General features: G+C 45.0%; 3 protein-coding genes across 14 annotated transcripts; 1 reads left to right on the top strand and 2 right to left on the bottom strand.

Annotated features, from left to right (window-relative positions):
* The first annotated feature begins 21193 nt into the window (after nucleotides 1–21193).
* On the top strand, nucleotides 21194–25570 carry Tmem86a (transmembrane protein 86A). The gene is made up of 3 exons (XM_005326736.5): nucleotides 21194–21373; nucleotides 23454–23718; nucleotides 24062–25570. Exons 1-3 carry the CDS (start codon nucleotides 21353–21355, stop codon nucleotides 24496–24498), a joined length of 723 nt encoding a protein of 240 aa, XP_005326793.2. The 5' UTR covers nucleotides 21194–21352; the 3' UTR covers nucleotides 24499–25570.
* A 1452-nt stretch (nucleotides 25571–27022) lies between these two features.
* Igsf22 (immunoglobulin superfamily member 22) lies at nucleotides 27023–49377 on the bottom strand. 4 transcript variants are annotated; one of them, XM_005326735.5, is made up of 22 exons: nucleotides 46650–49377; nucleotides 43602–43733; nucleotides 43243–43379; nucleotides 41951–42050; nucleotides 41824–41863; nucleotides 41484–41658; nucleotides 40753–40866; nucleotides 40078–40240; nucleotides 39105–39377; nucleotides 37946–38230; nucleotides 37090–37214; nucleotides 36867–37008; nucleotides 36451–36747; nucleotides 35099–35401; nucleotides 34074–34247; nucleotides 33740–33868; nucleotides 32454–32750; nucleotides 31711–31799; nucleotides 31321–31513; nucleotides 30296–30595; nucleotides 28952–29281; nucleotides 27023–27257 (listed from the first exon to the last, which is right to left on the bottom strand). In XM_005326735.5, the coding sequence occupies exons 1-22, from the start codon at nucleotides 46756–46758 to the stop codon at nucleotides 27187–27189; spliced, it is 3978 nt and encodes a 1325-aa protein (XP_005326792.2). In that variant the 5' UTR covers nucleotides 46759–49377; the 3' UTR covers nucleotides 27023–27186. The 4 variants fall into 4 exon arrangements, with proteins under 4 accessions (XP_005326792.2, XP_077902485.1, XP_077902484.1 ...); XM_078046359.1 differs by lacking the exon at nucleotides 27023–27257 and having other exon boundaries at nucleotides 27942–29281; nucleotides 35354–35401; XM_078046358.1 differs by lacking the exon at nucleotides 27023–27257 and having other exon boundaries at nucleotides 28789–29281.
* A 145-nt stretch (nucleotides 49378–49522) lies between these two features.
* On the bottom strand, nucleotides 49523–110765 carry Ptpn5 (protein tyrosine phosphatase non-receptor type 5). 9 transcript variants are annotated; one of them, XM_040284623.2, is made up of 17 exons: nucleotides 109734–109870; nucleotides 93886–93975; nucleotides 88852–89078; nucleotides 88454–88529; nucleotides 64025–64209; nucleotides 63373–63480; nucleotides 63048–63131; nucleotides 62376–62617; nucleotides 61049–61238; nucleotides 60214–60327; nucleotides 58642–58726; nucleotides 54797–54876; nucleotides 54497–54634; nucleotides 53888–53998; nucleotides 51269–51429; nucleotides 51066–51179; nucleotides 49523–50677 (listed from the first exon to the last, which is right to left on the bottom strand). In XM_040284623.2, the coding sequence occupies exons 4-17, from the start codon at nucleotides 88476–88478 to the stop codon at nucleotides 50584–50586; spliced, it is 1731 nt and encodes a 576-aa protein (XP_040140557.2). In that variant the 5' UTR covers nucleotides 88479–88529; nucleotides 88852–89078; nucleotides 93886–93975; nucleotides 109734–109870; the 3' UTR covers nucleotides 49523–50583. The 9 variants fall into 9 exon arrangements, with proteins under 9 accessions (XP_040140557.2, XP_077902488.1, XP_040140559.2 ...); XM_078046362.1 differs by lacking the exon at nucleotides 93886–93975 and adding an exon at nucleotides 102996–103168 and having other exon boundaries at nucleotides 109734–109859; XM_040284625.2 differs by lacking the exon at nucleotides 88852–89078.
* Nucleotides 110766–142817: the final 32052 nt, after the last annotated feature.

The following is a 142817-nucleotide window of genomic DNA, read 5'->3' as shown; positions in this document are numbered from 1 at the left end:
TGTTAACTATAGTCATCCTACTGTGCTATAAAACACTAGAACTTCTGTCTGATAGTGGTTTTTAATACCTGCTAACTGACCCTTCTCCATCTCCTACCCTGCCTCCCAAAAATAATTTCTTTTTTACTCTAACAACAACAGGAGCTGACATACACAAGTGTTTAGTGCTCAATATATGGTAACTTTAATGTTCAAATGATAATCCAGAGAAGAAAATACTATTGTCAAATGCAGTAGTGAGAAGGAGGAAATTCTCTATTATTCTTATTTTCTCGATGAGACAATAGAGGTGGCAGACAGGGATTGATTACCTTTTGTGAGCTTTCACATGTTGTGACTGAAGCCAGGATTCAAATCCAGAATCATGATCTTGACTACTGAAGTTCATGTACCACCGAAAGCTACCATTTTAGAAGTCACAGGAGTGGAATATAGCATCGTGGAATTTGCTGAGTATAAAGGAGGTAAGGCATGATGGGGCTGAGAACCTGAATGAGGTGGGAAGCCTTGGAATAAAGTTGCCAACTGAATTACAGGACACAGGTGAAATCTGAATTTCAGATATATAAAACTTTTTTTTACAATAAGTATGTTTCAACTAAAATGTTATTGTTTATCTGAAGTTCAAATTTTCTGCATTTTGATTCGACAAATTAAATTCTAGCAGGAAATTTAGCACAAGAGAGGGGGGGGCAATTAGTGAGGGCCTGTGGTAAATCTAACCCGTCACTAGGCGGCGACAGAGAACTGAACATAACTGGGGAAGGACCTGTGGTGGGGAAAGAAGAGCAGAGCAGAGGGGCTCCCCTAGATCCCCCTGTGGAACCTCAAATCAATTCAGCAAACGACAAGGCCAGGCAACTCACAGAAAAATAACAGCGTGTATATGACTAATAAGCATGAATAGATGCTTAGTCCCACTCATTCCTTTAATAAACCTACAATAAAATGAGATATTTTCTCTCAGATTGGCAAAAATTAAAATATTAGAAACAATTGTGATACTCAGTGTTGCCAAAACTGTAAGAAAATAATATGTTAAGTGTGTGCTGCATCATCTTTGCATTAATATCAAAATGAGAAATACATGTATCCTTTAATCAATGATTTAACTCTCCCTTATATAGAGAGACATATAATAATACTTATTGTAGTTTGCACTTGGAAAAAACAAAACATTCTGAACATCATCCAGAGTGGACTAGTTAAATAAATGATGACATGTCTAGACAATGGAATACATGTGCTCCTTTAAGGAATGATGTGAATCTGTGAAGGGAAAAAACAAAGTGGAGCAGCACTGGTTCTGGGCACTTACTGTGGAGTCAGGAGACCATTGTTAATCAGATCTCAGGAATGTTCACAATTGAACTTTTGCCCTGGGCTGCCCACCCCAGATTTGATTTCCTGAAACTCTGTTAACTCTTGCTGAACCTCTCTGCACTAAGGACCCCTTTCCTCAAACTACCCAGTGATTCCATACGGAATACCTTTCTTACAAAATGGATTAACTTTTGCCAGAACCAAATTTCTGGCTAACTCCTATGAGGGTTAAAGCTAATAAACACAGCCACCATTTTGTAAACCTTATATAGAGACACATATAATGATATGACATATAATTATATATTTTTAAACCATATATAAGTATTAACTTTAGGAATTTACATTAAATTTCAAAACTGCTTAAATCTGTGTTTTCCAGGATTGCAATCCTAATTAGTCTCAAATAAATGTAATTTCCTTGGTTTTTGACTAAGTTGATTTTATTCTTAGTTCCCAGATCTATACCATATGTTGATATGGAAAGAATTCAAAGACATTTTTTTTTATAAAGAGAGAGAATTTTTTAATATTTATTTTTTAGTTTTTGGCAGATACAACATCTTTGTATGTGGAGCTGAGGATCCAACCCGGGCTGCACGCATCCCAGGTGAGTGTGAAACCGCTTGAGCCACACCCCTAGCCCTCTAAGACATTTTGTAAAGTGAAAAAAAGTAAGGTGCAGACCAATACATATAGCTTTCTTCAATTTATTTGTAACAGAGAAAGATGAGAGACTGAGACATATTTATAAATTCATAGGTCATTTCTGAAAGGGTATCCAAGAAATCATTCATATGAAAGAGAGATTTTTCTTGTTAATTTTTTTTAAACCATATAAAAGTATTAACTTTAGGAATTTTCATTAAAAAAGAAATGTGAAAAAAACAAAGAATGTCAGAGTCAGACTGAGGTAGAAGGAAATGTGTCCAAAATTGAGGTGGGAAAAGTGGAATTTGGTCTGGTCTCTGGGTAATGGTGTGATTCCTGAAGCAATACCTGGCTACCCCTGGGGTAAGCTGGGAACCTGCCCACAGTCTCTGTATTGTGCATGGGCCTGGCTCCTTCTGGGCAATGTGAGTATGACATTCAGACAAACTGGATCAGCGAGGTCAACAGAGCACAGGGTATGTTATTGCTTAAGCTTGTGGTCAGGTTAGTTAACCACTAGAACTTTTTTTTTTTTTTTAAATACCTTTGTTTTTATTTATTTATTTTTATGTGGTGCTGAGGGTCGAACCCAGGGCTTCGCATGTGCTAGGTGAGCCCTCTAGTGCTCAACCACAACCCCAGCCCTCCACTAGAGTTTTTAATTTTACTGATAGGAGAGGCTCAGAAGATTAACAATAGCAGCTGGGCTCAGTGGTATGTAATCCCAGCTAACTAGGAGGCGAGGCAGGAAGATCTCAAGTTTGAGGCCAGCCTCAGCTACTTAATGAGTCCTGAGCAACTTAGTGAGATCCTATCTCTAAATAAAAAATAATTTTAAAAAAGGACTGGGGTTATGTGGCTCAGTGGTTAAACAACAGTGAGAAATTCAAGATGGAAGAAAATATTTGGGGATTTAATTAATTAATACCTCAGCCTGAGGCAGTGAGGACAATGTGGTCATCAAAACACCAGATGCATACTTAGAACAACATATTTGGCCACTCTTCATCAGACAGTTCTAAGATGCAATTGTAAAATGCCTTAGGAAACTTGGCTCTGGGGCTGCCTAGCTCCTGCCTCCTTAAAAAAAATTCTACCACCTGCAGTGCTTTTCCTGAGGTATCTTCAAATTTTTTTTTTTTTTAAACTGGGGATTGAACCCAGCTGTGCTTTACCACTGAGCAGCACCCCCAGCCCTTTTTATTATTATTTTGAGACAGGGTCTTGCTAAATTGCTTAGGGCCTCGAGAAGTTGCTGAGGCTGGTTTTGAACTTTGTGATCTTCCTTTGCCTCATCCTCCGAATTGTTGGAATTGCAGACATGCGCCACTGTCCCTAGGCTCAGGTATCTTCAAACAGACTCAGTGGTCTTGTTATTTGTAGACTTTTGTTTTTGTTTTTTCAGTACTGGGGATTGAATCCAAGGGCACTACCACTGAGCTATAGCCCCTTTTATTCTTATTTTGAGATAGGTCTTGCTAATTGTTGAAGCTGGCCTTGAACTTGTGATCCTCTTGCTTCAGCCTGCTGAATTGCTGGGATTAAGGGTATGTGACACCATGCCCAGCTATTTGTAAACTTTTGGTAGTATTGACATACATATTAATTTTAACTATTTATTACATAACATGCCATAACATACTAGGTCTTTGTATAGAGAACAAGTGTCAAAAGGTTAGTAAATAATACATGAAATAAAAATTTAACATTGAGAAAATTAAAATTGAGAACAACCCTAGGCTTCTTTTATTATAGTGGTACAAATCTGTTTTCAGACCAATTTACAGAATAAGGAGATTTTAAAGTCTTGCAGGAATGTGGTTTGAAAATTGCCATTTTACCACTCAACCATCTCCCTTCTTAACCCCTTAACTGCCCTATTACCACTGAACTTTTTCTTTGCCACAACATCAACTTTCTCCACCTCTCCTCTTTATCTTTTCTAGCTCTCTTCCCTCAATGGGATTCTTCTTGGCTCTATAGCATGTATAATAAGGTATGCACTCATTTTCTTAGCAAGTATTGAGGGTCTATTGCCAGGCTCTATATTAAATACTAGCAGTACAGTGTTGACCAGAAACAAGCACAATCTCATCTCTTATGGGATTTGTAATCTCACGTATATGCTCATAATTACAAATTGAGATGACATGTGGAAAAGAGCAAATTGATATACATGTCTTGAAAGTAAATATTAAAGGCAGTGGTTTGGTGCTGTCCAAAAACTAGTGACATCACTAGTACAGTGACTTAATGAAGTCAGAGAACTCAAAGGAAGTTAATTATAACTTATGGCTAAATTCAAATTCTTAAGAAAACCTGACATACAGGTAAATCCTTTGCCATTCCTTGTAAACAAACTTAGAAACAGTCTTAGTTTCCATGACAAAATACTATAGACTCTGTGGCTTAAACAATATATATATATATATATATATATATATATATATATATATTTTTTTTTTTTCCCCCAAATTTCTGGGAACTGTAAGTCTGAGACCAGGGACCAGGGTGCCACCATGATTGATTTCTGGTGAGGGCTTCTTTTCTGGCTTGCAGATAGCTGCCTTCTTGTTCCTTCACATGGCAGAGAGAAGCAGCTCTGGTATATTTTTCTTTACTTATAACGTCAGTGGTTCCATAATAGGTTTTCTACCCTTATGACTTGATTTGTCCTATCTATCTCCCCAAAGCATCATTTCCTAACACTATCACATTGGGGATTAGGGCTTCAACATATGAATTTTGGTAAGATACATTTAGTCCTGAACAAAAACTCAACTTTATAGGATATAGAATAAAAATAGATTTAACACAAATTTAGTGGTAACTGATATGTAAGTATTCTCCATTCTTTTCAATATTGTCCAAGATGTAATGACTAGCTGATAAGTAACAATATCAACAGTTTTCTTTTCAAGATTCCTCATTAAGTGGGGAATTAAGGCTTGTGGTCTCTGGCTTCAGATATTATTTCTGACAAAAGCTGATTAATGAGTTATTTGGGCTTTATAATTTTCCATTTCCTCATATTTGACCTAGGGCAAGTCTTTCAGCCTGCTTTTTTAAGCCTCAAGTTCCTCATCTATAAAATGAAGATAATAATAGTCCCTATTCATATTGTGAGAATTAAAAGAGAAATTATAGGTAAAGCACCCATCACAGTGTCTCTGGCATATAGAAAACACTAGAAAATACTTGCTGGGCTGGGGATGTGGCTCAAGTGGTAGCGTGCTCGCCTAGCATGCGTGAGGTGAGGCACTGGGTTCAATTCTCAGAACCACATAAAAATAAAATAAGATATTGTGTCTTCCTAAAACTAAAAAATAAAAAAAGAAAATATTTGCTATTATTAATATAGGAAGTACAAAACTATAGAAAATTAATTGAAACAGAAACATAATCGTCACATACTGCTTAAGTAAAGGGCTTACAGAGTTACTTATCAGATGAATTAAGGTTCTTCATAGCTGTTGCAGAAGCTGAGAGTAATTAGGCAATTTATCTGGAGAGCAATTTGTGAATCATAAATATAATAATTTCCTTTGGTTTAAGCACTCTACTTAAATCTATCCTATGAAAATAGTAAAAAATATGTACAAAGATTTATGAAGTTGATGCTCATTATAGCATTTTTATAGCAGGAAAACAACTTACATATCCAAAAATATGGAAAGATTAAATAACTTATGATAAATTTACATTTTAAAACCTGAAATAGGGGCTGGAGATGTGGCTCAAGCGGTAGCGTGCTCGCCTGGTGTACCTGCAGCCTGGGTTCAATCCTCAGCACCACATACAAATAAAGATGTTGTGTCCTCTGAAAAACTAAAAAATAAATAATAAAAATTCTCTCTCTCTCAAAAAAAAACAAACCTGAAATACACATGCAAAAGAATTAGAAGCAAATATACTATAACATCCCATTGATTATCTCTGGACTATGATATTATAGGGAGTTCCTATTATATTATTTATACTTTTCTATAGTTTCTGAAGTTTTCATGATGATTATGTGTTATGGTCACAATCAATATTAATAGCTTTATTGACAAAATTTTTACCCTAATTTTTGTTTTGTTTGTGTGGTACTGGGGATTGAACTCAGAGCCTTGTGCATGCCAGGCAAGTACTCTACCCCTGAGCTACATTCTCAGCCCCTTTAAAATAAAAAAAATAAAGAATTTTTTTTTTTTTTTTTTAAGGTCTGGCTAAGTTGCCTAGGTCTGGTTCACCCTAGACTTTAAAAGGGCCACACAGGGATGAGAGAATCCCAAGTTTATGTAGGAGAGGGTTTGCTCCTGCCTTCCTCAGTTCTTATTTATTTATTAATTTGTTTTGTACCAGGGATTGAATCCAGGGAGTGCTTAACCACTGAGTTACATCCCCAGCCCTTTTTATTTATTTTGAGACAGGGTCTCACTAAACAGCCTCAGTAAGTTGTTAAGGTTGGCTTTGAACATGTGATCTCCCTGCCTCAGCTTCCTGAGCTGTTGGGATTATAGGTGAGCACCACAATGCTCAGCCTTTAGTTCTTATGTGAGATCTTTGGCTACATCTAGGAACACAATTTATATAAGAGCTGATTTTTTTTTTTTTTTTTTTTTTTTGAATTTTTTTTTTTTTAATATTTATTTTTTAGTTCTCGGCAGACACAACATCTTTGTTGGTATGTGGTGCTGAGGATCGAACCCGGGCCGCACGCATGCCAGGCAAGCGCGCTACCGCTTGAGCCACATCCCCAGCCCTATATAAGAGCTGATTAACAAGAGAAAAGAATGCACATTTTGTTAATTTTTTTTTTTTTAATATTTATTTTTTAGTTCTCGGCAGACACAACATCTTTGTTGGTATGTGGTGCTGAGGCTCGAACCTGGGCCGCACGCATGCCAGGCGAGCGCACTACCGCTTGAGCCACATCCCCAGCCCCCTTATTCTACTTATTTATTTTGATGTGGTGGTGACCATCGAACCCAGGGCCTTCTACATGCTAGGTGAGGGCTCTACTGCTGAGCCACAACCCCAGCCCGCTTTTATGCTTCTTAAAGAACAACAAATTTGTGAATAAATGACAGGAAAAAATGGATATCATTAGGACTGATAACTTCATGAACGTTAATAAGAGACTTTTGGGTGGGGAGGATGGATGTAGAAGCTAGTGGCAGATAAAGTTTCCTCCAGAGAGTTGGTTTGTTCAGGTTCACTGCAGCCTCATTACCAGTCAGTCTTTGATGACCAAAACCATTTTCAGCATTGGTGTGTGAGGACAATCCTTCTGAAAGTATCTTTTTATGTCTTGCTATATGTAGGGAAACACAGATCAAATGGCCTTTCTTGCACTTAAAATTCCTCAAATTGAAGCCAGATTTACAGATAAGGTAGTTAGTATAGTTAGGTAAATCAGGTCTATTAGCCAATAAGATAAAGAAAATGGAGGCCTTTACCAAGAATGGAGTCCAGGAAAGCAGAGCAGCACTTGGGGAAAGTGAAATGTTAATGTCCTCAAGGCCTGGAACCCATCCTAAGGAACTTTTAATGAAACAGCTCCCAGCAAACAGGGAAGTGCTAATCAAAAGCCGCCCCAGGCCCTTCCACGGATTCCACCTTTTGGGTCCCCTTCTTCCTCCAGGGAGAAGTCTTTTCTGCTTTCCTTTAATAAAGCTTTCTACTTGACATTTGCCTCAGCGAGCTTCTCTGGTGTTATACTTCAGGAAAGCAAGGACTCGTCACTGGTAAACAGTGGTAACAAAATGACTTCAGCTTCGAATAATCAATAAAATAATTTGGCCTCTTTTGAGAAGGCATGTAAGTCTTTTAAGCTTCACTGGAAAGAAATACTTAAAAATTTTTAGATTTGGTTTCTCTACATTCTACTGCCATTACTCCAGCTTGGATCATCTCCAGTATTCTCTGGGCTAGTGTAACAACTTCCTGATTGTAAGCAAAAATACCCCCAAATGGGAGCAGACCTCGAATCAACAAGCTGTCTTTATCAAGCAGTGGCGGAACGGCACATTTTCAGGGGAGAAAATGGCAACTGGTTACAAGAGGGGTCTGTATTTTATAGGTTTTAATGAGAGTTAATCATAGCAGAATGTTTAGTGTGATTTAATCACTTGAGACTTGGGATGTGCCAGGTGGGGAGACAGGAAACTAGTTGTGCAGGTTAAAAATCTAACTCAGAAAAACAGGTGTAAAAACTCAACTTGTAACTCAGGGAAATAGTTGTGAAAGCTTGAAACTAAATTTGTTACTGGGATAAAAATCCAGAGCCCAGAGCCCATTTGTTTGCCTTCCCCTCCAGGACTCAGTGTTACTGGGAAAGGATGAAAGCCCAGAGTCCAGGGCCTAACGTTTACCTTCTCTCTCCCAGGATCCTTTGTCCTCCCTCCTCCCTGGAGGCTGTCATTCCCCTTTTCTTGGGGGCTGTTATTTTCCGTATCCTTCCCTGATGATTCTGCTTTCCTTCAGTATGAACCCTGTCACCCCACTGTCCACACAGGACTCTGCTAGTTGTAACATGGATTTAGACTCTTCACTTTTCACCTGCAAATGTCTATTGGTGCAACTAAAAGCAGGATTAAAATCTCTGCTTCTATTTTGCATCTGTCTCTTTTGCTTAGAGTCACCTAGGTTTTCAGGAACAGGTCTAATGATAAATATCTTGTGATAAGTGGAAACTACCTCCAGGCAACAGCAACTTTCTTATCTTCAAGGCCCTGCCTGACCAATTCTGAGATAATGATGGACAGACCGCACCTGATCAAAGTTGCCTGCGTGGGCAGCTGTGCAAACCCTTCAGCTTTGCGAACCCTCAACCCTTACCCTCATTTTCCTTTATGTAAAACCTCAAGGTCATTTTTAGGCCCTCAAAGTCAGGGCTAAAGCCAAGGATTCCCTCTGTCCTCCTATTGTAGCTACACTGATTAAAGCTACTTCCTTTTTCCTTTTACTATTTCTTTTTGATTTGGGGGGCAAGTAGCCAGACCTGATATATTGGGCCCCAGAGTCAGGCCTTGGCCTAGGCCTCCACTAACAGTGATATCTCTACATGAAAATCTGTTCACTCCCTATTTGAAAACCTCACTGGTTTCCTATGGACTTCATCACAAAGTTGAAACTCCTTAGCAGGGTAAGGAGTTCATCACAATCTAGTCCTCAAATCCACATACCTCTTCCTGCTTCTTTTCCTACCATTCTTCCTGGTATCTTAAAATCTAGACTCTCATATCCCTTCTTTGACACAACTTTAAATCTTTGCAAAATCTACTACTCTGGTAGGCAAACGCTACTCTTTAAGCTATCATATGCCCCCCTCCCCTAGGAAGCCTTTTCTGCCATCTCCCTCTGCAGGCAGCATTAATTCCCTTTGGATACTTTTTTTTCCTTGGTGCCAATTTATTGATTGATTCATACTTTTGTCTCCCTCATAAGATGCACCCCTTTGAAGACTTATTTGATAACCATTTAATAAGTGCCATCATGTGCCAGGCTCTGTGCTAGGCTTTGGTATTTCAAAAAATATGTTTTGTTCTTTGTGTCTGCTTAGCACCAGGCACATGCTTACTGGATGAATGGGGCAGTGAGTTATATAATACAGAGTTTCTCAAAGTTCCATGTGCATATGAATCACTTGGGGGAGCTTGTTAAAATACAGATGTTAGGGCCCCACCCTAAAGCCCTTGAATCAGAACTCCTGGGTAAAGTCTGGTCATCCATATGTTTACCAAGCTTCCCAGGTGATTATGATGCTACTTCACGGTTTGTGCACACTGAGAAGGTCACAGTGTTTGTGAACATTGAGAAGCCCCAGAAAAGACCACACTTAAGTCATTCCAGGCAGATAGATAGTAACCCACTCTGAAGTTCAGTGTCTTTAAAAGAAGGAAGTTACACTCTACTGTCACGTATATCTAAAAAGAACAAATTTGAAAAAAATAAAAGAAGGAAGATACTATTTATTAAATACTATTTCACCTTATATTTAGGTGCCTTACATACTTCTTTCATTTAGTTATGAAAACTGTTGGAGGGGACTACTCATCTCTCCATTTCAAAAGAAACCAAGGCTCAGAAAGATTATCACTTGCCTGGGAGAAATTGTTGGTGCTAGATCTAACCAGAAACTTCTGGCCTCTGAGGTTGTTTCCATGCCCAGGCTGCTTCCTCTCACTTGTCACAAGGAATGCCTCTTATTCCCACCCCAAAACAGGTGCTGTCCCTGATAATGGTTTCACCAGGCCTAGGAGAAATGAGAAAAGGAAATTTAATTCTTTTCAGTAAAGTCTATTTAAAGAATTGACCTCAATTCTGTGATTATTTTCTTTCTTTCTTTCTTTCTTTCTTTCTTTTCTTTTCTTTCTTTTTTTTTTTTTTTAGGAAGGAAGAAAAGTGTAACAGTGGTTCACTTTATGCTTTGACTATATCTTTGTTGGTCTAAAACTGACATATTTTTTATTTTTTGCAACTTCTTCCTGAACTTCTCCTCCCTGATCTTCTCCTCCCTAATCTCAGGGAAATGGGATTTCTCTGAATCAATCCCCTCTTTAAAAGAAACCCTGTTCCCTGTGATGGGGAGAATCACAACCTCTAGGCAGGAGTGCCTGTGTTTCTCCTTTACTAGCAAAGCAAAGCAAAGCAATAAAACTTCTTTTTCTTTTTGCTTAAAACAGTGTCCTCATTACTGGATTGGCACTGGGGACAAGGACTGAACTTTCATAACAGAAAGGACTCTATTTTCTTCATTTCTAGAGTTAATATATCTTTTATGAAGCAATGGTGGTGAGTTGATAGTTTGCTTCCTTTTTAAATTCCTTACTTAGCAAAAGTTAAAAAAAAAAAAAAAAAGAAATAAGCAACACCAGTTCAGTGTCCAAGTGTTTTTATAATTTGACTGGTTCTTTTAATCCCAGTACATGCAGACTATTTAAAAAAAACAAAAAAACTCCTCAATTCTGTGAGCCTGTTTCCTAAACTGGCTTGCCCTGGAGCAAATGGAGATTACTCATAATACGTCCACATACAAGGGAGGTTCAGAAGCTTGTTGCAGGTACTGAGTGTTTTGTGGTGTAGTAATAAGAATGGATCAAATGTTCAGTTCTGGGGAGGCAGGGAATTATACTGCTTTGTGCTTCCAACTCAACAACTGTCTTTCCTCTTCTTCGTATCCTGGGAGCCATGAGGGTTGGGAACAAGAAGAGGAGTGTGGTCACAATTCCAGTCACTTCTCATTTCCAGTCTAAACCTTATCGTAGTACATGATTACTACATGCTCCCAAAGTTTGCCCTTCTCCGGATGGGAGGCAGGAAGCCGAGCTGGAATAGGAAAGAATTTGGAGAGGGCAGAGGTAAAATAAACAAGAGACCTTTGTACCGGGTGCCTCAGCTTCACTGTTATATTCTCCACTTCTGGTGCAAGAGAGCAATCTTCTCAAAAACCCAGCTAGGCCTTGATGCTCCTGTCCAGTTTTTTTTGGTCCTGGGAGAACTGGGGAGAGGAACATCATTGTGTTGGCTTCTCCAGCTAGACTGTGAACTCCATGAGGACAAAGAAACTTTGGTTGTTTTTTTTTTTTTTTAGTACTGGCAATTGAACCCAGTAGCACTCGGCCACAGGGCTACATCCCAAACACTTCCCCCACCACCTTTATTTTAAAATTTGAAGCAAGAACTTACTAAATTTCCCAGGCTGGCCTTGAATTTGTGATTTATCCTGCTTCAGCCTCCAGGGTAGCTGGGATTACTGGTGTGCTGTACCACACCCTGCAGAGAAGGTCTGCTTTGTTCATATCTATGTCCCAGATAAGTCTAGTAAAAGTGTAATAAATGCTAGGGACTAGGGGTATATTTAGTGGTAGATCATTTGCCTAACATGTGCAACCTTTACTCCCATCACCAGTGAGGTTCATCTGCTGTCTGGGGAGATGGGTTTCCAGGAGGAAGACTTAGGGAGGTCTGCTCCAAAATTGGCCCTTAGGCACTGAGATTGAGGAGAAAACATTTTTTAAAAATACAGATGTCAGGGCCCCACCCTAAAGCCCTTGAATCAGAAGTTCCTGGGTAAATTAATTCAGGGTCCTGGGGGCCTTGGTGAGTGAAATCCTTGAGTTTTTTTTTTTTTCTCTCTCTCTCTTGTCTAACTCCCTGACACTTCTCCTTTTTTGTTTCTATTTCCTCCTACTAACTTTCCAACACTGAGGAAGGAGCAATCAAAGGTGCATGCGAGGGAACTTAGGGTGTGAATGCCGGTTGTGTAACTATGGGAACTGAGGGTGATGAGAAAGCTGAACTTGGATAACCACAACACAAGGACTTAATAAAAACACTTGGGGTCAGGTGTTGTGGCACATGCCTGTAATCCCAGCAGCTTGGGAGGCTGACATAAGAGGATTGCAAGTTCAAAGCCAGCCTCAGCAATTAGGCCCTAAGCCACTCAGTGAGATCCTGTCTCTAAATGAAATACAAAAAAAGGCCAGGGATATGGCTCAGTGGTAGAGTGCCCCTGGGTTCAATCCCTGGTTCCAAAAAACAAAAAAACAAAACAAACAGACAAGAAAAAAAAAAAAAAAACCCACAAAAACCAAAAACCAAAAAGATTTCACAGAGCCTGGGACTCTGGAAGCTCGGGTATTGAAGGTCATCAAATCCCACATACTACAGTGAAAGGAATCCCTTCTGGCTCATTCCTGGTAATGAATCTCATTAAGAGACTGGGCAAATTTATAGTTAGAAAAATCGACTGGTGCCTCAAGGCCTGACAATGCCCTTGTCAATCTATCCAAAAAAAAAGGGGGGGGGAGTAAGCATCTCGGGGTGAAGGACTGGGCTGGATGTGGTACAGCATTAACAAACTCCCCTTCAAACCACCCTTGCCAGGTTTTGTATTTTATATAAAAGGAAACTGAGAGTCAGAGAAGTTAAATAATTTGCTAAGGGTACACAGTAGATGAAAAGCCTGGACTTTAAGCCCTGGGGTGTCTGGCCCAAAACCCACAGTCTAATCAAAAAATCCATAATGTCCTCATAGATCCTGCCCTCCCTGCCTGTTATTTCAGGACAGCATGAAAAATTAGCCCTCACTATGGATCTGGAAAGGTGAATTCTGCTAACATCTTTTGTCCATAACTGCTTCCAGGAATCCACCCTGCATCATGTGTCACATTGGCTACTCCAGGGCTCATTTCCCTGACCCAAATGGACTACAGCATGACAAAGGCACTCTGGAATGGTTGTCTTCAGAGAATGGGTGACACTAGCATTTGGTATTCCTAGGTTGGTTCCTGGAAGAAGAAAGGGCAGAAGGGGCTGTAGGAATGCCCTAGGTCAGGGTTTGGGCTGTGAAACCTCACACAGACCATGGAGCATAGGGTTAAGAATGATAACGGGTCATGGTTCTCTGTCTGCAAAGCTTTTGGTTCACCACAGAAGAGAAGCAGAACCACCAGCTGTCACCTGTTTGGAAGGAAGAAACCAAATCACAAAAACCACAGATCAGCTGGGCCCAGTGGTGCATGCTATAATTACAACTGGTGGGGAGGTTGCAGGAGGACAGTAAGTATGAGGGCAACCTCAGTACCTTAGACCCTGTCTCAAATGAAAAAATAAAAAGGTCTGGGGTTGTAGCTCAGTTGTAGAGCACTACCGGGTTTGATCCTCAGTACTACAAACAAAACCAAAACCCACAAAACATTTGCATGAATGTGTACTTCTCTGAATATGTCTGTTTCTTTCCCTGTTAGTGTACTTGGAGTTTGGGTACATGTGGGTGTAATAGATACCTCCTCAGCATGTCTTTTGTATATGAGTACATGTGTGCATGGGCACAGTACCAGGGATCAAACCTAGGGCCTCATACATGCTAGGGGAGCACTTTACCACTAAGCTACATTTCTAGGCTGTCAACATATATATATATTTTAAATTAATTATTTTTTTGCATTATAATTTTAATACACCATTATACAATAATTTATCATATCTCTGATTATAAGGTATGTTGACACCAAATTCACATCTTCATACATGTATTTTGTATAATGATGAGGGTTTCCTGTCAACATATCTTTTACCTGTGTATTTGTTCCACTTTGTTCTCTTTTTTTCTACCATTCCCTTGAGTGCCATTGCCCCCTCACCCCACTGCCCCAGGAATTGGTCTGGTCCTTCTCTACTCCCTCAAGACCATTTCATGGTTAATCATATCCACAGAGCATTCAGTACGTCTATGACTTCTAAGTCTACACCGGTCTTCACTTATGAGACAGAGGTATAGATCTGTATCTAGCTCCTCGCAAACACCTGCACTTGGCTAACACATATTCAGCTCGATTTTTAACAACTCATCAACTCACCCCCCCCATACACGGCTACCAAAACTAACCTTGTGACATCCTCAACATTTCTAATTGCCTCCCCATATTTCTAGGGATAGGGGTTCTGAGAGTTGCTTAGAAGTGCTCTGAGGGTGGAACAGACACAGAGAAATTAGCTGAGATCTTTGGCAGCCAATCTGGAAAAAGGCAAACAGTTTAGAGGTGGATTACAATCTCATATAGGGCAATCTAAGTAGGGAGAAATTATCCTGAGGCAAAACGATGGAGGTCAGAGATGGAGTGGGCCACTGAGAAAGCCCCACAGGAGAATGCAGGGCAAGTCCAGAATGATGGTTGATTATTCTTCTATGCATTGTCCATGTTTCTGGTATATGAGAATCAGAACAAACGAGAGAACTAAGGAACAGAAGATAATTGGCCAAGGTCAAGTCCAATTTCCTTAGTAGAACATTCAAGGGCCTTCCTGACCTGGCTCATGCTTACTTCTGTAGTCTTTCCATTTTGACTCTTCTGCTCAACCAAGTACTACAGGCACTTCTTTGAACTCAGTCTCTCTTATGCCATTAGTATTAGTATTAGTATTGATACTGGGGATTTTTGTTTTTTTTAGGGAGGGAGGGAGAGAGAGAGAGAGAGAGAGAGAGAGAGAGAGAGAGAGAGAGAATTTTTTTTAATATATATATATTTTTAGTTATCAGTGGACACAACATCTTTGTTTGTATATGGTGCTGAGGATTGAACCCGAGCCGTACACATGCCAGGTGAGCACGCTACTGCTTGAGCCACATCCCCAGCCCGATACTGGGGAATTGAACCAAGGACTGATTTATTCCTGAGTTGCATCCCCAGCCCACCCCTCACCATTTTTTTTTTTTTTAATTTTGAGAAAGGTTTTTACTAAGTTGCTTAGAGCCTCGCTAATTTGCTGAGGCTGGCCTTGAACTTGCAATTCTACTGCCTCAGCCTTTGAGTCACTGGAGTTATAGGCATGCACCACAACACCCAGCTCTCTGCTGCTTTTATGTCCACATCCAATTTCCTCTGTCAATGTCACAACCTTGACTTAATTAAGTCTGCTTAATTAAGACCAACTCATCCTTCTGGATTTAGCCCCAGCTTCCTCACCTGTGACAGGTGCAATGAATGTTCCTGATATGTTTTTGATGTCACCTGTAACATATCTTCATACCTGAACTATATCAGTTGCCACACTGCATCACTTGTTTACCTCCCTGTCTGCGTGAACTGTGAGCCCCATGAGGACAGTCTGTATTTTACTCAATATTTTCAACTCCAGCATTTCACACACATATTAGATGCATAGTAAACATTTTGTTGGATGGATGAATGAGTGAAAGGGCTCAATTCTTACAGAAGACACAAACAAATACAGAGACAATTCAAAGCTTCATGAAAAAGACCATGCTAATAAGTCATTTTGGGTACAGAAAGGAAGGATTGCCGGTGGGAGGGAAAGGGAGGGGGCAGGGGATTAGCAAGGATGGTGGAATGTGATGGACATCATTATACAAAGTACATGTATGAAGACTTGAATTGGGTGTCAACATACTTTATACAAACAGAGGTACAAAAATTGTGGTATATATGTGTATTAAGAATTGTAATGCAATAACAACAACAACAACAAAGTACATGTATAAAGGCATAAATTGGTGTGAACATACCTTTGTACAGATTTATGAAAAAATGTACCCTATATGTGTAATAAGAATTGTAATGCTTTCCACTGCTGTCATGTAGTTAAAAAATTAAAAAAAATTAATAAAAAGAAAGGAAGGATTGCCAATTTTCAGCCAGCTCTATTCTACTCTCTGCCCCTGAAATACGCAATTCAAAATAAAAACACTGAATAGTAAATAAAATTGATTTTTAGAACAAATACAACCTTACCCAAATGTATAAAATTATGAAAAGCTCTTTCTTTTTGGAATGGGCTAGTGGCTTGTTGGTGCCTGTATCAATCAGGGTGCTGGCATCTCAAGAATTTACCTGAAGAAAATTTAATGATTATCTGCACAGATGTGGACAGGGTTAAAAAAAAAAATTAGTCATGGATGAAGAGGCCCTGCCACTGCAGAGAGCAGTAACCCTGCTCTGGGTTATTCTACAAAGAATTAAACAGCAGTTTTCAAGTTGGCAGTGGTTTGCCATGAGTTATTCCATTTTGTGTACAAGTGCTGAGGTAGAATGACTCTACATCTACAACCACCAAGTTAACAACCACCATCAGCCTACCACAACCTAAGAGACAAATAAATTAATCATGCAAATAAAAATGACCACCTGTGAACTTACTGAATTAATCAGAAACATATGGATGCACAGGCTTATCAAACTCATTTCAGAAAAACCAGGTCCATGAGTTTATGGAACACACCCAACCACTGAATGAAGTGACCCTCTCAACTGGGGTCCATAAAAGGAGGCACACTGACCCTGTCATCTGGTCATTTGTCATGAGCCTTGCCCTTAAAATTTCTATAGCAATTAATGTTTTATCCTCTGTCCAGGGGCTCTAGCACAGCATGGTTTCTCCAGCCCATGACAACCTGCATAGGCCCATTCCAAGCTGACATAAGAAGCTGACACTCTGACCTAGAGTAAGTTCCTGCACTTTGACAGTTCTGTGCTCTGAACAAGATCTTTGGCTCATTTGTAATCTTATCTAACCACTTTCAGTGATATTTTGCATTTATATCTGATCTCTGGCTTTGCTCTCAGTTTAGCCTCATTAATCTCTGTGGCTGCCTTAACCCTTTCTTAGCCATTCTGTAACACTTGCAAAGTGTAATGTGAGATATAAAAATTGTGGTATATATGTGTATTAAGAAATTGTGGTATATATGTGTATTTTTTTTAGATAAGTGTTTTAGATATTTGTAGTTAGGATTGGAATAAAAGGGCATGGTGGCCCAAGCCTATAATCCCAGCAACTTGGGAGGTTGAGGCAGGAGAATGGCAAATTTGAGGCCAGCCTCATCAACTTAGCAAGACCCTGTCTCAAACAAGACAAAACAAAACAACCACAACAACAAAATAAAAAATTGTGATTGCCCAGTTTAGGATTGTCTGGTGACCCACAGGTACTCAGTGAGCTGCCACTGTTGAAAGTGGTATAGCCTGTGAATTTATTGTTATTCAGTAAGTTTAGACATTGCGTAAAGACACACACATGTTTAGTCTATGTTAATGACATAACTAGCTCAGGAAAACACCCTGGGCCTGAAGGTTCAGGAAGGGAGCCTGGAGCTAACAATGGAGGAGCACAGCTTCTAGAACTGCCAGTTCTCAGATTGGTTCAGCAGACTTTATCTGTTCTCCTCCCATGCTCAGATTGGTCTCTGACTCTCATTAGCTGAACTCCATTAGAAGCCAGACCCCTGGTGAACCATGGTAATATATCCTATAGAGCTTGAACTCCCAGGGCAGGATGTTAGGATTAGAATAAAAGAGCCTGGGAGGGGAGGGGAGGGGAGGGGAAGGGGGATAGTAGAGGATAGGAAGGGCAGCAGAATATAACATACACTAGTATGGCAGTATGTAAAAAAGTGGATGTGTAACTGATGTGATTCTGCAATCTGTATACGGGGTAAAAATGGGAGTTCATAATCTGCTTGAATCAAATGTATGAAGTATGATATGTCAAGAACTTTGTAATGTTTTGAACAACTAATAATAAAATAAAAAAATAATAAACTGTTTTTAAGACTTTATAAAAAAAAAGAATAAAAGAGCCTGGTGGATCTTGAAATACCAAGAATGGATCTTGGTGGGAGTGCAAATGAAGAATAACCAGCATAGAGGGAAGATGTCTCAGCTTTGTGAGTGACACATATATATGGCTAATTTGCCTATTGGGTAATCAAGTACTGAGTCAAACCCTGTGGATAACAATGATAGATCTCATATTTTGTATATTTAAGTATCTGTGTCTATAAATTTGTTAAATCTATGAATTAGTAGGTCTAGGGTGGGACAAGGACATTTATATTTTAAAAACTTCCCAAGGAATTTTTATAGGTCCTGCTTGTGAATCACTGGTAAAGTCCACCTTCTTTCTCTTTTTTCCTTTTTTTTTTTTTTTTTCGGTGCTGGAAATGGAACCCACAGCCTCTCCCATGCTGGGCAAGCACTCTACCACTTAGCTATACTCCCAGTCCAACTGTCTCAATTTTTATAATTAGGTAAATGAAGGTTCATAGAAATGAAAAATACCCTGCCTTGGCTACTTTTGGTTTGAGAACTATTCCTTAAGTGACATTGGAGGGTGGAACAGGAAAACTGAAATGTTTGCACCTATCTTCTTGTGTAAGTCCTCCATTTTCTTGATGAGGGAACTGAGACTTCAAAGATGGCATGGTAATTATACAACTAGTAAGTCACAGAAAAGGAGGGACCAGTAATAAGTATAGTATTTCTCTCAGTCCAGTGTTATTTACAAGCAGCACATTTTGTAGGGGTGTGTGTGTGTGTGTGTGTGTGTGTGTGTGTATGTGTGTGTGTGAGAGAGAGAGAGAGAGAGAGAGAGAGAGAGCGCACGCCAGACAGACAGCAATTCTAGTCCCCCATTTTGGTAAGCTGGGTCTTCTCACAGCCCCTGACAACAGAGAAAACAGAAAACAGAGCAGGCAGAGTTCATTGACCACAGGCTTCTATGGTGGAAGTGCCTGTAGGGGAGGAGCCAATGGCTGTGGGTGGCTGCTTCCCATCCTGTCTGTGAGAAGTCTTGACTCACACACTTAATTGCATCAGGTTCTGAATCTCTGGCTATTTTATTTTATTGTGGCATTGGAGATTGTACCATGGTGCTCTATCACTGAGCTATTTCCCCAGCATGGTAGCATACACCTATAAATTCTGCAACTTGGGATGAGGAGGCAGAAGGATTGCAAGTACAAGGCCAGCCTTGGCAATTTAGCAAAACTCTGTCTCAAAATAAAAAAATAAAAAGGGTTGGGGAAGTAGCTTAGTGGTAAAGTGACCCTGGGTTCAACCCTCAGTGCCACAAAATTAAAAAAAAAAAAAAAAAAAAAAAAGGAAAGAAAAAAAATAAAAAAGAAAGAAAAAGGAATTTGAGGCAGGGCCTAAGTTGTCCAGTCTGGCCTTGAACTTGAAATCCTCCTGCCTTAGCCTGCTGAGTTGCTAGGATTACAGGTATGGACCACCACTCCCAGCATGACTCTAGTTGTCAATTTTGTCACTAGCAGAGGGGTATTTCTTCTTTGAGTGGGTGTCAGGTCAATAGCACAGGCTTAGGAAAAGGTGGGTAGGGCCCAGAAAACAAAGGACGAGACCTATTGTGGAAGGGGCTCACAGGAGATTTCAGTCTGTGCAACTCTCCTGGGACAGTACAAGGCTGGGTTCCAGCAGGAGGGCTTCCATGTCACCATTCCAGGATGATACTCCTGATGACTGCTAACTAGGTATGGTCATTCTTTTCTCCCCAGTTCCCAAATTCAGAAACACAGCTTCTGCTCCTCTACTGCAGCAAGTCTGCTGGATTTAAATTTTCTGAAACCAGCAGCCCTTTCCTTTCCCCATCCTACACATGTCAGGTGGAATTGGGCAGAAGCTTAGAGATCATTCACTTATCTCACAGATGAGTAAGTCAAGGTCAGAGAGAAGAGATTCATCAAATCACAGGGCAATCAAAACTGGGACTAGATTTCAGTCCATTTAATTACCTACCAGTCTGCCCATGAGTCTGAACTCATACAGTTCCAGATGTGCTTCTGTACCTTTGGTCTAAGTAATGTCAACATTAAATTCACTTAGTTTGTATTTCTGGCCAATTTAGTTTGCACCGATCTGAATTCTTTTTTTTTATTTTTTATTTAATATTTATTTTTAGTTCTCAGAGGACACAACATCTTTGTTGGTATGTGGTGCTGAGGATCGAACCCGGGCCGCACGCATGTTAGGTGAGCGCGCTACCGCTTGAGCCACATTCCCAGCCCCGATCTGAATTCTTAAGTGTGCTCAATTCTGCGTGTCATTCCTGTTTTTTTTTTTTGTGTGTGTATATGTATGTGTTACAGTTGTCTGAGTTGTGAGAGGTGTGTGTCTAAGGGCAATTGAGTATGACTGTTTCTGTGTTAGAATTATGGGTCTATGGGCTGCTGCTTGCCTATGTTTGTCTGTTTTTGTGGTAAAGGATAGAGGTCCAGCCTCAGCCAATTAACAAGATCTCATTTTAAAACAAAATAAAACAACAAAAAAACTTTAAAAACGGCTGGGATGTAGCTCAGTGGCAAAGCGCCCCTGGCTTCAAACCTAGTACCAGACCAAAATAAATAAATAAATAAATAAATAAATAAAAAAAATTTTAAAAAGGGGTGGGGGGTGATTGTGGTAGGGTCAATCCACAGTTGATGGTTTTGTGTCTATACTTTTTCAGTGTAATTGTGATTCTGTATGTGCTTGTGTATATGTTACAATTATGGGTCTATGGCTTCTGTGTACTTATATATATATTCTCTTCTCACGTTGAAGGTTATGTCTGCTGCCCACTGTGTGTCCATTTGGATGTATCTGCACTCAGAGTTGTATCTAATTGCAGTTGTGTCTACAGGGACTGCAAGTTTAAAGGCTGCAGAGAGTCTGCCTTTCATTGCCTTTTGTTCCTGGGTTATGAGAAAATGTGTCCAGGGCAGAGCCAAGCTCTGTCCTCACCCAGGCATTGGGGGCGGGGGGGGGGGGGGGGTGTCAACCTCAAAATCCGGGATGCCCAGGCTTGAGTTCGGGGGCGGGGCCTGGGCCTCCACGTGAGAAAGCTCTTTTCTTGAGGCAGAAGCGGGGAGGGCCTGGCCGGCATCTCCAGCAGCGCCCCGCCCACACTGGACTTCGGCCCGCTGATTGGCGGTGTCTGTGGTGACGTCGCGGGGTTCGCAGACAGAACTCGGAGCTCCCGGCGCGCGGGAGGTACTGTCGTTCACCTCCAGGCTTTGTTACGTCGTCTCCTGCTCACCTGGCCGCGGGTGCGACCTGGCCGCTGTAACCCGGAGCGGGTGCCAGCCGCGGTCGCCATGGTGTCCCCGTTCACTGTGGTGAGTGAACGAGCCAGCCAGTGTCCCGTGTGGCCAGAGCCCATTGGCCTGATGACCGGGCTGCCGCAGGCCAAACTGTTTTGGGGTGAGGCGGGGCAGGGGGTCGCGCTGCGGCCGGCTTCCCCCAGCGTGAGTCGGGCGTTGTCACGGCCCTCTGCTCCCCAGACCAGCTGTGCCCGCCCTCCGAGCGCCCCCCAACCTCCCGCCCGCTTGCGGGAGGGAGGAAAACACTGGGCACGTGACTCGGAAGCGTGACTTTGTTGACCTGTGTGTGTCTGGCGCGGGTCGACGGGGTCGCGGCCTGGGAGAGGGAGAGGACTGCCTAGGGCCTACGGGTTCTGCGTAGGAGGACCACAGGAAGGCGTGGGAGAGGGCGGAGCGGAGGAGGGCGACTGGGACCGCTCGGGAATCCTGTCCCAAGTTGGTCTTCTCCTCTTCCTCACGTTATAAACAAGTCGGGGGCGCCGGAGAGGACGCCCCTGAATCTAAGCAATCCTGATAATGTGCTAGGGGAAGATGGGTCATTCTCTCTTGACATCGCCTCTTTTTCAGACTTTCTCAACTTGAACCTTTTTTGTGTTTCCCCACCCTTCTGTATCTAGTACTGGTCTTCCCACCTAATGCCAGTTTCTCAGAAAATATGGGACTTGGGGAGGAGGATGGAAAGGACAGTTGATGCTCTGAAAGGCTGACAAGTGGATGTTGTGAAGCTGACCATCCCTTCCAGCCTCCTCCTCTGGCCATGCCCTTACCCTGACCAGCCTTGATAAGGAAATTTCCAGTGGGGAGAGGAACTCATCTTTACTCCCTGCTTTCACCTCTGGCAGAGAAAGAGCAGGCTTAGACCCTGTACCACACATTTGCTTCTTCCTAGTCCCCTTTATCACGTCTGATCCATACCCAGGTAATTGGTGGTATAGGAGTCTTGAGTGTCTCCCCAAAGCCCTGTGTTGGACAGCTCACCTAGCCAGAGTGAGCAAACACTTTAGCAGAATGTGAGTGCACAGGGAACCTCAGCTTCTACAAATCACCCTCCAAGACCCTGAACTAGCAGCCCAAGGAATGTAGCTTGAGGGAACCCAGATGCACAATATCTGTAGCAGTCCCCTCCTCCAGCTTGGACTGTCCTTGCAGCCCTTGGGTACAACCTTTCTTTCTTTTGCCACCCTCCCCCCTAATCCGGCTGAGACCAAGTCAGCTGCTCTAACTTCCTCCTCTCAGTTCTCCATCTCCCAGTCTGTTTGCTGGCTCCAGATCAGAAGCTGGGAAAAGAACCCCTATCCTATCCCCCTTCCTGCTTATTTCTGGTGTAGTTGAGTTGCTCTTGTTCTCTGGGAAACAAGACTGACAGACATGCACCTTCCTTCCCCTGATACTTGAAATCTTGGTATTTCAGGGACATTTTTCTTGTTTCCAACCAATGAGTCTGTTTCTCTAGCATCCTTAGTACCTCTCCTTGTCTTGATAAGCTACCTTTAGTCTAAGGCAGATAGAGTGGAGAATGAGGAGTAGACCGGCCAAAAAGGAAGAGGAGTTGGAGCGGGAGGAGGTTGTCATTGTCTACCCTCCCACATTCCTTGTGTTGCCAGGCCCTAAGCCTGTGTCCTGGCCTCATTATTGAGGATCTTGAGTTGGCCAATCTGGGTGTTTCCTACTGATTTCATTCCAATTCCAGATAGCTGGGGTAGTACTGATGCTGGCAGGTGAGAGGCTAAAGGGGTCCTAGGGAGGAAAAGGAAGGGGACCAGAAGGGGGAGGCATGTTGGGTTGCAGAAGGGGACACTTTCTTAAAGACTGCTTGCTTTTGGCCCAGACCCAGAGCCAAGAGTAGTCAAATGGAGCCCTTTCCCCTCCTAATAAATGGAGCCTCAGCATGATGATGGGTTATTTAGACTCTGCTGGGGGTTGGGACAGGCCAGACTGGGTTTCTGTATATCACCCTTCCCTGTTTGGGGTGGTATGGGGGGTCATAGGCCTGTCTCTAGGGTGGATGTCTGGGTTGAAGGTACTGACTCTGAGCCCCATTATGAGCTTCTGAACTCCAAAGCTCTGAGTACTGCCTTTGTCCTGTATCCTCCAGGTGAAGAGCGAGGGACCCAAACTGGTGCCTTTCTTCAAGGCCACCTGTGTATATTTTGTGCTCTGGCTACCCTCATCCAGCCCGTCGTGGGTCAGTGCCCTCATCAAGTGCCTGCCTATCTTCTGCCTCTGGCTCTTCCTTCTGGCCCATGGCCTTGGATTCCTGCTGGCCCACCCCAGCGCCATCCTCATCTTTGTGGGGCTCATCTTCTCTGCCCTAGGTGATGCCTTCCTCATCTGGCAAGACCAGGGCTACTTTGTGCACGGTTAGTGGTCATAATAACTGCCGGGGGTGGGGGTGGGGATCCTGGGGCTGGGGGAAAGAGGGTCCTGGGGTTGGCAAGGATTTAGAAAAGGGAGCTTTTGAATGGGGGAGTTAGAGGGTTTTTGTGGTGTGGGGTCCCCTGTTGGAGGACTGCCTGATCACTAGGTGAACTCTAGTGATCAGTTCTGAAGTTCTTTAGGGGAGTGTGTGTGTAGGGGTGATCATTACCTTTGTGGATCTTCCTACACTTGTTACTTCCATAGAAAATCTGTTGGATAACTCCCCCCAATACTCATTAATTACTAAGCTTGCCTTCAGCATCCCTTATCCCCTCTTACTCCCAGGTCTGCTGATGTTTGCTGTGACTCACATGCTCTACGCCTCAGCCTTTGGCATGCGGCCACTGGCTCTCCGGACAGGCCTGGTGATGGGAGTGCTGTCAGGCCTGTGCTATGCCCTCCTCTATCCAGGGCTTTCAGGTGCCTTCACCTATCTGGTGGGGGTCTATGTGGCCCTTATCAGCTTCATGGGCTGGCGAGCTATAGCAGGACTGCAGCTGGCTGGGGCAGCCTGGCGCTGGACTGAGCTGGCAGCAGGCAGTGGTGCACTGCTCTTTATCATCTCAGACATGACCCTTGCACTGAACCAGTTCTGCTTTCCTGTGCCATACTCTCGGGCAGTCATCATGTCCACCTACTATGCTGCTCAGATGCTCATCGCCCTGTCAGCTGTGGAGAGCCGGGAGCCAGTGGAAGACTATAGACTGAACAAGGCCAACTGAGGGACCAGGATCTGCTCACCTCCCTCTCCTAGGACTGGGGTCCAGACCCTGGGGAACCTACAGGAGCTGGATCAAGATGGCTGCAGTGCCAGCCTGGGCAGTCGGTATCACTTGGGAATTGACGAGTTTGAAGGGGTAAGCAGGAGAAGGTTCTCACTAGCAAAGCTAGAGGTTCAGGATAGTGCCGAGTACTCAGAGAAACAGCTTCCTTTCTGGAGCCAGAATACATCACCCCACCTCTACCCCATCAGGACTGTCAGAGACCTCCTGAAGGGTAATGGTGCTCAGCTTCTTGACCCGCCCCTTCCCCTACTAGGTGAAAGAGTCTGACTTCATCTCTTATGCCTAGAACAAGTGGCAATGCTGGACGAATCCACTCCCAACTTTTCTGTTCTGTATAGTCTAGGGAAAGAGGGGAGAAATCTGTGTTGAGATGATCCAGGGCCAGGGCTTGAAGTCCTTTTAACAGGCCCATAGTTGGGAAGATTGGATGAAGATGGAATCTCCCTTCCCCTTGACTATCCTTGTTACTTGAACAATCTCAATCTTTAAGTGTGACTATGGAGGTGAAGGGTAGGCAGGAGAGGAATTTCCTTGGTCTGAGAGCCTGTGGATACCAAGGATTAAAATTGATCCCATCTCACTCACAGGCCAGCCCAGAGCTTAGGCCCCATACCACCACCCTTAGTTCCTGTTCCCAGGGCTAAGGTAAAAACCATGCCAAAGGAAAGGGCCAGGCTCTGTGTGTGTGTGTGGTGTATATGTGTAGTCTGTCTCCTAGCTAGTCTGTGTGTTTTTCTGCCATATGTCTCTGCCTGCTGTCTGTAAAATCTCATAGGGAGAGGGCCTCAGGGAGCCACTGAAGGGTGCTGAGCCTGGCACCTTTCCTCCCAACATACCCACTCAGTGCTTTCCTCCCTGTCCCTTCTACACTGGGCTCCAATGACATTCTAGGGTCTTAAGACCCAAGGCACATTCAATGCAAGGGAAGGAAGGATGAGGCAACTCCATCCTCTACTGTCCAAATGAAAATAAATAAATAAATAAATATTAAAAAATAAATCAAGGGCCACTGGCTCCCCTGTTTGTCTGCCTGTGTAGCATGCACGTGCCTGTCCTGGAGAGTGGGTGGGGGCATGGTGCCAGGGGCCCTGGCTGTCCTCACAGCCTGGGTCAAAGTCTTGGCCAGGGCATCTTGGCGCCAGCCTGGCTCTCTGGTTCTGCTGACACTGTGCTAGTTGGAGTGGGTCTCCCTTCTCTGGTCACATGTGTGCATGAGAGGAGGTAGTTTAGGAGGACGGGGGAGGGTAGTGTTTGCCATTGTCCAAATTTGTCCTTGATGAAATTTCCCTATGCACAGGTGCCCAGCAATATTGGTGACCTTTAGTTACCCAATGTCCTCTACTGCTGCCTGCCTCCTCCCCTCTCCATTACAGACCTGCTGCCTGCTCCAAATGATTCAGATTTCCCTTCAAGTATCTCCTTCTTCTGGGACTTTAGGCTTAGTTGAACAGCTGGGAGGAATGGGAATAGATTGGCTGATTCATACTTTAGACATAAAGCCTTGTCAGATTAACATGTCACACTACTCCAGGGGCATTTGCATTTTAACAGGCAATGCCCTAACCCTGAAGTAGAAAGGAAAGCCTTGGATGGTGGTGAATATGCCATTGGTAGAACACATTTGTGGGAATGTGATATAGGACACTCAAATTCTCATAGGTGTTGGGTGAATCAATGATATTTCAAACTAGGGTTTCATGGATTTTGTTTTTTGTTTTTGTGGTGCTGGGGATTGAATCTAGAGTCTTGTGCATACTAAGCATGAACTCTACCACTGAGCCTCAAACTAAGGATTTCTTCCCCTGCTTTCATGGTACTAGGGATTGAACCCAGGGGCACTCAACCACTGAGATATGTCTCCAGTCCTTTTTCTATTTTATTTTGAGACAAGGTTTCACTAAATTGCTAAAGCTGGCTTGGAACTTATGATCCTCCTATCTCAGCCCTCCCAAGAATCTAGAATTATAGGTGTATGCTACATGCCCAGCCAAACTAGGGTTTTATGAGATCCCTGGTAGAGAATAGGAAGGAATAAGGAGAGGCAGAAGGCTCAATGACCCTAATTTCAAGTGCAGTAATTTTAAGATTTTTTTCTTTTAAGGAAGGATTCTGCTGTAAAATATTTGAAACTGGATGATGAGTCCCTTCTAGCTTTAATAGTGGGACCTCTGGGCACCAAAGAGGCAAAGTCATGATCCTTTCAAACCTCAGAGTGCTGAACACAGACCTACTGTGTGTGAAGAAATGGGATTGAGCAGGATGCAGAAAAGGATGAAGTCTTCAAGACTTGCCCTATGCCTGAGGGGAGTGGGAGAGTGCAGTGTGGTAGTGGAGGAGAGGAAGGCAAGTCAAGGCCCAGTCAAAAGGAGGTTGGTCACACCTTTGTGGGTGGTTTTGGAGCTTGGTTCATCTTACACTTGAATCCATATTCTAGGCCCCTATTGTACTCCACTCTCAGGAGTAGTAAAGGGTAAGCTCAGTGAATTTATTGTCCTGTCCCTTCACAGATGTTTACATTGACATATGCCAGAGAGCAGATTGGGCTTTGTACACTGGGGCCATGCAGAGAAACGCCAAGAAGCCCCACGTTACAATAGCCTCCAGATGCCTGGGCTGGGCTGGAGCTCACATCAGGTGCTTTGATTTCTTCTGTAGGTTCTCAGTGATGGATGTTAGAATTGACTTGTCATCCTTATCTGAAAGGTCAAAGAAAACATTTGTTAGTGTTAATGATGCTAGGGGCCAGGGAAACTACAAACTGCTGGGCTTAGTTACTATGTTACTACACAGTAACTGGGAACTGGACCTTGGGACCCTCAATCTGGGGTTGGCTAAGCAGGGCAGGGATCAAGAGCTGTCCCTTTTTTTTTTGGCACCAGAGATTGAACCTAGAGGGCTTAATCACTAGCTACATCCCAGCCCTTTTTATATTTTATTTTGAGATGGGGTCTTGCTAAGTTGCTTAGGGCCTCACTAAATGCCTGCGGCTGGCTTTAAATTTGTGATCCTTCTGCCTCAGCCTCCCCAGTTACTAAGAATACAGGTATTTGTCACTGTGCCAAGCAAGAGCTGCCATTTTCTGGGGGACAGGTACTGGGTACAGGGGCACTCAACTACTGAACAACATCCGCAACCTTATTTTGTATTTTATTTAGAGATAGGGTCTCACTGAGTTGCTCAGCACCTTGCTGTTGCTGAGGCTGGCTTTGAACTCGTGATCCTCCGGCCTCAGCCTCCCTAGCTGATGGGATTATAGGCATGTACCACTGCCTGGCAAGAGTTACCATTTTTTTCAACACTGAATATTTAACCATGCATTGTGCCAGGCATTGCCATGTACCATTTCATTGAAGCCCCACAGCCTTTTGAAATATGTGAGATAAAAGAATCCAGAAGTTTGCTACGGTTATGTGGTTGGTCAGTGGTGGCATCAGGGTCCTGGGTTTGTGTGCTTAGAGCCAGAGTTAAATCATCAGGGATCTCTCTATCTGTGAAATCAAAGCTGTATAGCTCCCACAGTGCCTGCCCTGGCCTAGTTCTGTGCAGTTTAGCAGCCACTCCAGAGGCATCATTATCTCAGTGCCACTGAACTGAGCACTTGAGAGACAGAGCCAAAAGACATGGTTCTTTCCCCAAGGAAAGGCATCTATAACTGGATGGAAAGAGGTCTGTAACCATGGAGACCACAGCAGTTGAGCACCACTCACCTCTGAGAGTTGATAGAGTGACAGAGGATGAGGATGGAGAGAGGAGGGGCAGTGGGAGAGACTTGTTGGTTAGGGACTTTATTTTGAGGATCAGGGAAAGTTAGGGGGTATATAAGCAAGAGGAAGCAAAGAGGTTAGTTTTTTGGGGTTCATTGCTGGCTATGTAGCTATGTGTGGGAAGGAATGAAACATTTCCCTCTATGTGCACACATATGAGCAGAAATAAGACATGTATATGCAAGAGGGAGGGGAGCATTCAGTCCCTCTGCTGTTTGTGCCTTCCATTTGTCCTTGCCCTAGACCAATAGTTTTCAATCTTGTTTGCACATCAGAATCACTTTCAAAATCTTGTAAACATATATAGTCCTTCCTGACCCTTGCTAGAGTGGTTGGTGAGTCTGGTGACCATCTTTTCTAAAGGTGGTCTAGGATTACCAAAGGTTGCAAACCACAGCTTACTAAAGGATCACAAACTTACATCTGCAGGGGCCAGGAACATAACAAATGATATTGAGAGGATCCAAGAGTGGTAAGAACCCTGAAAATATTTGCACCATCAGATGGCAGTTAGAATAAATAAAAAATGGTGCTAGCCAAATGAAGAGAGTTGATTAATGGCCCCCAAACTGAAATAACTGCTTGGCACCCCTGCCCCTGACAGGATGGACTCTTCGGGGCCTTACCATAGACGGTAAGTGTGCAGCTGCTGCGGTCCTTGCCAAGTTCATTCTCCACCAGCACGCTGTACTCCCCACTGTCTTTTAGTGTGCAGGTGGGAATGACAAGGGTGCATACTCCACTCGTGGAGTTGTACCAGAACTTGGAGTTGGCCGTGATGTTGACATCGCCCTTGTAGAGGGTCACTGTGGGCCGTGGGTTCCCAAGGAAGGCGCAGGTCATGGTGCAATCCTGGCCTTGGAGCACCATGTGTGGCTTGAGCGGAGTCAGGAAACGAGGTGCGTGGCGCCAGTCCTTCTGCTGGTATGGCTTCAGCTTGGTGTCCAGGTTTTCAACTGTGCAGGAGGGATGGGGTGGATGCCTGTGAGTGGCTCCCTAGCTGCCATCCCTGTCTTAGAGCTTGGAAGGCACCTGGAGACCCAGCCTACATGAAACCCCAAGGACTTGGACCAGATTCTCAGACACCATCAACTCTGGAAGCCCTGATGTTACACTGGTTCCTAAAGGCTCTACCACACTACCCCTCCCTCCCCCAAGCCATTCTAGGGTTCTTTGACCTAAGCAGGTTCATAGGTTTTTATAGTCTCCCAGACCCCAGGAGCTTAGATGTCTTTCCAGTGCCAACTCCTTGGATCTGGGTATTCAAGCTGTTTTCCTGGCCTCCAACTCCCCTCCAAACTTCCCCTCTGTCATTTTAGCTTCCATTGGCTAGTATTCTCTGTTCTGTCCCATTTAGTCCCTCATTTCCATTTTTTTCTATTATCTCCACCCTAAATTTCTTCTTTTCATTCCTGCTCAGACTTCATTCCTGCTCCTCATAGTCAGTCCCCAGCCCTCACTCCTATAAGCCCCTCTTCAGAGCAGACCAAGAGTCTCTGCTCTAATCCCCTCTCTACCCAACCCTATCCCTCTGCCATCATCCCTGCCTCAAAAATAGGGTATCTACCCATCTCCATGTTTGTATCATCTCTCAAAATGCCCCTAAGATATCTTCTCTAATAAATACCCCTAACATTGACTTTCCTCAGTGTCCCAGATATTAACTTTTCCATCTCAATGGATCTCTGATTTTGTTTATATGTTTATGGATACTGGAGATTTAACCCAGGGATGCTTTACCATCGACCTACATCTCCAACTCTTATTTTGAGACAGGTCCTCAATAAGTTGCTGATGATAGCTTTGAATTTGCCATCTTCCTGTCTCAGCCTCCCTAGCCTCTGGGGTTACAGGTGTGTGCCAGGGTTCTCCGATTTTTATCTCAACTCTTGCGTACCCCTTTGTGACCTTTATGTCATCCCCACCATCAGGGCTCCCAGATGTAATGCAAACCTCAAGCTCCTACTTACTGTGGTCCTTATTGACGAGCCAGGTATCCTTGGAGTCCAGTGGATCACTGTCACCAATTTCATTCCTGGCTACCACTCTGAAATAGTACTTTCTGCCTGGGAGCAGCCCTGTCACTGTGTATTTGTTGCTGAAGACACGCTCAGCTGCCGTGAACCATGTGGGACTGCTGGCATCCCGCTTCATGATGACATAGTGTGCATCACCATCTTCCTGCACGTCAGGGCTGTGGTTCCAGGTCAGAGTCACTGTGTTGGGGACCTCCTCAAACAGTTGTAGGTTTGTAGGAGGCCGGGGGAAATCTGGAACATTGGAAAGTCTATCAGCTACCTGGGGGCTGAAGTATTATGTCCCTATCCTACCTACTTGCCCAGCCCACTGGAAAAAAGGATGAGGCACTTCTCTTCTTTGATTCATAGGCAGCAGATGTCTTGGAGCTAGACAAGCCTCATGCTGAAGTGTTACTCTGACATTTAGTAGCCCTGTGACCTTGGGCAAGTTATTCTTTGAGACCTATTTCCTTATTTACACTATGAAGAATAACAATGACTACTTGCTTCATAGGAATAATGGATATACTGCATGGTATGGAGTTACTACTACTCAATAAAAGTTTATCTTTTCTTTTTTTGGAGGCTTAGAGCTTTATTATAAAGCTTCCTGTCCTCTCTAAGATGTCACTCCAGTTATTCATGGATTCATCTCCTTTTGTCCTTCCTGCCCCTCTCCCATTCTCTAGTCTCTCTGCTGTCCATATTCTCATGTCCCAAAGCTCACCAAATAAGACTGAAGAAACTGAAACAATGGCTTGGTCCTAGTTGAATATCAACCAGAGGGGCATCGGGCCTTTGAGAACCAGAGGGGAATCAAACCTCATCACTAGGCAAAGGTGATAAAGCCTTTGTAGTGTCAAAGAAGGCTTCCTTAACCTAAGGCCCACTTTCCAGCGGGAGGAACTTAAACAGCAGTAAGCTACATTTGGAATATGCAGGGATACCTCCTGGGGACTTCTGCCTGCTGTCCATACCTGTCACATGCACGTGAATGTCATAGTGTGCCTCTCCAAATTCATTCTGGAGCAAGATTCGATACACCCCTGAGTCAGAGCGCTTGGTGCTATTGATGAGGAATTGGGAATGGTTTTTGCCTTTGGTGATTGTTTCCCGGCCCTTTGTAGTGATACCATCTTTCTTCCAGATCACATCGGGTGGTGGTGAGCCCTGGGTGGTGACAGGAGGTGGTACCGTCAATCACCCAGATGGTATTTGGGAGAAGGCCCTCTCAAGAAGTCTCCTGCCAGTCTAGTGCCAGGAATTGGGCAAGGGGGAACAGAGTCAGAGGCAGAGACTATGATGTCTACAATAGTCATCTTGGTTATGTGGAGGGTATATGGTGGCCAGGGTCAGCAACAACTCACAGAGAAGGCTGCATGGATGCAGAGAGCTGTCCCAGCACGAACCACCATGTGACTCTTCAGCCGTGCACTGAGGTCAAACTTTGGGGCAGCTGAGATGGAAGAGAAAGAAGTAAGGGCATGAACCTCTTTCCAGAAGATTCAGTTTAAGACTTCCTTCAAAAGCCTTTCCAAACCTCTGCTCTTTCCTGGGCCCATTAAAGGATATCAAATCTATAGATGCCCAGCAACACTGTGAAGCATTTATTTGTTTCCTGTCAGTCTCCCTCTACTACTATATAGGATCCTAGAAGGCAGGTCTTGTGTCTTGTTTATTTCTATATCCCTGACACTGCCCTTGGCTCACAGTGGATACCATTTGGCACACAATGAGTGCTTCTGGGGTTACTTCTAACTCTGTCCAGGTACAAGGCACAAGTGAGAAATGAATTTTTTTTTCTTGAGATGCTGAGGATTGAATTCATAGCCTCATGCATGCTAGGCAAGTGCTCTACCACTGAGCTATAGCTATAGCCCTGGATTACTTTTCCTTGTTCTTCTCTTTTTGTTTCTGAGATGGGGTCTTGTTATGTTGTCCAAGTTGCTCTGAAATTCCTGGGCTCAAGTGATCCTCCTACCTTAGCCTCCTGAGTAACTGGGGCTACTTTGGATAACTCTGTCTTGATATAGCACCACCCAATTTCCCTTGAGAGGAAGGTTTGGAGCTAGAATGATAGGCCTGAACCCGCAGCCCTCTCTGTCCTTACCTGGTGGTGGCATGGCACGAACCCCTTCATCTAGCTCCACAGGCTCCCCAACCCCAGCTTCATTCACAGCCCGGATGCGGAAGAAGTACTTCTGCCTCTCAGTCAGGCCCCCCACTGTGTAGCAGGTGCCTGAGATGGGGATTTTTGTGCACTTGGACCACTCCTTGCTGTCTTCAGCCCGCATCTCAAGGATATAGCCAGAGGGTGGGTCTCCTTCTATAGGCTCCTGCCAGCCCAGGGAAATACTCGAGTTGGATGAATCAGACACATGCAGTCCCTGCACCAAGCCTGGGGGTTCTGGATAGGACAGACATCCAGTCAGTCCCCAACTGATCCTACTCACCCTCCCATTCATCTCCCCAACACCCTCACTCAATCTCAGCAATACCTTTACTACCTCATCTGACCATGCCTACTTCCCACCCTCAATATTCCCGGGCCCTAACTTGTACCACTTCTACTACCGACTCCTATAGCTCACATCCTCAAAACTTAACCTTTCACACCCAACAACCTCCAAATTCAATTCTTTTACCAATTCAATAGTTTCATCCTTAAAGTTAATATTTAACATTCCTCACACAAATTCACATAACCCATACATTCAAGCCTACATTCAAAACGCCAACTTTTAACCATTTCTACTATATCCATTTATAGGGAGTACCATGACCTCATCTTTTAAACTCATCCTCCCAATCATCTCCCCAACACCCTCACTCAATCCTCAACATACCTTTACTACCTCACCTGACCAGAAATGTTTAAAGCTTGATAATATCTTTTCCCACACTGACTCCTCACTATTCCTGATGCTCAATCTTTATTTTCTTTCCTTTTTTTTTTTTTTTTGGTACTTGGTATTAAATTCAGGGATGCTGTACCACTGAACCACATTCCAGCTCTTTTTAAAAAAATTTTAAATATTTTATTGAACTTAAATAATTGAATATCCAGCCATTTTCCTCAGCCCTTTTAAAAACTTTTTATTTTGAGATAGGGTTTTGCTAGGTTCTCTAGGGCTTCAGTAAGTTGCTGAGGCTGGCCTTGAACTTTTGATCCTCCTGCCTGAGCCTCCCAAGTCACTAGGATTACAGGCAGGTGTGCACCACTGTGCCCAGCTGGCTTTATTTTGTGTGTGAATCCTGTCCCTCCACAAGCCTGGAAGTTTCTAATGAATGGAGCCTGTATGATCTCTTCTATCAGACTTTTCCAGGGAAGAAATTCTCTCTGTGCTTTATGAGCTAATTCCATTATGTGTTGAGGCCTGGCAGCCCCATACTCACTAACAGGATCCTTGGCTACCACTGAACTGGATGGCATACTGGGCTGTCCAGGGCCTGCCTTATTCACAGCTATCACTCGGAATTCATATTCTGTGTCCTCCAGGAGACCATCCACGGTATACTTGGTACCTGAAATGGGGACACGAAGGGTTTATGAGTCCAGGAGCATCCATGGAGTGAGAGGTCAAAAAGTGAGATATCTTAGAAGAGGAGGTCATGAGATGCTGTTAAAATACTCAAAAGAGTAGTGGAAAGCAGAAATTCAGAGTAGCAACGGGTCCCCTCAGCAAGATTTCCTTTGGTCCCTCTTGAGCTTCTGCTCCTAGGACCTTACCCTGTACGGGGTCCTTGTTGACTGGTACCCACAAGTTACTGCCTTTCTTTCTTCGCTCCACAATATAGCCAAGCACTGGGGCTCCCCCATCCTGTGTAGGGGCATTCCATGTGATGGTCACAGTTTCTTTGGTCACATCAGTCACTTGAGGCTGGGAGGCAAAACCTGGGGGTTCTGTGGAGCCATGGAGAGGGCAAAGGTTAGGAGAGGGGAGCACATAGACTGTTGTTCCCCCATGTTGACCTCTTTCCCCTAATAAAACCTGATTGATACTTAACTTTGGTTGTACTTTATCATCAAGTGGGGTATAAAAGGAAATCACCATTGACAACTAATGAGCTTCTGAGGTTACTTCTAACTCCAGAAGTAACCCTATCCTATCTAGAAGTCCTATCTAGAAGTAGGACCCAGTAATGTCTGGGTCCTACTTCTAGATATTCTAATTTAATTGGGCTGGGGTAGAGTGCAGGCATAAGCATTTTTAAAAAACCCTATGTGATTCTAATATACAGCCAAGAATAATGATCACTGACTTAAACATTCCAATCACGTGACCCCCCCCTTCCCCGTTTGCTACAGTTCTCATTCTACTGTCTTGACACATTGAGACCTGGAAATCAGTTGGGAGGGATGTAACAAGTAATTAATTAGCAGTCATAATTAAAATGCCCATATTGTCAAGGGTTTTCTTTGGGAAAAATATGAAGAGAATTTTCAAAATTATCCCTAAAGTGACATTATGTTCCCTGGGATTCTAGGATGGTATCTAGAATAGTAAAAAAGTGAAGTTAGTTTTCTGGAATTGTGCATATCTAGGTATACCCAAAGGGATATGCTGCATATGTGATCTGATGGGAAAAAGTTTGGAATTCCTGCCCGAAATTATGTTCTATTCTTCCTCTACAGTCAATCTGTTTCACAGGTCAGTTAGATGATCCTGTGGAATTCCCCAGTGTTCCTCACTGGCTGAAGGACCCCAGCCTGACCCCTGGCTGAGCCCCTGAGTACCAGGCAATCTCACTGACCTATGGGATTTCCTGCAAATACTTCGTCAGTCTCCAGGGGGTCACTCACACCCTCTGAATTGACTGCCAGGATACGGAACTGGTAGGCTTTTCCCTCTTCCACCTTATTGGTGGAGAAGTTGGTGACTTTGCCATCCACCTCGCCTATCTTAATCCAGGATTTCTTGCCAACTGCCCTCCGTTCCACTATGAACTGTGTCACAGGTCGTCCTCCGTTGTCCTTAGGGGCCTTCCACTTCATGTGCACACAATTACCGGAGAGCTCCAGGAACTCCACTCGGCCCTGTGGAGGCTTGGGGCGGTCTGAGGACAGAGAACAGCTTCACAATAGGGCTTTGAAGCAAAGGATCAGAAGAGGCTCCTCCCACTCACCAGCTGTCTGGCCAGCCTGAGGCATAAATGGATTCTGAGCTTTCTGGATCTCTTGCTTCTCCCTGTGTCCATTAGCCTTCCTCCTAAGACTTGCCAAAAGAATTTGATCCTTGCCCTCTGAACCTCCTGCCTGGATAGAAATGGGTGCATTTCTGCACCCCCTGGGAACTCTTGCTTTAGCTGGTCCTCTGGTATCTTTCTAGACAAGTTCTCTCCCACTTTTTAGCTTCTAGAACACCAGTGATTTCTAGCATCACATTCTACCCTATAATTACTTGTTTATCCCTTTTGGGCTGAGGTACTGCCGGGGATACTTCATCTCTTTATCTCCAACACTGAGAACACAGAAGAGGCACTCTTCTGAATTGAATTAAAACCCAAACCTTTCTACCCCACAGTGGTGGAATTGCAGGCAGAGGAGGGGGTGATAGGGTGTGCATATATTGGAGGTTCATTAAGGCCAGCTCCTCATCTCATTCTTTATCCCAATGTTTAGACCAATCCCAAATCCCAATCCCATCCCCATCCAGATTTCCCATTTTATTTATTTCCCTACCCTTTCACCTCCACCTCACTCCATTTCTTTTCCCACCTCACCTCCATTCCTAAAATCCCACCTCTCTTTCTCCTCATTTCCCCCTAAACTTCCAGCCATGTCTTTGTTATTCAGTCAAGAATAATACTTAATAACATACTGAAAATTCTACTGTGTGCTGTGCACTGGTTATACACTTTAAAACCACTAAAAATTGATAATGTAGGGAGAAAAACATCACCCCGTTCCTGGTGGGAAACAGGCTTGAGAAGCCCACTTGACCAGGGTCACTTAGGAAGTTAGGAAGTGGTCCTCTGTTTGTTAGCACTCCAGCCCCATCCCCTGACCAAACAACTCTGTGGTGGTCCTCCTCACCAGCCTGCCACTTGCCCTGAGCGCTGGGCAGCCAGTGCCTCCAGATAGTCCTGCTGGGCCCTTTCCTTACCCAGCACATTGAGGTGCAGAGTGGCTGTGGCTGTGCCGTAGTCATTCTTAAGCTTGAGCAGAACCAGGCCACTGTCTTCACGCACGCAGTTTGAGATGGTGAGCAGTGCCTGGTCTTCCCCGCGCTCCATGGACACACGTTCCTCCTCCGTAACTTCCATGCCGTCCTTGTACCACGTCACTTTGGGCAGTGGCTTTGCCCGAAAAGGCACCTTTATGTGGGCTGTGTGGCCTACCTTCACAGTCACAGGGTGTGCAGCTAGTGCCTCCAGGATTGACGGGTCAATGGCAGGAGGATCTGTAGAGGAGGGTAGCAGGGAAGGCTTGCCCACCAAGGATGGGGAGGGGTCAGTGGGGAGGGGTCATGAGCGTGTGGGCAGGCCAGGAGTCCTTGCAACTCCTTGGACAGGACCTTACCCGCGATGAATACGGAGGCTTCACTCTCGGCACCCTTGGCTCGGAATGTATACTTGCCCTCATACTCCGGGCCCATGTTGGGGAAGATGAGCTTGTGCACTGCACCCTGCTTCACGATCTGCACACCCGGCAAGTCAGTGATCTAGGGGACAAGGGGTGGGAGTGAGTGAGAGCGTGGGCCAGGTAGATCTCCTTCGCCCCTTCCCTTGTTCCTGCCTCCAACCTCCTTGCCATCCTTCAGCCACACGCCTTCCACCTTCTCGTCATTCAGCACTACGCACAGTTCCGCTGGGCTCCCGGTGGCAGCGTGAACGTCAGACATCCCGCTCTTCACTGTGGCCAGGCGCTCTGGGAAGAAAGGGTCTGGACTGACTCAGGGGGAAGGAATTCATGGGAAAATGGCTGATGGTATGGTAGTGGGAGCAGTTAGAGATGAGATGTCAATCAAAATCATTTATGATGAACAGATGCGTTGGCCTTGGTCTGTAGATTGCTCCATGGTCAATGTGTGGGGTCGGGGGCTGGTGCAAGTAGGTGTTAGAGGATTTGGGGAAAGGTCAGTGTTTTGGGAAATGGCACCCAGGAAGACTGAGAGATGGTTAATGGGAGAATTAGTGGAGGATGCTTGGCTGGGACTTAGGATGTGATATTGAAGACAGAAATGATGTACATGCAGGTGATGAGTGGAGTTTGGATGTTTAGTTGTGGTTATGTTGGTCGATGGGATGCCTAGTGTCATTGGAATTGAGGTTGGTCAGGGTCAATGAGGAATGGTTACACTTAGGGAGTAGCGGATGGTCAGGGCTGCTGGGGATGTTCAGAATCTGGAAGTAAAAGATGAAGTTAAAGAATTTGGGATAGAATCTGGGAGATGGGGGAGGATCATGGTCTAAAAAGTATGAATGTTCAAGGAATGGGGGATTTGAGATTGTTGGAATTTGGGAGATAGGGGTGATCAGAGTGGGGAGGTACAAGTTGGTCATGATCTGGTGAGGTTTGAAGTCAGTAAGGAGTAGATCAGTATCCGTGGTAAGGAAATTTCTGGGTTAGTGGGTTGGTAGTGTGGGCTGACGGGGTACCTTCCACAGTGAGGGTGGCTGTACTACAGTATTCAGTGGGATCCCCATTCTGCATGGCCACCACAGTGTACTCGCCACCGTCGCTGAGCTGTGCATCCTCAATGATCAGTTCTGCTCGCTTGCCCTCGTGGTTCATGCTATACTTGGAGCCATGTGCCAGCAGCTGCCCATCTTTCTTCCATCTCAGTGTCACATCCTTGGAATTCAGCTCACACTCGAGACATGCACGACTCTTCTCTTTCACACGTGCATTTTTGAGAGTGCTCACAAACTTTATGGGAATGCCTGTAGATAGAAAGACACACACACTTTGGCCTATTCCTTAGTATCCTTTTAGTGCAATTATATGCTGCTTTGCCCTCTTTTTGGCCCTAGAAAATGTAAGAACTTGACACATTGAGTGTGTTTGTATGTAATACGTGACCCAAGGAACTGCATGGCAGGGAGAGTCCCAACTCTGCCCTTACTCAGTTGTTGATTCCACACACCTCATTTACCTTGCTGAGTGTCAGTTTCCTCTTATGTAATGTGGGATAACAACTTCTACAGCACTGCAGGAAAGATCTCTGATGTTGTACCTGCCATGTCTGAACTTTCGAACCTGCTGAACTTCTCTTGGGGATGTTTTTTTTTTCTCTCCCTCTTCTCTGAAAGCAGAACTGCTTTTTGTTCTCTTTGTTAAGACTTGGGCATTACCTCATCATATCAGTATCTGACATTGCCAGGTGGTGCCCCTTCCTTGTGCTCCCAGGGCCTCTATAACTGTCTCCATCATAGCAGTGATGATTCCATGTGGCAGATCCCAGGTGTGATTCATGCGAGTAACTTGTTCATTGGTGTACCCACCATCATGTACAAATCTCCAAACTAGCAATAATATTGGAATGCTACATAAATGTGCTGTATGATATGATGTTAAAGCCATAATAATTTCCATGATATCCCACCTCAAAAGACTTCAGCGTGTCTTGATCCCTAGCCCAAGAACTGCTATTTTAGTTATTTTCACACCTGCCTCCCTTACTAGACTAGGAGTTTTCAGAAAACCCTCTTCCCAGTAACTGTCACATGAACAAATGGACAGGAGGATGTATGATTGCCCTTGCAGAGGTTACTATGGCACAAAGCCCACCCCTCAGGTTCTTCCCCAACCACTCACGGTCAATAGTGAGCTGAGCCTTCTGTACCAGGTTCCCTGCTTGAACAGAGAACTCGCCACTGTCGCTGAGTCTGGCATCCTTTATCTTAAGTGTGTGGGTCAGACCATCCTCAGACACTGAGATTTCATATTTGTCATCCCTCTTCAACTCCTTCCCATTGAACTTCCACACAAAGTTGGGCTCTTTCTTTGAGAGACGGACCTCAAACAAAGCTGTCTGGCGCTCTGTCACCTTTAGTGGCTTCAGATCTCCTAAGATCTTCAGTGGCTCATCTGCAGCAAAGAATGGGGGAGGTTGAACACAGAAGGGAACATGGATATGCAAGTGTCACTGGTGTTCTGTAGACCACCACTGGGGGGAAGCACCTTTTCTTTCATCCCACTGGTGAGCCCTTCTGCTCTGGAGTCTATTCCCAGGGTCTCCTCTCCAGTAATGTTAATAGCCATTTTTAAAAAAATATATATTTTAGTTGTAAATGGCTCTTTTATTTTATTTACTTATTTTTATGTGATGCTGAGGATCAAACCCAGGGCCTCACATATGCTAGGCAAGTGCTCTACCACTGAGCCACAACTCCAGCCCTTAATAGCAATTTTTTAAAACCTTCTAGCCAATTTGCACATATTAGTTCATCCATTTATCACATATATTTTACCTGATTCCACGTTTTACAGTTTTATTTTTACTGAAGAAAAGAAGTTAAATAACTTGCCTTAAATCTTACATCTCATAATTAGCAGAAGCTGGGATATGACTTTCCAGTAGTCTAGCTTCAGAGTCTGTGCTCTTAACCAGTATGCTACATGTCCCACAGCACTTATTATCTCACAGTCCTCTCCCTTACAGCTTATTTTTTTTTCTTCTATTAACGCCCATCTTCTTACAGTTCTTTCATGCATAATCCCACAGTTTCTCTCCAATATCCCCAAGGATCCCTCCCTGGCCATTCCTCTCCCAGACCCATGTTCATACCCAGCACTGTGAGCTGTGCACTCATCCGCTTATCACCCACAGACAGGCTGTAGACGCCGGCGTCACTCATGTTTACGTTGGTAATCACCAGCATGTACTTGGTGCCCATCTGCTTCACATCATACTTGCCCAGGGAGTATTGGATCCTCAGTGGCTCAGTATCCTACCTCATGGAACAGGTGGGAAAGCTGATGAAGGGGTTTAGGAGGAGACTTTCAGAGCTCCCCATTCCCCAAAGCCAGCTTAAGCAGGTGGATGCATTGTCCATCTCTCTAAACATTCTCAGAGGCCCCTATAATCTCTCTAGTCTCATTTATCTGGCTTGAGGGACTCAGAATCCCTGTCTCCCCATAAGGCTTAAACTCTTAATATGTATGAGTTCATTAGATGCTTTCTCCTAGAGGCACAGATCTTCAGTGACCTTATGATTATCTAATCTAGCCTTTCAGTGTAACAACAGGTAAACTGAGGCACACAGAGAGAAAAATGACTGTCTTTGATCAAAAGCAAAGTGATGGAAGAGCTAAGAATAAAGTCCAGCTCCCTGCCTCTTTCAACTGTATGAGGGCATTCTCTTGATGGGATGGAAGAGAGGCCCTGGCTTACAGATAATGAGAGGGTCTGAGAACAGAGAGGATGCAAAGAAGAAATTATATTGCTAGGGTGGACCCCCACCTTGATCCATATCATCTTGACATTGGGGTCCTTCAGCTCTAGGATGCACTCAAAGGTTACTGTGGTATCAATCTTGGTCTCTATGTCTTCCAGGGGCTTCAGAATCCGGATGGCCTGTAAGATTATTTTAATAAAATGGCAAATGTTAGAGCATCTGGAGTATGCCCAGGTGGTTTCCAAAATTCTAGAGGAGACCCCCTAAGGGACTGGGGAGAAATGAGTAGGCTCATTAAATAACTCCTTCCCCCAGGGTCATCGATCAACTAGAAGGTTTAGGAGAAGAATATTATGGGGGATGAGAAAGGAACTGCTATTTGTGAAAGTGACTTTGTATCTGGGCCTATTACACAGATTCTGTAAAGTTTTGATGCTTAATATGAGTTTGTTGAGTGAAGAAATGAATGACAACAACACAAAAACAAATAAAGGAGGAAAGTATAGTTTTCACTTTGCAGATGAGGAAATGGAAACTCAGGAGAGATACTCAAGGTCACACAGCCAATAAAGCAGTAGAGCTGGGATTTGATGCCAGATCTCTATGATTCCAAAGTTCATGCAAGTACACCAGGAAGAGGTAAAGAGAGGAGAGGTAGGAGGAAGTGACTTGAGTTCCTTTCTTGCTCTTGCAGTGGAAAGTAGGCCTCTGAGACTGTGTGTGCAGGTTGGCTTTAGCACTGGCATTGAAGCCCACGCCCTGGCTTGCAGGTTCCAGCCCCCTGCTGGGCACTGACCTCCACTTCTGCTTTCTTCTTCATCCCTTTGAGCTTCTTGAGCAGCCCCCGGAAGTCAGTGAAACCATACTCCATGCAGACCTTTTCAAAGTCTTTCTTGGGCACCTTGGACAAAATCTCCAGCATCTCTTTCTCATCTGTCACTTTCTGCTTCTTCTTGGGGGGTGGAGGAGCCCTGGAGAAAGAGGGGACCAAGCTGTACTAAGTGCCTCCCATCTGAGGACAGAGGGAGCTTTCCCAACTTTGAATCCATGAATTCTTGGAATTCAGGGACCTGTTGAGGGGCCTTTGAAGGCTCCAGCTTGGGTGGGAGAGTGTACCCTGGGCTTCCTAGTCTCACCTCTTCTTCAACATCTTCTTGAAATCTAGTTTTTCTTGACCTGAGGACAGAAAGAGGGGCAATGTCAGACAGAGGGGAGTCTAAGTCTATCTTAAGAGCAAAGGCCAGGAGGAGGGGGCTGTCTCACCCTCTGTTACCAGCAGGGACACGGTGTAGATGGCATCTGCATGGTCATTGCTTGCAATGCACTTGTAGTTGTCGGAGTCATCTGAGGTCAGTGGTTCCAGCTGGATCAGACCATTAGAGGGCACAGGGAGGGAACCACAGAGTGACTTCTTATAAGATGAGGAAAGAGACTTTCTTTGGGGAGGGACTGAGTGTTGGATGGATTGAGCAGCCTCTATGATTTGGAAGTACCAAGTAATAGCTAGTATGAGGATGCCTGTTTTCCACCTGATTTTCTGGTACTAACATTCTCTATCTGTTTCTCAGATTCTGTCCCTGGGTTGAGAGCTCCTAGAAAGTGGGGACTTTCTGACTTCTAAGTTTTCAGCACCAAATGAACATTTTCTTCATGTAATATATTCATTTACTCCTTTGTATTAGTGGCTGTGCTGAACCCCAGGAAATGGTGAATAGGGTTGACTTGGTGCATGTCTGCAGGCGCTTACAGCTGGATGGGCTCTGGGAAGTCAAGGTAATCATAAGTGCTGCTGAATGAATGAGCTTATGTAAGGGGTGGCCAGTAGGGGGACTCTAGGGCAGCTTGTGTGCTTGTGCCAGGCTGAGTCCAGTTAATGCTGGGATTTGGAAGAAGAAGGAGCCAACTTCTGTCAGAGGGATTCTGTCCTTCTGGGACTTTGGGGGAGAGAGGAGATCTTTTTTTCACAAAGGGATGTGGGGCAGGACCAGAGTAATTATAGGGTTGGGAGTAATTATAGGCCTACATCTCCCAGTAATCCACCATCCCTTTCCTCCAACGGCCTGAAGCCAGAGGTTGAAGCTGAGTACCAGCTCTTGGGAAGTGACCCGGAAGCTGATGGGCCTAGGGCAGGACTTTTCTGGGTCCAAACCTCCCTATGCTCACACCTGCTCTGGCTAATCGATCCCAATCCCCGAGGCGCTACTCCTCATTCTCACTCTGCCCACTATGATTCTGCAGCTTCCTCCCACATCTACTGATTTGATCTCTCCTTTGTCTTTGGCTCTCTCACCTTCTGGCCCCGTCCTTCTGACTTTGCCTTAGCTAGACCTTGCTGTGTGGGTAATTTTGGTTCCCTTCTTTGACTAGCAAAACCACAGTTCCTGAGTCGGCCTCTTCCAGCCCGCCGGTGCCTTTAGGGCAACAATGTCCTGTTTTCCCACTGCCCAGTTTTTGGGTGGCCCTTATGGCTCTCTTTTAGGTGTGAGGAAAGGCAATCCGCCCTGGGCTCCCTGCTTCCCACCTCCTTGGTAATGGACCTTGACATCAGGGCGCACCTTTAGCACGTGCTCCTTGTTAATGCTGTCGTAGAATATCTTGGCGGACTCCTTGATGGGGATGCCACTCTCCCTCTTCCAGGAGACATTGGGTTTGGGGTTCCCCTGCACCCGTGCTCGGAACTCAGCTTTATCCCCTGTGGTGGGCACAGGACACATTTTTACCTCCGCCCACAGGCTAGACACTCTGCCTGCTCTCTCCTCTTCCTGGGGATCTGGGTCTGGCCCAGGCCAAGGGGAGGATACTACTCACTTGGCTCTGCCAATGTCTGTGTATTGGGGAACATTGGGTGGGGCGGGTGAACCTGGGGACGAAAGGGAAGCACCAGGAGATTGGGGAAAGACAGGCAGTGACACACCCTCAGGTAAGGTGATTGGGTGAGGTTTCTCCACAAACTCAGGGACGCTCTCGCCGGCAGGGATGTTGGAACTCCGGGTCACCAAACTGAAGAACTCCACTGTGCTGGAGGACTTCCTCGTCATGACTTCCTCTGTGGGAGCAGGTGAGAAGTCAGAATGGGCTCCAGGTAGGGAGCTCAGTTCTGGATTGGAGAACTCATTTTTGCTTTAGGGGATGGATGGTGGAGCAGGAGAGCCAATAGCCAGCAGGTACAGGACCCACTTTCGCACAGAAAGAGGGACCTCAGTGCCTCACACATGCTAGGCAAGCGTCTACTACTGAGCCACAACCCTGGCCCACATAAAAAATAACAACCAAAACACATAAAATAAAGGTGTTGTGTCCATCATATATATATATATATATATATATATATATATAGAGAGAGAGAGAGAGAGAGAGAGAGAGAGAGAGAGAGGGAGGGAGGGAGGGAGGGAGGGGGAGAGGGAGAGAGGGAGAGAGAGAGAGAGAGAGAGAGAGAGAGAGAGAGAGAGAGGGGGAGAGAAAGAGAGGGAGAGGGAGAGAGAGAGAGAGAGGGGGAGAGAGAGAGAGAGAGAGAGAGAGAGAGAGAGAGAGAGAGAGAGAGAGAGAGAGCGCTTAGTAGATGGGGCATTGCTATGTCAAATTGTAGCCACTAGGGGACGCCAACTCCTTTTCACTCCTCAATGGTCAATCACCTCACTGTTCCACAGCCCTGAATCTTATTATTTTTTATTAAAAAAAGAGTATTCAGGGACTAGGGATATAGCTCAGTTGGTAGAGTATTTGCCTCGCATGCACAAGGCCCTGGGTTCAATCCCTATCACCACACAAAAAACAAAACAAAAAGGAGTCTTCCCTGATATACATCTACAATCTCATTGACTTGGGAAGCTGAGGCAAGAGAGTTATAAGTGGAAGGCTAGCCTGGGCAATTTAGCAATGCCCCTGTTTCAGAAACAAACAACAACAACAAAAACCCACTTCTATTTTAGGATTTCCTTGTTTTCTTGGGCTTCTCTTCTGGAAGTCTTTGTACCTCACTAGCATTAAGATGGGCCAGACATTTCTGCTTGTGAGGGCTGTAGGTTAGTTAAGCTTGGCTCCAGACTTTCCCCCCTGCCATTCTGTGGATTCATCATTCATTGTCTTGAAAGTAGTGATTTTCCCCAACCTTCATTTTGGGAATGAAGCTTTGGGGTCCTCTATCATTGAGATATATTCCCAACACTTTTTATTTTGAGATAAGTTCTCACTAAGTTGCCCAGGCTGGCTTTCAATTTGTGATCCTCTAGCCTTAGTCTCCAAGTACTGGGATAAAAGGCATGCGCCACCATATCTGGTCTCAGAGTGGTGATTCTTAATTGAAGGACAGGATATAGTCCCATTTCAGCAGGGATATACATATGAATCTCATTATTTGAGTATATTCACTTTTTATTTATTTATTTTTCAGTGCTGGTAATCCAACCCGGGACCTTTGCACATGCTAAGCATATGCTCACTGAGCTATACCTCTAGCCCCCAAGAGCATATTCAATGTGGTAATATAATTTCCTATTTGGAAAACAAAAAAACTATTTTAGCACTATAAACAACAGAAAATCTTCTTAGCTGGTGAGTTATCAACAAATAACAATTGTTCTCATTCACGGGGCATGTTCCTTGTACAAGAAAGTATGGTAGGCACATATCAGAGATGATTTTATTTAATATTCACAGCATTCCACGGAAGTAGGTGCCTTTAGCATCCCCATTAATTGGAAGGATCAAGATGAGAAAACAAAACCAAACTATAATCCTATTAAGCTCTCATGGTCTTCTTTGAAATAATGACTGGAGTTCTTAAATAGCTGTGTGGAGGCTGTATCTGGCCTGAAGATGTCTTTTTTTTGACCTCTGCAATATGTAGACAAAAAAGCAGCCCTATATCTGAAAACTGAAATAGTTCACATAAAAATTCAGATTGCTGTATTCTCAACACTGAACTCATTCCCACATTAACAACAGTCAGTGGGAGGTGAGATATGGCTGTCCTTTAGATGGAGTGTCCTCTCCAGTTTACCCATCCTTTCCCCACATTTATATTCACTGCATGGACTCTGTTGGTCAGTAGTTTTCAACTCTGGCTACACATCAGAATCCCTGGAGAGCTTTATGAAAATAACTGATTTAATGGTCTGGAGTGAAACTTAGGTATTGACATTCTTTTCACCTTCTCCACCCACTAAACTAAGATTGCTCTATTATGTGACCAGAGAGGAGAATCATTGATATAAATCACTTGAATTTGCAACTTCTGGTTTAGAATTTAGACCTTGGGTCCTGGATGTTCTACTTACTCTGCCTCATTAGCCAGGAGTGCTTGGTCTAGAATGTTTATCTGACTTTGACCTTGTGCACAGAGGACTTTGAGAGACTCTATCCTTCTGGAACCTTGAGGGAGAGGCAATGATTGTGAGGATGGCCCCTGGCCATCTTTTAATCACTTTCCACTAGAGACATTAAACTAAAACAGTCTGCAGTGCTCTGAGACCCTTTCTCAACTTTCTCTTGGATCTATCCTGGCCCAAGTCTGGTCCCCAAGGGTTAAGAACCTGGGAGCTTAGGTCACTTGTTTATGTGTTCATCCTCTCTCCACTGGTAGCCAAGTCTTAAATGGAACAGTGTCAGCATTACTCATATGTAGATAAGGTGACTACCTTCCTATCTTTCCTCATGTTGAAATTCTACTATGGGACACACAGTCCATTAGCCTCAGGTCTCCTTACGCAATTCAGATTTTATCAATCTTTCACACACACATCCATGTGACTGGTTTTTCGTAATCTGTTTTCCTGGATCTATGGGTGAACATCCAGCTGGGTGAAGATTTATCAAGCCCCAGATTAGAAGCACAGGTTGGAAGGGGGTTGCTATTGGTATTGTGGGCTCCTGAGAGGCCCACTAGTGGCAAGGACTGAGGCTACTCCAGGATAGGTATGGAGGAATAAAGCTGCCCCTTCCCAACCCCCCTTTCTCTACTTGCCTCCCACGATCTTGGTTGTCTGGGAGAAGGTCTGTATGTGGGTGGTGGAGCTGGAGAACTCCATGGACACGTGCTCCTGAAGCATCTGCTGGTGGTGAATGGTCGTCATGGTGACAATAGACTTGAGCACTCACCTGTGAGGACCAGGGGAAGAATGAGGCCACAAAGAACATGGGAGGGAGAAGGAGGGTGATTCAGAGATGTTTTCATGTGTGAGTGCATGTGTGTGGGTGGGCGTATGGGCAATGGGAATGCAGAGGAAAGGGTGAGGAGAGCGGGCCTTTGCTCTCTGGCCTCTCTTTTCTTCACTCCTTATCCCTTTCTCTGATTGATTACAAGTACCAATAGGCCTGTCCCCTCACCAGGTAACCCAAAACAATTCCAAGTTCTTAGAAGGGGAAGATACAGGGCTGAGAATAAGTAAGCCAACCAAGGAGGGTCCATAGGGTGTTGAGGATACCGTGGACATGGGCGCTTCACCAGGAGGTAATGATGCAGGACCTGAGAAGGAACTTCCTGACTAAGCCATGCTGGAACATTCCTTAGAAGGAACCTCTGGATCTTCTCTCTGGGTCCTAGGACCCCTGGCTTTGGTGGAATGCTAAGATAGATGACCACTCATTCCCACAGCTTTGCTTTCACTTATGACACAGTAAAGACAGAGGCTTAGTTTATATTCATTATAATTTTATAAAGTATATAAGTATATAGTTCAACCACATTAAAAAAGAAATTAAAACATCTCCTTCCCACTCCTGGGTGCCCCATCTCCCGTGCTCCCCTGAGAGGTTACTGTATGTAGCCTTTAGGCTCCTTCATGAGAACACAGATGTATGTTCTTTTTTTTTTTTTTTAATGCCTGGCAGTCTATTATACACACTGTTCTGCCCCCTTTCATTTTTTTACTTAATATTATCTTGGAGACCTTTGCATGCCAATTCATAAAAAATTTTTTCATTCTCAACAGATCCACAGTATCTGATATATGTATATACCTGCCTCCTTTAATCCGCATATCAATTTTAAACCCTTATTTGGTATATGAGGAAAATTATGTCTAAGAGAAATGACCTGTCCACTGTCCAAGCTTACTCAGAACAGGGTCCTAGCTGCCACTGCTTCTTTTTTTTGTTGTTGTTGGAAATTAAACCCAGGAATGCTTAACCACTGAGCCATATCTCAAGCCTTTTTTATTTTTTGAGACAGGGTCTTGCTAAACTGCCGAGGCTGGTTTCAAACTTGTGATCCTTCTGCCTCAGACTCCCAAGTCACTGGGATTATGGGTAAGTGCCACTGTGCCTGGCAATTCATAGCTTCTTGGCTTTCAGGCCAGTGGCCTTCTAGGGAATCAAAAGCCTTCTCCTGAGCTATGTGGTTTGAGACTACCCTCCTATCCCACCTCATTCAAACTTCTCCCTTTGGGTTCTGAGACCACTTCCCTGTCCCCTTAGGGGCTCACAAGTTACCAGCCTGTGCCCCCTTCCAGGGGCATGAGGGAGGCCTTACCTTCTGAACTGACCAGTACCTTCCAATACTTGAATGCTGTATCCACGGCTTGGGGTTCAGCTGGTGCCCGAGCTGTAGGGTGTCCGTCTCCTTCTTCTTTGCCCCAACAGCGGGCACTGAGGATCATCAGTTCCTTAAATACCTGCCCCCCTGGGGGGATCCCTTACTTAGACTCTTACCTCAGTGGGATGGCACACAGCTTCAGGGGTGAGAAGTTGGGGAGGGAAGCAACATGGAGGGCTGGAGGAAATGCTGGGGACCAGGTGGGAGGGAGGCAGAGGTCTCTAAGTACGCTTTTTTTCCCCCTTGTGGTAGGAGTTTTGCTTCTCACTGCTGCTGTGTGGACTTCTCTGAGCCGAAGTTCTCACGTCAGTGTGTGTACATGTACATGCTCAGGTATATGTGCATGCATAGTCCAGCAGGGGTTGGGAGCAAAGCCACAGGTCTTTGTTTTTCTGAGATGCCCTGGGGAAGTTCTAGGGTATCTGCCACTTGCACCAATCCAAGGGGCTGAACACTGCCATGTGTGGTGCATGCACGGCCCAAGCAGAGAGGAGAGGATTTCTGTACAATTTCTGTAATCTGGGTAGAGGGGCACATCCTTTTGGAGGGAGATCTCTATTGGAGGGTAGCTGGAGAGCATGCCTCCTTCTTTGGGACCTCCATGAGAGCTACTTCAGCCACCCTGCTGTTCTTTTCCTTGTCTGTAGCATACCCTGCACATCTGGACCCACAGCCAACCCACTCAAGGTTCTAATATCTTGCAAGGCTGGCCAGAAGTCCCACCCTGCACCTCGTCCTGTCCTGGGGTGACCCCCATCTACCTTCAGTGGTGTCACAGCTACTTTTGCTCCATCCCATGGGGAAGGGGATAAGAATAGAGCAGGAGTGTCTGGGATGGCTTAGGATCAGATTCCCTAGGTCCCTTGGGAGGGGCTACTCTAGGTCCAGGCCTTACAAGGGAAATTGCTGGGCTGCAGCTGCTGTTGGGACTGGTGGGGCTACCATGGGATATATGGGCTGACAACAAGGAGGGGCCTAAGTGTGACCTGAGTGTCCCCTTTTCCCAGCCCTGACCTCTCTAGCCCATCTGTTGAACCTAGAGGCCTGCCAGACACTGGGCCTTCTCTGGAAGCATCCCACACCTGTCTTTGAGGCTCCCCATGGCCTAGGGCACCTAGTGGGATAGGGCTGAGAGTGTGTGAGAATCTTGCAGAAGGGACTTATTTTCAAGTTTGGATTTGAGTCTCCACAAGGGGCACCAGTGAGCATGCGCGCCCAGCTGTGTGTGCCTGTGCTGGGAAAGAGGGGCACACAGCCCCATGGAGTGCAGGGGACAGGTAAATCACAAAGACCTGGGAGGCTAGTTTTGCTCAAAATGCTCTGTTTATTGCTCTATTCAATGACCACGAGCGAATTATAAAAAGACACCAAATGTCTCTGTCTGCCGTGGAATAAATATTTAAAGTCATCAATAAAAACACGTGGCTCCAAGATAACACATGTTGCCAAAGAGTCATGCATGCCCAGCTGATGGGCTCTCACCACACGCATGGACACAGGAACACACGCAGAGCGACATACAGCGAGACTTTTGGGAAGGCTTTTCCACAGTGACAGAAAAATGTCTTACACAGATCTGGGGCCAAGTCCCCGTCCCACCCTTGGAGCTCCCCTCCCCAGCCCCCCGTCAGGGCCCAGATCTTTGGGTTCCCCACCCCCATCTGTCCCCTTCCAATGAATCCTGAGGGCATGTGACACCAAGAGGTCACCCTGGCTGTGACGCCCATCCCAACCCAGAGACCTTTCCTAGCTGGGATCTCTGCCAAACCCTCAGGAGCTCCCCAGGCCTGGCCTCCACGTTGTCAGCCCCATCCTCTATCTATTGGTACCAGTAACTGGGTGCAAAATGCAATTTGCCTGTTGGGAGAAGTGGGAATGGGGGCCTGAGGCAGGCACCTCTGCCTGGGCTGCTTAGGGGCTGGAGCTCATTACTCCTTTCCTGGGCTGAGGAGACACAGTGTCCGGTATAGACAGCAGAGATGGATGGACAGACAGAACACGCTGCAGCAGGAGGACACTTGGAGTGAGGCATGGAAACATTTTGGATCAAGTAGCAATGGAACCATCATTAAAAACTAAGGCCCCAGGTCTGCCTGGGGGTTCAGGCCCTGGGGCCCCAGGCCTGGCCTGGCATATTCCTCCCCCACCCTGCCACACTCCCCAATATGTACAGAAGGAAGAGCTATGCTGGGGGTAGGGGCCAGGCCAGGCTAATAGAGGAGGGAGGGAGCAGATCAAAGAGAAGGAAGAGGGACAGATAGGATCAGGGGAGCAGGCCAGACCCAAGGAAAGGCCCTGGATGACTGTAGTGAGGGCCCAGACTCTGGCTGGGCAGTGCCCAGTGGACCTTGGAAGAGAAGCGTGGTCATTCTGGGGATTGGCGGGACAGCTGCTTCTCATAGAGGCTCATGACGTGGTGCACAAACTGGTACTGCTCACACGTCTGGATCATGCCACCCCTGCCCAGCAGAGATGCAAAGTGGGATAGAGTCACTAAGGGATGAGTTACAGGAGGGGGCCCCCAAACCCACGGAGTACTCATCATTCGTGAAGCATGCCAGGGGCCTTGTGCAATTTGGAGGGACCAACCCTTGCCAGCCAATGTCCTTCATCTTTCTTGTCAGGGACACAGATGATGTGTCCCATGCTCTCAGCCCATCCTGTCTGCCAGCTCTATTTCTCTTCCCCTTTCTTCCAGAAGAGGAATCATCTGGATCTTGCCCTTCTATCTGCTGTCCTCCATATTTCTTATCTGCCCATTATCCCATGCCTGGTGTGTCATCTTCCCTCACCCATGTGTACCCATCAGTGTCCCTGTGTGCCCCCACCACTGCCTGTTGGGCTGACCTGTCCTGACGGAGCTGGCATGTGGTCTTCAGGATGTCCACCACACCCTCCTGCCGCAGCTGCTGGCAGCAGATGCTGGTGGCAATGAAGCAGCCGGTCCTCCCGATCCCTGCACTGAGGGCCGAGGGGACAGGCAGGGTGAGGGGAAGAGTACCCAGGGATGGGGAGGGACCCTATCCCAGTGGGTAGCTAGGAGAACCCACCTGCAGTGGACGATGATGGGGGCACAGTGGGGCCCCTCCTGCTGGGCTGCCTCTTCCACCTCCCGTACCAGGTGCAGGAGTGGGGGGGCCCTGTCTGGGGTCTTCTGGTCCGGCCAGGATGTGAACCAGTAATGCTTCAGGCCTCGCTCTTCGGCCCCACTCTACCCAGGAGACAGAGGCCCACCCCAGATACATGTGAATGCTTTCAGCCTACAAACCATCCAGAGATGGAGATGGGGTGCAAGGAGGATAAACATAGGAAGGACACAGGAAGTGGGAGCCCTCAGTCCTCCCATCTACACCATACTGCCCAGGGACACCAGATGGCCAAAGTCAGCTTGGTACCGGGGGCTGGTCTTTAGTTCTGCCCCAACAATTCCAGAATTATCCGAGAGAGGCCAAGAGCTCCTTCTCTAAGTCATTACTGTCTCCAGATTCCAAATATCCTAGTTGTCCCTTAGTCACATGGCCCAGAGGCCTGGGACTCTTCCTTTCTCCAGATTTTGCTCTGCTTGCCTCATCTCACCATCCTTATTAGGTGTTATTTCCTCTCCACTTTGACCTTTACCATCTCTCCACTGCACTGAGATCCGGTCTCCTCCCTAACCACACAGGGACCACAGAGATTGAAGTGATCTATCCATAACACAAATCTGGACTTGCCACCCTGTGCTTAAAATCCTTTGCCATGGACTGAATGTGTCCCCCCCTCCATCTCCCCACACCAAATTCACACATTGAAACCTAATTCCCAGTGTGAGTGCTCTTGGAAGGTGATTCAGTCCTGAGGGCAGAACCCTCGTGAATGGGATTCAAGTATTTATATAAAGGCTCCAGAGAGCTTCATCCTTTTGCCATGAACTAGGAAGTGGGCCCTCATCAGAACCTGACCATGCTGCTGCTTTGATCTCAGACTCCCCAGCCTCTAGAATTGTGAGAAATAAGTCTGTCATTTATAGGCCACTCTGTCTGTGGTGTTTGTTATAGCAGCCTGCACAGACTAAGACACCCTTCAATGGCTCTTATTGCTCTCTGAAAAAAACCCATTCCCCCTAGTTCTTAGCTTGGCAAATGAGACCTCTGGCATAGGCTCTACCCTTCCAGGCATATATGTCACCCTGTGTACTTGGATTGGATGCTTCTGAAAATGGTCTGTGGATAAAATATCTGTAGCACAGCACCTGGATGCGTGCACATGCCCACCAGTGCACACGCAAACACACACACACACACATATACACTCACACACAGAGCTGTTTCTCTGCTGAGAATGCTTTTCCTGCTAGTCTGTCCTCAGTCAACTCTTACTCATCCTTTGAGGGTCCATTCAGCATCCCTACTTCAGCATCTCCCTGAGCATGCCAGCTAGCAGAGAGTCCTTCTGCATTCTTATCTATCTCTAGCTTCCTTATCACCTTCTGTGTGCTTCTTGACCAGAGTTCAGGCTTTGGACAGCTGTATTCCCAGGAGCCAACCCAAAACCAAGCTCAGGCAGGTGCTTTTAATGGTTTATGGACAAAAATAAATACCATCAAACCTCAGATGCCCTGTTTTTTTTTCCTTTGACCAGCTCCATGGCATTGAGAAGATGAGGCAGCCCCCAAGCCTCTCATCTCAGTCTTTCTTTCTGGGAAATTTCTACTTGGAAAGCTGTTCCTCAGGTCCTTGGGTAACTTGGCTGTGACAACTACTATAACCTCTGATCTTTACTCCCTGGACCTTCATGCCCTCCAGAAAGATCTATAGGGGCTTCTAAGGTGGGTACTCCCCTCTGGGGGCTGAGGTGCCCCCTGTCATCCCTTTACAGTGAAAGAGGGACAGCTCAGAGGGACAAGTTTCAGGCCTTGAGCTCACTTTCTGTGGCTGGACCCTGTGGCTGTCACCACTAATGGACTTCCCAGGTTGCTTGCAGATTGGGTGTCACCTTCTTGGTGCCTGCCTCACCTCTTCTTCCCTTCAGAGTTGTTATTATTAGAGTCTACTTCCCCCAAACTTGAATCTTATCGTTTCTCAAAACCAGAACTTATTAATCTCCCTGATTCCAAAGGAACAGTTTCTTCTGTTATGCTGATCTTGGAGGAAGTACAGCTCCAGGGTGGGAGGATGCCTTCCCCCACTCTGGGCTGTTTTGTATTGCTCATATTTTGTGTAGCTTCCTTTTTCTTGACATTTTCTGTTAACCATGGAAGCGCCTGACCCCTGGTGGACATATTGGGTATTGCACACCAGAAGCTCAGCATCCCAGTTGAAGTGATGTTTCTAGTTTGGATCTCAAAGTCATAATGAGCCTTTCGTTATAAGGACAATGCTGGAGGTTGCTGAATTCTCTCACCCAGTCTTGGCCTAGGGAGCATTTAAAGCTGAGCTAAAAGTCATTATGAATGGCAGCGTAGAGAATGAGCCCAACAGCATTAAATGCAACCACAGTTTGGGAAATGCAATGGGGGTTTGGTCTGGCCTTTCCATTCACCACTCCCTCACCCTAGCTCATCAGTGAATTCTGGGAGTGACAGAGACCTTTACATCAGCTACATTGTACTCTTGGGCCTTATTCTCTGTGGTGTCCTCAATTAAACCCCCATCCCCCATCCCACCAGCCCAGCCCAGCCCCAGTCTCACCCTGAGGGAGATGAGTCGTAGCCGGTAATCCTCTGTGTGAATAACTTTCTGCACAGTGATCTCCACGCCGTCGTGCACCACCTGCTCCTCTGGCCAATACTCAGTGCATTTCTGCAGGGGCCCAGATCAGGTTTGGATATATCCCACCCCCAACCCTGCTTCCCTCTTATTCTCTCGCTATGATTCTTCAGAGCTGAGGAATATACAAGTTTGCTGTTAACACTGGGTGTAAACCTCAGCTTCATCATCTAAAAGCTAATTGTCTTCTCTGAGCCTCAAGTTTTCCCATCTGAAAATGGAAATAATACCCATTTTGAAAGACTTCTATGGGGATTCAATTGAATGGGTTACTATTCCATATAGACATAGTTCTGGCAGCCTTGTACTTACGATCATGTGCACTGGAGTGGGAGAGACCAGGTCTAGGCGTTGCCTCTGAGTGTGTGGCACTGAGCAAATGATTTAACCTTACTGAGCCTCACATCTCCTCATCTGGCCAGTGGAGCGAACACTACCAGTCTCACAAGATTGTCATAAGGATCAATATGAAAACAAGATGCTTGGTGTAGGGCACAAAAAAAGCAGACACTGGCAAAGTGGGGTCCCTACCTCGTTCATCTCCTCGATGTTGGTGATCATGACAATGATGGGTGTGTGCTCCTGCCACACCATGCGCCAGAAGTCAGCGATCGTGCTGACAATGGGTCCCTGTGTGGCGATGTATACCTTCTCCTCCCCACCGTAGCCCTGTGGCCAGCCAAGTCCAAGGTCAGTGTCAGAGGCAGTGCTCTCAGGGTCCTGTCCCCATCCCAGGCTTTTCTGGGGTTTTCAGGAGCCAGACTGGAGGATGGGGTCCCATCAGCTCAGGCCTCTCTTTCAGTGGGAGGCCATTGGGATGGGGCTACATACCCGGATGTAGTTGGCGTTGATGTAGGAACTCAGAGGATCATCAGGGTCGGGCGAGGTGAGACACACTCTGCTATGAGGATCTGTGGGGGACAGGGGAGGCTATCCCATCTCTAGCTCACTTAACCCCCTCATGGGTGCTGCTAGGGCCCACCATTCCTGGTCTACTCCAAAGCACCACATTTCTTCTGCGATCCTACAGTTCTTTCTTCACCTGCACACTAGCAAAATGATGACCCATCCTCGGTCCATTCAGGCAGGTGATGATCCAGGATGAAGAGGAGGACAGAGAAAGAGGCCCTGGGTCTCACCTCAATGCCTGCCCTCTGCCCCTGAAGCTGCCCTGTACTCACTCGCACCTTGTATTCTGGAGTGAAGAGAGCTAGTTAAGGAAGGAATGGCCTGGGTACAGCACCTGGGCAGCAGGAAGCAGCTGGAGTATGAGAACACACTGTCACCGACTTCTCTGTGAGATTATAAAGCACATGGCCTTTCTAAGCCTCAGTTTTCTTATCTGTAACATGGGGGTAAGTATACCTCCTTCCTAGAGCTATTGGGAAAATAAATGAAAAAACAGGTGGAAGTGCTGAATAAACTGTGAAATTCTTTGTAAATATAAGGGCTGTTAAGATTTGGGGGTAGAAAGCTGAGGAGAATACTGGGAGAAAAAGGTCAAGTTTCCCATGTCTGAAATGAGACTGGAGGGTCTTTGTAGAGTTGTGAGCACAAAGGGTCTCCTCCCACAATCTTTTTACTTGTCAAATTCCATGGTAACAGATTCCCTTAACATCTTGTTCTTCTTCCTGGAGTAGAATTTGTTTTGTTCCAGCCAGAGCCTCCCTGTATTGACTAGTCTTGAGAGGCTGGGATTGGGATGTTCTGTGGGGTGTGTAGGGAAGCTGGCTGGGGGCCTGGAGCATTGGGTCCCGGTTGTGCTTTGTCACCAGCCTCCTGTCTTGTCCCCTCTCTGAATCTCAGTTTCTCTACTGCAATAGGGAGGGCTGGAAAGGCACTGCCAGTGTGCACATGATGGGGCTCTCAAAGGCAGTGTGGGGGTGTCATTAAGAGACATGACTGAGCCAGAGAGCCTGGTCCAAATCCTGGCTCTATGACTTCCCAGCTTGTCAACATGGACCATTTACTTAACCTCTCCTGCCTTATCTACAACTGGGGACGTCCTCCTTCTACAGTGAACTCATTTATCTTGTAAAGGTTAAAGGATCTAACATTAATAAATGGAGCCTTTAGATCAGTAAGTAATTGGGCCACAGTAGACACCACGAACTAGCTGCTCTTGGGACCATTTTTACCTTAACTGAGTGGATAGAAAGAAGAAAACCTGGAGCAGAAGGAGGGGATATGCTTAAGTCTCCCCCCTCCAGCCCTCTGCTTGTCCCAGTCCACTCTCTGGATCTTGGTCAGTGTCTCGGGGGTGGGTAGACTTCATGGAGAGGGGCACAGAAGGGTGGCAGGAATGGAGAGGAGTGAGGGTGACCAGCAGAGGAGAGGAGCAGGAAGCTCTGCCTGGGCCATCTCCCTTCTTCCTAGCTGCCCTTGCCCAGATTAGGTGCCAGAAAGACAGAAGTGGGCACCGTCCCCTCTGGTCAGATACCCAGGTCTTTGGTATTAAAGAACCATTGTGGCAATGATGGCCCTTATGGAGCACTGACTCTGTGCCTGGGGCTGTGCATGTGAGAAGGGACTCCTAAAGCAATAAGCCACGGTCCCTCCCCCAAAGAAGGCATAGCGCCGGGAGGCAGACAAGTAAGTAGTGGCGTGTGAGCACTGGGGCTGTGGTAACAGCGGGGCCTTGGGTGGGTGGGTGGGTTTCCTGGCTGGAGTTGAAGGAACAGCAGAAAGAACAGGGAATCCTGTCCTGTCAGATGCAAGTGCACACAGGGCCAAGGCTGGGACTGGTGAGAGATGTGGCTGGAGAGGAACCAGCGGCCAGAGTCTCATAAACTATGCTTCGATAGGGTGACAATGACACTGTTTAAGGAGGAGAAGGACATGGTTAGATTTGTTTTGTATTCTGATGGCAAGAGTAGAAGACAGACAGGAGAGGAGAATGTGGAGTCAGGAGACCAGTCAGGAAATTACTATGATGATCCAAGAAAGAAATATCAAAGGTCACAGGGCTGCCTGGCATGGCAGGGCTCTGTGGAGCATTTATATCAATGCAGTCTATGTAAATGGCACCCCTTAGGATGGGGCAACATGGAAGCTCCAACTCCAAAAAGTCACTTTGTGGTGAGGATGGAGAGGGGAGTGAGATTTGAGAGATATTCATTCTCATTCATTCGTTCATTCATTCTAATGGGTGCAGAATATCTGCTGTGTGTCAGGCACTATTTTGGTGCTTGGGACACCATGGTGATAAGAACAGAAATTGTGTCCCTGTATCTTGCTCTTGGTGCTGCCGGGGTTAGTGATTCCTCTGACTGTCCATAGACCTCTCTCTTCTACTAGCCTGGGAGCTCCAAGTGCACAGAATCTGTGTCTCATTCATGTCTGAATTCTTAGACCCCAGGCAGGGGCTCAGAAAACACAGATGAGAGAAGAAACCTCAGGGTGTTCTGCATCTAAGAGGGGGGCCTCTGCTAAGCTTGACTTGCCCTCTGTCCCCCAACCCAGTCTCTGAGGGTGAAGGATCTGTTCTTGCTGGACACAGATAAGATTCTCTGCTGGGCTGGCTTGGAAGCCTGGAGGCTTGGGCAGGGTTGGAACCAGGGTGGCTGGAACCTGTCAGCAATCCAGTGAGGAACACATGGAGCACAGTCTGACTCCAGTGGCCATTCTGAGTAGCCGGCAAAGCCCTCCTCTCCACTCTGGGGTGCCCCCACCCCTCCTTCCAGGTAGAGTTGGGAAGGGGAGGGAGAGACGAGGGAAGAGGTGGCAGCCCTGAGTAATGCATCCTGGCCATAAATGGTGCTTTGTTTAACCGGAACTACCTAGAGACTATGTAACTATAGCAACCACAAGTCGATATTTTAAAAGTTAAAAATAAGTTATGACATCTTACATGTTGTTGGAGATGCTGACAGCGAAACCGCTTTTTTAAAGCTTCATTACTCTACAAATTGAGTGGAGTAGGTTTTGGGGGCTCCACTTTCAACAAGTTACCCCCAGGTTAGCCCAGGTGCCTGGGGCCAGACACCTGGCCCCAATCCCTGTAGTAGACAGCCAGGGATTTGATGAAAGTTATCTGAAAATGGTGCCACGGGGAGGAAACTGGAATGCACCCCCAAAGGAGAACCCCCTTCTCAGAACTTCCAGGGGACTGCTCCAGGCAGATTCGCTTGGATGCACTGTGTGATGGGACCTCACGACTTGACAGGGGCAGCTCATTCCCCTGTGGGATGGCTCTACCTGATGGAGAACTGACAGTCTGATCAAATGGAACATGAGGTAGACGAAGAGTCCAATTCTGGGGTCACAAAACTCAGCTCTGTACTTCCCAGCTATGTGACTGTGGATGAGCCACTTAGCCTCTCTGAGCCTTAATGTCCTCTCCTTAAAACCTGCCCATTCTGAAGAGAGAAGAGGATGGGAAAACACTTTTCAGTCACTATATACTATCTAGGAGCCACCCTATGTCTCTGGGTTTCTACAGAGCCCAGCACAACACTTGGCCAGGCCAGGCAAGGGCCAGGCCAAGGGCTGTGTGAGAAAATCAACTGACCTTGGCCTCCTGCTAGGGAGGCTTTCCCTTCACTGGTCACCCCAGCCCTCCCTCTGGTGCCCTCCAGGGATGAGTGTCCTGCCACCCTGGAGGCCCAGTTCTGGGCTTAAGTCTTCCCAGGTGAGGGTGAGCCTGTCCCCGTACCCCTAGGGCAGTGACTACTCACTGGGAAGGATGGTTTTGTAGCGGTTCTTCCGCACCAGCCCAGGGATGTCGTACTCTTTTGGATCCACAAAGTTCATGGGGATTTCCTGCAGGAGAAGGACATGGGGGTGTGAGCAGCTGTGGGCTGGCTCTTGAAGATGTTCTAACCAGGTGCTGCTTGCCCTCGAGTTTTGTCGGGCTACCTTAAGTGCACTACTCATTCATTCAAGAAACATTTACTGTTAAATGAGTTAGTACACGTAGGGCATTTAGGATAGTGACTGGCACACGCCAAGAGCATGACACATGTTATAACTATTGTTTATTGAGGGCCACCCTGGCACATGGCAGACGCTCGGCAAGTGATGAATAAATGAAGAACAAGACAGAAGTGACAAGGCCAATCGCCACATTCTTCCATGTTCTCTGTGCAACAGCGAAACCAGGTAGCTTCACTGAATTATGTGCCCACACTAGGCGTCCCTACCTTGGTGGTGCTGCTTTCCTGCCACACCTGCCCCACCCTCATCTCCGCATGCATCTATCTGAAAGGCCAAGGCCTCTGAGAAGCCTCCTGAGTCTGCAGCAAAAGGGGTCTTCTGCTGAGCCCCCAGGACTTTGTGTGCCCCTCCACATGTCCTGTGTCCAGAGCTCCACGTCTGCCCTCTGCTCCTGGCATGCAAAGTCTCCCTGTATCTGGCCCCTCTTGACCTCCAGTTGTGCCGGTGTCTTTGTGGCTATGATCATGCCATTCACAGTCCTGCCTCCAGGCTGAGCTTGTGGCATTCCACTCGCCGGGAGCACTGGTCTCACTCTCCATCTCTCCAAAACATTCCAATACCTAAAGGTTCACCCCAGCTCCACCTCCCTAAGATGTCCTCTGGGACGTTTCTCCAGTGCCTCTTGCCCCTTCGCTCCCTTCTGATCTGTCCACACGGTTTACCACCTGAACGCAGTGTCCCATTGTTTGTTGTTTCTGGACACATTATATGGGCTGTTGTAAAATGCAGATCATGATGCCTTCCAGGGTTGTGAGAATCCAAAGGAAACAAAAACACACATGTGCAAAACTACCCATGGAGAGGGTGCTCAGGCCATGTTCCTCGCTCTCTGGCAAAAATCTACAATACTCAGGCTGGGGATATGGCTCAGTTGGTAGAGTGTTTGCCTTGCATGCACAAGGCCCTGGGTTCAATCTCTAGCAACCGCCCCCCCCAACCCCCCCCCAAACCAAAACCAAAACCAAAAACAAAACCCAACAAACAAACAACAACAACAAAAACCTATAATACTCTATTTAACAGAAAAGGACATGGCGGATGGAAGCTATTTCTTCAAGGGGAGAAGGTGGTGGTGGGAGCCTGGAGTGGGAGCTGAGGCTGGCTGTGAAGAACGCCTTTCCAGAGGCATCAGGTGGGGAAAGATGTGAGGAGGAAATAGGGAGGGGGACGCAGGCACAGGGCAGCTGGCCCAACTGTAAGTGCACAGTCCCTGCAGGGGTGGGATGGGGCTGGAGCACAGGCTGGGAAAGGAGGTGAGGATAGATCAAGCAGGCGGACCCATTTCTTCTGCAGAGTGTCAAGTTCTGGAGAACCTGGAGCAGTGGGTTTGAGGGTGCTGGTGGGTGAGTCATCTGATTGATGAAGTTGATTGAGGAAGTGGGCTTCTGAGCCTCAGCCCCTTTCTTCTTCCTCCTCTTGGAGGCCTCCTGCCAAGAAAGAATGATGGAGGCACCCCATGGGGCAAGGTCCACCATGGGCCAGCACTACCTCAGTGGTGGGAAGTTTGTGTGATTCTGGGGCTTGGTATCAGGAAGCTTACTCTTGGTGTACCTTGTGCAGCCTCATTTCAAACCTACCCTTTCTGCCGTAAAGGTGTCACTGTGACCTGCCATGTTTTAGGTCTTTACTGGCTGTGTGCTCAGGCAGGTGAACAGGGCTGTCAATGATTGGACCCCTCAAAGTCCAACAGCCAGAGGCTGCAGGAGGAGATTAGGATCTAAGCTAGAGCCTTAGGGGTGGCAAGGAGGGGAGGGGACTGGAGAGATGTCAAGACAATGTACAATGCTTAGGGATGTCAGGCAGGAGGAGGGGGGGAAGACAGGAGGATAGGAAGTTCAGCTTTGTGTGGCTTTCAGAGCAGAGTCCCGGCAAAGACCCAGGAACATCACAGCATGCCAATCACCCAGCTGGCTACTTTGCACATAGTAATTAATCTCCATAATCCTATCATCTCATCCCATTTTCCAGATGAGGACACAGAGGCTCAGAGAAAAATCAGTTTGCCCAAGGTGGCAGGAGAGCTGAGAATGAGGTGGTGCTCATTACTCCAGATGCCAAGTCTAGGTACTACCCACAACCTGGCTGGCTGGATGAGTGATATGAGTGGAGAGTCCGCCTACAGAGGGTGGCAGGCACAAGGGGACTCACAAAGAATTCGGCCTGTAGCAGGAAAGGGTCCAGGGCCTTTTCATGGAGCTCCTCTGCTCGGAGGACGCGGGAGGCACTGAGCAGGTACTCGTGGGCTGACTCCTCACGTGGGGACACGAGATAGCCGAAGCCTTCCTCATTGCAGCCCGGGGTGCACATGTCCAAGGTCAGGGAGACATTGGAGCCCCTCCTGGCAGGATGGAGAAGGAGGAAATGAATCTTGGGAAGGGACAGGCTTTAGCTGGGATCCTTGGGCCTCAGAGGGGAGGGTGGGGAGGGGTTATGGGGGACAGGGAGGGATATGGGAAAAGGAGTGGGAGTGTGGCAAGACCCTGTCACAGGAGCGTGAGACTCAGTCCTGAGGTGAAATCCTGAACCCCTCTCTCCTGCCTCCTGCAGCAGAGCAACTGGGTGGGTGTTTGGGGCCTCAGATTCCATCCAAAGCAACCCAACACGGCCCTCCTCTGGGCTCACCTCTGTCCCAGATGGAGGCAGTTTCACCCTATGGCTCCTAAGCAGCCCCCAGAGTAGTCCCTGCCTAGGTCAGAGGAGCAGGGCTCGAGCCTAAGATGGCTCCAAACCTCTGCAACACAGCTCTGGGCCCAATCCTGACCGAGGCTGCCGGTGGGTCAAGAACACATCCTCCAGGAGAGGTCAGGACCCTCAGGAAAGGAGGGAGTCCCAGGGGCAGCTTAGTGGCAGCAAGGACAAACTTCATGTGTCCAGTAAACCACAAAACAGAAAGGACTCCCTCTACATAGAGATGGAAAGTGAGTCCTTATGAGGGGACCAGAGACGCCGAGGCTCTCATTGTGGCAGAGATGAAACAAAAAGCTGGGTTTCCTGCCTCTTCAGCCAGTGCTCTTTCTCTGACATCGTGGGGGTAACTCAGTGGTGAGACCTGGCTTGTGCCCTTAGGGTCTGAGAAGAGGATTTCACACCTCCAAAGTGCTCTGCAGAATACTGAGACACTTTAGAAAAGGGTTCTGTGGCCAGGTGACTTTGGGAAATGCCACATACTGTCTCCTTGCTGATTTACAATGAACACAGGCACACTAAAGGCCCTGACGAGTCCTGCAGTAAGGAAAGCTACCGGAACTTCCTTGAGCAAAGGAGAGTATACACATGTGCACACCGGCAGATGCCTAGGTGTGCTTGTGTAATAGCACTATTTTTTTTTTTTTTAACACCTGAAGATCATGTATCTGCACTGGCTGGGCTATGAGAGCAGCTCTCTCCTGGGCTGTCAGAGTCGACATCTACCTTTTGGGATGGGAGCTGAAAGCATGAGGGCCCGTCAAGCCCACCCCTCCTCCACCCCTCCCACCTCTCCTGCAGACCCATGGACTTGACGGTCAGTGAGGCTGGGTCAGCCTCAGGCTTGATGTCCATCACGCAGTCAAACACAGGAGTCTCGGGCACTGGATCCAGGTCCAGGAAGTCATCCTCGACTTTCTCCTCCATCCACTCTGAGTAGGTAAAGGAGGGCTGGCGGCTCACAGATTGGCGCCTGTCCTCTGGGGGCACCGGGGTGGGCGGCTCTGGGGGAGCCTTTAGGAGGTGCCACACCTGGTTGAGAATATAGGGCTTAATGGACCTAGAACCATGCCAGCTGTGATGTCCTGGGGTGACCACAGGATTGGGCCCTCTGTCCCTCCATGTATCTAGAGCAGCCATGCTCTCCTGGGAGCTGTCTATGAGGAACTCTGATCTCCTAGGAGGGAGGTTCCTCCATCTACTCTCCCTCCCTGTCCTCTGGGGTTCTGGGAGCTTCCCTGCCTCAGCCCCTTTCCCCAGCCCAGATGGCTGCAAGCCAATTTCTAGGAAGAAGGCATCTCTTGCCCCAAGCCAGGCATCCTGGCCAAGGGAGACAGATACATGTCCTTGTCCTACCCAGCACCCAGGATGTCTAGTCTGCAGATCAGATGGGAGCTGGTGAGAAGCAGGACCTCAGGGCCAGAGGAGGAAAGCACTGAGGTTGGGGCAGGGGGCACCTTACCAGGGTGGTGATGAGGACCAGGCCCACAGACAGGGAGACCAGCAGCAGACTGGGGACTCCCAAGGTCCCTGCGCCCAGCCAAGCCTGGGGAACATTAAACCAACAGGTCAGGGTGGTGGTGGGGGCAGAGTTCTTGTCTATTCCAAGGGTGACAAAGCTGAGGCTCTAAAAAGCATCTCTGGGGTCTGAGGTGGGGAGCAGGCAGAACTTCAGGGGCTTGGAAATCTCTCCTGAACTCAGAGAAGCCCCATTCAGGAGCTGGGGAGGGTGGACGGGAGGCCCCTAACACATCTCCCCACCCCAAGGTTCCCCAGAGCTTACTCACCGCGGGTCCCAGCTGTTTCAGGATTGTGAGCGAGGAGAGGATGAGATCTGTGGCATTCTGCAACCAGATGTGGCCGTAGCCGCTGAACCAGAGCACCCCACAGGCAAGCTGGGGCAGTCGGGGGATCAGGCTGAGTTCAGAGCCCGGGCTCCTTGCCCCCACATTCTCAGCCTCACCCTCAATCTGGATCCCCAAGGAGGTTCCTGAACCTTTCAGGTCCAGGTGAGGTAGCTGAGGGAAGGGCCCAAGTGCTGTGTACCCAGAGGAGAGATTTCAGGACTCTCCTTGGAGAAAAGCAGACTAAAAGCAGTCAAAACCAAGGGACGACCCCACAGGTACATACATAAAAAGGGAAGCCTCCCAGAAAGGCCTCCACAGACAGAAAGGAAGTCCTCAGGATCAGGGGGTCAAGGGTCTGGGGGGGGGTGCCCTGCAGTCCTGATCCTTGAGTGAGGGAAGACAGGTTGTGAGGGGCTTATCTCCTGAAGCTGCAGCAGAATTCCTGCCCTCCCCTCACATGATCTTCAGGACTTGAAGTTACCCAGGGCCCCTCTTCTTGGTCTCCCCAGGTAGCTATCTTGGGGAGGAAGTGGAAGGCTCTCCCTCAACCCACCCGCTCTCCAGGTCCTCATGAGGCCTGTGACATCCTTACCAGGAACTGTGAGGCAGCGAACAGGCACAGGCTGCTCCTGACAGTGAGGGAGTGGCTCCCGGTGCCTTGAGGTGGTGGTTTCTGAGCTGGCTCTGAGGGTGGTGGGGGCGGTGGCATCTCTCTCTGCACATTGGGGAGCCCTTTGGCCTCATCCAGTGCCTCCATCACTACCGGCTGGGGGAGACCTGTGCAAGGTGGGACACGCAGGCCAGTTACACCAGGCCCTGCCCGTGCACAGGGTTCTGCTGACCCACGGTGGACAGTTCCTTCTGGAGTTGCTGTGGCTTCCTCCCAATCCGGGATCAGTCAGCGTGGCTCCTCTTCCAGCAGTCACCCTCGATTAGCAAAGCAATATTCACCTACCTTCGTCAGAAAGAGCTAAGTGTGGGTGGACAAATTATTTCTCTTTTATTTCTCCAGTAACAGAGTTAAAATGGCAGGAGGTTTTTCAGAGTTAATATCGTTGTATTTACGCAGCTTCATTCTTTTCCATTTCTTAAGGAAACAAAAAAAACAACCACCTCAAACTCTATTAAAAAAGAAAGAAAGAAAGAGAAAGAAAGAAAAAAAAAAGACACAGCATAACCAGGCCGTGACCCTGAACAACCCACCTACGCCTGCTCTCTGGAGTTTTGTTTTTCGTGGTCTGTGTCCTGACTGGGGCTGAAAGCTGGACTGTTAAGATCACAGCCACATGCCTCCCCCACCTTGGGACCCCCACGCTGAGAGGGGGTGGGCAATCTGGGGGATGTGGAAGAAAATCTTGGTGTAGTAAGATCGATACCACATGTTGGGGTCGAGCTCAGGGTCTGTCCGTGGTTGGCGTGGCCTCAGGAGAGTCACTTCCTTTTCGAATCTCAGTTTCCCCACCTGAAAAGTGGGGGATGGGCTCAAACCCCTGTTTTTCTAATTGTGCTTTTCGGAGCTCCAGGGTTTCTTGGGTGCAGCAGGGGCTGTTACCAAGTGCCTGGAGTTCCTATGCCTGTGTCTCAGCATGGAAGCTATTCCTGTTCCCATTCCATATGCTGGGCTTCTGGTACGATGATTTCAACAGTTCTACTAATGCATCTGACCACCACTGGCTACTCCAGTGCTATCCATCCTAGTGAGTCCACATGTTAGTCCCCACCCAAACTCATGTCTCAGTTTATCACCCAGAAGGGCAAGAGCAACAAAACGGATGTGTTTATTAGCTGGGATGGAGCTGCCCACACATCACTGTGCAGATGGGACAATGGACTTCTTTTCTGGTTGGGGGACAACAGAACCAGAGGAGACCAACACAGCTGTTTGTGCATATGCCTGCTCACTCATGCCACAAACACTTCCGGAGCCTCTCACAGCCCAGATCAACAGTGGAATACACAGCCCTGATCCTAGATTATACCCGTGTGAACATAATAGGTTCCCCCTTTCCAGCTGGTTCCTCTTCTTTTTAAAAAGTTTGTTTTAACTAGTTATACATGACAGTCGGATGCACTTTGACACATCATATATAATGCAGTATAATATCTCATTCTTCTGGTTGTACGTGATGTAGAATCACACTGGTCATACAATTATATATGTACATAGGGTAATAATGTCTGATTCATTCTACTATCCTTCCTACCCCATACTTCCTCCCTTCACTCCCCTCTACCTAATCTAAAGTAACTCCATTCTTCCCTAACCTTGCCCCCATTGTGAATTAGCATCTGCATATAAAACATTCAGCTTTTGTTTTTTTGGGATTGGCTTATTTCACTTAGCATGATATTCTCCAGCTGTCGAAGGGCAACTAGGTTGGTTCCATAGTTTGGCTATTGTGAATTGAGATGCTATAAACATTGATGTGGCTGCATCACTGTAGTATGCTGATTAAAAGTCCTTTGGGTATAAACTGAGGAGTGAGATAGCTGGGTCAAGTGGTGGTTCCATTCCAAGTTCTCTAAGGAAATGTCCATACCAATTTTCATAATGATTGCTCTAATTTGCATTCCCTCCAGCAATGTATTAATGTACCTTTTCCTCCACATCATTGCCAAAATTCATTGTTGTTTGTATTCTTGATAATTGCCATTCTGATTGATTGTATTTCTTCTTCTGTGAAGTATCTGTTCAGTTCCTTAGCCCATTTATTGACTGGATTATTTATTGTTTTTGGTGTTAAGTTTTTTGAGTTCTTTATATTTCCTGGAGATTAATGCTCTATCTGAGGTGTGTGTGGTAAAGATGTTCTCCTATTCTTTATGCTCTCCCTTTCACATTATTTATTGTTTCTTTTATGGAGAAGTTTTTTAGTTTAAAATCTGTCCAATTTATTGATCCTTGATCTTCTTCTTGCACTTTAGGAATCTCATTAAGGAAGTCAGATCCTACGCTCACATGGTGACGATTTGGGCCTACTTTTTCTTCTGTTAGGTGCAGGATCTCTGGTCTAGTGCCTAAGTCTTTGGTCCACTTTGAGTTGAGTTTCATATAGGGTGAGAGATAGGGGTTTAATTTCATTTTGTTACATGGATTTCCAATTTTCCCAGTACCATTTATTGAATAGCCTATCTTTTTCTCCAGTGAATGTTTTTGGAAACTTTTTCTAGTGTGAGATAACTGTATTTATGCGGGTTTGTCTCTGTGTCTTCTATTTTGTACTATTGGTCTATGTGTCTGTATTGGTGCCAATATGACGCTGATTTTGTTACTATGGCTCTTTAGTATAGTTTAAGGTCTGGTATTGTGATACCTCCTCCTTTATTCTTATTGCTAAAGATTGCTTTGGCTATTCTGGGTTTTTTATTTTTCCAAATGAATTTTATGATTGCTTTTTCTAGTTCTATGAAGAATGTTATTGGGATTTTAATTAGAATTGCATTACATCTGTATAATGCTTTTGGTAGTATAGCCATTTTGACAATATTAATCCTGCTTATGGGAGATCTTTCCATCTTCTAAGGTCTTCTTCAATTTCTTTCTTTAGTGTTTTGTAATTTTCATTGTAGAAGCCTTTTACCTCTTTTGTTAGATTGAGTCCCAGGGGTTTTATTTTTTTTAAAGCTATTGCAAATGGGGTAGTTTTTCTAATTTCTCTTTCAGTAGATTATCACTGATGTATAGAAACACGTTTATGGGTGTTGATTTTATAACCTGCTTCTTTGCTGAACTCATTTAGGAGTTTTGAAAGTTTTCTGGTGGAATATTTTGGCTCTTTGAAATATAGAATCATGTCATCAGAAAATAGTGATAGTTTAAGTTCTTCTTTTCCTATTTGTATCCTTTAATTTCTTTCTCCTGTTTAATTCCTCTGGCTAGAGTTTCAAGGACAATGTTGAGTAGTAGCAGTAAAAGAGGGCATCTTTGTCTTGTTCCAGTTTTTAGAAGGAATTCTTTCAATTTTTCTCCTTTTATAATGATGTTGGCCTTGGGTTTGGCATATATAGCTTTTATGAAGTTGAGGTATGTCCCTACTATCCCTAATTTTTTCAGTATTTTGTACATGAGGAGGTGCTTTATTTTGTCAAATGCTTTTTCTGAATCTACTGAGAAGATCATATATTCTTATTTTAAGTCTATTGATGTGATGAATTACACTTATTGATTTCTATATGTTGAACCAACCTTGCATTCCTGGGATGAACCATACTTGATCGTGGTGCACTATCTTTTAAATATGGCTTTGTATGCAGTTTGCCAGAATTTTGAGAATTTTTGCATCTATGTTCATCAGGGATATTTTTCTTAAGTTTTCTTTCTTTGATGTGTCATTGTCTGGTTTTGGTATCAGGGTGAGATTAGCCTCATAGAATGAGTTTGGAAGGAATCCCTCCTTTTCTATTTCATGGAATACTTTGAGAAGTATTGGTGTTAATTATTCTTTGAAGGTCTTATAGAACTTGGCTGAGAATCCATCTGGTCCTGGGCTTTTCTTTATTGGAAGGCTTTTGATGGTGTTTTATATTTCATTACTTGTAATTGAGCTGTTTAAATTGTGTGTATCTTCCTGATTCAGCTGGGTAGGTCATCTCTAGAAATCTGTAGATGTCTTCAAGGTTTTCTATTTTATTGGAGTATAAATTTTCAAAATAGTTTCTAATTATCTTCTTATTTCAGTCATGTCCATTGTGATATTTCCTTTTTAAATCACATTTTTTCAGTAATTTTGATTTTCTCTCTTTTTCTCTTTGTTAGCATGGCTAGGGGTTTATTTTATTTATTTTTCCAAATAACTAATTTTGTATTGTCAAGTTTTTCAGTTTCATTGATTTTAACTGTGATTTTAATTATTTCCTGTCTTCTATTGTTTATGGTGTTGATTTATACTTCTTTTTCTAGGGCTTTGAGTTGTAATGTTAGGTCATTTATTTGTTGACTTTTTATTCTTTCAATGAATGAGCTCAATGCAATGAACTTTCCTCTTAGCCCTGCCTTTAAGATGTCCCAAAGATTTTGATATGTTGTACACTATTCTTATTTACCTCTAAGTATTTTTAAATTTCATCTCTGATTTCTTCATTTTCCACTCATCATTCAATAGTGTATTATTTAGTCTCCAGGTGTTAGAGAGTAGCTTTTATTTTTTATTCTATCATTGATTTCTAATTTTATTTCATTATGATCTGATAGGATGCAGTGTATTATCTCTATTTTTTTTGTATTTGCTAAGAGTTGCTTTATGGCATAAGATGTGGTCTATTTTAGAGAAGGATCCATGTGCTGCTGAGAAGAAAGTATATTTGCTCATTGATGGATCAAATATTCTATATATGTTAAGTATAAATTATTGATTATATTATTTAGATCTAGAGTTTCTTTGTTTAGCTTTTGTTTGGAAGATCCATCCAGTAGTGAAAGAGGTGTGTTAAAGTCACTCAGTATTATTGTGCTGTGATCTTTTTAATTCTTGAAGTTGGGAAGGGTTTGTTTGATGTACATAGATGCTTCATTATTTGGGGCATAAATATTTATGATTGTTATGTCTTACTGATGTATAATTCCCCTAAAGAAGTATGAAATATCCTTCTTTGTCCCTTCTGATTAACTTGGGCTTAAAGTCTACTCTATCTGATATGAGGATAAAACTCCTGCTTGTTTACATGATCCACCCAATCTATATGTTTTTTCCCATTCTTTCACCCTCAGTCTATGGATGTCTTTGTTTATGAGGTGAGTCTCTTGGAGACAGCATATTGTTGGGTCTTATTTTTTAAACTATTTATTTTGCCAATCTATGTCTTTTGATTGATTAGTTTAGGCCATTAACATTCAAGGTTATTACTGAGATATTATTTGTGCCCCAGTTGTTTTATTTTTGTTTTTTTAATTTGACTTAATTTATCCTTTGATTTGACTATTTTGACTATTCCTTTGGCATTGCTCCTCTCTTTGCTGGTTTTCACTTTTTTCCCCCTCACTTCTTCCTCATGCTTTCTGATCGTGAGTTCTTTTAACTTCTGTTTATCATGGAGGGCTTTTATTTCATCTTCAAATCCGAAACAATTTTGCTGGATATAAAATTCTTGGTTGGCATCCGTTTTCTTTCAGAGCTTGAAATATATTATTCCAGGACTTTCTAGCTTTGAGGTTCTGGGTTGAGAAATCAATTGAGATCAGAATTGGTTTCCCTCTATATGTAATTAATTTTTTTCTTATGGCCTTTAAGATTTTATCTTTATTCTCTGTGTTAGTCATTCTCATTATAATGTGTTCTTGGTGTGGGTCTGCTGTAATTTTGTACATTTGGGGTTCTACAGGCCTCTTGTATTTGATTTCTCATTTTATTCTTAAGATTTGGGAAATTTTCTGATGTTACTATTAAAGATATAGTGCATTTATTTGGTTTTTATCTCTGCTCCTTCATCACCCTGATAACTCTTAAAATTTGGTCTTTTCATGTTATCCCATAATTCTTTTCATATTATCCCATGTTCATGGTTTCTTACCATCTTCTCTGCTTGGTCAACTCTGTTTTCAAGATTATATATATATTTTTCATTGCCTGAAGTTCTGTCTTCCATGTGGTCTAGTCTGTTGGTAATGCTTTCTATTGAATTTATAATTTGGTTTATTGATTCCTTCATTTCAAGGATTTCTGCTTATTTTTCTTTTTATCACAATCTTTAACTCTTTATTAAAGTGATCTTTCACTTCCTGTGTTTTTTCTTTGATTTCACTCCTTGTACTATCCTTTACTTTGCAGATTAGTTTAACCATGTACATTCTAAACTCCTTCTCTGACATTTCTTCTACTGTGTTGTCAGTGGATTCTGTCTTTGGAGCATCTTGGTTTGTTTGGGGTGCTTTATTCCCCTGTTTTTTTTTTTCATTTTATTCATGTGTTTTCCCATCTAGCAGTATGGATCTAAGGCAGCACAAATTCTACCCTGCAGACCTACAGTGTCCCTGAAGTTTCTAGCACCTTGCCTTCAAGGGGGGAGACCAACATTAATAGCATCCAATGTAAACAACACACAGCCCCAAACCCACTAGATCCTATCAAGACTTCCACAGTTTTCTCTCAACAAACAGAAATGACAAGTTCAATTACTGTCCACACTATATACAGCAAATTTGCTAAAAGATTTCACAATCCCAAATGTTGGAGAAAGAGAGAACAGAAGTGGTTCAGGGCTTGATGTTCATGAGGAAGGAGGACAGAAGCCAGAAGCAAAAACTTACAGTAAGAGTGGAAGAGGAATTGACAGAGAATGACTGTTATTGAAGAAATGATAGAGAATCCTTGAAAGCAGACAAGTGAGAGGAAAAATATATACAATAAAAAATTAAAAATATAAGCCTACACAACAAAACTGCAAAATACCAATCATACACCAGTCAACAAAATCATGCATGAAAATTACCTGGTCCCCAAAATAGTAGAAATGCTAGAGAAGAGATTTAAAAAATATTTAAAAACAAAACAAGCCAAAACAACAACAACAACCATCACCAAACCCTAAAACCAAAACCAAAACCAAAAACCTCAATGGAAAACTGAACAATTGTTTGCTTCAGAGTTCTCTCAGTCCTGACTGATTCTTCATGGGATCACCAGGCCCAGATCAGCCCATACAGACCCAGCCGCTATCCCATAGATCTGGATTTCAGATACTCCAGGCTTGGCCATGTTGCATTCCCAAGGTCTCAATGCTGTTCCAATTTGCAGAGAGATCACCAAGGGATGTGCTCTGAAAAGAAGAGCCACCCTGAAAAGAAGCTGCAAGATGGTAGTCACCAGCACTCCCAACAGGAAGACTCTAGGTGCAGCCAACCCTGCAGGCACTCTGACCCAGGACCTCCAGGTCCCCAAACTGTGTCCCCAAACAGAGGCGGCTGTTCCCCAAGATGGCAAAGCGGCTGGCACTCTGACCCCCTGACCTCCAGGCGCTGGCTGGAGTCCCAAGATGGAGGTGGCCGCGTGAAACCAAACCTGCGGGCACCCGGCTGTGGACCTCTGGGCAGCGGAGCGGGTCAGTGGCGGCGATCTTCGCCAGCAGCACTGGTTGGTGGTAATGGCACCCGGAAAAAAGACCTCCCGGTGACAGTAGGAGTGGTGTAGGAAGCAGTGTAGGCAGCAGCCTTGCCCTGAGAGAAGACCTCTGGGCTATGACGGTGACATCACACAGAGAAAAGACCAAGTCTGGGACAGCAGTGTGGGGAGCAGAGGCGTTGGGGTGGCAGTGTAGGCTGCAGCTGCGTGCCGTGCTGGGAGAAAAGACCTTCCTGCCATGGCGGCAGAGACGTATGTCCTTGAGTGCAGCAGTGGTCTGTTGGCAGTGCTCCTGCCTGGTTCCTCTTCTGCTGTGCACCAGCTGTGGCCTTGTAGTTCCTCAGGTAAGTCTGTCCCTAGTGCTTTGTACATGCTATTCCTTTACCTGGAATATCCCTCCAACACTCTGCTTCACTCCCTTGCCTATTCTATACAAGGTAACTCCTATTCATCTGATGGATCTCAATCAAATGCCACCTGGAGTAGGTCCTGCCCTATCATGTACTAGCACCCCATGCCATTCCTTCAGAAGCACAATAGCCCTGAAGGTGTGGAGCTCTGTTCTGAGTGCTTTACATGCATTGAGGTATTTACTCTTCACAGTTACCCCTATGAGGAGGGCAGTGCCATTACCCCTATTCTACTGGAGAGGAAGAGGAGGGGGACACAGCAGCTAAGAAGTTCCATGCTTCTTAGATTGAGATGCATGTACCCCGGAGGGCAAAGCCACAGGATAAGTGTCACTCATCTTCCTGAAGCGTAAATTTGATCTGAAGCTTTGGGTGAGGGGGAAATACATTTTAATATCAAAATGAGTGTAGATACACCATAGTATAGGATATAGAACACCCAAGGTCACCTAGGTGGTAAGTAGCAGAGGTGGATTCAGTTTGAGGCAGTCAGATGGGCTCTGGGGTACATTATATTTGCCATGGTTTGAGAAATGATTTGTGGAGTATCATCTCCTCTACTTTCCTGGAAGTCCTGTGAGGGCGGGGGTGGTATTGGTTTTGCTCATCATGATTATCTACGGCATCTAGCACAAATCTTGGCATGAAAGTCTCCAGTAAATATTTATTAAATGAGGGTATGGTGATGGACAAGTGAGATCTTTAAAAAAAAAAGTACATTTTTAGTTGTAGGGGAATAGAATACCTTTTTAAAAAAAATTTTTAATATTTATTTTTCAGTTTTTGGTGGACACAACATCTTTATTTTATTTTATGCGCCCCGCGCATGCCAGGTGAGCGCGTTTACCACTTGAGCCACATCCCAGCCCAATACCTTTATTTTATTTATTTCTATGTGGTGCTGAGGATTGAACCCAGGGCCCCATACATACTGGGCAAGCGCTCTACTTCTGAGCCATGACCCTAGCCACAGAAGTGATATTCTTTCACTCAGTTTTCTTACCCTATAAAGGGGGATAATAATACACATTTTGAAAAGCTGTCACGAAGAGTTTAAGAGACACAGATAAAACACCCACCATGGTGCCTGACATTTATGGTTTGCAGGTACCCAATCAATGGCAGATAATTAAAGATAACACAGAATGTGTGCCTTCAAAAGACTCCTAGTCTACTGGGTTAAACAAACCAGTAATATATGTTTACCATACAATGCATTAAGTGATACATCTTAAGGGCTGGAGTCTAAGAGATGGGGGAGGGCATCTACCCATGGAGGCTATATGGTTACTGACAACCTGTGCAGTCAGCTCACAGCAAGATGAGAGGGGGAAAAGCTGCTGCTAGAAGACAGATCATGTGGGAAGCCAAAAGTTTCCACCACTGATGAGCAGGGGGGTGGATTTCTCAAGGGCAAGGTCCTCACCCACACATTTGTCAGGGTCTTGGCCCCAGGTCACCTGGGTTCTATGCCGCAGCTCTGCAATGCACATGTTGTGGACCCTGGGCAATCCCTTCTTTTCCCTAGGTCTCAGTTTCCTTATCTGTAAAGAGAGGGGTGTGAAGTACAATGTGGTTCTTCTTATATGTTTCTACCATCTCAGAGGAGAGGAAATGTGGGCCTTTGAGGAATAACAACAAGCACACACAATCTTGGACTTTGCTGCTTTGTTTTAAAATCCACGGGTGCTTTATATCCTATAGTATGGTGTATCTGCACTCATTTTGATATTAAAAATTTTTTCCCCTTACCCAAATCTTCAGATCAAATTTATGCTTCAGGAAGATGAGTGACATTTACCCTGTGGCTTTGCCCTCAGGGATACATGCACCCCAGTCTGAGAAGCATGGAACTTGCCTGCAATAAAACATCATGCAGCCATTATAAATGACTGTGTTGATGAATATTTAATAACATAGAAATTTTGAAAGTATGAAGTTAGAAAGGCAAGTTATAAAACTATATGATCTCACTGAATTTGAAAATTAAGAAAGTATAAATGTGTCTATTAAAAGATGGAGGATACCTGATGTAAGATGAGAGATCTGGGGCTAGGGATGTGGCTCAATGATGGGAGTGTTGCCTAGCATTCTCAAAGTCCTAGGTTCAATTCCCAGGACTGGGGAAAAGAGAGGGGGAAGGAAGATCAAGTCTGTAGAGCATGGAGAACAGTGAACAGTGAATGCATGCACATAGTAAGTGCTTAATAAATGTTGCTCAAGGTAAACTGGAAGAATATAAGGCAGGAGTTAATAGTATTTTTGTGGAGGAGATGAGATTAGAGGTGATTTAATTTGTATATCCTAATTTCCTCCCATAAATATATATAAACACACACATACTTGTAGTGAGAGAAAATATTTTTTAAAAAGAGAAGAAAGTTCCTAGTTTCGATATCACAATATCTAGTTAGAATTTCCCAGATTTCAGGTCCTGACTCCCACCTGTCATATCTAAATGCATGAAATGGAACATTAGAGATCCACAGAGTGTGCACAGCTGTATGACCCACCCAGCAGAGCAGTCACTCAGAAAGCAAGCCCCTCTGAGAATGTGATTATCACTTTTGCATATGAAAGATGGCAGGTTAACTGCCTTGCACATATGGGGGTGTGAGAGAAAATGTAGGCTGATGGGGCCCTGTATGCAGATCTGAGACAAGGGGAAGCTTTTTAATTCTTGTTTTTATTTTTTAATTTTTAATTTTTTTTTAAAGAGAGAGTGAGACAGGAGAGAGAGAGAATTTTTTTTTTAATATTTATTTTTTAGTTCTCGGCGGACACAACATCTTTGTTGGTATGTGGTGCTGAGGATCGAACCCGGGCCGCACGCATGCCAGGCGAGCGCGCTACCGCTTGAGCCACATCCCCAGCCCCTAATTCTTGTTTTTAAATCACTGGGGACCAGGCAGTCCTGAGGGCCTGAAAAATCTAAGTGATGAGTATTGACTGGGTACCTGATAGAGGCACATTTTTTCAGAGCAGTTTATTTAAAAGTATACAGGAAGATACATTTTCAAACCCATACTATATTCTGCCTGTAATTTGGGGGATCCACAGACCTCAGGTTAAGATGCCCTAATCTCAGGAGTGGGCAGTGGAGGGTCTGTTATGGAAAGTGATGGCAGATTTAGGGGTAGAGAACTGAACTAGGAACATGTCTCTTTGATTTTAGTCTCTGCTTCTCTGTGCAGGAGTCCAACACACATTTATTGAACATCAACTATATGCCAAGCACCGGGAAAACAAAGATTCACTTTTACTCTATTTAAGAAGTATTTGCTGTATACCTACTTTGCCAAGCCCTGGTCTAGGTTCTGGGAGTTCAGCAGTGAACAGAGTGGTCCTGACTGCATGGACCACTATCCTGCTCCTAGGGATTTTGTCAGCTCTTCTCCTTGCCCTGCCCTCCCTTCCACTCACTATCTTATTGGGGGGGGGTGATAACGCCATCTCATCTCACTGTGCTGTTCCCAAAGCGCTTCCGTGCACACAGTTGCATTTGCTTTCCTCAGCAGCGCTATGAGGTAGACATTATCATCATCAGCCCGTTTTGTCAGTGAGAGGCGGCTGCTTGTGTCAAGGGCTGGCTTTTCAATAGTTCACAGCGAGGTAGCTGCTTTGCCACGCATGAAACTCTGACTCAGAGGCAGCTTGCTGACAAGCGATTTAATATCAGGCTTGCCTCTTGCACAGGGTGAAGGGGATTTTCCAGGCAAGGAAATTGAGGCTTAGAGAAGTCAAATGCCTTGGTCCAAGTGAGTGCAGACCCTGAGATTCCAGACCAAGTGATGGTTCCAGTTTGCCACACCCCTTCTCAGGAAGGGGTCACTGCAGCAATGGCAGGGAGGATGAGGAGGGTCTGAGAGGGAGGGAAGGAGGCCATTTCAATGGAAACCTTGAGCCCTAACCAGCTGCCTGGGGCTGCTGTGCAGTTTTTGTGCTTGATATCTGGCTAACAGGTTCTCTGAGGCCAAATGGTATGGAAGGAAGGAAAGAAGAAGCTCAGCACCCCAGCTCAAACCTCCAGGGATCCTGGGTGGGGCATTCAGGCAAATGGCCTTCAGATGTCACCCGAGGCACAGAGGAACACTATGATCCCTCTCTTGTCACCCAGCTCCGAAATCCACCTGCTCCTCTGCAGCTACTCTGCCACAGGGCTGTTGCCACTTGAGCTGGAGAACTGTACTGTGGCTGTTCTGTCATGACTCATTCTTCAAGCTCTGGGCAGCCAGCCTACCGGAACTAGAGCGGAAGGCTGGCTCAGCCTGTTCCTGTTTACATGAGAAGGGAGTTTCTGTCCCATTCAGCTTTTCTTCCTTCCCAGTGTGGCCAAGAGTGACCTACCAGCTAAGCCCACACCATCACAGGGGACCCTGCCTGAAAGAACATCTCACTCAGTCCTGCCAGAGCTCTCAGAATTGCTGTCAGAGCCTGACTCGCCCTGAGGGATATCTTGTTCAGTCTGCCAGTTTCTCAAGTGGCGAAATTGAGGCCCAGAGAGGGGAAGTGGCTTGCCCAAGGTCAATGGCTGGAGAATGTCAGAGCCTGGACATTGGCTGCTACCATAACCACCATGGCTAACAGATTCGAATACTTGCCACCTGCTGGTGCAGCTCCCAGCGTTTTACTCGTATGAATACTTCCAATCCTCCAAATAACCCAAGAAACACTGAGGCACTTATTCTTAGTTTTAGAGATGAAGAAACTGAGGCGTAGGAGAATTAAGTCCCCTGGCCAAGGTCTGCTAATCAATGGGTATAAACTGAGACTAGAACCCAGGCAGTCTGCCTCCAGAGCCCACCCTTTCAGCCAACACACTAGATGTGACTCCTCTTTGAGCCTAGGACCAGGCCCTCTGCTTTCCATACCATCTTCAAGAACTCTTCAACAACCGGCATGGATTTATTTCAGATGTCATGGTGTTCAAAATACCTTCATTAGACATTGTCTCCTCTTGTTTACAAGATTCCTGCTCCTACTTCTTGTGGGGATAAAGGGGATGGGGAAGAGGTGAGGTAACCTTGGCCAATTTCTAACAGCTTCCACCTGTGGAGGATTAACTGGAGGGGTGGCTCTGTTAGGTTCTCACTCTGCCTACTCTGAGCCAGGTGCACTGTGAGTTTTGTGCCATTCAATGCTATTCACAGCGAGGATGTGGGTTGACATTATTGTCTACAGCTTACGTATGAAGTCACAGAGGCATAGAGAGCTTAAGTGATTTCCAGGGTCAGAAAGCCAGGAAATGACAAATTGGGATTTAAATTCAGGTCATTGGGCCTTCATATTTAATGATTTTTCTCTTATTCCAAGAAAAGTCTGGAAACCCATACAAGGGATGAGTTGGGGCAGGTATGCCTACCTTGTTTTGAGTTTTGCTCGGGTAGGCCCTGAATACAGAATCAAGGCAGGTGCTTTGGGAGGTGCAGAGAAAGGCAAATGGGTTGAAGAGTCTAGAAAGAATAGGTCCAATCAGCTATTTCTGCCATCATAATATCATACAGTCAGCAGTGCCTTGAGCTCTGAGAGGGAGAGCCTGGCCTTGATGGGCATGGCTGTGGTCTGTGTCCTCACTGGGAATCTGGAGTGGAGATGCCTCATTTTCTGCTGGCTTTGGGATGTACAGCAGGCATATTAGGGGGCAGAGGTTAGGTGGAAGTGAGAGGGTACAGTTGCCCAAGCATGCCTTTATTATTCGTAGACATGTCTGGTGTCTAACGGGCATGACTCCTAGAAGGCACAACAGCCCTGGCAAAGAAAATTTTTAGCTGCTCCTAGCAAAGGTAAACAAATGATGGATTTGGGGTCCTGGGAGTTCATATGGGCTCCCTACAACTCCTCCACCCATCAGTCCTGCTAACCAGTGAGTAGCAAGACCAAGAGATCCACAGAAGGGATAGCAAGATGACAAGGGTCTGGGCTGGCAGTGAGTCTGTCTTGGCTGGAAAGCTGGCTGGGGTGGGGTAGGAAACAGAGGCATTCAGAGGATTCTGAACTATTATGTGGGTGCTCACCATTTATCAGCTACCTGACTTGGGAGGTTTTTTAATTCCTGTGACGGTCTCCCAATGTGTCAATTCTTCAATATTACTTCCACCAATAGGTACAGTCTGTGTTCTCCACCCTGGCTGATCTCTCTGAAGAAGAGAATGTGGCAGATGTGGTGTTACAGGACTGTGAGGACAGGTTAGAAAAGCCCATGTGGTCTTTGCTGGATACTCTGAGGCTGCCTGGTGCAGAGGGGTGTTTTCATAGACTGATGTAAGTATTGACTCATTTAACCCTTACACTGGTAATGACATAAGAAACAGAACTGTCCTTTAAAGATAGGAAAAGAGAAGTGGGAGAGTACATGACTTTCCCAAGGCCATCACAACTTATGGAAGATCCAAGACTTGGATCGAGGCCATCTGGCTCCAGCACCTTTCCTCTTGCGAGACTCTGGGCTGCCTGCCCTGCACTGGGCCTCCACTACTGCTTCCTCCTACCTGAGAAGGAGCTTCAATCCTTTCCAGGACAGAGAGAGCAGGAGCCATCCCAGAATGTGTGTTGAGGGGCACAGGGACAGGCCTTTCCCCTTGGCATAGTCCATCACAACCTGGATGGGGGGCTTTTCTGGAGAGAGAAGAATAGAAAGGTAGGACTGGGATCAAGACCATGGGAAGAGAGGTCTGGGAATGAAGGGCATGCACCCACTGCTTGGTCTGAGTGGGAGCAGGGACAGACCACCATTTGCAGGCATCAGAGAAGCTATGTGAGGGAAGGCGGCACATTTGTGGGCAAGAATGGCACCTGTGCCTGGAAGCTCAAAGCAGGCAGATTTCTGGCAACTTGAACTAGCTCTGGCCAAGAGTACCTATTGACCCTACAAGTTCCACTGTAGCTCCTCCTGCCCCCACCCCCAGTGGCCTTTTTTCCAGGCAGGTAGCTTCCTGCAGTGGCTTGCAGTCAAGTCCTACATTCTGTTTGAGTCCCAACTTTGCTATTTTACTACATGTGTGACCTTGGGTAAGTGGCAACCTCTCCGAACCTCAGTCTTGCCTCTGGAGAAAGAGATGTGCTAAAACTTCTCTCATAGGAATGTCAAGATACCATGAGGTGAACTATACAGAATGCTTATTAGCCTAGTGCCTGGCATATGGTGAATGTTCAATAAATGGCAGCCAGAGTTTAGAGATGAGAGGGGAAGGGGAGCGAGGGAGGGGCCATAGTGAGGATTTCCCTTTCATATGCCAGGTGAGCTCCCAGGAAGACAACGGGTGCCGCACCTGGATGTGGGCAGAGGCTTTGAGGCTGCTGGCTGGGACTGGGGTCTGTGGAGGAAGTGGGCATGAACTAGGGGTGGGGGAGGTAGGGCAGCTTTGTCTCTGTCAGTTAATTAAATCCGGAATGCTAACAAGCTTTCAAAACAAAATGCGACTCAAGTACTCTTTGGATGGGATATATAAAAAAAAACAAAAAACGGTTCTATGAAATTGCAAATAGCTTTGTTGCTGCAAACAAAGGCCCAGTTCTTTGTGCCTTTCTGGAGCTGAGGCCCAAAAGTACAAGGGTGAAAAGGGTCAATGAAACTCAGAGGGTGCACTCCTGCCACAGCTGCCCACGCAAAGATCTGAAAGAACCCACAGGTCCTGGGGCAATCGAGTACCAGAGGCCCCCGACGCCTGAGACTTAAGCACAAATGCATAGAGAGGACAGGAAGACTTTAGACAGCATCTTGTTCTACCCTTTCATTTCACAGATGAGGAAACTTAGGTCTAGAGAGTAAGAGGCAGAATCAGGATTGGTAAGTCTTTAACCATCTTGTTCAACCTTTTCAATATGAAGCTAGCATAGGGTGTTTTAACAGGGGCTGTCTGTGGGTGTCTGGAAGATCTGAGGCCTGAGGCCCTGTGGCAGTGTGAGCTGGCTCCTAGCTTGGGGTTCTTTCGTAGGTCCTATTAAATGCCCTCAGAATTATAGGAAAGTACAGGTGATAGCAGTAGAACAAAAGCAGCCCAAGATGTCCCCTTGACAGTAGTACCAACAAATTCCATGTCACCTGGAGTCATCATATATGGCTTTTGGTAACCCAGAAGACTCATAATGCACTTGCAAGGTAGCAAGAGGCCTGAGGGATCTTGGATCAAGCTGCATGTTCCTGGGCATCTCACTACCTGTAGGCCTTCCAGGCCTTCTTTAAATTCAAAGAGCTGGTCTTTAGGAGACTTTCCAGCTCTAAAAACTAACTTCTGGGGGCTGGGGTTGTGGCTCAGAGGAAAAGCGCTTGCCTAGCATGTGCAAGGCACTGAGTTTGATCCTCAGCACCACATAAAAATTAAATAAAGGTATTGTGTCCACCTACAATTAAAGAATAAATGTTTAAAAAAATAAAAAAAAAACCAACTGCTGTTTTAAAAAAATCTGGCTCCCTTGATTTAGTTTAATTTAATGGCTTCCCTTTGATCTTAGGATAAAGACCAAAATCTTGTCATAGCCAAAAAGAAGGGACTAGCATGCTCTGGCATGCTAGTCCCATTTGTCTCCCCAGACTCCTCCATGACACCTTCCTCCTGGTTGTCTCTGCTCTAGTTTCTTCCAGATCCTCTGCTGGAACTAGTTTGAAACTAGTAGTTCTACCCCAGGGTGTAAACATGGAAGAAATTTTCATATGGTGCCTAAATGAGTATGCAAATCAATGTTTCCTGCAGTGGAGGCATCTGCAGGCCCATTGCTCTGGTAAGCGAGGTGTTCAGGGACATACCGTGGAGCACTTGCAGCCCTTAGGAGCAAAGGATCAAAGTTCAATGGAAGGAGCTTAGGAGCACTCAGTACTGAGTGACAGCAATGAGATTTCACACCATGCACATGCTTTTCAATTTGCAATGGAGTTACGATGGGCCCACAAAATCCACTGTAAGTTGAAAACATGGAAAGTAGAAATGGATTTAATGAACCTAATCTAGTAAACATCAAGCTTAGCTACACTGCACACTCTCAGTTGTTTACTCTTGTGATCTTGAGGCTGACTGGGAGCTGTGGCTTGTTGCTGCCACCCAGCATTGCATTATAATGAATATCACACTGTGTATTGCTAGCATAGATCAAGATCAAAATTAAAAATGGGAAGTTTGGTTTCTACTGAGTGCATATTTCTTCTGCACCACCTCAGGTCAAAAAAACTGTAAGTTCCATGATTGTAAGTCAGGGACTCTGTATTCAATATACACACTTAAAAATATAAGACAAAAACCATTGCCAACCATCCTGTAAGAGCACAGAGAAACAAAAATGCACATTCAACACATGAAGTATGCAGAGAAGGGCATAGCAGTGGCAGATAAACAGGATAAATAAGGGAGGAAAACCCAAGCAGTGAACCACTGAAGATGCACAGAGTGCCACACACAAGACTTGGGCCAACAATGCTCAGAAAGCTCTCAATAAACCCCTCCCCCCTCCCCAAGGAAACCCAAAACAAAGCCAGTGAGTTGGAAGTTGGGCCAATGTCCAAAGGGAAAGAAAGAACAGAAGCTGAAGGCCTTTCATCCTATCTGAACCAGGAACTGGGAGAGCTGGAGAGAGGCCTGGGCTGCTTGGGAATCAACACTCCCAGAAGGGGAAACCTTCATGGATTTAGCTGCAGCACAGCTGACTGTCAAGAAGCCCCTGAATCTCCTCTTCCCTGAGCTGGTTCACCTACATGCCATCTGAGTCATTTTGTGGATCACTAAAGGGAGAGGGAATTCCCTGCCTTGATGGCTGACCCCACAGATGCCTCCATAGGATTACCCAGCACCTACTAAGATTCCTGGATTCCTGATTTAGGAACTGTGTGAGATAGTAAATATCATTTAAAGCTGTAAAGTTTTGGGGTAATTTGCTGTGTGGCAAAATATAACTAATGCAAAAACAGTGTTATGCCTTTCTTTGGCTAATGTGAATTTTCCCTACAGGCTGGACTCCTATTGGAGAGAAGCAGGCCTAAGAGGCTGAGTGTGACCATGGTTGGCCTTGCTGCTGGATGCCAGGATCAACAGGGTGGGCTGCTCAGATTGGCAGAGGGTGGCACTGGGCTGGGAGGGGACAGAAACACAATTCTAAATGGTCTTGTCTGTGATGGAGAAATGGTTTATCTTAAGCTAGGTGATGTTCAACAGGGATGTGGGCAAAAAGATCATCTTTTTAAAGGTCTAACACAGTTAGTCACAGCCCACATGGGGCTGACAGAAGTTTAGAGATGTATAGTGGTTTGTGCAAGATTCCAAGCTCAAAAGGGACAGAATCTAAATTCATTCACAGCCAGGCCTCCTAAATCCAACAATTAGAAACCATAAAAAATGACATGTGAAAAGATTTCATGTTTTACAAACCCCCATTCACATGTATCATCTCATTGAACTCTCAAACGGCCACGAAAAGACGGCTTTTCCCATTTCTCCACAAAGATGTCAGATGGGAAGGCTGGAGAAGTATAGAGTACAGGGCTTGCCCAAACCCACCTATGAGAAGTGATGCCCAGGCCTGGGCCCTTGGAGCCTGATGCCCAGTACCAGGGCAGGCCCACCAGGACAATGGCTCCTGACCTGGCCTCACACTTTGAAGGGCCCTGCTTCAATCCTCCACCAGGCATCCTCCACACAGGTGAGGAGTCCACGGAGCCAGGAGGACGTTTCCCCTTTTAGACCATGTTCTGGGTATCCCAACCCCTCAAATTCCCTGCCCACATTTCCTAAACCTGACTCCAGGGACTGAGGCCCCCCTTTTTTCCCCCCGATGTCTTTGTGAGGGTTCTCCACGCTGCTGTGTGCATCCCCAGGTTGCTAAGGTGACTGCTTGAAGGAGGTGTGTTTGGAGCTCAGTTGTGCAAGTCAGGGTTCCTAACCACATAATGCAAATGAGGAGATTAACCAGCCCTTAAATGCTTTTTGGGGGAAAGAGGTAGGACGACCCTGGATTGAACCCAGGGGCACTTTACCACTGAACTACATCCTCAGCCCTATTTATTTATTTAATTTTGAGACAAGGTCCTAGTGGCTGAGGACCTTACCAAGTTGCTGGCCTTGAACCTGCAATCCTCCTGCCTCAGCCTCCTGAGTCGCTGGATTATAGGTGTGTACCTCTACCTGGCCCAGTGCTTTTTAGCAAGTTTCTAAAGACATGATCCTGGACCTACCCATCCTCTCAGCCACTTCTTTCAGAAAGCCTTCCTTGGCTCACTAAGCTAGGTCTGCAGCCTTCCAAGACATCTTGTATTCTTTGAGAGCTTGTGGGGGAACATACCTGCTTGCTTCCCTGTATCACCAGTGCCTGGCAAGCACTGGGCCTGGAGTGGATGGCTAATAAATTTGAGTTCATAAAAGGGTCTCGGGCTGCCTTTTCATTTGCCCTTATTGGTTTCTGGTGCAAAACCTCATCAGTGGCAAGGCGGAATGGCTGAGAAAGCTATGACCTGATCCTTTCTGCTGTTCAAAGGGACTCACTGTGGGATCAGGAGAGCAAAGCTGTCCTCCTCCAGGTCTTCATTTACTTCATAAAGTGGCATCCGGGATGGGGTGGAGGCCTCTTACTGAGATCGAGACCTTATCCCTGCACTCAAGGAGAGTCCTCTAAATATTCATAATGATACAGACTGAGAACTGTGCTGGGCTGGGCTGCAATCAGCCTTCAAGACACTATGATTTAAGGTGGAGAGTGGAGCCTAGAGTCATTAGCCCAAGAGATCAGCTGTTCCTACTAAAAGGGCAATGCCCTACTCAGGTCTTCAGCATATACTCAAAACCTGGCATAAACCCAACTGGTCGTGATTCACTTAAATCTCAGGACATAACTCCAGCCAGCTTCTAGCTGTAAAGGGCCCTGGGAGTACCTTGCTCTTCAGAGCAGTGTTGTCTTTAGACCTGAACCCTGAACTCCCTTTTCTGTGGCCATGCCACTCCCTACAGTGAGAAGTTCACAGGCTCAGGAGATGTGCTCACCTGTAGTCTATGACCACCTAGTGTTCATACCCTCATTCTAGGCTGTACTACTAGAATTCCAGAGTTCCCTGATCAGATGATCCTTTGCTTGCAGGGGTCTTTCCCTCATAACATCTTTCTGAGGGGAGACATTGACTCCTGCTTCGGTATTTTTAGATTTGATGGGTAGCTATTGGGGGGGTGGTGGACCATGCCTGAACCCATAAACGGATATACCCATATGCATGCAAGGACGCCTTTGCCTTTGCCGTGCAGGACTGAGCACCACTAGGAGCCTTGTTATTTATCTGGCCCTAGTCCCTACAAATGGCAGGAGCCATCCTGTCCTGAGTCTGCCTGCTGAAGGCACTGAAAGCAAGACTTGATGAGGTTCTCCATTCCATGTCCTGGCCATGGCTGGCACCAACTGTTGTCTACCTCCTTTTCCTCCTCTGGATCCCCAAGGAAGCTGATGGGTCCCAGGCTAGGTGAGGAGCAGAGGCCCCTGCATCAGCGGTGTTGCTTGCTTTCTTGCGAATGTGAACACCTACACACAGAAGAGGGGGAGTGTGAGTGTGAATGTACCCAAGTGTTTGGGTGACTGTGAGCAAGAAAAGTGAGCAAGTGAGGGAGAGTGAAAGAGAAGAAAAGGAAGGTGAGCATGTGAAGAGTGTGTATGTGAGGGAGAAGAGAAATGTGTGTGTGTGCAGGTGTATGAGGCACGGAAGGCAACCCAGTTCACACCAAGTGCCTGCAACAGTACCTGGGAAACGTGTATGACTGAGGGCTGGGAATCATGTATGACCGAGGGTCTAGGAAAAGACAGAGAATGCAAAGCAGAGGAGGGTGCCTTCTGCTCTTCATGCATGTGAGGGAGACGGGGTGTGGGGTCAGTCATGGGGGGAGAGAGAGAGAGATTCAACATTGGAATGAAAGCTAGCACAGCTGTCCATCATAGGAAGCCTGCAAGGTGGAAGCAGGCGGATGGGGTGGTGACGGAGGGGGCTGAGCGTGTAAGGAGAGGAAGACATGCAGGTGTGTGTCCTTTGGAGGTGCGTGTCCACCCCCACAGGACTCTGTGAGGCAGAGGCAGGCCATGTGCCTGGATGACTACTCGTGTTATGCCTTTCTTTGCCACGTGTGTACGTGAGCGTGCGGCTGTGTCAGTGAGAGCGAATGTGAGTTTGGGGCCCATGTGGAGATCCCTGGACAGGCCATTCTGCAGCAGCTCAGGGCTGTCTAGGTTGCTGGCCATGCCCCAGGGGGTTTCTATTCCAGGAAGCTCAATCAGAGAGGCTTATACAACCTGCCTGATGCTTGCTCAGGTCTGGGTGACCATGGCTGGGAGTGCTGGCCATGTCGCCCTGCCCGGAGGTGTGTGTGGGAATGAGTGAGTCACCCAGGCATGGCTGGCCCTGGTTCTGCCTTCTTACCCAGCAGGGAAGACAGTGGGGAGGGGGAGAGAGCACTCAAGAGCTGTATTTTACACCATCATTATGCAACTGCGTGCCTTATCCGTGCATTTTTCTGAAGGCTCAGCACCCTGACTCTCTTAGCCTATGTACCTCCAATCCATTTGCGTCCAAGTTACAGTTTAGATGAGTGGCTCTGCCTCACAAACATTTTTGGCAGTCTGCACCATACCAGGCTTGGGTCCACAAATTTATGATGCCACACCACCCCCAGTCCTTTCCCATCCTGTCTTCCTGGCTTTAATTTTCTCTACAGCACTTATGCCTATTTATCATATTATCTATTTTACTTTTTGTCTGTCTTTCCCTTAATAGCAAATGCCTATACAGTGCTTGATCTGTGCCAGGCCCTGTTCTAAACTCTCTATTGATTCATTGATTCTCTCAATAATTCTAGACAGCAGTGATTGTTATTCCTGCCATTTTGCAGATGTAAGGGCCTGAGAGGGGAAGTAGCTTGTCCAGGATCATTCTCCCCATAAGTGACAGAGCCAAGATTGGGTCTGGAGTTCCTAGTCTTACCCAGCCCAAAATATTGTCCTGTGAAGGTAGGGAATTTTCTCCATTTTGGTTCACAGTTGAATCTTCAGTGGTTAGTAATATTGCGTGGCACATGTAGGTGCTCAATTAATAGTAAATGAAGAAATAAGTGAATAAATGTTCAACAGGGAGGACGCAGAGTGGAAAGAGAGGTGCTTGCCTTCAAAGAACTCACAGTCCCACGAAGGAGACAGATAAATAATTATTGCAATAATAAATACCATGTCAGGATGGCATTATGGGACTCTAGGGAGGTTTAAAACTCAGCTGGACCCTGGCAGAGAGGGCTTTCCAGAGGAAGGACACAGGCATGGTGACATTGCCTACCTACTCCCAACTCCTCCCTGGGGAGAAGCCCTCTAAACCCTTTTTGCCTCACAGTCCACAGGGTGCCTGAAGACAACAGTAGTTCTTTGGGGACATTGGAGCAGAACAGGGAAGCAGCAGTCAGCACAATGGCTCTGGAGAGAGACTGCCTGGACTGAATCCTCCCTCTACCAAATACCAGCTAAATGACCTAGAACAGGCAGCCCAACTCCCTGGGCCTTGGTCCCCTCATCTGTTTAACAGGGTAGCAAATGATACCAGCTTCCCTGGGCAGTGCATAAGGCAGGTAATGAGCCAGCTTCAGTGGAGATGACTAATATTCCTTTTCCATTCTACACTGTTTCCTGGCTTTGGGAGAGGAAAGGGAGAGAGTTGGAATCAAACATATTGTGCTTAATACTATAACCTCTCTGCTAAGGATTGATTCCATTTTTTCAAGAATGGCTCAAAGCCAAATTTACCCAGGAACCTTTGTTAGGACAGGGACTATGTCTGTTTTGTCTACCATTATATCCGAAATACCTAGCATAATGCCTGAGATATAGATAAATATTTGTTGAATGAATGACTGATTATATATATTTAACCTCCCAGGACTTCTGCGAGGATAAATATTCATGTTGCTGTTGTTTCCATTTACAGATGAAGGACTGGAGGACCGGCAAGGTTAAGTCACTTGCCCACGAACACACAGCCTGTAAACAGATCAACCAGACTTAAATGCCAAAGCCCGTGCTTTTTCCTCCACACCATGGCTACTCTCTGGACTCCTATACATCACGTCCCACTTTCTGTGGATTTTTTTTCTAGCCAGAGGGGCCATCCCTGATTGTAGAATCATCTCTGAATTCTATGACTCATCTCTGAATCACAGAACTGTTTAATAGTTGAAAGGGACTTTTGATGTCATCCAGACCTCCCACCCACTGTGGAAATTTCCTCTCCAATGCTGTCTTCTCAATACTTGAATGACTCCAGTGATGAAACACTCATTTTCTTCCTCTGGAATCATTAAGTTCTATGACTGGACCACTTTTAGAGACGGAAAGTAAGTTCTGTATCCCTTGGGCCAACAGGTCTCTCTTTCATTTTTACGTACTGGGCTTACATCTGCCTCCTAAGGCACACAGAATGGGTCTGCTGACCTTCCATGTGATGGCCGCAGATATTGAGACATCCCTTCAGAGAACTCTTTTCTTCAAGTTTGCTGTTCTGGTCCCCACAACTCTTCTGTGAGACGCTCAGTCCCAGACTAGCTCAAAGGTCCGTCCAAAGGGAGCAATGGCTCCCCTACTGGACAAGGGGTGAACTGCACCGAAGGGCTCACTAGGCAGGATAGCTGAGGAGCTTCCTGGGGAGCCTGGGCACCAACACTGGTTTGAATAAAATAACTGCCTTCTCTCTCTCTCTCTCTCTCTCTCTCTCTCTCTCTCTCTCTCTCTCTAATCTCTCTCTCTCTCTCTCTCTCTCTCTCTCTTTTAAAGAGTCACTGCTTTAGTGTCACATCTAGTTGTTTGCAACATCAATCTTAGAGGGTGTCACATGGAGACTCCATTCTAAGGTTTCTTACCAATCATGAGGTTTCCGACAAGCTGCTGGTTTAGGACTTCGGTTAGAATTCAAAAGGCTATTTCTTAAGAATTTTTTTTTCTTTAACCAAAAACTTTGGAAGAGGGATATAAAAAGCTGTGTTTTGCTATGGGATTATGATGATTTTCTTTTCTTTCTTTTTCACTTGTCTTTATTTTCTAGTATTGCTACCATGGACATTTGTTATAAGAAAAAAATCTATAAAAAGGAGGAAACATACATTTAAAAATCCTCTCCTTGCCCCTTTCCCTTTATTCCTTCCAAGATTGTTCATCACAACCTGGGTATGTGGTCTCCAACTGGTAGGGCATGCTGCCACCCTGTGGGCAGGAGTGCCTTGGTAACACCTCCATGGTGACTGCAATGGCTGGGGTTCAGGCAGCCAGGCTCCCACCAATGTGGTCAAAGTCTGCCCAACACATCGCTGGTCAGCAGACATGTCCCTCTGAGCCCTCCACCTCTCAGCACAGCCATAGCTGCCCTCTCTTCCTGGCTGCCTAGAGAAGCTCCAATCACTAGCAGGTCAGGAAGACATCAGAAATGAGGAAACTCCCCATTTAAACCCTGGAGCAGCTGCACTGTACCTCTGGACCAAGATCACAGATAACCAGACTTTATTCCAGCCCCATGTCAGCTGGGGCCCTCTCTCTGCTGGGAGACCCTGGGGCACTTGGATGCTGGGGGAGACTCACCCGGCAGCCTCTCACAGCAGCACATGTCCAGGGCCCCTCCCTCGGAGTCATCAGCGTTGAGGCTCTCTCTCTCACTCTGCAGCAGGATGAAAGATATGAGACGAGGCTGTTGAGCCTGGATCAGGACAAAATCCCAAGCGAAGATAAAAAGTCTTCGGCGCTCTGTCCCTTAAGTAGCCTCACCTTATCAGAGGGAAAGACCAATCTATCAAATAGGTTAGACACCTGCAGAATTCTGCAGGTGTCTTCTATGTAGAATCATCATCATCACCATCTTCCCTAATATGGGGGGCTTACTTTGTGCAAAAGCACTTTACAAACTTTACCATGTTGAGTTCTCACCATGACCCCATGAATCAGGGGTCATTAAACAAGTTCAGAGAGATTAAGTAACTTGCCTGGGATCACAGAGCTCATTAGAGTGGAGTTGGGTTTGAAATCATGGATTCCAAGCTCATGTTCTTATTGCTCTGTAGTTCTGCTTCCTAAATCCCGTGGTTTTTGAACCAGGGCTGAGCAAGAAGAGAGGTCTGGTAACCACAGTCCTGTGTCCAGCTCACCAAGACGTGCAAGAGCCGTGGGCCTCTGGCAGTGGAAAGCGGCAGGCAGAATTCTCCAGAAAGAGCTAGAAACAGGAGTGATGTATGTATTTTGCATCTTCTAAATGTTCTCTTTCTGAAATTAGAAAATCCTCTTTCTAGCTCATTAAGGTAACTTATAGGATTGTCCTAGTCTAACTTTCCTTCTTTACCCAAGAAGCTGGAAAAAAATGGTGGAGATCAGTTAGACCCATGCAGGGGATTCAGAACTGACGGACCCGAAGGGCACCTGCACTGCTCACAGGGTCCCCTACTCTGGCAACAGCCTGAAATGCAGGGGAGAACTCCAATGGCCCCGTCTGCCCTTCCGGTCTCTGGCCTGTGGCAGATGTGGGTTGATCAAGGCTGAATACACAAACCAGAGTCCACCAGAACCTCTCTCCTGCACAACTGTAATGTATTCTGGAGGCGTGGAGCCCACAGCTGCTGATGCTGAATCATGGTAGTGGTCATCCCCTGGAGAGAAGGGCCTCAAACGCCTGCTTCCAAGGGCCCCAGAGCGGTCTCATTCCTTCCTGTGCTGAGTCTTGATTGGACAACATATTCATCAAGACCATGAGATGCCCCAGGATCCCTCAAATAAGTCATTACCTTCTGGCTAAGCCAGGGGAATTTTTTTCCCCCTGAAACTGACAATCAAAAAATCTTTAACACAGATGTACTAGCTCATTGCTCCTAAGTCGCCCAGGAGGTCAGCTGTCTCCCTACCCACCTGACAGGGAATCTTGCCTCTCACTGGTCCTGAGGCCTGTTTCAGGTCCAACTGCAGATTTTAAACAATTCAGGGCAGACAGGCCAGGTCAAGGGTAACTCTTCACATTTTGATATTTTCTTCTCTTAACTGACATTGTGTTGTTTTATTTTTTCCTCACTCCAACTGGCAGAGTCTCTGAGTCCCAGGGCCCAATGTTCCTGCAGAGAAAGGGCTACTATCTTCCAGCCAAATGCCATGCAAAACTGTAAGGGCTCTCTTTCTTTGATGGTCTCTGGCATCCACTAAGGTTGGCCTCCAAGACCTTCTCCACATGGCCCCAATGCACATGGCCTATAGAGGTTGCCCAGTTTATACCCTGCACAACTGGATGAGGCAGGCTTGAGCTAGAATCAAAACTGAAATTTGTCACATAACCTTCCTTGAAAAAAAAAATACTTTCATGGCATCCTTTTATACTTAGAACAAATATAAACATCCTTTGGCACAGTTCACTAGCTCTTGTGTGATGTGGCCTCATTTATTCCTCCAGCTTTATTGCATGTCCTTCTGCCCCCAACATCTACACTGCAGCCACCCTGGACAGGGTCCTTCCCTTCACAGTTTTTTTTGCACATGTTTTCTCTGCCTGGACAGCTCCTCCAGCTCTCCCAGTGTTTTTTTTTTATTTTTAATTTTTATTTTACTCATAGCACTTGACACACTTGGGAATTCATTTTAATTTATGCCATTGTTTGATTAACTAGTCTCAGACATTAGACTATGGGCCACATGAAGCCAGGGACCGCCATTGCTGTTTTATTTACCATTGTGTCTTCAAAGCTGAGCACAGTGCCTAACTCATTGTAGGAAGTTCAAGGTTTCCCTGACATTCTTTAAAAAAGCCTCAGGACTTCAAACATAGCCATCATCTGAGATACTCTGTGGCACGTCCTTGTTAAGCTACTTGGAACCCTCCCCCACAGATGCTGACCAGCACAGTTAGAGAAACGCAACCTGGAAGGACTCTCATTTTACAGAGGAGGAAACCGAGGCAGAGGACAGGAGTCTGACTTGCACCAAGCTATAGACTGAGGTTGTGGCCTCAGGGATCGAGCTGGAGAACTCCTATCTCCGACCTGCCAATCATGAGCTTTCTTTATACCAAGGATCATGCTCGCCCAGGAGGGCTGACCCATGACGGGGTGGGGGTGGGGCAGAAAGTCACCAGGGTATCCTCTGGAAGGGACCCAGGTGTGACTCACACCTGCTTTCACACCTTAAGCCTACCAGGCCCCCAGCCGCATTCAGAATAGCTCAGTGCTGCCTGTGTGCAGCGGACTCTATAAATAAGCTTCCTAGAAAATGACTAATTTCATAATCAGAGAAGCAGAAAGAGTAGCACTTCCCAACTGCAGGGGAAAAATGGAACAAGGGCCTGCTGCTCTGCCCGGTGGTAGAGAACTCCAGGAACCCCCTAGGGCAAAGCTGCGCATCTGGGCTATTCAGGGGAGGGTTTAGCAAGATTTTCAAAACAGAGATGGCCCATGTAAACTGCATGAAGAAACCCCATCTCTGGGCACTGCTCTCCTCTCTGCCCACCAGGAGCAGAAATAGCTGCTTATAATGGATTGCTATAGGCTCTCTCTCTCTCTCTTCTTCCATTTCTATCAGCGGGGCGACAGGAGCAGAAAACTGTCCTGTATCAACAGGCAGCAACTTGCTGGGCTGGCCCCCCACTGATGCTTTTAGAACCAGAGAACCCCAGAGATGGAGGTGCTCATTTGACAAGCATCTGCTGAGCACCTCCTGCAGGCAAGGGCCAGAGCTGTCCCTGGAAAACAACAGTGAGCAAGCCAGGCCACTGCTTACCAGCTCCTGACTTTTCAAGGAGAGAGACAAGCAAACATGACTGCACCCGGAGGCCTGCTTTAGTTGATGTATATGCTAAACTAAAGAGGGAGGCCCAGGTCAGTTTGTGGTGAGGGAGCAGGGAGAGAGGAAGTCTTCTCCAAGGGGCAGACAGGACCTGATTCTTTTTTTGAGGGATGGGGGTGGGGGTACTGGGGATTGAACTCAGGATCACTGGACCACTGAGCCACATCCCCATCCCTATTTTATATTTTATTTAGAGACAGGGTCTCGCTGAGTTGCTTAGGGCCTCGATTTTGCTGAGGCTGGCTTTGAACTCATGATCCTCTTGCCTCAGCCTTTTGAGACTCTGGTGTGCGCCACCATGCCTGGCCAGGAGCTGATTCTTAAAGGATGTTTTTAGGTAGATGATGGGTTGTAAGGGAAAGAACTCTTGGAACAGTGCAAATAATAAGAGCAGGGCTTGAAGGCCCAGGATTCATGGAAACTTTGGCACTAATGAGAAGTCAGCTGGTCAATGGGATGGGGAATCAGGCTTCAGTACAGGCACATGAGCAAGAAACGGGCTAGACATGAGGAACCCTGCCCCAGGAGGGCAGCCCTCCTCCACTTGACCGTGAGGCTTCCCTGCATTGAGAGGGGGCATGTGCTCCCCTTGCCTGGACTGTGGTGGGGAGGTCTGTAACAGGAAGGTGGCATATGTTTGTAGAATGGACATTAGATTCAGCTGGTGGCATCTTCTCTGATCCCAAACTACTCCCATTTTAATTGTGATAAAATTCACAAAATTTTCACCATTTAAAGGTGTACAATTTGGAAGCATTTACTACATTTATAATGGTATTGCAGCCACCATCATTATCTACTTCCAGAAAATTTTTATCAACCCCAAAGGGAACCCCATGTACTCATTAAGGAGTCACTTCCCATTCTCCCCTCCCCCAGCTCCTGGCAGCCACTAATTTGCTTCCTATGACTTGCCTATCCTGGATCGTTCATATAATTGGAAGCATTTTGTTTGTTTTCTTTCACTTAGCAGAATGTTTTCTAGGTTCATACAAGTTGGTAGTACGTGTCAGTACTTCATTCCTTTTTGTGGCTGGATAATTTTCCACTGTCCATTTGTCCATTTCCATTTATCAGCTGATAGATTTGTCAGCTGATGGACATTCAGGCTGTTCAGGCTTTTGGCTATCATGAATAGCATTGCTATGAACCAAACTACGCTTTCCCATTATGTTCCCAACAGCCTTATGCCTTTGGGTGATCCTTTCCTTGCCCTGGGCCTGAGTCCTCACCTATAAAATAAGGTGGTCGGACGCTAAGCCCCTTGCAACTCAAATGCCAGCACCTTCATCTGTTCCTTTGTATTGTGGAGGGAATATCACCTTATAGCTTTTCTACCAGTGGGCAGAGGAGCCCAAGTCTGCTTCCAGGATGGGTAACAAGTCAGGTGGAGCTAGGATACTGAAGTCAGGATTCCTGGGTGTGAGACTGAGCCAACCCCAGGCAGATAAGGCCTCTGTCTTGGACTTCATGCCCCCCAGACCCCTCTGAACACTGCTGCATGGAGTGCTTACCAATCTCCTAAAGCTCCAAGTCCTCCAGACATCTCTATTCACTGAATCAAACCTCTCCAGGCCTTTGTTCATGCTTTTCCTCTGTCTGCAATATCCCATCCACTCTCCTTGCCAAATCCTACTCATTCTCTACAGCTCTTCTTAGGCATATCCTCTTCCACGAAGCATTCTCTGATCTCCGAGAAGAACCAAGCTGTCCTGCCTCTGGGTTCCCCACACACCTGGCTTCCACTTCTGTTGTCTCTTACTTTGTTCTGCTGCTATAATTAGCTGTTTATGCACCTGCCTCCCCCACTGGCTTTCTGAGACTCTGGAACATCCTCATTCCCTTCACCACCACTGCCGTATCTAGGCATTCAGCACAGGCCCTGAGCCTATTAATGGACAAGTTAAAGGTCAAATGCAGGCCAGTGGCAGGGTCTCAAGGTTGGTAGCTTTGGATTTTCTGGGAGGGCAGACTCTAGCTAAGAGCTTCTCAAGCTAGAGATGGTGGCCAGATCATGGCCAGGAAAAGCCCATAATGCCATCCAGAATGTTCAGCAATGCAGGAGCAGAGGCCATGCTGGCTTAGTGCAGAAGAAATGATCAGGCTGGTCACCTCAGGCAAGTGAGTAACAAATCACAGAGCATGCAGGTGGAGAAGGCTTGGCCTCCTCAATGGGTGGGCTGTGGGGCACCACACACACTCACCTAGCTCCCTCAAACTTCATTCCCAAGGTGTCCGGATGGGGAAAGGTGCCATCTGAGGCCAGGGCGGGAAGTTTCTCAGCAAAAAGCAAACTGGAGATGTGAATGGAGGAAGAGAGGCCAACTTCAGAACATCCAGTTGGAAAAATGGAGGCCCAGAGAAATGACTTGCCTCAGGACACACGGTATGCTAACAAATATTTTCAGGTAGTACACAGGATTCTGAGATTTACCTCTCTCCTGATCTGGTACCCTGCCTTCCCTTCACCATAGGGAGGACCCTCAAACCAAAGCTCTGTTATCTGGTACTTCTGTGTCACACCCTCAAGCCTTCTAATAAATCTCTCTGCTGCCTAGGTTACTCAGTCAGTTTCTGTTGCTGGCAGCCAAAGAACCCGACTGATCTGTGCAGCAAACTCGGGGAACAGATAGGCTCCGAGCCCAGGACTCCCAATGCTTAGTTCACTGCTATTTCCATCCTTCCAAGCTGCCTACCCTCCTGGCCCAGCTGTCCACTGTCCAGCCATCTGTCCCCATGTCTGAGCAGACTGCAAACTTGGGAGTGTTCTGGATCCCAAATACAGGGTCTGAGTGTTCTCTGGGTGGGATGGACCCAGATGAATGAATTCCCTTTCATCCCTACCCTGGTGATGGATTTGGGGCCTGGGCGTGACTGAATCCTCCACAGAACAGGGATGGAAGGGAACTCATGGGTCCCATGAAAGGGAAAATGGAAAGTCACAGGGCCGGCTCAGCTTGCTGACAGGCTCAGGCAACAGTTTTCTATCTTTTAAGTGAGTCTGATTCAGGGAGTGGCTGAATCTGATTCGGGATTCATTTGCTCAACATGTGTGTACAAAAACCTACTGTGTGCAGACCACATGTGAGGCCCCTGGGAACATAATGAGCTATAAGCATCTCCTGGGGGATGTAGGTTAAAAAAAAAATGGTCAGGGCCAGGGGGCATGTCTGATGGGAGACGTGCAGTCGACCCTGGGAGCACTGCTGAGGTTCCTAATGATGCATAGGAGTGACGGGGATGAGGAGCAGGAGTGACTGACTGCGGGTGGTGTCCAGGCAGAAGGGGGGCACGTGAGTGGGCCTGGAGTTGAGAGAAAATAGGACACATTTGAGGAATGGAAAGACTTCAGTCTGCCAAGGCCAGCAAGGAGAGGGAGTGTGGCAAAGGACAGGATGGTTGCTGAGCCGCTCCTTGGTGATGTTTTCCTTTTCCCTTCCCTTGTTCCCCGATAGATAAGACAGATGTTGTCTAGTGGCCCTGGGGGAGGTTTGGTGACAGGACCAAGGGCATATTCCCCGAGGAGTTGTCCTTCATTTTCTGTGTCCTGTGGGTGCTGAAACCCTTGAGGGGAGTCTCTTGATCAGGATGGTGAAGGTGAGGGAGTGGAGGCCATGTCTAGGCTTAGGAAGCAACGGAGCCAGCAGGTTCCAAGATCAGTGCTTGATGTGTGTGAGGGCCATGGCAGGATCACCTGGGAATGGCTTTGAGGTGCCTGGAGAGGGCCAGATCTTAGACTAGGGTTTCTGTGCTCCACATAGGCAAACCCCACCCAGGGCAGAGACAGCGGACCCTAGAGAGGCCCTTCAGGCTGGAGGGGAAGGAATCTCAGCTTACTCAGTGTGGTTCCCTTGATGGATGGCAGTCATAGCAGCAGGTAGAGACAGGTTCCCGGTAATGACTCAGATTGACTTTACCAGTAGCCAGGGTGATGGGGAGCTCTGAGTGCAGCCTTGTTGCATTTAAGAAACACAATAAGGCATTTCTTCCATACCTGACCAGAGATCTCCTGGCACCAAGAGTGGACTCTTGACCTGGGACTGTCAGGTGTGATAATCCAGGGAAGAGAAAGGGGGTGTCCTGGCCTGGGCTTGCTGGACCACCTGCCCCAGTTGCTTGAACTTTCAGACTGTAACTGTCTCTCCTGCGCCTCCATGACCAGGAAGCACAGTCCCCTGCCTGGATGCCATCACCTCTTGCACCCCTCCTCAAAATCTAGCTCAGTCTTTAAGCTCCAGCTGAATCTTCAAGTCCCCCAGAAAGCCTTCACTGGGGAAGATTTTTACTCGGTTCCAGTCAAGCTGTGTGGCTTTGGGAAAGGGTCTTTATCACTATGGGACTGAACTTTTTTTAATTTGGCCAATAGGGCTGATGATTCTTTCCACACAGGATTGAGGTGAGGTTTACCATCGAATAAGAAAAATGTGGAGGTGACTATCATGGGTTCTAGTAAACAGCACATGTTCAGAGCTATGCAAATGACCAACAGAGGCACAGCACATAAGAGGAATGAGGGTGATGGTGGGGAAGGCGAGAAGGCAGACAATGCACAAATTGCAGCCAAGGGCCAGGACGTTGCATTTAAGAAACACAATAAGGCATTTATTGTGTTTCTTAAATGCAACGTCCTGGCCCTGAACTCTGCCTACCTGCCTTGGCAGTCTTAGTGGGCCAGGCTCTGAACTCTGCCTACCTGCCTTGGCAGTCTTAGGATGAGTGAGGCATCTAAGGACTGTGCATAGTTCTTGGGGACAACAGGAACGAGTTTTCAAGCCTGCAGAAGCCTGTGGTTTGGTCCAAAGATCTGGCATAATTAAATTTACTGCTACTCCTGTGCCTTGAGGAGGTGGCTGCAGGGAGGCGTCAAAGGTCACCATCCTGCAAAACCCTTACCTTGGGTGTGGTAGGGACAGCAGAGACACACAAAGGTTCTCTGCACATCTTGGTCAACACACTAGGACCTGAGCAGCAGAGGCCAGCTGTGTGGGCAGCATCGAGAGGTCAGGGAACTCCAAGCTGAGGCCAGAGCTTTATGTTTTGACCCCATTTTTGGGGTAGAGAGGCAAGAACCTCACTGTGGTCCAGCTCAGGCTCTCCAGCCTCTCCCTGAGGCCACTCCTACTTGCTTTCAAAACCCACATTCTTTTGCTCTCACGGTTGGTTGGTGAGGATGGAAAGGAAGTGGTGACCAGAAGGAGGAAAATGGGCAGAATCAATCTTTGGGTCACTTGTTCAGGAACATCTTCCACAGCCCCCTGCCTGATAAAAAGATGACAATGACAATAGTATCAACAATAGAAAGAGCATCTGTCCCTGGGGAAGCCTTACCATGTAATGTGCTTACGACAGCCATGGGAGAAACACGCTATCATTACCTGCATTTTTCTAGAGGGCAACATGGAGATTCAGAGAAGGGAAGTGATCTGCCCAGTACCACACAGCTGGTAATTACAGATCTGCCCGCCACTGCCCATATTCCTAACCTTTCTTTTCTTCTACTTTTTAGCCTTTAATGAAAACCATACTCTTCAAAGAGGACCAGTATAACAGTTGCTATATGTTCTTTTAGAGAACTCTCAACATAATCCACTGGGTAGCATGTAAGGGTGACCATATTACAGATGCAGAAACTAATGTCTGCTGGGCTCATACAGTGGGTAAGTTAGTGGAGGAGCTGGGGGTACGGGTGGGGGGTTGCCCAACAATCCCGAAGGTGCTCCCTGCTGTGCCTTCCCAGGAACTGAATGACTGGAAGCCCAGTCTTAGACACGACTGTAAGTTTCTCCACTGAAGTGGCACCTCCAGGAACTGGCCTTGGGAGGCAGGTATGGTGGGGAGTGTGGGATGGTGTCTGCTGTGTTCCATCAATGGAGGGACAAATATATTCACTGGTCAAGGACCCACCATCTCTGGGCTGTGGTCACAGGCTGGCTGTATTGTGTGACTGTGGTCCAGTCATTTCCCCTGATCTGAATCTCAATAGCCCCAAAGAGAAATCAAAGGGTAAGTGAATGCCTTTAGGGGCCTTTCCTTACAGGACAGTCTTTGGTTCTGGGACCAAGTGCAAGGAGGCAGATGGTGGAGTGGCAGTGCACCAGCAGAGGGCACTCACAGCAGCAGGGAAGCAAGGCCTTGGTCCATGGAGCCTAGGTAGAGGCTGCCCCAGTACCAAGCAGAGGGGAGGCTGTTCCACCGAGATTATCTGGTGCTGTGGGTGGACTCGATTATAAACTGTGGTACACAGGACCTCAAAGGAAGACCATAGAACTTTGAGGTTCAAAGTTCATCTGGTCTAACCCCCTGCTCCCCAAGACTGCTCCCTCTCTTTACAACCCCCGCCCCAGGTATACAGTTTAATTTACAAGGAGAAAACAGGCAGTCATAAACATGAAAGTGTGATCACACCTCTTATAGGTGTGTTCTGGTATTTCCTTTTAGTGAGATGCTGCTCCTGTCTGCAATGCCTTGGAATGTACTTCCTCTCCCCTGGGAACCACTCTCCCATTTCCTTTCTCTGCCTGGAAAACTCTCCTTTGCTCTTTAAGACCCTGCTCAAATGTCACCTGCAGCAGAACCCTCCCTGTCTCCCTCAGGACAGCTGGATGCTCCCTTTTCTTTTCTCACCTCTCCCGATGGGGATTATCTGCTGATGCCTGTGTCCTTCCTCACAAGAGTGTCCGTACCCAAGCCTGGGGTTTGTAATCACTGTGACTTCCCAAAGTGAGGGATCACTGTGAGCTGGATGCCATGCCAACCACTGACCTGGCACGATGTCACTGTTCCTCACTAGAACCCTAGGCAGCACACAGCCACCTTCCTCCTTCCACACAAGTGGAGATGGGGGCCGGGAGAGACTGAGTCATTTGTTCAAGGTCACACACTTGGCATATTTGAGAGGAGCAGACTTCAAACTCACTTTGCTGCAGCTCCAGGTCCAGGCTTTGTTTAAGCCTCCAGGTTTAGAGCCTCTTGATATGGACCTTCCTGTTTGCCATGCCTACTCTATCTGGCACCAGGCAAATGTTTAAATACTATTTCTCAAAAAGGTAAATGAAAAGTGGATAGAGTTTGAGCATGTACAAATGGCTCATTCAAAACACTACAAAGGTGGTGGGCTGTGACACTGGATGGCCCAAGTGTGAATCGTGGCCCCCCTATTGGCTGGCTGATCTTGGGTGAGATATGTGACTTCCCTGCGCCTCAGTTTCTTCATCTGTGGAGATAACAGTATGCACCCTTTAGAGGTTGTTATGAAGATTAAATGAATTTTGATTTTCACACTCAGTTTTTACAGGTGATACATGTAAAATGCTTCAAACAGGGCCTAGCATATTCCAAAAAATGTCAATTGGCATTTGCCAATAACTATGGTGTAAGTGGTTCCTCATAGCTGGTTTTGATCTATGAGTGTGAGAGTTTATGTTGCCAGTTTTAGATGAAGTCAAGAGTTTTGCTCCATCTTTCCATGCCTCAGTTTCCTCATTTATAATATGGCCCAGTAGTAATACCTAACTCAATAAATCCCTAGTGAGTAAGCCTAATTCAGAAGCGCGCATAGCACATAGCACACTGTGTTAAGTGCTAGCCAATAGTACTGTCCTTAAAAGAGTTTTAATTCAGTCTCAATGTTGCTTGTCTGGGTCTGGCACAAACTTAGCACCTGGCCTTCTGCCTTCTGCTCTAACAGGTGGAGTCCCTGCCACTACGATGAGACTTTGTCTGCACCTGAAGCTCTCCCCTCCCTGCCTGAACCTAGACTTTAGACCTCAAGTGTGTTGGGGGCACCCAGGTTACATGTTATTTTACATTTGGTCTCTACTCACATCTGGTTTCACCCCTAGACTTCATGATGCGATCCCTGGCTTGAACTGCCAAGTATTGCCTGTACCTGACTCTGGATCTTCTGCAATATTTCTGTCTGGCGTCTGTTCTGTACTTTTGTCACTTTCAAAGCTCTTTCCCATAGGGCTTGGATGCACTTACAGAGGGGAAATTTGAGGTCCAGGGCAAAGTCTGCTCCTACCTGCAACTAGGAGCCCTAGCTCCTGCCATACCCACCGTAAGCTCTAGTTACCCATCAGGACCTCTGTCCCCAGCCTCTGATGAACCCTCCTGTGGTCATACTTGGCTCGGGCTGTGGCAGTACAAGCTGGGGAAATGCTGCCATCATACAGTCTGATGGAATCAAACTGAGTCAGCAAGGCCTGGGTTTAGAAACATCAGTTAGATCTGAGGCTCTTCTGCAAGGAGAAAGACTAGTGTGAACTAGGAAAAAAAAAAATCTAGGTGGGACCAGGAATCAAGGTTGAAAAGGGTCTGACCTTCTGAATTCAAATTTAATAAATATAAGCTCCATCCCTACTATTTGTCCCTTGTGACAAACAAGTAAAGGAGACATAGGCGCTGAAAAGCACTAAGAGGGGTTAGGGTCTAACACGAGAGTGGGTGAGTGGTCCCGCTGGTCCTGCTCAGGTAGCCAGTGGAGAAGAAAAGAAGGAGCCAGGATGGTGGATCCTCTCGCTGCCTTGTGCTGAAGACAGCTGGAAACCTGGAGCCCAGGGCAGCGGTCAGCAGAGGTCCTCAGTCATGAGCTGAATCAAAATATGACAGACTGACCATCCTGACGTGGCACACCTTCACACAACCACTGTCCTCTGGAAAAAGGATGGATTCAGAGGCAGGGGACCTGGTTGAAATGCTGCATCCTGCTGTCTTCTCCCCTGGGGCCCTGAGGAGTATCTGACCTCTAGAAGCCCCAGTTTCCACCCTGCAGGAGCTGCAGGGTTGTGGTGGCGGCCAGGAAGGGAGTGACGTGTGTAGGGAGTGCTAGGCAATCCTGAGGTGGACATCCTCCTCGTTCGTTATTCCTGCTGACCTGGCTCAGAGCTTCATTTCCGGTCTCCCTCTAAGTCAACCCGGCATGAGATGTTCCTGCTCTTTGTGCCAGGCAGTGCTGTCAGCTATAAAGGTCTGTTTCCTATTTCCTCAGGCTCTGCCAGGTGTTCCGGGAGCTAATGAGAACAACACAGAAAGAGGAGCGGGAGGATGACAAGGGCCTCCCTGGCAGAACTGATGACTCCCCCTCTGGAGAGCTCCAGGCTGTTTCTAGGTCCCCAGAGCCAGAGCCCCTGGGAAGAGTAGGTAAAAGAAGTGGATTCCCCAAACTTTCCTCTGACACGAAATTGGTCCACCCTCGAACCGTGCTCACCCCTGTCTCTCAACATTTGTCTCCCTGTTCTTCCCCTTGGAGCTGTGGCCTCCTGCCCTTCCAAGGGTCACAATGGGACAGATCATGGTCTAAGGATCTCTATGAATTATCTCTAGATTATGTAAGTCCCAGACTCAACACAGGTTTCTCTTTGACAATCCTGGAGCTCACCTCCTCCAGGAACCTTCCTGGAGAGACTCCTCGTCCCTTTGGGACCCCGAGCTGCATTATTCACACTCACTGATGCCAGGTATTTGGGGGAAAGACTGGAGCCTTTGCTCACTGACAGTTAAGTTTCAGGGTATATTTATCATCAGTAGTCAGAGATTAGGCTTTCCTGATTACTTTTTTTTGGTCTTAATCCTCTTTAGAGAGTGGTTTAGGATCCATTTTGCATAGTTATTTTAATCTGCTTCATCTCGTCCCAGATGTGGAACACCTCGAAAACTTAAATATAGTATATAATATATAATTGTATAGCACATAATCACATAATATTATTAACATAATATTAATGCCAATTAATAAAAATGTATGGAAGTTCTAGATTATGATTTCCCACGTGTTTTTAGGCACCCGTGTCCATTTTGTTGAAATATTTGCAGAACTGAAAACCTGGGACTTCATGGGTTAAACTCTGTCTTTAAATCTTGAGGCAAAACCTGCTGTAATTTTGCATCTATTTCTTTTTTCCTATTTCTATTGGTGTATTATAATTATGCCTAATGGTAGGACTGGTTGTTATAGCCATCTCTTTAATATCAGGCTCTGTGCTGGGCCTGTGGCAATATGTAGCTGAACCCGGTCCCTGTACTCTGCTAGCTTCCAGCACAGTGAGTAGAGCCAGGCTGTGTTAGATGCAAACTGAGACTGTCTTATGTGAGGGTGTGGGAGAGGTCAAGGGGGAGTCACCATATGTGACAAGGACTTTCCAGGCAGTGCACACATGGCAAGGGCCAAGGTCTGGAGAGGGAAATGAGCAAGGTATACTGGGAGGAGGGGCACGTGAGTGGGGCTAGAGGCTGGGGATAAGAGGGACTCCAATTGGAGTCTTGTCAGAGGGCTCTGAGCATTCAGCTAAGACACTGATCTTAACTCAAAGGCCATTTTTTCCTCAGGGGAAAAAAAGCAGGTATTGCTATTCTAGTTGGTATTTAGAAATGAGAGTGAGAGAGAACAGAGTTAGTTCTGTATGTGTGTTGTGCAACTCAATGGGCAGATCTCAAAAACTACTTTATGACACAAAGGGCCACCTACCTATGAGATTTCATATACATGAAAGTGGAGAACAGACAAAATTATCCCACAATGATAGCAACCATTGCCTCTGAACTTTGAGGGGTGATGGAAATGTCCTACATCTTGATCTCGGTGATAGTCATACAAGTTCACATGATTGTCAAAACTCACTGAATAGACCATTTCAGATCTATACCTCAGGTTGCTTATAAAATAGATCTTAAAATTATGTGTGTTTCTGGTTGTCACTATGACTGAAGGATGCTACTGGCAGATACAAAGGATGAGATCAGAGATGCTCTCAGAGCAAATGACTCTCCTACCCAAAGGCCTGTAGGAGCCCAGTTGAGAAATGCCACTGAGGCCATAGGGAGCCTTGGAGGAACTGAAAGAGCAGAGAGAAACTGGCTACATATGTGCTTAGGGGAGATGGGGCTTTGGTGGTGATGGGAGCCAAGAAGTCCAGGCTTCCAGGTGAATGACAGGCACAGAATACGACTTTCACGGCCTTGGACTTGGCTAATTGCAGCCCACTCACTTGATTCTCCCCGTGTCCAAGAGGGGCCCCCGAGGCCCTCATGATATTCCAGATACCACAGGGTTGGAAGGAGGGCTGCTAGGGAAGAGGAAGAGGCAGCAGATGTTGGAGGGTAAAGAAAGTGCCCCTCCCTGGCCTTACTACCTCCTGCATAAGCACCAAGAATAAAAGTGACCATCTTCCTATGAGACAGAGACTCGGTAAGGTAGTGTTCCCTGGGAGTTTGGAATCCCTGGAAGCAGAACTGGCTGCTGCTGCTGCTGGAGGAACTCATTTTCTGAAATCCTGGGCTAAAGAAGAATACAACTAACTTAAATGAAAATGCTCACCTGAGCCCCTCCTTCAGGAAACCTTCTGTGACCTCCACCTTGGGCAGGTGCCTCTTTTGTGTTTCTGTGTCTCAGCACCAGAGCAGCTGCAGCCTAGGTCTGATTTCTGGCTCTGCCTGTTTACTTGCTGTGTGTTCTTGGCAAATTACTTAAGCTCTCTCTGAGCCTGCAAACTGAATATAACAAAAACCTTCTTTACTGAACTGTTACCGAAGATTAAGTAAGAGAATGCAGTTAAGCACTCAGTAAAAATTAGTCTTGTTATTATCATAGCATGCATCAATATGGGTCACTGTTGCCAGGTTGTTTCTCTGGCAACTAGACATCATCTTCTTGAGGGCAAGGTTCTCCTGATCATGTCGACTGCTGAGGTTCCTGTGTCCACCACGATGCCCAGAGCAGTAATTACCTATATGCATGAATGAATTCCACCCACTATGGTCTCCCCTGAGAGCTTTCTTTTTCTACCCACAAGGCATTTTCATCACAATAATTCTTCAGAAATGGAGGTTTGACTCATTCGTATTTTCCTCTGTCTTTCCTCCTTTCTATTACCTCCAAGGCCACACAGAGCTCACATAAAATATACTTTTTTTTTTTTAAATTGATGACGTCTTCCCAGACTCAACTTTTAAGACTTCCCTCAGAGGTCTTTTTCAAGCCAGGCAAACAAAATTCTTTTTTTTTTTTAAAAAAAAATAAATAAAAAAAAAGCATCCAAAGCTGGGCATGGTGTTGCACATCCTAATCCCAACAGCTCCAGAGACTGAGGCAGGAAGGAGGATTGCAACTTCAAAGTCAGCCTCAAACTTAGCAAGGCTCTAAGCAACTTGGCGTAACCCAGTCTCAAAATAAAAAAATAAAGAAGATCTGAGGATGTGGCTCAGTGTTTAAGCATCCCTTGATTCAATCCCTAGTACAAAAACAAACCGACAAAAATACATATAGAATTACCACATTACCATTGGTAGGTATATAATGAGTAATTTCCCAAAAGAATGGTTAATTTCACATGTTTTCTAGTATTAGTAGGGCTGTATGATTTTCACAACTGTGATTTATTTTTTAAAGGCTGGGTAGTACCCCTTGGCAGGTGATGACATAGACACACTATCAGCCTTGCAACAATCTGTGAGGTTGACTCCAGGTACCCACATAGCTGCCACCACTGAAGTCCACCAATTCTTCTTGAATGGTTTCCAGAGAGAGGGCAGGGTCAGGAGGGCATTTGTGTTGACTTAAAAAAGACATGCTGAATCTCTGTATGTCTCTCTAATAACTGCAACCTCCCACCTCACCACAAAAAGGTAAGGCAATTCAATGTCCTCATTTTGCTATCAGAGTCCTCAGGAGACTGGACTGTGAACAGCCTATCCCCCATGCTAGCCTGAAGTTAGGAATATGCACCAGGATGCGTGCTCCATGACATATCTGCCAACTATGGGCTTCCTGCTTGGAGCTCAAGGAAAGCCCTTTCAACCCATGCTGCATTGCAGGTATGGAAACTAGAGTCATGGATGCTTCAAGGGACACAGGAATGAGGGTGGCTTTTGTTCCAGGTGTTGCAAGCTCAGGGAAACAAATGCTTTCTTCAATCTTACATGGCAGAAATTTCTGAGCTTTGCAGATATAGTGGCCAAAGTGCCTTCCACTTCTCACTAGATGAGAAGAATGGGAGAGATCTTATTTTCCATAATATTCTAGTTTAAGGCAAGGAAGAGTTTTTTTTTTTCTTGGAAGAATATTATTCAAAAATTTTCAGGTTTTTTTCCCGTTAGGATGACCTGAGTTTCCAATTTAGAGGCGACAGATCTGTTGATCTGAATGGAGTCTGTACTAGAAGGCTCAGAGATTCTATGATTCTAAGACTGAGCCCATATGTCAATTTGCTTATCATAAGATCCAACATGATACCTGGCTTCCTCTGCTCTTGGGACCATCTCATCTCCACAGCAGGATCAGGGTGTCTGCCTCATACCCACCAAGACCATCTGAGCACCACGGGGTCCACACTGTACACAAACACTGTTTTGTTCAAAGACAATAACGTGGGCCCACAGATAGGCCAGGCCAGAAAAGCTTTGGGATTCAGAGGCCCTAGAAACCCAAGCTTTACCTCACAGAGATAAGAAAAACTTGAGTTTGGGAGACGGGGAGAACCTTACCCCAGGTCACTTGCTCACTGATAAGTTTAGGATTAGAACATGGACACTTATACAGACCGCTGTGCTGATCCACACTGGCAGGAACACTAGTTCAGAGATATTTCCTGGTGAACTGGTTACATATTTGGTTATCAGGCGCCATCAAATTTGAAATGCGCACAGGTCCTGGGTCCAGTTTAATGCAGTTGAATGTCTTACATAACCGGCTACCTTCTGGAGTTCTCCAATTCCCACTTGTAGATTCATTCAAATAATTATTTAAGTGTCAGAGAAGAATTTCTACTCCTATAAATGATTTCTCTCTCCTCACTTGTCTTTTTGGGTGTTGGATGATGAAGATGTCTTCTCTTACAAACATGGGCCCTTATGAAGGCATGAGAGTTACGCAATGGAAAGGTGAAATGAGGCCAGGAGGATGTGTCTTTGTGCTGGAAGGGGGATGAAGGAAGACCCCCAGATGTCACCATTTTAATTGTTTTACAGTAATTTCAGGGATGTTTTGCTATTTAGTCTTAGTCAACAGCAGTTTCTAATATCAAGCCCTCCTGAAGAAAATATGCAGATTTGACTCAAAAATTCATATTTGAATCTCAACACAGACATTCAAGTCCTCTAAGCTTTACCACTGTGATCAGACCACAGGCGACTATGTCCTTACTATGCCATGATACCTTTATATAGAGGGTCATAGTAAGTCTAACGTATGAATTCTCCCACACAAATGTTCATTTCCAACATCCATTAACTATTTAGTGAGCCACTGAGTAGAGTCAGGGTTATTTTTCTAGGCACTAAGTACCCAAGGGGAACAGAACTCAAGCTCTCTTGGACTCATTAACCCCATGCAAATTCTCATTTCTCAGGCCTTGAAGAACTTACATCATTGGCCCTGCCCCTTTCTCCTACCCTTTTCTCTGCCATGCTTCTCCTTTGCTTATATCTTACAGCTACTTTTGAGGTTCCTTGAAAACACTGAGCTACTCTTACCCCAGGGCCTTTGCACTTATCTTCCTTGACAGCTATTCCAGTTGGTCTCCGCTTCATTCAGGGCTTTGTTCAGATATCCTGCCTCAAAGGCAATACTGTTTAAAGGCCAATCTCTTCCTCAACCTTTGCCCCTAGTAACCCTTCATCCTGCTTTACTCTTCTCCAGAGCACAGCTTTCCATAAGAAATATTTATGCTTAGGTTTTATTTTCTGTCTCTCCTGGGAGAGCTTAGGCAGGAAGTTCATCTTTTTCAGCCGTGCATCCCCAGAGCCTACAAGAGCCTGGCATATCAGAGATGTTCACATTCATTAGAGAATGAATGGGATGAATGAATGAACTGGCTCTTGACAATATGGATGGTCACTGGTGAGCCAGCACTGCAGGAGTGATCGTCATGGTCCCCCGTCAGAGTCATGGTTCCTTTCTAAGCTCCCCAGCTGGGCTCTTCTAGAATGGCAACCTCATCCATTCTGCTGCAAAGCCTTGCTGTCACTTATTCCTCCCTCCCTGTAGCACCCACATCAAATTGGGTTTTTGGTGACACTGAGGCCTCTTGCATCAACTCCTTTTTCTACCCATTCTTACAACCACCCCAAGCCAGACCCTCCTTATTTCTCACCTCCACCGCCGACAGCGACAGCGTTTCCTAGCTGGGCTCCCTGCCAGCAGGCTCTCCACCTCCAACCTGTTCTCCATGGGGCAGAGTGAGTTTCTTCACACTTTAAAATGTGTCTCCCCTACTCAAACTAAAGACTGACCCCTTAGTTTGTCACTCAGTGCCCTAACTACCTCTGCCCCTCTGATCCAGCCTTCCTTCCCATCACTCCTCTTTGATCTGTTTTGCTCCAGTTGGAATGAACTGCTCTGCTCATGTCCTAGAAGTCCTTCCTAGTGGCCACTTCCACTTCTTGAAATGCTCCTCCAGTCTTTCTAATGTACAAGACTTTCAGACCTAGCTCAGGTGCCACCTAGCTTCTGTGAGAAGCCATCTGATCTTCCAGAAGGATAAATCTCCTCTTCTTTACTCTTTCCAGAGGGTTATTGTCTCTCTTTTAGGGCAAGTCTCCAGAAAGGACAGGCAATATGATACAGAAAAAAGAATTGAGATTCTAGAGTCAGATCATCTGAGCTGGAGGCCTAGCTCTCTGGCTCTGACACTCTTAAGGCATGCACCCTTAGAAAAGCTAAAAGCAGAGTCTTGCCTTCCCCATCTGTAAAAGGGGCCCGATAACACTACTGTGAGCGTGTTATGAAGAGTAAATACAAAAGTTAAAGCGTAAGGAAAGTGTTGGCACTATATGTGTACATACACACACACTCATATATTATTACTTACATTATGTTGCAAAATAACTGATAAATAAAAGTATTGTTCTTCCTAGGATGGATGTCTTAAGCTGTCTGAGCATTAAATCCAGGAATAGGTCACAGGGAAGAGATTGTTTTGAGAGAGAAGAACTTTAAGGATTTAAAAATCCCATGTCCTTGGATGATTTGAAGGAGGGAAGTGGAGGGAATATCTATAAAGCTGGGGCCCTAATGGTAGTAATAGTTACCAAATTCTTGAGCTTTTTCTAAGCCCCAGGTACTGTGCTCAGTATCCTACCTACATTATTATCTCTTTAAGTCAGGAATTATACCCTCAGAGAGTCAAAGCAGAGGAATTCAGGGCCATAGTAGTTATATAAAAGTGCTCTTCTCCTCCCCCCTCCCACCTTTCCTCAATACATAGTTCAGACCTGAAAGATATCCTGAAAATCTCCAATCTCACAATCCTATTTTTCTGATGGAGAAACTGAGATGCAGAGAGAGTGTGAGCATTTACTGAAATTGTACAGCCAGCAAAGAGCCTTGGCCTGGCCTGGAACCCTGCTCTCTGCACTCTCGCAGTGGAAGCCCCTGCATGGCAAAAAGCCAGGGCTACTGTTCATTACAGTGTCTGTGTCTCTGTAAGCCGTGCCTCTTGAGGACAATGCCAGGGACCACCCCTGGAGTTATGCCAGTTGGCCCCCTGGCTCAGTTCAGCCCACTCAAGAAAGAAGCTCTTGAGACAGAGCCTCAGGCCCCTAGAGACTGAACATTGTCCTTCTGCCAACCATTCTATTCAGTCTCTTGGAAGGTGATGGACTTCATCCCTTCACCAGACACCTATGCTTGCACTCCCTCAACCCACCTCTGGGGGCACCCTCTGTACCAGGCATGGGGATCAGCTATGGGACACCCAGCTGCCCTTGACTGAGCCTTGTGCTGAGACACTCTGGAACCTGGTGTAGTTGTAACTAAAGATTCCCTAGTAGCTTTGTCAACAATACCAAGAAGCTGCGCTTAACAAACACCAAGGAAGAAGAGGTAGCCTGGTTGGATTAGAAAACCTGGGTCCTTAAGGAGTAGGGGAGAGAGACTGGGAGGGATGCAGTAAGTCAAAGTGGGGGAAGAGGAGGAATCCTTGAGTGCCACTGGGCCAGCTGAAGACTCTCAGGCTCAGGGACTCTTGGAAGGACTGGGACTAACACCCTGGAATCTCATCTCCATTCCAGAGCTGTTTCATTCTCCCAAACTAAATCCTAAACCTGGAGTGCTTGCAAAACAGCTCGCCTTAGAGGATGAATGAAACAAATGAAAGGACAATTATTTATTCATTTTTTTAAACTGTAAAAATGGTAGCAAATGAATGGCACTTGCCGCTTCAAATGGGGGCAGGGCTGGAATTACAAATATTCGTGGTTCTTAGGTTAATTTTTTGGTTCTGTGGTTTCAATGGGAATAGGATCTAGTTGTGTGTGTGTGTGGGGGAGGGGCTGAGTATGAAAGCCAAGGATCCCAGATTCTAATGCAGGTTTTGCCACTAACTCTCCGGTGACCTTGGTCAAACCACCTCATTGGGCCTCAGTTTCCCTATCTGTAAAATGAAGGGGTTAAATGAGTTCCCAAGGTTCTTCTGGTCCTGACCCTCTAAGATGTGCGATTCTTGGTTAAGGGACCACCTCCAGGGACCCCTCCACCCCCTCAAGGTTTTGACCTGGGCAATCTATGGGTTTTGCAGGAACCTGGGCCTCATCCAGGAAAAAGCAATATGATGGGGGAGGGGAACACTTTGGGCTTTTATTTTGCGAGTGGGTGGGACGCGGTGCCTAAAGCAAAAGGGTCGGGAAGGCAACGCGATGATGAGAAGGCTGTGGGAGCTGAGGTTTAGAGGCCATCAGTCTGGCGGCGACTTCCAACTCCCTCCTGGGGTTCAGACCCTGGAGAGGCCATGCAGCCAAGAGCCACGCACTAGCCTGGGCCGCAGAGGCTCGACCTGGACCACTGTCCGGATCTCTCCCTGGAACCGCGCAAGAGCTTCGCGGGGAGTGGCTGCCGCTGCCTCCCGGCCACCAAGCGTCATGCCCCCTCCCCCGCATGGGAGACCCCTCCCCCCGTCCGGGGGCGCCCGGAGCCCCACGGGGGGGCGTGGCGGGGGCGGGCGCCGGCTCCTCCGTTCTGAGCTGGAGGAGGTCTCAGCTTCGCGGCCGCCCCAGTAGGGACCCCGCGCCCTCCGCCTTCCGGCTCCATACACAAAGGCGCCCACGGAGGCGCCGCACTTACCGGCCAGAGCGGGCTCCGGGCGCCGGCGAGCGGGCAGGCAGGCTGGCGGGAGGATGTACGCGCGCGAGTGTGCGTGTGTCTGCGTGTGTCCCTGTGTGTGTGTCTGCGCGATTGTGTGTGTGACGGGGGCCGCGCCGAGCTCTGTGCGTCTGCGTGTGCGGGGGCGTCCGTCCGTCGGTCCGTCCGCCAGGCGCTCAGTCCCGCGCTCCGTGCGCGCTCCCTTGCCCGACCGCCCCACCAAATGCGCTTGAGCTGCGGAGTCGCGAGCGCAGCCGCCGGGTCGGTTGGGCACCCACAGCCCTGGCTCCGCCCCGCCCCCGGGCGGGCTTGCGCCGCTGGGGGGGAATTGCGCAGGGCTCGCAAGGTGGGGGGTGGGGAGCTCCCGCGGCGCCCAGGTCCCCAGGGGGCGAGTATCACACACCCTTAACCTCTGAACCCATCTCAGGCGCCCCGGCCCCCGGCAACTCTGAGCGGAGTCCCCGCAGGCACCGCCCCCAAACCAAGGTTGTCTGGACAGGGAGGGCGGGGGAGTGGGAGCATCGCATCCATTTCATTCATGATTTTCTTCTCCTGGAGCCCCGGGTCGGAGTTGCGCGGCTACGGCCACCGCCAGAGGGACCCCAGCAGGGCAGTGCGTACCTAACCTGGGGTAGAACAGATAGGCAGACAGGATGGGGGTAGAGGCAAACGATACAAAGGGTCAGAGCTGGGGAACGGGCCTGGTAGGAAGAGCGGTGCACTGAGCAGGGGCCGTGGCGCTTCCCGCGAGGTGCTGACACCTGCTTACGTGCAGCAGCTGCCCCGGGCGCACTCAGTGCCAATAGCTCAGAACCGGTTCCAGGACTCGCAAGAGGTGCGGATTTTCCCACTCCTCGGTGTTCTCTCTCTGAGGAACGAGGGCGCGTGGACACCTCTTCCTTCACCCACCTGACATGCGTCGAAAGACAGCACCTGTCTTACCTTCTTTGTGGGCACCAAGGGCCTGGACGTGCAAGCAACTGCCCACAAGCTCCACATTCCTCAGGCTGGCACCCTGCTGGCCCATTCCCTACACTGCATCCTGAGGGGGGCTTTTTGATGCTTTGGGCTGCATACAGGGTGGGGATCCTAAGGTTTTTTTTTTTTTTTTTTTTTTTTTTTTTTAATGCTTTTTTTTTTTTTTTTTTGCACGGGGCAGCCCAGGAGAACCACCGTACCATTGCTACCCTGGTTCTAGTCACTGACCTCTTTAGCCTGATTTCTGCAATAGATTCTTTACTAGTCTCTCAGCTTCCACCCTTGATCTGCAGTTGATTCTCTGCACAACAGTTGGAATGATCTTTTTAAAATCTAAGTCAGGTAATGCTGTTCCTTTACTGGAAATCCTGCAATGTCCATTTAATCCAAGTAAAAGTTAAAGCCCCCATTATGGCCTGCAGGGCCATTGGTGAACCTATTTCCTTTTAACTTTGTAACCTCAAAGTCTCCTTCTTCCTCCCAAGGTCTAGTTACACTGACCTTTTTAATGCATCACCAATGTGGCAGCCACTTTGTGGCCTCAGGACCTTTGCACTGTTATTCTCTCTGCCTGGAATCTCTTCCCCAGGTAATCACATGGCTTACTCGTCTTCCATGTGTCACCTCAAAGAAGCCTTCTGTGACTGTCCTACTTAGAACTGCAGGCCTGCTTTCCCCATTTTCTGTATGGTAGCTGTGACCTTTATTATGTACTCCCTGCCCCTGAGGCTCATGGACCTTGCTAGCTCCCACCTGCCTCCTCATTTGTCTCCCATCTAGTCTTCCATCCTCACGAAGTATTCTGTTTTCCCATCACTAGACCTTTGTCCATGCTGTGGAATGCCATCTCCCATAACTTCCTTACTACCCAGAGTCCAGTTCAAATACTACCTTCTCCTCGGAGCCTCCCGGACATTTCCAGAGACACTCAGCTCTCATTCTGACTTTGATGGAGTTTTCTTATCTTTTCCCTGGGTGGAATGTGAATTCACGATAAGAAGATCTGGGTGCTTCTCTCTCCCTGACTCCAGCACAGAAGGGCTCTAAGGTAGGTGTTTCAAAGATATTGGTAGGACACCCTAGACTGGACCTTGATTAGCTTTTTTTTTTTTTTCTTTTTCTTGGGAGGTACACAAAGCCCAGCTAGATCTCCTTGTTACCCTCCAGGAGTTCCCTTTGGGGACAGCAGTTGTGGGGTAACCAGGCTATACTGCTTGGCTTCATGGATGTATGGGTAGGCCATGCTCGAGACCTTGTTTTCCCTCCCTGAGAATATTGACACCATGGTTGAAAGTAAGGCTGATTTCCCCCCATGTCGGCAGCAGTGTGACTGTAGCAGCTGCCATAAATGAGCACTCTAGTCTGTGCCAGGCACTGTTTCGTATGTTTTCAGTGCATTGCTCTATTTAATCTCCATGGCAAGTTTGGAAGGTAGGCATTTTGACAGGCCCATAATCCAAAGGGGAACCAGAAAGAGTAGGTGACTTGGTTAAAGTTATTTAAAGGGTGTGTTTTTCAAATTAAGATCTAGCCAATCACAAAGCCCAATCTCAGAGAGCAGAGATGATTTAACAGCAACAGCCCTGGGGGCTGATGGAAGTGAGAGGAGAAAGCGGGTCTTAGGTAGTCCTCATCAGGTCCACCAAGCTGATTCCTGCTGTACCCAGCTCAGGAGTCACAGATGCGGTGGGCTAGGACCTCACAGGTTTTTGTCAGTGTTGTCTGGGATTTACTGTGTTATGGTTTGGATATGAGGTGTCCCCCCCCAAAAAAAGCTCACGTGAGACGATGCAAAAAGGCTTGGAGGAAAAATTATCTGGGTTACATCCTTAATCTAATCAGTGAACCAATCCCTGATGGGGTTAACTAAGTGGGGACTGGAGGCAGGTGGGGTGTGGTTGGAGTAAGTGGTTCATTGGGGATGTGGCTGTGTGGTATGTATTTTGTACCTGGAGTGTGGAGTCTCTCTCTCGTGCTTTCTGACCAAGTGAACTTCTTCCCTCTGCCACACTCTTCCGCCATGATGTTCTGCCTCACCTAGAGCACAGAGGAATGGATCTGCCCTCTTATGGACTAAGATCTCTGAAATCATGAGCCCCTAAATAAACCTTTTCTCTTTACAATTGTTCTGGTCGGCTCTTGCAGTCGCAGCAGCGAAAAAGTTGACTAAAACATATTGTTGTGGTGGTAACTTGTTGTCCTTCCTAAAGGCAACCTTGGAAGGCCAGAGCTGCCTTCCCAAAATTTCCTAGCTGTGTGCTCTGGGTTCAAAGCCCAGCTCTGACTGTCAGTGTGGCTAATGACACCTACCTCAAAGTGCTGGGGTGAGGAAGAACTGGGATGACCTATTTGAAAAGTACTAAGTGCTCAAAAATGATCTTTCTCTTGCTTCTTTTCCTCGGAGCCTCCCTGACATTCCCAGAGACACTCAGTGAGTTTCTATTGAGCAGAGATATACCTCACCCCACTTCTACCTCATCCACTCTCTTACTAAGGGGACTCAGATTCCCAGAGTCCACTGAGCATTACCCTGGGGTGCAGTTAAGGAAGGAAGGTCTAACTAACATTTATTGAGGGCTTTGAAAATAAGCTATCCATGTTGCTTCTCTGCATTCTCCCCTTTCAACTGCACAAGAACCTTAGCAGGGAGGTACTCTTATTTCCAACCAGAAAGCAAAGCCCAGAGAGACCAGGAGGCTTCCCTGTGGCCACAGCACTCACTGGTTAATGGCAGTAATGAAATCCTAGCCTAGGTCTGACTGCTCACTGAGCTGGCATCCACCCCTCCCCCCAACCATGGGGGAAAGTGACCCCATTGATTTCTCTTCTCTGATGGGGAAGGAGAGTGCTATGAGGCGTAAGGCAGTGAAGTAGATGTGAGTTTGGGAGGGTTTAGGAGGTGTCTAGGGTCATTTTGTGTGACTCATTTACCCTCTCTTGTTGGAAGGAGGAAGAGGGGTTTGGGAAAGAGGGGAAGGGATGGTTTGAAAAACCAGAGAACATCTTGCTGGTGGTTTTTGATGGACTGTTAGAAATTAGAGTCAATATTTCTTGATTTTTGGCCTCACTTGCAATTCACTCTATTGGTAATGAAATGTTTTGCTTTGGTTGAAAGTATTCTCCTGCCCAGATTTTTATATATTTACTTACTTATTTATAACCCTCCCAACCCACAAAGGATTTGAGGTAGCTTACCACGGAAACAGAAGCCATAAAGCAATGCTAAAATATCAATAAGAATAAAGAGTTAGGACCAAGTAAAATGTAAATAGATTTTGAGAGACAAGAGCAAGGTTCAATAATTACAGCTTATTTTTATTGAGTTCTTCCTGCAAGCAAAGGAAGGAAGCGTGTGCGCGCAAAGGAATTTGCGTATGTTATTTCACTTAATCCTGAAAAGAGCCCTCCGAGGTAGGTACTTTTATTGTCTTCATTTTTGAAGCATTGGGAACACAGGCTCAGAGAAATGAAACATGATGTGCTAAGTCCTGCAGTAAGTGGAGGGCCCGTGTTTGAACCCAGTTTGATACTGGAACCCACGCCTTTAGCCACTGTACTGCCCTGCCTCTCCTAGGGACAAAAGACCACAAATTTACAGTCCACAGGGGCCTCTCAGGTATTGTGATGAGTCTCAAATTTGGTTTTGATCATCTTGGATGCCAAAAGAAATGGAAAGAGTTACATAGAACACATACCCTCACCTCCTTCAAGTTTTTGCTCAAGCCTCACTTTTTTAGTGGGTCTCCCCCCCCCATGACCACTATTCCCTCTCCTCCCCCCCCTTTTTTTTTGTCAGTCCTAGGAATTGAACCCAGGGGTGCTTTACCACTGAGCTACACACCCAGCCCTTACAAAAGTTTTTATTTTGAGACAGGATCTTTCTAAGTTGCTGAGGCTGGCCTCGAATTTGTATTTTGTATCTGGAGGATACAAAATTGCTAGGATTAAAAATGTGTAGCATGGTGCCCGCCTCTGACCACTCTGCTTCATACTGGAGCCTGCCCCTTTTTGCTCCCTTCAGCTGTCCTATCTGCCTTTATCTTTCCTTTTACAATGGCATAATTTATTTATAAACTATATTCTGTATGCATAGAATATTACATATATTAATTATTAGTAACATTATATATACAATGTCTTATAATATAGTTTATAAATGTCTTATATACATCATTCTATAATATATCTTAACCTGTATATAATACAGTCTATATTTTATATAAGAACATTTATTTATGAATTCAAAACCAGAGAATTCATCTACTTAATATACTCACTGTTTTAAATGTCTGTCTTTTCCCGCTAGAATACAAGGCTCACATGGACAGACATCTTTATCTGTACCATTGACCTGGTATGTAGTAGGTACACAATTACTTTTTGTTAAATGCCAGAATGATTATTTCATAGGTGAAGAGATACATTAATATATCTGCAGTGCCAAAGTAGGTAAGTTTTGTTTTTGGACTAATTCATACTTTCTTTCCCTTCAGTCCACCTTTCTTTTCTTTTTTTTTTTTTTTTTTTTTTTTTTTTTTTACCCTACTCACTTCTGTAAAAGATTTGAGGTAGCTCTAGGTCTTAGCTCTAAGAACAAGCCTTCTAGAGAATTTTTTTTTTTTCTGATGGAAGACTCTTAGGGTTCATATGGCTAATGTCATTTAGAGCAAATGGATAAGTGGGATTTATGAACCTCATTTTGGTGAGATCTTTCAGTGAAAGCTAGGTATTATTCCATACCTAAATTAGCAAAGGTTATACTTTTTAGGGGTCTAGGGATAGCTCCCAAGCACCATATATTAAGGATTTGGGGACTGGGGTTGTAGCTCAGTGATGGAGCACTTGCCTAGCGTGTGTGAGTCACTGGGTTTGATCCTCAGCATCATATAAAAATGAGTGAATAAAATAAAGGTATTGTGTCCATCTACAACTAAAGATAATTTTTAAAAAAAGGATTTGGGGGGCTGGGGCTGTATTAGATCAGCAGCAGAATGCTTGCCTTGCATGTGTGGGGAACTGGGTTCGATCTTCAGCACCACATAAAAATAAACAAATAAAATAAAGTCATGCTGTCCATCTATAACTACAAAAAATAAAAATAAAAAATAAAAATAAAAATTATAAAAAAAAAGGATTTGGGGGTTTAGGACCTATTGTATGGAACAGAGATGGGAAAATAAAAAGCAGAGCTCTTGTGTGAAACAATTGATTTGAAGAAAGAGGGCACCCTGGTGTTCCTAAGAGCTCACCTCCGGAGTTATATTTCCTGGCTGCAAGCCCAGAGGGTAAAGAGCTAACCAAGGACATTAGAAAGGTTTCTCAGAGGAGAAACTTAGCTGAGATCAATTGCTGGAGTGTGTACAGGTTGGGGTGGGGGTGGGGGGTTAAGGGTGTGATCTCCCTGTAGGGGCTGGCTACAGATTAGACCAAGCCTCCAAGAGCTGTGGACACCTATCAATTAGCTCAAGGTGAGGGCCACGTTTGCCTGGCTGACGATCCCAGGAAGTAACATCAGAGAAACTTGTGTCGGGAGGAGTGAGAATCAGAGTTTTGTGTCTCCTATGGTCATTGGGGTGCTTGCAGAGCACATTCATTGAACAGATGTTGAGAATGTATTGTAAGCTCGCTACTGCTGCAGAAGTTGGGTACACATTAGAGAGCAAACAGTTGCCGCACTGCCATGGGAGAAATTTGGATTTTATTCTAATGAGTCAGGAAGCTACTGGAGGTTTCTAGATGGGGAGAGTGATGAAAAGTGGACATGAACTGTGGGGATATAGAGACCAGCCTCTAGACCCTGGAGTGGTGGTGCACTGTCTTTGGCAGCAAGACACAGAAGTAACCCTTGGCTCATTTGAGCATTGGAATGCTGTGGGGGAGGCTCACAGATGGAGGGGAGCTGAAGAACTAGGTTTGAAATGTGAAAGTTGGGAAGTTTTTATAAATTGGCAGGGTCAGGAACATCTCCAAGGTCACATCAGGCATCCCTACAAGGACGCCTGAACATTGACCTTTTTCCCCTTCTTTTTGCCACTCAAGATTCATAATTCCAAGGCACTTAGCGTTCACTTTGACTGAGTTATAGATCTGGATTTACTCCACTGGCTAGGGAAGGGAGCACCCCTACTTGATAAAGACTTTATTCAAGAGTTTATCCAAAAGGAAACTGGCAGGCTATTACCAAAAGAACATCCCCAAATGAGCAGATATCCACTATACACAGTGCCACAGAGGGTTGTCAAGGTCAGTCATCATTGTCAAGGTCAGTCATTGTCATCATACATTTATTTAATAAATTCCACAATGTGCCAGGCGCTATTCAAAACATGTTACATGTATTAACTCACATTTTGAGACTATGGAGGTAGGTACTGAGCCAGGAAACTGAAGCACAAGGAAGATATGAAGCAACTAATGTGTTGTCTAGATGTGCATCTGTGGGGAGCCACAGTGAATGACCACGCTCTTTCCAGTCCTGATGCCTCAGATTCTGACCAACCACTGCATTTGTTCTGGCTTGGGCGGGGTCTAGCTTGGATAGTAAGAGGTCTTCTTTGTGGGATGTGTCCCCAGGGTTGAGTTACACTCCCCTGTCCCTTTTAGCCCTGCCTCTTCTACCCTTTTTTGGATAGAACTTTCTAAGAACAAGAGTCCCCCCAATAAAAGCTCACTTCCGAATGTGCTCTCTCTCTTGCCAGCCTCTCATGACTTTCTCTTGCTCTCCCTTTTGGGAGAAACTTATCTAAAGGTAATTGTGTCTGTGTTTTATTTGGTGTCCCTGCAAATTTCACACACAAATGATCTTAAGTTCAGTTGCTGGCACTGGTCGGGGGTGGCATGTATGTGTCTAGATTTGGTGAGACACACAATAGAGACACACAGCTATTAAGCGACAGAGTCCTCAGCTGCTTATATTCATTCATTCAATGAACATCACTTTGCTGTCAGGGCCTGAACCAGTGCTGTGCAGGGTTCTGGGAACTCCCAGGTGAATAAGCTATTCTCTCTCTCTCTCTCTCTCTCTCTCTCTCTCTCTCTCTCTCTCTCTCTCAGGCAGTGCATTAGGTATCTGCTAGAGAAAGCCAGGCATTGAGCATGTTAAGGAGGTTGGATTTCATTGTGAGGGCAACCACAGGAGGACTTTAAGCTGGGAACTTGTGTTTTATGAATACAAATCTGACTAGAGAAGGTTGAGAATGGAGATGGAAGGGGTAGTGGGAGGGACTGATACAGTAATTCCGGTAAAATTTATGGATGCTTGGATTAGGAGGATGGAGCTGGAGATGGGAAGAAGTGAACAGAGTTGGGAGATAAGAAGTTGGATTGATGAGTTTGATGAGTGGATGAGAGTGGGAGAGAGGAATTTAGAATGAGGGCAAGATTGTAGAGCTGGGCAGTTGGTTGAGGGGTGGTGCCATCCATGTGGGGTACAGTGTGAAGGGGAGAAGACCAGCAGGGAACCATCTGGGGAGATAATGAACTCAGTTTTGGGCCAGTTTGAAGTTCAGTGGGACAGGGACATGGAGAGATACAGGAGGTTGCTGGACCGTGATCCTCCCACAGTGACGCGCTGATTTAGAATCCTCATCCAAAAAGACAGCCCAGTCAAACCTTAGAGGTCCCCTACTATATCCTCACATTAAAGAAAGCAGTGATTTCTGGCAGGTCACAAAGCATGTGGATAGCTGAGTTGAAACTACCCCAGGCCAGGCCTTCCTGGGGGGAACTTTCTTCCTATCCAATTGTAACCTAGGCCAAAGGGCACAAACCAGAAACTGGAGGCTGATCCAGACAAACCCCCATAAACAAATGAAGTCTGGCAATTTAAAGGTTACATTCTTACTTGGCATTGACCAAATGGAGCTGGAACAGTTGGCCCCTTGAGGGAGGGTGTGTTCTCCCTGTTATCCTCAACACTGAGGCCACCTGTTGTCATTTATCAATGTGATGACTCTGACGTTTTTCTTAAAGGAGACTGTCACTATTTCCTGTAACAGCTAACAAGTGTCTTACCTGCCCCCAGCTTTTTTTCATTCACCTGGCCTCTGTCCGATTTTGAGTTGTGAATCATGCCCTCCACTTGGAACTGCATATTCCTCACTTGCAAAGTGAAGAACTTGAATAAGATGATTCCGAGGGCCTTCCTAGTTCTGGCTTCTAGGTTCTCCATGTCTACACTACAGAGATGAATTGTGCTACTGACAATGCTTAATTGTTCTGCAGATGGTTTTTGAGGGATTGCTCACCTTTGACTCTTTTGTCCTTGAATTATGTTTTATTTAAGCCCTGGGAGGAGAATGCTTTTGTTTTGGGGGTTCATCCTTCATTTTTGATTTTGAACAGACTGAGTCCCTCAAACAATGCAGCATAGCTGCAGTTGCTAGGAAGACAGAGCAGCAGCAGAGGCTGCCTAGAGACCAGCCCATCAGAAAACTCTAGTTTTCTCTCCCCTCCCTCCTTCTCTCTTCCTTCCTTGCTTGCTTTCTGTCTCCATCTTTTCTACCTCTCTATCCCCTTTCTTTTTGAGTAAACATGTCGCCATCAGTAACCCCTTCTACAAAGAGCAATCTTAGTCACTGATAGGGTTTAGGTTGTCCTGAAGCCAAAGGGAGATTATATATATTTTATATTTTTATTTGTATATGGACACAATACCTTTGTTTTGTTTAGTTTTTCTTATGTGGTTCTGGGGAGCGAACCCAGTGCCTCAGGTGTGCTAGGCAAGTGCTCTATCACTGAGCCACAACTGCAGCCCCCAAAGGGATATTTTTAAAGACCACCTCCTTTCCACTAAACAGTCAAGACGCTTGGTGAAATAACCTCCTGGATTTTAATCTAGGATCTGCAACTATGTAGTTATAATATGACCTTGAGCAAATAATTTATTTTCCTCTGGATTTTAGTTCCCCATCAGTAAGAAGAGTGGGGCAACGGCTGGATGCTCTTGTAGCTTCTTCCAGCCCTAACATTTTACAAGGAGACTGCCAGAGATGTAGAGAGTAAGGAAGCACAAACAGGTGACTTCTGTATGACTGATTCTAGAGCAGCAAAGCCTTGCAATTCCTTCACCTGAAAGCTTTAGTATGTAGCTGTAGATCTCTGGCTTTCTCCTGGGTGTCCTGGCTGCCTAAAAAGAGGTAAAGAAGGGATTTCTATCCACCTTTCTCACTAGCTGCCATTTAACTCAAATATCTGTCTTGCTTGGTAATATCCCTTTAAGAATAATCTTGTTTTTTTATTGTTGTAAAAAGGGCTGGGACAGAACCTTAATGTGGTATGTCTGCTTATTTATTCAAGTCCAGTATCAGCCTAAGATTCTGTAGGTCCGCGGCAGCAGAGATAAGTGACCATTTAAATAACCTGTGCGCCCCCTGGTGGTCCGGTAAAATTGCAGAAAGGCTCTGTCAATAACAACTGAATTTAATAACTCCTCTTTGCCTAGCCTACAAGGTAGAATTAAAAAACAACAGCAAAAGCGAAGAAACAATTAAAAAATGGGAATAAATTTCCTGTACAGTAAAATTCAGTTTAAAAACAAGGAAATCATCTCTGAAGCTTGTATTTCCTGAGAGCCGATTATTTGTTTACTTGGCTGGTCACCTCCCTTCTCTTTACTGCCCTCCTCCAGGCACAGCTGTTGCTTAGTGAAACAATGGGTCAGGTCTTTTCAGGAGATGATCAGCTTTCTGTTGCTAGAGGTATAGAAGCAGATGTTGTATGAATCCTTTTTGAGTTTTCTAGAAGACAAAAGGGTAAGGCTAGAGTCACTTATTCAAATGACGAAAGTTCACTGTTTCAGAAAATGTCCTAAGTGACAATGTGAACACTTGTGAGCAAAATAAAGCACTTGTTTCAGAAGAGTGCATGTTATTGGGGGAAACAATCTCCAGTGTTCTTTTCTAACCACCTATACTAAGATTCATCAATTCCAAGTAATTGTACTCTGGTTTGGCAGGACTTTTTAATGAAAATTTTGGCCAAGAGTTCAGGACCTTAATGATGTTTGTATATCACAGTGAAAGCAACAGGGGCCTCTGAAGGTCACCTTGAGGAACAGAGCCCCAGTGCTGGGAGCTGTTCTGGGTCCTGAAAGTGGACTCCAAGGGAGGTTGATTGGAGGTCTTTGTTCTTCAAGGTGCAGATGGTCCTGGGTGTCACCTTTGGGAAAGGGGGCATGAGAGGATCGTGTGCAGGCATGTGTGTGTGTGTGTGTGTGTGTGTGTGTGTGTGTGTGTGTGTATCCACAAATTACTAGAACTAGAAGGCATCTTAGAGATAACCTCTTCACATATTCTTATTTTATTTTTTATTTTTATTTTCAGTTAAACATGACAGCAGAATTCATTTTGATATAACTATACAAACATGGAATATATCTTATTCTAATTCAAACCCCAGGATCTCTTTTTCCCCACCCCCTGGTCCCTTCCCTTTCCATCATTTTCTCATAGTTTATTATTTTTTTTAAATTAATTTCTTGTGGCTGTACATGATGGTGAGATTCACTGTGGTATATTCATATATGTACATAGGAAAGTTATGTCAGATTCATTCCACTGTCTTTCCTTTTACTACGCACTCCCTTCCCTTCATTTCCCTTTGTCTAAAGACTGGTAAAACCACTCTAGAGAGCTGTATGGAGATTCCTCAAAGTACTAGGAAAGGAACCACCATTTGACCCAGTTATCCCACTCCTCAGTATATATCCAAAGGATTTAAAATCAGGGTACTACAGTGATGCAGCCATATCAATTTTTATAGCAGCTCAATTCACAATAGCTAAGCTATGGGGCCAATTTAGGGGCTCTACAGCAGATGAATGAATAAAGAAAATGTAGGGGCTGGGGTTGTGGCTCAGCAGTAGAGTGATTGCCTAGTACACATGAGGCACTGGGTTCAATTCTCAGCACCACATAAAAATAAATAAATAAAATAAAGGTATTGTGTCCATCTACAACTAAACATTAAAAAATATAGTGTATATACACACAGAGTATTTCTCAGCCATAAAGAAGAATGACTTTATGACATTTGCTGGTAAATGAATGGCTCTGAAGACTATCATGCTAAGTGAAATAAGCCAATTCTCCCCCACAAACAAAGGTCAAATGTTTTGTCTGATATGTGGAAGCTAAACCACAATAAGAGGAATGGGAATAGAAGTTAAGTGGATTAATATCCTTATTTTAGAGATGGTATAACAGACCCAGAAATCACAATTGATAGTCATTAGCATATTGAAATTTGTGTGTATTGATAAGGAGAACAAGCGTATTAGAAAAGAAATATGAGTAGTGTTATTCCAAATTTGATTAAAAATGATGTTTCAGTGAATTCCACCTTTATGTATACTTATAAAGTACAAAATTACAAAAATAATAAATAGATGGGAGGAAGGCCAGTGGAGGGGGAACTGAGATGGGAATGGGAGAGAGTGGGAGAAGGGGAGAAAGGGAAGGTACTGGGGACTGCAGTGGATCAGGTTATATCCCATTGCATATGTGATCATGTCAAAATGAACCCCACTATTACATACAGCTATAAGACACTAATAAAACATAAAAAATGTTATGCGATTATCTTTTGGAGGTGAGATTGCAAGGTTTTAATAATTTTTGGTATAATAATTGATGTATTTAAAAAATTCTACAGTGAGAATGCATAATTATAAAATAAAATAAGGGTTATCAAAATGTTATTCAGTGATTCAAAGGAAATAAATGAGAACCCCAAAGCAGTGGTGCCGTGTGTGTGCGCGAGTGTGTGTGCGTGAGTGCGTGCTCATATATGTGTGTATCTCTTTCTTTCACTTTTGTGAATCTCCCACATTTAATTTAATAACTATTATAGACACTGATAGTCTCCACAATATGCAGTTAGCCTCTCACTCTGGATACATGGCAGAATTAGCCTTCTGTGGCTCTTTCTCTTATTGTGGAAGAATATGACTAGTGCTGACTGATGGCTTATAACCTATAAATGGAAATGGTCATAGTTGCTTCAGGGCCATGGTGTTTCATTTCCACTATGAGATTCTCAGCAACAGTGAATTCCAAGCCTTGTGTCGAGATGAAGGGCCTCAGGATGGAAGCTGTCTATACAGCTGAGTGCTGGACTGAGAGACAGCTGCCCAGACATGCTGTGGACTTTGCAATTGACTTTCCCTGTATGAAGTCACTGAGATTTTGATATTGTTTATAGTCATACAGTAACCTATTCTGACTAACGTAGTAAATTGTATCACTTATATACTAAAAAGAATCATAATTTCGAACAATCTAATCAATAAAAATATACTATTTTAGAAATTTTATGTTAAAATTTCAGAAATAGTCACATTAAATTGCTTTCGAAATGAATAATCATTCTGTGATTAGGTTAAAATCAACTTATATTTTTCTTCAGTGAAGGGATATTGGTTTGTAATGGATAGTTAACTGAATCACAGACTTAATGTTGGGAGGGATCTTGAAATTTTATTTCACACATCCCACAAGTTCCTGTAGAGATATATCTAAACCATCCAATACAAATGAGTTGTATAAATCAATGGCTTCCACACTAAGTAGTCTGGAGTACCAGGAGAACTTTCAAAAAAGAGCTTCCTAAGTCACAATTCTGGAGTATTGTTTAAGAAAGCTTAGGGTAGAACCTAGGAAATGCCATGTTAAGAACTCTGCTGTGTGATTTCTATCACAGTGAGATCTTGGAGTCACTGATCTAGAGGATGATGTTTGAACTGTGGTTATCAAATTACTTCAATTTTTCATTTAAATTTGTTTCCACATTGAAATTGAATTGACCTGTGTAATTTCAGGCCAGGTTCTCTAGAAGGAGAATCTGAGGTGGGAATTGGTGTGCATGTGATTTATTAAGAAATGCTTTTAGAATAAGCTTGCAAGGGAATGGGAAAAGGGGAATAGATAAAGAGAAGAACCCAAGCAAGAAAAAGCTTTGGGTTGTAGCTCAGCAGTAGAGCGCTTGCCTCGCATATGTGAGGCAGTGGGTTCAATTCTCAGCACCACATATAAATAAATAAAATAAAGATTCATTGACAACTAAAAAAAAAGAAGAAACACCCAGGGCAGTACATTCCTCCTTGTCCCCACTGTGCAGCAGCAACTCTGCCCCCTCATAATAAGAGTCAATTGCTCCTGGAAGCATGGTGGGCTGCTGGCATGAAGAGTACATGGCATGGGCTGGGGATGTGGCTCAAGCAGTAGCGCGCTCACCTGGCATGCGTGCGGCACTGGGTTCGATCCTCAGCACCACATACAAATAAAGATGTTGTGTCCGCTGAAAACTAAAAAAATAAATATTAAATTTATCTCTCTCTTAAAAAAAAAAAAGAGTACATGGCATGATGACTAGGAGGAAGTCATCATTTCAAAGTTAGGGAGACTTGTGTTTTTTACCCTGGTGTAAGCATGTTTCTTTGAGAACCAGGACCTCTAGAAACCCCTGGCCCAGAGTTGCAGGTGTGGAGAGCCCGAATTCCCTGAGTGAGCCCCTCAGAGTGATGGAGTTATGGTTTAGATATGAGACATCACCCAGAAGGTCTTTTGTGAGATGATGCAAGAAGGTTTAGAGGTAAAATGATTGGGTTGTGAGATCCTTAGTCTAATCAGTGCATAAACCCACTTGAATGGATCAACTGCAGGGAGGTAAGATGTGGCTGGAGAAGGTAGGTCACTTGTGGCATATCATGGGGGTCTATATTGTGTCACTGGTGAGCAGAGCTCATTCTCTCTCTGCTTCCTGATGCCGTGTCCTGAGCTGAGTTCCTCCACCACACTCTTCCGACATGATGTTCTGCCTTACCTCAGGCCCAGAACAATGGATCAACCATGAACTGAAACCTCCAAAACTGTGAGCCCCAAATAAACTTTTCATCCTCCACATTATTCTTGTCAGGTCTTTTGGCCACAGTGGTGAAAAACTGACTGAAACAGATGCTGAGTGGGGCTTCTCCTGCTTCCATCTTTTGTTTCCTGGGCCTAAGCATTGTGCCCACAGGGGACCCTTCCCCTACAATGGACACTGGTTTAAGGAGACTTGCCCTCTCAGTTGTATTTGTAAGAGGCCTCTTCACCCCTATGATGTGGTACATGGTATAAACAGTGAGTCCATGTGTCCACTGCTTTCCTCTTTGGCCTTTAAAAGTGTCCCTTGGTCCAACACCATGCTCTGTGTAGTTTCATGTTAGTGAATCAGTTACTCTGTTCAGGGATGGGTCTAGGGCATGGTGAGTGTGGTGCCTTAATACCAACTTTAAGATGCTATTTTGCTCCAATGCCTCACTGTCTCACTGTGTTTCTGGCTCTCACTCTGTGAGCCCTTGGATAAGGTGCTGGTAGAGGCACTGTGGGGAGGAAAGGCAAATAGTTATACCAGAATGTGTGTCAACCCTAGATGCAAGATTCCAACTATTACCCAAATATCAATAGGTGGCTCTTTGACGTCTTGGAAGGATGTTGCCATATTGGGTGGCCTCACGGTTGGTCTTTGTTGCCCACAGATTATCCATTGTATTAAATGGCTTTGAATTACCACAGTGAAATTCCTGAGGCTACTAATTTTATCAAGAGGAATGTTTAATTTAGCTCACAGTTTTGGAGATTTAAGTCTAAGTTCAGGTGGACCCATTGGTTTGGCCTGTGTTGAAGCAGCACATTATGGTGGGAGCAGATACAGGGCAAAATACCACATACTGAATTAGGGGTGGGGGAGATAAAAAAGAAGACTGGGGTATCACAACCTCCTTCAAGAGTACACCCTGAATGACCAAAGATCTCCCACTAGTCTTCACTTCTTACAGGTCCCACTACCTCCCAATCATAGCCTGCTGGGATCTTAGCACATGGACCTTTTGGGGACACTACTCATATCTAAACCAAAGCAGACATTCAGCAGCAGTACAGTAGCCAGATTGACCTTGGTGAGAGTGAGATGATGTTGTACACTCTGTGCTTCATTTTCATATCTTCTGTGGCTGTTTCACCTATGATCCCATTAGGTCAGCTTAGGGAGGCCAAGGACACAGGCTGGATGACATCTACTGGATCCTATTCACTGGGTTGTTTCATGTCTTTTGCAGTGTATGCCCTCTAGTGGGCATTAATGTGTAGTACAAGTGTATAGTGCCCTTTTTTAAAAAAAATGTTTACTAAAAAAAAATGTTCATTTTAGAACATTTTCATCACTCCAAAAAGAAACACTGCATCCCTTAGCAGTTATTCCCCATTGCCACTCCTTACCTACTCATGCCTCTGCCCATGAGACTTTTAATCTCTATGATTTGTCTATTCTGGGCATTTTAAATAAATGGAAACATATAGCACATTTTCCTGTATTTGGCTTCTTTCACTGAGGAAAATGTTTTCAAGATTCATCTACATTCTGGGTACAGTGGTGCATGCTTATAATCCCAGTGATTTGGGAGGTTGAGGCAGGAGAATCTCAAGTTAGAGACCAGCCTTAACAACTTGGTGAGCCCTAAGCAATAAATAAATAAATAAATATATAGATAAATAAATAAATAAATGGGCTGGAGATGTGACTCAGTGTTAAGTGCCCCTGGGTTCAATTCCTGGTAACCTCTTCCAAAAATTCATCTATGCTGTTGAATGTATTAGCATTTCAATGTTTTTTTTTCCTTGCCAAATGATAGAACATTGTATGAATCTGCTCCCTTTTGTTTCTCTGTTCATTATTTGTTGTACATTTAGGCTGTTTCCACTTTTTGGCTATTGCATATAATGCTATTATTAACATTTGTATGCAAGTTTTAGTCTTGACATATATTTTCATTTTTCTTGCATATTTGCTTAGTGGTAGAATTGCTGGGACACATGGTAACTCTGTTTAGCATTTAAAGATCTGCCAAACTTTTCCACAGAGGTTGCACAATTTTACCTTTTTGGCAGCAATTTACGACTGTTTCACAGGTTCTTTTTTCCTATCCCAGGTAATGCTAGTACTATGAGATCCGTGGTTTATATGGCCTAAGTGACGTGTGGCTTGTATTGCAGACTGAACCTGCTAAAAAATCCTTCCTTGCTTGGATTCTCATCAAAGCTGACATCCTTCCACATCACTCACTAAGTGAAATACAGCAGTGTCTCCTTGCATGGGATATGCTGCTTCCAGAACCCAAAGAGCCTTATGAAGCCTTGGCTTGGGCTCCTTTCTTGGTGGTGAGGGGGTACATCATCTTGTGTTTTGATTTGAAGGGGATGTCTCAGCATGCCTAAAACACCAAACTCCCCAAAACTTCACAGATGGGGCAGGCCTTTATATTTTTGTAATGTTCATCTCCTGGCTATGCCAGAGTACTTGCTGTTTCTTGATTATCAGTTTATATTAATATGATGTCATTAATATAGAATGCTAATATAGTATTTCTGTCTTCACAACATATTCTGACAGAGAGCACCAATGTTGTATACACTTGGCATGTCCCACCTGAAGTGAAATGCTTCTCATCCTCCTTCCTGATGGGTATTAAAACACCAGAGTTTATGCGACTGTGTTCTAGTAATGATGCCAAATCTGGCTCAGCATCTTCAGTTGGTAATACTGTTTGGTAGCTGTCAGTAGTACACCATCATCTGCCACTATATCTGCTTTTTATCAGAGTCAGACCATGACAATCAATTCGTGTATCAATGAGACAAACACCCCTGCATCATTCACATTGTTGAGGGTAGTACCAATATCTGCCATTCTGTGGAGTGCAGTGTATTTATTAATTTTACTAGAAGAGAGTATAGTTTCAGAGGATGCCACTTGATCTTTCTTACTATGGTAGCTTTTATCCTATAGGTCAGGGACTCAATATGAGGCTTTTGCTATCTGCTATATCAGGCTATTCCCATGGCATACTTTAGAACTGGAGAGATGTCACTCTCTGGTCCCAGTGAGTTACTCCATGTTACTCCATGGACCCAGTTACTCATAGAGTTGTGACAGGAATCCCATGTGCCACTTCTCTAACAGGGGGCAATGATGGAGCTTTGGGCCCCTGGATTTCTGAGTTGGCTCAGACTCTGTAAATAAACACACTGAATAGATTGAAATATTCCTCTTTTCCTGAATATGTCATTGTGGTATCTGGTAGTATTATGTTGTTGCTCAAATTGTCCATAATCTTCCCTGAGGGAGTTCCTTTAAGCTGGTTTCTGTGTTTGTTTTACACATCTCCATCATTTTTTGAGCACTTCCCTCCTTACTTCTAGAATAATAAGAAATTTTCAGGGTTCCACACTCTTCCCCTCTTCTTTCCCTGCAATCAGCTATTTTTTCCAAGTACTCTTAGTTTCTTTCAGTGAAGAATGGTATTTAGAAACAGGAATCTTGCTGCTTCTAGGCCCATTTGTTGTCAGAACTTTTGCATATATAAACTTGGGTATATAAGTACATTTATACTAATAAACATGGGTATTTCTATATGCATATGTTGAAAATCATTGGTTCAGTCTTTTACTTCTGATTCCAATTCAACACCACCGAATTCACTCCAGCTTTCCTTGTCTTAATTGTATTTATCTTTTCCAATAGTCAGAATTCTGGGTCCCATTATGCTCAATTCATTTAGTTACTTCAGAATCCCCCCTGAATAGGTCTAGTATCCTCAGCCCACTGAACTACCACTTAGCTGGGACACCTATTCATGCAGGCCGTGACCCCACAGGGCTGTTTGTTCCCCTGCTCTGATGTTGTCCTTCATACATTTGAAAGCCCTCTCTATAAAAATGTATTCCTGGAGGAATCTGGCTTCTGTTCTTCTTCTCCATCCCCAAACTTTCTATTCCTTTCACATTTATTCTTTTGGTGGTTTTATCCAAACAAAAGTAAATATATACACATGTTTTTTTTCATTTCCTCTCCCCTTTTTAAAACAAAAGTAGTATATTGATTTTTTTTTTTTTTGAGGTGGAGTCTCACTTTGTTGCCTAGGCTGGTCTCAAACGCCTGGGTTCAAGTGATCCCAGCTTCTCAATTCTCTGGAACTTCAGGCATGTACTTTCACATCTGGCTGCGAAGATTGCTTATTGAAACATTGTTTTACAGTGTGATCTTTTCCTTACTTTATCTATGTTGGGTTTCATGATCTTTCTTTGCTACTTTTCCTTGTTCTCTTTCTCCTCTTCTACTTTATAAGTGAGTTGTGTTTTATGTAAGGTCAGCTATACTTTCTAGACTTTTCCTGTTATAAATAATGCCACATGAATAACCTTGTGATATTTCATTTTGTATTTGTACACCTGCATTTGGGATATATTACTGGAGGTGAGAATGTTGGACTGAAGTCCAGTGTATATATAAAAAAGTTGGATATTTTAAAAATTGCTTTCTATAGACTCTGCACTACTTCCAGCAGAAGTGATTGGTATGGGAATGCTTATTTCATCACAGTTTCACTGAGAGAAGTTATGGTCCAACTTAGGGATTTTAGATTTATAATAACTGAGAAATAGTATATATATATATATAGTGCAGTTTAAAAAACTTTACATTTCCCTTACTAATGTGGAATTGATCATCTTTCATATGTTTAAGAGCTATTTATATTATGCATGCTGTGAACTATCTTTGCTCAGTTTTTAAAAATTAAAAAAATTGTTCTTTTTAGTTATACATGACAGAATATATTTTGACACATCATACATACATGGAGTATAACTTCCCACTCTTGTGGTTGTACATGATATGGAGTTATACTGGTCATGTATTCATGTATGAACATAGGAAAGTTATGTCTGATTCATTCTTCTGTCTTTCCTATTTCCATCCCCCTTCCAGTTCCCCCATCCCACCCCTCCCCCCATCTGGTGAACCTCCACTCCTGCCCCTCCCCCCCGCCCCCCCACCTATTGTGAGTCAGCAGAGAACATTTGGCCTTTGGTTTTTTGGGATTGGCTTATTTCACTTTCTTTGCTCAGTTTTATATGGTGATGTTGACCTTTTTCTTCAATTCTAGAAAATTTTATGTAATAAGGATGTTAGTCCTTTGTGAAAAGTTGCATTTTCTCTTTTTTATCGTTTGTCTTTTTACTTTGTTTATCATATTCATTTGTCATGCAAAAATGGAAAAAATTCAGTGTAATCATATTTATAAATATTTATTACTTTTAGATTGAATTATAGTTGTAACAACTTAGAGGTGATAAAGGGATTCATCTTTCCTTCTAGTGCAATATGGTTTCAATCTGTAGATTTGGAACCACGATTTTCTTGGAATGTTTCCTAGAGGATGATGTGAAACATAAATTCAATATTTTTTCCAAATAGTCGTTCAGTTGTGCAACAACATTTAAAAAATTATTTTCTTGGTAATTTGTGACATCATTTTTTTTTTTTTTTTGTATTGGGGATTGAATCTGGGGCCTCATGCATGCCAAGCAAGTCCTCTATCCCTGAGCTATATCCCAGTTTATGATATCACCTTTAACATATACTAAATTTTCATATATATATCTGAGTTTATTTTTAGACCTTCTGTGCAGTTCTATTCATCCTTTGGTCTATTCACTTGTCAGTACCACATTGTTTTAATGTTTGGAGCCTTATCATATCTTTGTGTTTGGTAGTTCTAGGTAATTTCCTATAGTCTTCTTCTTCAAGATTGTCTGTTTATCTCTGCTTTTCCATCATTTTCATATATATTTTAGGATCAATTTGTCTGGCTCTGAAATAGAATCCCCTTCGCATTCTTATTGGGGCCATGCTAAATTTACACTTAACTTGAGGGAAAATTGACATCTTCATGATGTGTTTTCCTATCCAACAACATGATATATCTTTCTGTTTATGCAAGTAGAGTTTTGTGTTTTTTTAGGAAAATTTAAAAACTTCCCTCACATAGATTGTACACAATTTTGTCAAATGTATTACCAAATATTCTATATTCTTTGTTGCTATTGAAAGTGAGGTCTTCTCTATTATATCGTTTAGCTCCTTATGCCACTATACATGAAGGCTTTTTATTTCTGTATGTTAATTAGTCTTGATAGAATACGTATCAATAAATATCTTACTGAAGTTTCTAGGGTAATTTTTCCATTGTACTCTTAAAGTTTCCAGGTATATTATCATCCTCATATCTTCTGAAAGTAGAGATAACTTTGCCTCTTTGTTTTAAATTCTAATGTCTTTTATTGATTCTTTGTATCTGATTGTTTTGCTGAAAATACATTGTATTGAAAATACATTGTTAAAAAGTAATGACAAGGCTGAGTGTGGTGGTGCATGCCTGGAATCCCAAAGGCTTGGGAGGCTGAGCCAGGAGGATTGCAAGTTTGAGGCCAACCTCAGCAACTTGTGAGGTTGGTGAAACCATGCACAACAGTGAAACCCTGTCTCAAAAAATTTTCTTTAAAAAGGGCTGAGGATGTAGCTCAGTGATAAAGTGCCCCTGGATTCAGTCCCCAGTACAAAAAAAGAAAAAAAAAAAGTAATGACAAGCAGAGTGTGGTGACACATGCCTGTAATCTCAGTGACTTTGGAGACTCAGGCAGGAGAATGGCAAGTTGAAGGTCAGCACTTATCATGACACTTACTCAAAATAAATAAATCAAAAAGGAGGGGATGTGGCTCTGTGGTGGAGCAGCCCTGAGTTTAATCTCCAGCAAAGACAACAACAAAAATACCATATTAGGCTTCCTTACTCTCTTTCTGTTATTTGTAAGATTTTCTCCTTCTCTCTCTCTCTCTCTCTCTCTCCCTTCTCTCTCTCTCTCTCTCTCTCTCTCTCTCTCTCTCTCTATATATATATATATATATATATATATATATATATATATATGTGTGTGTGTGTGTGTGTACACACACACACACACACATTCACATAGATGTACACACATATAAAATGCTTAAATGTCTGTGTATATCTGTATTTGTTTCATGTATACTAATGAAGGAGGAAGGGAGGGAGGGAGGCTTTTACTCTTCTACTCATTATGTCATTGCATAATGACATTTTGACCAATGACCAACTGCATGTATGACAGCAGTCTTATATGCTTATGTTATGGTTTGGATGTGACATGTCCCCCAGAAGCTAATGGGTGAGACAATGCAAGAAGATTTGGAGGAGAAATGGTTGGTTTACAACCTTAACTAATCAGTGAACTAATCCCTGATGGGATTAACTGAGTGGTAACTGGAGGCAGGTGGGAGTGAGGCTGGAGAAACTGGTTCATTGGGGGTTTGGCTGTAGGGTATATATTTTGTATCTGGCGAGTACAGTGTCTCTCTGCTTTCTGATCACCAAATGAGCTGCTTCCCTCCACCACACTCTCCTGCCGTGATGTTCAGCTTCACCTTGAGCCCCGAGGCCTGGAGCCAGCCTTCTATGGACTAAGACCTCTGAAACTGTGAGCCCTCAAATATACTTTTCCTCCTCTACAATTTTTCTGGTCAGGCCCTTAAGTCACAGCAGTGAAACAGCTGGCTAAAACAGCTTATAACTGAGCTGAAAAACTCCTATCACTTAATGATGTCACAGCCGGTGTAAAGTCACAATGTAGTGCATTTCTCATGTGTTTGTGTTGATGCTGCTGTAAACAAACCTGCTCCACTGCCAGTCATGTAAAAGTATGGCAGTTATATATGGTACCCAATACCTCATAATGAATAAGTGACTGTGTTACTGGGTTATGTATTTACTGTATTCGTCATTATTATTTGGCGTGTATTCCTTCTACCTATATAAAAATGTACTGTAAAAGTCACGCTGTGCCTGCAGCAGCCTCATGCACCTCATGTTTACTATGTCTGTGATGGCATCTCTTTTTCTTGGGCTTGATTTATTCTCATGTTGTTTTGTTCATCATTAAACACACAAAATGATTGCTAATGTTGCCAGTAAGAGGCCACATGGAGCAATTGACCTGGAAATGAAAAGTGATTTCTGAGTGTGAAGGTGGAAAATCAGTGATGGTTATTGCTTGCCAGCCAAGCGTGTCCCATTACAATGTAGGTATGATCTTGAAGAACAAGGACAAATTTATGGGAGCTGTTAAACGATCTGCATTGTCAAAGGTAATGAGATAAAAAAAATTTGAGAAGGGCTTGTATCAAATATGCAGAAACTTCTGATGACCTGGATTGAAGATCAGACACAGAAGTGCATCCTTCTCAGCACAGATCATCACAAACTTTTGTTTGTGACATTGAAAGGAAAGGCTGGACCCCGCTACAATGTTGAATGTACTATTAGCATTGGAAGTGAGTGGTGAGTCCACAAGTGCTGATGTGAAGGCAGCTGAAGAATTTTTAGATAAGCTGATTGTGGAGGAAAATTTATTTGCCAGAGCAAATCTTCAATATGGATGGAACCCCTTTAGTCTGGAAATAGATGTCCATAAAGAGGCCCACTCAAAGCCAAATTTCAAGTCTTTTGAGGACAGGACAATAGTTTTGCTTGGGACAGTGTTGCAGGCTACAAATTGAAGCTCTTTGTGATCTGTCATAGTGAGAACCCCAGAGCCTTCACACATATTAATAAGCACACACTACCAGTGTGCTATAGGAGCAATAAAAAGTCATGGGTGACCCAGCTTCTCTCCCAAGATCCCCCATCCCCTACCAATTGATATACCGGAAAAATTTAGGAGTACTGTTTTGAAACTCACATAGCTTTTGGTATTTTGCTTATTGTTGACAATGTTCCTGCACATTCTCCTTGTATTGGTGATCTTCATCTGTTATCAGAGTGGTATGTTTCCCTTTAAATACCACCTCTTTGATTCAATCAATACATCAAGGACTTAAAGCAGTTTTAAAGGCCTACTCCCGGAGGAGGACCTTTCTAGGATATTGTTGCAACTGAGAAAGACACTGGTGAAATTCTTGAAAGATTACTGTCTGTAAGACTATATCAAGAACTCTGCTTAAGCTTGGGGTGATGTCACCAAGGAGTTTATAAATAGCATCTGAAAGAAGATACTCCAGAGATTTGTCCAGACTTCAAATGATTTGCTAGGATGATGTTATGGTTTGGATACGAGGTATCCCCCCAGATGCTCATGAGATAAGCAATGGTAGGAATGTTCCGAGGTGAAATGATTAGACTATGAGAATTGTAACTTAATCAGTAGATTAATCCATTTGATAGGCTAATAATTTGAATGGATTACTGGGTGGTGACCGTAGGCAGATGGGGTGAGACTGGAGGAAGGAGGTCACTGTGGGCATGATTTTGGGATTATATATCTTGTTCTGGTTCCTCACTGTCTCTGCTTCCTGGCTGCCCTGAGCTGGACAGCTTTCCTCAGCCATTCCCTTTCACTGTGTTGTTCTGCCTGACCTCAGGCCCAGAGCAGTAGAGCCAGTGGCCCATGGACTGGGCCTCTGAAACCCTGAGCCTAAAGTAAACTTTTTATCTTTTTAAGTTGTTCTTGTCAGGTATTTTAGTCATAGCTTCAAAAACCTAACCCAGATGAGAATGTTGCAAAAAATCACAAGGCTGTTGTGGTGGAGATGGCAAACATCTTTAACGTAGGTATGGATGAGGATGACATTGATGAGCTCCTGGAGGTGGTTCCTGAGGAATGGTCTAATGAGTTATTGCAACTGAACAGGAATGCATCGTTGAAAAAGAAGAAACCAGCAGAAAATTCACAGCGAAGGCTTTAGTAGAAGTTTTTGCAGACCTCAACGAGCTCTTTAAAAAGTCTGAAAACAGGTCTGTTGCTGTAGCTCAGTGGCAGAGTGCTTGCCTTGCATGTGTGAGGCACTGGGTTCCATCCTCAGAACCACATAAAAATAAGTAAAATAAAGGCATGCTGTCCATCTACAACTACAAAAAAAAGTTTTAGTATTAGACCCCAATACTAAAAGTTTTTAATTAATAGGTGTGTTCATGGTGCATTATCTGCTTATGAGAAAATAAGAAAAAAAGAGAAAGAAACCAAGTGAACCATCATGGATCTATTTATGAAGAGAGTGACACTTGCTGAAGAAAAGCCTCAGGCATGTCCTTCAGTTGGCATTCAGAAGAAAGCACTGCTATCGTAGGAGATGACAGCTCCAAGAGCATTGTTGTCCTCAAAGACCTTCCAGTGGGACCAGATATGGAAGACAGTGCTATTGAGGATCCTAATCCTTTGTAGCCCTGAATAAATGTCTGTTTTTGTCTTAGTTTTTAACAAAAAAGTTTAAGAAGTAAAAAAAAAAAGATTAAGTGGAAAAATTTATAGAATCAGGATATGTAGGAGAAAATACTTAACTGTATAATGTATTATTAACCTAAGTATAATTACAAAAGTATTAAAAAGTTTATAGAATTGAAAAATGTATAGACTAAAATGTTACAATAAGCTAAGGTTAACTTATTATTGAAGAAAAAAAATTTTAAAAAAGCTTAGTGTAGCCCAAGTGTACAGTGTCTGTGAAGCCCACAGGAGGGCACAGTAATGTTATCTTGTGAAACTTTCTTTTTCTCCCTGAATATTAGATTTTTATGGCCTACCAATCATAGTGCTAATGTCCTCCTAGTGCTCATCATAGTGCTCATGATGATCAAATGAGACATTGCTTGAAAAGAAACTCACATGTAGCATGGCTCATAGGAAATGCTCAACAAATGTTAGCGATGAGGAACATAATGATATTGATGATGATGATGATGATGATGTCCACTTGCACAGTGCAAAGAATTTCTTGAAGAGAGCCTAGTGATGAGAGTCTCTTCCTGGAATTTAGCCACATCTTCAGCCCATTAACTCCCAGGAAACCAATTCACATCAATTAATTTATTCACAGATACAGGTCCATATTCTCTGATCTGCAATTCCCACATGTCCCCAAGCTCTGAAAACTGAATGTTGGCTTTGTAAGTTTGTTACTAAAGCTCATAGAGCTAGAATTCTGTGAGGCAGAATGTCATCTTTGTTAATCTCCCTTAGTGTGCATAGTCATAACTTTCTTTGGAGAAATATTATTGTGTTTTATTATGGGGAACTGTCTCAAATTGCACAAGGGGATTAAATAATATATGGCAACATTACATATGATTTCCCATATATGATTATATTTAGCTGCTAGTGTTTCCATTAAGAGTTTAGACCTGTGTTTTTAAAATGGTGGAAGTTTGCCCTGTCAGAGTTTGAGGGCCTCTGGGGGGTGGAACAGAGACCACATGGGTGGAGTGTCTTGAATATTGGTTGCTATTCAGTGACAGATATTCTTCAATTCAGGATGAAGGTGCACACATCACTGGAATAAGGACTGGTGTAGTTGCAACTTTTGGAAAGTTTTGAGGTTTTACTCCAGAGGAGCATAATCAAAATAAATGACCAAATCTTTTTGAGTGATCGTGACTAGACTCTGTTCTGCCTTCTGCCCATGGAGAAAGAACCCTAGACAGCTTCGAGGGATAGGGAGAGGCATCCATGGTGCAACCAAGCCCACTCTGATTGGGGGACAAATATCCTCAATCTTTACATTCATCATCTGCTGTTCTGAGAACCTCAGACTGTCCAGAAGAGGGAGCCGAGAGAATGAGTCTGTGAGCATACAAGAGGCAGGGCAGTGGTTGTGAAATTGGTACTGATTTTTCATCTTCAAGTTTTGGAGATGCAGGGATAGGTTGCATAGTTCAGCATAGCCTAACTTAATAGAAATGGCTTTTTTTTTTTTTGGTGTGTGTGTCTCTTCCAACTAGTAAAAACAATGGTTAATCAACTTTTTAGATGCTTTGACATTCAACAATCTAGCTTCTACTTATCTCTGGAGTTGCTGGGATTACAGCTGCTCACTACAGCGCCTGGCAGAAACAGAGGAATTTATAGTGACAAGCTTTCCCAGCCACCCTTTGTCATTTATTTGACTTCTCACAAATTGCTGCCCCTAAAGACTCCAAGTCCTTTTCTTTTGTCTTGTCACTTCTCTGTAAAGTTGTTGTTCTTTGTTGAAGCTGGACTTCAAAGCCACCTCTTGAGAACTACTATTCCCTGAGTGTCTCCCATGCATATATGAAATGTACATGTTAATCATGTCTGCTTGCTTTTCTCTTGTTAATCTGTCTTTTGTTACAGGGATCCGTTCCTATTAAAAACTTAGAGGGGATTGAATAAAAAAAAAATATTAGTCTTCCCACAATTATTGTTTGATTTCCTAAGCTATTTTTGTGTCTTTTCTGAAGTGTTTTTTTAAAATTTGCATTTCTTTTTTAAAAAATTTATATATGCTAGCAGAATGCATTACAATTCTTATTACACATATAAAACACAATTTTTCATATCTCAGATTGTACAAAAGTATATTCACACATATAAAACACAATTTTTCATATCTCAGATTGTACAAAAGTATATTCACACCAATTCGTGTCTTCGTACATGTACTTTGGGTAATAATGATCATCACGTTCTACCATCATTTCTAACCCCATGCCTCCTCCCTTCCCCTCCAACCCCTCTGCCCTATCTAGAGTTCCTCTATTCCTCCCATGCTCCCCCTCCTTATCCCACTATGAATCAACCTCCTTATATCAAAGAAAACATTCAGCACTTGGTTATTTGGGATTGTTTTCTTTCATGAACACTAAGTCTAGTGACTGGTTGGTTTGCAAAGCCTTCAGTGTTCACCTTTGTACTACAACTACTTCCCTTTATACTACAGTGACTTCTTTTTGTACAATAGCGACTTCCCTATAAAGGGATAATGCCTTGTGAGAAAATGGGAGGCAATGACTCTATCCCATATCTTGTCCAGTGAGGCATATGACCTAAGCTGGACCATTCAACATTTTTCTAATAATAGGTGGCAAAGGAGTTTCCTGTTTGTATGGGAATTTTAGAGAAGATGGTAAGAGAAAGGCTTGTTCCCAGAGACCCAGTTCATGACAGCTCTTGGTGTCAGTCCCAGTCCAGTCAGAATATTAAGAACCACCTTCTGGCCTGTGATTTGTGTGTCTGACAAGATGTGTGTGCCTTGGCTCTGAACACACAGAGGGGACAAAATGTGAAGCAGCCTCATAGTGTCAGGAAACTTGGATTTGTTTTAAGTCTTGTCCTGGCTCCACTCGGACCTCACCTCACCCTCATTCTTTTGTGGTCTCCTTGTTTGCACTTTCAGTTCTATTCTCCTGTAAATCTCAGGTGTCTGAAGGATCTCATGGTTCCACTTGTCCTTCCTCTGAGCTCTGCTTTCATAAATACTCTGATTTTCACACATGAATTAAGGAGTCCCACGAGATCATACAAAAACTTGGTTAGTGTAATATTAAATGGAATTTTGGTATCCATGGGAATTTTGCTTATTAGTCATCAGACAATAAACATCTAAATAACAATTTTGATAATTATAGTAGCAATAACACCTATATGTCTCACACTGAATTAATCACCTTAAATATTGAGCACATTTAACTTTCTACCAACTTTCTGATCTGTTTTTTTTTTTTTTTTTCCCATACTGGGGATTTAACTCAGGGGTGCTTAACCACTGAGCCACATCCCCAGCCCTTTTTATTTTTTTATTTTGAGACAGTCTTACTAAGTTGCTTAGGGCCTCACTAAGTTGCTGAGGCTGGCCTTGAACTTGCGATCCTCCTGTCTCACTGGAATTATAGGCATGTACCACCATGCCCAGTTCTGATGTTTTTTTTTTTTTTTTTTTTTTTGTGATTAGATATGCTGACATTTGGAACATAAATGTTTACTGTTGTCTTATCTATCTTTAGCTTCACCACAAAGGCTCAGCATAATCAAAGTGTTAATTTCAGCCTCCAATTCTGCTCAGTTTGCTGCTGTAGAACTGCTATTTAATTCATCCTTAGAGAGTTGCTGCAATACTATGGGTTCCTCATCTTGAGACTTCCCTTCAACAGTATATAGGGACCTTTTTTGTCTTGTCTGATTAATTTTTGCTTGAAATCTGCTTTGTCATATAGGAGAATACATACTCCTGCTTGTTTCTGGACTCCATTTGAGTGAAATATTTTTTTATTCTTTTACTTTCAACCTGTGGATGTCTTTGTCTATGAACTGAGTCTCTTGTAAACAGAATACAGTTGGATCTAGTTTTTAATTCATTCTACCAATCTATGACTTTTGATTGGAGAGTTGGGACCATTTACATTCAATGTTATTATGAACAGATATCTGTTATTTCCTGACATTTTTGATTGCTTACTATATTTAATTCAGTCTTAATTTTCATATAATTAATTGCTTTTCTAGAAAACTTCATCCTTTTGGGAGCTGTGGGGTTTGTTTTTGAGTTCTTCTCTGTGTGTGTGTGTGTGTGTATGTGTGTGTGTGACATATACATACATAAATATATAAATACACCTATATATACATTTATATATATTTGTATATACATTTATACATATACATATGTGTATTTTTTGTATAAAGTACATATATAGTATTTATATATGTTGTTTTTTACAGCACTAGTTTTGTGGTCAGAAGTGTTGGTTTTTATTTTTTCCATTTTAATTCCTCCTTTATTCTGAAAGGTAGCTTTTCTGGATATAACAATATTGGTTGGCAATTGTTTCCTCTCCAAGCTCTCCTTGATTTTTGGGTCTGAGTTAAGAAATTAGAACTGAGCTTTTTTTTTTTTTTTTAGAACTGAGTATGCATCTCCATGCTCTCTAGTGACCCTCAGATTTGGCCCTCTGATGTTGACCCAGAGTTCCTGCATATTTTGATCATGCTTTTTCATTTTTCCCTCTTTATTACATACTGAGTTTTCAAGTTTATATACTCTGTCTTAAAAGCCTGAGGTTCTGTTTTCTATGTAATCTAATCTGTTGGTGATACTTTCATGTGACATTTTAAATTGATTCATTGTGTCTTTCATTCCCAGGAGTTCTGATTGGTTTACATTCAGCATCTCTATTTTTTTATTAAAATGGCATTTCACCTACTGTATTTGCTCTCTTATTTTGTTCCTTAGATCTTTTAATTCATTGAACATTATAATACTCGGTTTTTAATAGACTTTCTCTGGAATTCCATCTATTTTCATATGTTTGGGTTCCTTTGTTAGGGGATTGTCAGTTTTGGAATGAGACTTATTTGCCTGTTGCCTCATGTTTTCAGAGGTCTTATATATTTTTTGAAATGAATCTCTCTTCCTCTTTTATGTGTTGGTTTTTGGTGTGTAATCTTTTTTTGACTAAATCCTATGTTATTGGTATCTTTAACTTCACCACAAAGGTTTCAGCATAATAAAAGTGTTAATTTCAGCCTCCAATTCTGGTCAGTTTGCTGCTATAGAACTACTATTTAATTCATCCTTAGAGAGTTGCTGCAATACTGTGGGTTCCTCATCTTGAGACTTCTCTGTTTTTGCTGTGTGAGCAGATGTTCAGGCCCCCTCTAGCTCTTCCTACTTGAGACCTGGTTGTTGGTTTGTGAACTTTCTCTCCCCTATTATATGTATTGAAGTTAGTTGGAGCTTGAGTGAGGCTAGTTCATGTGTGGAGTGAGCTTTGCTGTCACTTGGCTGAGTTGTGAGTGTAGTTCAGCAATAGGATCTCTCTCTCCTATTGAAGTTGTGTCCCAATCACCTCCCAGTTCCTCTTAGATAAAGGGGGAAAAAGTAATAGTAATAACGGTAGCAACCGATATACAGCCTACCATAACATCTATAGTACTGACTGCCACAGGAAGAGGAGTGGTGGGGTCAGCACTTAACATCAGCAACAATAACAAACAGCCCTGAACTTGATCTGTCATTAAGTATCTGGTGTCAGCTATATCCACTGTCTTATAATTACAACAGCATGAATGGTGGGGGCTAGGAATGATATAAACTAAATAGTTTTAAAAGGGAGTAAAATTACAGTTCCTTAAGTGAAGAGAAGATGTAATTAGTAGAAAGGTAAGAGAAAGTTTGAAATGTTTAAAAAGTGAACAGGGGGGAAGCAGAAGAGAGGTAACAGGTGATGAATGTAAAGGCGGAGGAATAAAAAAGAATTAAAAAATTTAAAATAAACAGAGAGGAAGAGGGAACAAGAGCACTTGGCTGTTAGAAGGGGAAGAAAATGAAGAAGTATTAATAAGTGGAATAAAAGAAAAAATAAGGACAAACAAAAAATCTAAATGAAACAGATTCATAAAAAAACTCCCCTTCTAAGGTTAAAAAAGGTTAAATAACATGGGACTGGCGCTGTAGCTCAGTGGTAGAGTGCTTGCCTAGCATGTGTTAGGCCCTGGGTTTGATCCTCAGCACCACATAAAGATAAATAAATAAAAAATAAAGGTATTGTGTCCATCTACAACTACAAAAAAATTAAAAAAGTTTAAGTAACAAACATGTGAAGAAAAAAATTATTTAAATGAAAGAAAAATTATATACACACACACACACACACACACACACACACACACACTAAGATCTCTCTCTCTCTCTCTCTTTCTCTCTCATACACACATAGGAAAAGGAAAAAAGAAGAAAAAATCCCTAATGAAAAATGAAGGGCTTGTCTCCACTTCGGTGGTCAAAAGTGTTGACAAAGATGTATACTCATGGGTCATGCTGTTGTGCCCTTCTTTGCATTTACTTTTGGGCTATGTACCTCTCAAATCAAGGGCTGAGGAATATTAAATCTGATCTCTTTGTGTTTCTCAAAGAGCTCCCAGCTGATGTGGCCTGGAACTGTAATGCCAGATTCATGGGACCCCAATAGACCTTCAGGAGCTGAATCCGATGCAATCACACAAGAGTATTGCAAGCTCCAGCCTGGACTCACAACCGTTCTGATGTAGCGGTCCCAGGGAGTGAGTCTCGGTCCTTTGTTCAGTGAGATTTTATAGGTTTGAGGGGGATAGTCTATGTGTCACAACATCACACAGCAAATCATTCCATACCACGGGAAAATCAAACAACAACTCTTAACATTGATTAGCACATTCACTGGCAGGAACAAGTTGGGTAGGGGTGACTGGTTAGTACAAGAGGGATTCCTTTGAACTGATTGGTTTAAGCCACAAGGCGTGTATGTGCTAAACTACATGGTTTCCCAACATGTTACCATAAACTACTGGGGGGTCATCTGGCATCCCAGGTATTTTCCCTGTCTCATGCTGATTGGTGGTTGCTAGGGGGTTGCTATGGGTCCTCACCTAGCCTAACTGAGTCAGGGACACCTGGCCCGCAGATCTCTCCTTTTATTTGCAGACAAACAACTCAGCAGGGTTGTTATCTGCCTAGAAAGGCTCTGAGGGTTTTTCTAAGGATAAGGGTCACACCCTCTTCCTTAGGACAGGCCTTGAGGTAGAAGCTGCTGTTATTTATTTTTAAAAATGGAGTCACATCAGTTTCTCAGAACCAAGGCTGGTTGTAGTAGCTCTCCGCTTCCTGTTTAGTTCAGCTTTTTCACTGCTGTGATAAAAAGACCTGACAAGAACAATTTTAGGAGGAAAAGTTTATTTGGGGCCTCTTGGTTTCAAAGGTCTCAGTCCACAGATGGCCAACTCCATTCCTTAGGGCTTGAGGAAGAGCATCATGGTGGAAGAGTGTGGTAGAGGGAATGGCTCAAAACATCACACCAGGAAGGAGGGAGGGAGGGAGGGAGGGAGGGAGGGAGAGAGAGAGAGAGAGAGAGAGAGAGAGAGAGAGAGAGAGAGAGAGAGAGAGACACCCCCAACCTGCTTTCAGTTATCTCTCAGTTAATCCCCATTGGGATTAATTTACTGATTGGTCAGAGCTCTCATAACCCAATCTTTTCACTAAACCTTCTTGAATTTTCTCATACCTGATCTTTTTGTTAACACCACATATGTAAACCATAACTCTTCCCATCTCACAGTACAGAGGAGTACTGACAACTGGAGTTTTATCTGGATAGACTAGTAATACAGAGTTCTTTTTTTTTTTTAAACATTTCAACAACTTTATTTAACAGATGAAGAAGCCAAGGCCAGCATCACTATATGACTTCTAATGTTAGTTAGAGGCAGGGTCAGACCTCCTAGGATCAGATCTCCTAGTGCCAAGCACTCTAATTTTCCCAGTCACCACAGGAATGCCCACATAGAGGCAAATGAAATCATCCTGTGATGTTTTAGTACAATAGAATGCACTTATATTCTTTGATATATCATACACATAGATGGGATA

Source organism: Ictidomys tridecemlineatus, chromosome 4 (genome assembly GCF_052094955.1).
Source record: "Ictidomys tridecemlineatus isolate mIctTri1 chromosome 4, mIctTri1.hap1, whole genome shotgun sequence".
NCBI classification, from domain to species: domain Eukaryota; kingdom Metazoa; phylum Chordata; class Mammalia; order Rodentia; family Sciuridae; genus Ictidomys; species Ictidomys tridecemlineatus.
The sequence above is the reverse complement of the archived record's forward strand: the minus strand, read 5'-3'. Positions and strand labels throughout refer to the sequence as shown.

Excerpts from the sequence above, each read along its gene's own strand:
- Tmem86a (XM_005326736.5), top strand. The coding sequence starts at position 21,353 with ATGGTGTCCCCGTTCACTGTG. Across the intron at positions 21,374-23,453 it reads TGGTGTCCCCGTTCACTGTG|GTGAAGAGCGAGGGACCCAA; the intron begins GTGAGTGAACGA and ends TGTATCCTCCAG. Across the intron at positions 23,719-24,061 it reads CCAGGGCTACTTTGTGCACG|GTCTGCTGATGTTTGCTGTG; the intron begins GTTAGTGGTCAT and ends TCTTACTCCCAG.
- Igsf22 (XM_078046358.1), bottom strand. The coding sequence starts at position 46,758 with ATGACGACCATTCACCACCAGCAGATGCTTCAGGAGCACGTGTCCATG. Across the intron at positions 32,751-33,739 it reads GGTAGCCAAGGATCCTGTTA|AACCCCCAGGCTTGGTGCAG; the intron begins GTGAGTATGGGG and ends TGTCCTATCCAG. Across the intron at positions 31,514-31,710 it reads GCATCCATGCAGCCTTCTCT|GGCTCACCACCACCCGATGT; the intron begins GTGAGTTGTTGC and ends GTCACCACCCAG.
- Ptpn5 (XM_040284619.2), bottom strand. The coding sequence starts at position 110,750 with ATGTGGAGCTTGTGGGCAGTTGCTTGCACGTCCAGGCCCTTGGTGCCC. Across the intron at positions 88,530-110,693 it reads CCTTGGTGCCCACAAAGAAG|AGTGAGAGAGAGAGCCTCAA; the intron begins GTAAGACAGGTG and ends ATCCTGCTGCAG. Across the intron at positions 61,239-62,375 it reads TCCATGGGTCTGCAGGAGAG|GAGGGGCTCCAATGTCTCCC; the intron begins GTGGGAGGGGTG and ends CCATCCTGCCAG.